We start from the raw sequence: 138,788 nt of genomic DNA on the forward strand, positions 1-138,788 counted from the left end.
TAGCTCCCGGAGGCCAATAACGTTGAATTCCGTCCACACTACCCCAATTCCGACCCGCAAAGGCCGGTTTTATCGCTAATCCCCTCGTCGGAGGTGGTGTAAAGAAACCGGTTTAAAGGACCCTTTAAGTCGAAAGAAAGGGCTTCGTCGTGTGGACGTGTCCAGGCTTAATTCGATTTAACGCTGCTAAAGTCGACCTAAACCCGTAGTGTAGACCAGGCCTTAGTCTACATTCCATATTATCTACACAAGGTCGCAACAACTTCTCACACAGTTCTTTCCCACTCGCCTCACACATTCCTCGCTTCTACAAATCTCGCGTTATTAGGGTTACAGTTAGCCTAACTCTTGCTAACGAACTGTCATGCATTGCATCCCCTTCCTGTCAGTTCTTTCTCTGCTTCCACAACACCCCCTTTTGTACTACTAGTACAACAAACATTTTCAAATCTCTATTTGCATTAAATCTCGGAATTCAGATTCTACATCAGATGCTTCAACCTTAGGGGTTTTGATTGGATGTAATGACAATGCATGATGAGCATGGACATGAAAGGTATTACTATTATTACGTCCTTTACAACAACAATAACATACTCCTGCACAACACAAGTAATAACATTCCCATAGCGATAATATGATGGGGTTGTTGTACAATCTTAGTCATATAACACAATACATCATACTTAGTACATAAGGTGGATACTCTATAAGCTGTCTGAAAGGCATACTTTTTAACTTGATACATATTTTGAAGCATGTGAATTTGCCCTTGTACTTCAGAGATTTTCTGAACCTCTAGTAACAGTGAAAGCAAATTTTGAAATCGACCAGGTACTAAACTAGTCCAATTAAAGGGTATCTGGAACCTAAGGACTACTTTCAAAATTCTATCTGCAGGCCAGTAAATAATATGATTGCCTGCAGTGGTAATGAGATTAAAATGTATGTCTTGCAATGTGGTGGCTTTAACATACACACAGCTATCATTAGCTTGAAAAAATAAGTGTCCTGTCAGGGTAGTTCCTTGTCCCCTACCCTCCCAGCAAACATAGTCATGAAGAGTAACAACTTCTCCTGGCTTCAGTTTACGGATACACTGAAGCTGTGGGGGTTGTAACGGCCAAAATGTTCATTGACTCCCTAACCCCATCCAAATGTCAGATGTAATCCCAGGAGCACTGACTAAATATCGATTGGGCATACCAGGAGGTCTAATTTCCCAGATGTCTCGGTGAATTACCCAATCTTACATGCATCCTCCCCATGGACCCGGCAGGATTTGGTATGTGGGAGCCCACCCCCACCCCCAACCGGTCCATATGCTTGGAAGGAGCACTGAGAATGTCTGCACTTCCACCCAGAAAGTCTCCAAGTATGTCTCCATGGCCACAGATCAGATGGTACTCCTGATGTGTCTGTAAGGGCAGTGGGCCAAGCCTGATGCTCTAGATCATTCCGAATGGCCATTAGCTGGTCATTCAGGAAATCCTGAATTTCTGAACATGCTAGATCCCACTGCAATGCCTTCCCAGCCTCAGTGATATTCAATACCATCTTTGTCAGCAACTTCTGGGTCATTGAACTAAGGCGGAAATAACATGTAACTCACCAACTCCAGCCTGTACCTGGGTTAGTTGTACTCCAGAAACAAGGCCAATGGCCTTCTCTAGTTGCCCCAATTTCTCATCATGTTCTTGGTTCTTAAAAATATTCCAAACTGCTGCTGCATTATTGGCCCCATCCCAAAGGGATCCGGTCAAGTCTCTCTTCTTTCTAGAGGAAATAACCTAAGCCCTCTGTTGTGCTAATCTAATGGCAGCCCCCTGTGAGCAATTTGGGTATGTAGAGGTAATCTGGAAACTGGATAAGGGCAATGAAAATTTAACAGTCCCTAGTGTAGTGTTAATCACAGTCCATTGATATCCTAATACATCTCTCTTTGGTGTAGTACTATACCACATCTGTTGGTTGAACACCTTTATGTACTTCCGGGAGGCATTGATATTAATGGCATAAGAAGGGGTGTATTGCAATAAGGTACAGGTCACATTATTCGTCACTGGAATAATTTCTATGCAGGTAAAATTTCCAGTGGCAAAACAAACTCTGGGTATTCGTTTAATTGTTCACTAATTGGGTGACCAAATAACAATAAGGGCCTCTCTCATTTAACACAGTGCAAATTCCAGGAACATTCGCTATAGAACCCATCAATTGCAATTACAGATTCTTGGGGTTCACTGGTAGTGATATCATATACTTTTATCTCCACTGATCCATTCAATTGTTCGCTTATATGGGATATCCTGAACCTTAAAAATATATTTTTTCAAACAATATTTAAATAAATCACTAAAGTGTGAAGGCCTTAGTCATTGGTTTTATCAAATATATGGCATTGTCTGTATTTGGATGTGTTACAGGGGTAATAGTGTAATGGAGGAGATGGCAGGGGCAATGGCAACAAGGTGCCTTTGGTACTTATCATTTAAAATCCAATTAGGGAGGGCAATACATGCTGAAGGTCTTATCCAAAACACAGGGCGCAGCCTGTAGAATAAACCCCAAAATCCAATCAATACCACGTTCCCAAGCATGGGTCCCACAAGTTTCTTCCTGACAGTGTATAATTCTTTGTTTCTTCACCAGGGTCAGTTCTTAATGTCTCTTGTAGTCAGGAATCCCTGGACTTTGTGGTTTCAATGAAGCAAGTGTTCCTTCTTCTCTTTTCCTGAAACAGTGTGGTTTAGCATCATACAGGGGAGAGGTTACTAGCACATCAACCTGTAATGGTTTTGCTTCTTCTAGAAAAATCCAGAGGCACAGTAGGACTGTCAGTGGACAAGGGAGAGGTTACTAGCACTTCACCTTGTCTTTTTTTTTTTTTTCTTTCTTTTTCCTGCTGTCCAGAAGACACAGCAGAGCTAGAAGGAGAAATAGGCTTATCGTCAGTCGGAGAGTCCTCCCGAGGTGGAGGGGTCTTTTTACAGTGAGAAGCATGGGTCCAGGCAGGTAGTCCTTGGTACTTCACAGCGGTTAACAGGACTTGGAAAGGGCCTTTCCAGTGTGGAGCCAAAGCAGTCTTTCGTTGATGGACTTTACGTAGAGTCAGTCTCCTTGTTTCAATGAATGGCAGGGCTGCTAGGGTCTTTGGGTAGCACTTCTTTTATCTGTGAGAAAAGAAACCTAACACATTTCATTAATTCCTGGCAGTGTTTTGCAGATCTCATAGTTGCTTGGGCACACTCAGGCCCCCCTTTTCTTGGCTGTCAGCCAAGTCTTAGCTGTGGGTAGTATCCTTGGATGGGGCCAGCGTCTTATCTTTGGACTGAGCTTGCTAGCTATTTTTTCCTCAGTTAACTCATTCTGTTCTTTTTCCTTCTCCCCTTCTTGGTTTCTTTTAACCTACAAAGGAAACTTCCACTCTTCACTCATACACCTTTTCCCAACAATGGACACATACACATTGCCATTATACAGTACATTAGTCTTATTATTCAATGTATGCCATGTACACTCTTCCAGTAAAATAACTTTATTACAGAGCTTTGGAACAACAAACCAGGACAAGTACACCCACTTTTGAGGAGTTCACTCGGTACAACCTCAGGTGTCCAATAGCTTTCCTCCCTCCCCAGCCCTCTGGCTAGAAATCTGAGGTAGCCAGAAGGATCCCATGGGCAATATGGGGAGTGGGTTAACCTTCCATGTCCTTGCTTCCAAAGACTGTTGGTATGCAAATTTTAACAACAATTTTTTCAATTAAAAAAATCTGGCCAATGAAGTTTCTTTTTCTTACTTAAGCAACTGTATTAGACTTTAGTATATCACATTTTCCTGATTTATCCAAACACTTTTTGTATTCCAAGTTGAATAAAACAAGTATCTGCTTTTTGATTTAACCCTTCTATTTAATTTTGAACTAGACTGTCTTATGAAAATATTAAACCCAACAATTCTGGCCACAAGACAAACACCACAAGACAGGACAAAGAACACAAAAATAATTCCTATTGTACCAGTAAATGCATGGTACATTGAATGCTGTTCAGCTGGCATCCATTTTCTCTGATGATCTGAAAGACAAAAGAACAGAGGTCTATCCCTTCTGGGTAGTCAGTCATTGCTTAAAATATTTCCTTTATATACACATACTCTTGTTGATTTTAGACAAAACAGAGGAATTACCCCATATTTCCTTGTATTTGTTTCATAGGCAGCCCAGGTTTCAGTGGCTTCTACCTTATTAGTTAGAAAATTGCATTAATACAGATGCTTTCTGGCTTGCTTCCAGATCCAAAGCTATCCACAGCTTAAAGATTCTTACTTAAGAAGTCACAATTAACTTTCCCAGACTTTTGATTGCCTTTTACTTCTAACTCCTGCTTTCAAACACCCAGTGATCTGAAAGAGACAACACAACCTATATTGGTACCCTGTTTCCCCGAAAATAAGACATCCTCCGAAAATAAGGCCTACTTACAGTTTTGCCTCTCGTTGTAATATAAGGCATCCCCCCGATAATAAGACCTCCCCGATAATAAGGCATCCACCGATAATAAGGCATTTTTCATTTCTGAAAAATAAGACATCCCCTGAAAATAAGACCTAGCGCATCTTTGGGAGCAAAAATTAATATAAGACACTGTCTTATTTTCGGGGAAACAGGGTAGGTTTGCATTTCTTTTACCTCTGCTACAATATACACTGCACATGTTCTGGGGAAAATGCACATCCTATCCACAATTCAATTTCCACAACACTAGCCACATCAATTTCTACACAAGGTGTAACTGTTTCTTTTGTGCTTACAAAATCTCCATGCACCCCTAGTAAAGTGACAGCTCGACCACACAGAGCCAGGGGCACTGTCCTTCTCTCTCTTTTTACCAGATCTTTTATCTGCTATTTTGTTACCCAAAAACAAATTCAAATCTTTATTCTTTCCTGAACACCGGGTAAAGGCCATTTACTTAACATATAATTCAAAGGGCTATCCTTAGAGGGTTTTACCAGAGACCCACCCATCTGCCTGCTGATACTCTAACAGAGAATTACACAGAGAACAGAGGGAATTATGGCCTAATAGGATCCCATTACAGGAATTTCTACTAATACTGACCGCTACAGGGGACGGGACAGAAGGATCCCAATTCAACCTCAGAGCTTCATCGCACGCGATGGCTTCCACTCTGAGGAATTACAAATGAGAGGCTCAGTTCCGTCCACACACCTAACGCCTAAATGTATAAGACAGAAATTCATTAACCGGAGTCGCCAGTAACTGTCACCAAAATAACGGGTCCACCTAGCTGAGAGCCAATAACAGCCAGACAGGGATAAGGAAGAGTTGCTTTATTCAGCAGAAGAAAGGAGAGCCTTGCACCTTGGTACAAAGACTTTGTCTTACACACATTTTACCATTTCAATTATTATCCTGGGGATTTGAAATCCCCATGCTTATAATTACTTACTCCTTTCCTTCCACTATGCCCTCAAAGTTTCCAACCTGTTCTCTAATCTCTCTATCTATTGCCTGCCCGCTTGGGCCCGATCCTGCTTTTCTCGCTGAACCGTCCCTTCCATGGGCACAGGCTTTTTCACTACCAATTTAGATAGGAGGGTGGGCTTCTCAACTAGCCCCCACCCTTCCTGGTCTCTTCTCTTAAACATTCTTACTCACAAGGCTACCCGAGTCCTCCCTCGTGAGGCTTGCCACTTGGGCAAAACGCATGGCCCATTGGCATTTAACTATTCAATTTTCTCTTGTGGCAAACACACTGCTCTTACAGCATATGCAAACACAAATGGTTAAATTCTGACAAGTCCCTGAAGGACCAGTACTTGCTTAGCCAGTGCTTCCTTTTCTGCCTGGAAGTCCTGTCTCAAGGCTTGCAACTTGCCCTGGGCGTAGGTTTGAGTTGCTGCCTGGTTCATGATCTATGCTCTTAATTGCTCAATTCTAGTTATCAAGTACACAACTCTTCCCTTTTCTCCAACTTCTCTATTGCCCAGTCCTGCTACGACTGGGGTAGATCCACCTGACACCCTTCCCGGTCAACCGGGGTGGAAAGAGGAATGCTAAACCCCTCTCCGGTTCTCAGACTTACTGCGGCTGAGAGTAGGCACACTTTCATACTCACACACGTACGTCCAGACTGGCCATGTCTGTGTATAATGTTCAGAGAAGGTGCTGTGCAATCTCTAACTTGCTTCCTCTCTTGGGAGGGCAGTTATTTTACACCCTGAGGTCTCCTGGGGCGTCTTTTCAGTGATTCCAGTCCAGGCCGGCTGCCTGTGGCTTCTTCAGCTTCCCCAAACCACGCCAGCTCCAGGGTTGCAAAGGCAGACTGTTGGATCTCACTGGACAGTTAAGCTTTGCAAATGTAATCTCAGCACTGTAACTTGTATTGCCTTTGGTTTGACTATGTCTATATTTTTTCACAGTCAGCTGGGGCCGAAAGCAGTTTTTCTTTGTACTTAGCCTGGTCTGCATTGATTCTTGACCTTGAACGCAGATTAACTTTCTCTTTATCTCTGGACCAAGCTGAATTTCAAATTAACCCGTTCCTTTCCTCAATAGACAAATTGCTCCCATTGTGTGTCAGAGGCTTTTTGGTGATTAAAAGCTCCTCTGAGATGTATGATCTTATCTAGATTGAAGGTACCTTCTAGTGGGCATTGTTTAGATGAATTTTCACGCATGTAATGATTCCAATTCTCTAAATATCTGCAGGTTTTAGTACCATAATGTACGTACATGAAATAAGCTGGGGTACCCTTAGTGGGTGAGAGGGAATCCTTAGACTGTCCCCCACCCATTTTCCAATCACACACACAGGGAGGAGGATGCCCTGTCCGCGCTAGCGGCACATAAACTAAGGATCTCTCCCTACAGGGTATTCACACAGGAGAGACTAACGAGGATGGCCACGACCATCCTACACCTCCCTTCAGCAAAGAGCGTCGGCTAGTCTCAAACACATGTCTGAACCATCCCTGTTTTTTTTTAAATTGTAAACAAATTTTTAGGGGGTTTTCCTCCCACATGATTCTACAACATACATTTCAGCTTTTTGCTGTAAATGGGTCTCTTTTACACAAAGACACAAGAGCTAGGTTCTCAAACTATTTTTTTTTTAATTTAAAAGACAGACAGCTCCTTGAAAACAAACCAAGATGGTCCTTTAAAACCTTTAGCTCACTTAAGGGCCACTGAGACCTAACAGAAACACAGATAGTCACAAAGCCCTTTTCAATAGATTTTTTTTTAATTTACAGCTTCCCCTGCCCTCCTCCAGCCCCTGCGCTGGTTCCCTGCTCTTCCCCACCTCGCACCAAGCCCCTTCCCCTCCTCTCCTGGGGTCTGCACAGAGAAAGTAATAGACCATTGGAACAACTGAGCAAGGGGCATGGTGGGTGACCTTTTGTAACTCAAGACGGGACGTTTTTAAGATGCTGTAGTTTAAACAGGAATTATTTGGGGATAGGTCTCTGGCCTGTGTTATACAGGAGGTCACAGTGGTTCCGTCTGGCCTTAGAATCCATGCATCATCTGGAGAAGGGCAGATGTGCATGTGGACAGGGCACTAGCTGACAGGTCAGAGGAGGGCTCTTGGTACCTGTTCATTGCCCTTCAGAAAGGCGTCTATGCAGTCCAGGGCCTCTTTCTCCTTCAAGTCTGGCCCCTTAAAGCAGGAGGCGTTACATGGGGATGGTGAATCTGATCAAAGACAGAGCAGTGGTAATACCTGGGGCTGCCAAGCTGCAGGCTGGGTGACAGAGACCTTAGAGGAAACCCTTGCCCCCACTCCAGTCCAAGCAAGGGAGCAGCCCTGATGCACGGCAGGGTCTGGCACAGCGATCCCTGGCTTCCCCACCTCTTTGCTGCCCAGCCCAGCAAAGATCCAGTCGGAGCCCTGGTTCCCAGCGACCACCCCACTTCCCCGCCCAGCATTCAGGCTCAGCTTGGGGATTTGGGGAGCATCACACCTGGAAGGAGGGACAATGTCAGGCCATGAGTGGTGTCCCCGCTGCAGGAGAGGGAAGAACTGCCCAGTCTGCGTGGGACCCAGGGCCTGCCCGTTCTGACTGCCTCTCCTGTCACCAACAGCCAGCCAGAGCCACTGGGCTCCCATCATCAACCCTCCCAAAATGCCCTGTGCTGCCACATGCGTGACCCCCCTGCAAAGGAGCCAGCAGACGGGGCTGCAACACCAGGGGGCATCTGATGCCCTGGCCAGCCCCCTGCAATCCTAGGCTTTAACAACCCACTGTGCACCGAGCATCCCCTTCGACGGGTGGAAAACATCCTCCGACCCTTCAGCCTGACGGATCAGTTTGGGCAATTCGGTCAGTCTCCACCTGACGCTTCTGCCACCGCCCCTAATGCCCCGATCAGCTCTAGAGGCTGCAGCTGCTGCCAGCACGAGGGGCCATTCCCCCCGCCTGGGTTTTCCTGTCTCTCCATCTCGTGGCAGCCCAGAGCAGTACAAGGTCTATGGAGTCTTCTTCCCCCAGTGATACCCTGGTCTTGCCACCCAACCCCCAGAGGGGCCAGGCCCCATCGCAATGCAGGGCCATGGCCTTGGCCATTTTTGCAGCCCCCCTCCGCCCACCCAGGAGGTGCCCACTCACCGGCACGGAAGGGCCGAGGCGCACACAGCTCCTGCTGCTGCTGTGGGCTCTTCCCCCGACTCTTCCCTGGGGGAGGTTTCATCTCCTCCCAGGCAAGGATGGTCTTCAAGGGGATCTTGGGGACTTCCTCAGCCATTCTGCAAGAAGCCAGGACAAGGCATTGCTTGTGAGTGACGAGAGGCCGTTGCCCCGTTCAGCATCAGGGCCAGCCCAGTTATTTCTGTTCCACCAGCGCCTACAGATGCCAGCTGAGATCAGGGCCCTGTTGCACCAGGTGCTGCAGACAATCCCTGGGCCATAGGGCTCAGATTCTAACTAGTCAAGGCAGCCAGTAGGGAAACAAGCAAATGGATGTGCTCAAAGTCACCCAGCCAGTCAGCAGTACAGGCAGGATTAAAACCCAGGTCTCCGGATGCCCAGGCCAGCACCCCATCCCGCAGGCCAAACGGCCTCCCCTGGGTCACTTCCGCCTCTCCTTCTGCTAGTTCACAATCTGCACAGGAGACAGGCTGGATCCAACCACTCAGGATTCTTCTTGCCCAGGGAAATTACCCTGATCCCTTCCCCCTGGATTATCGGGCCATGGCAGTTCCCAGGTGGGCGAGGCCAGTGGGGTGGGGGAGCTAGGGCGGGCGGACTCGTGAGCAGCAGGAGTTGCTCAGACACCACCATGAAGGGGCAGGAGCAGAAGGCGGGAGAGCGGCAGGAAGGCTGGTACCTACTCTGCCAACCTCCTGCCCCCCTTTGTCCCTGGTTCAGTGTGAGCTGTGGGAACTCTCTGGGGCACAGGAGCTGGCTGGTGCCCAGATGGAACTACGTTGCCTATTGCACAGATCTCGCTTTTCCCGAACATTGAAAATGCTGCTAAAACCATACCAGGGCCCGCCAGGATCCCTGCAGCCAGTCAGTGCTAAGTCGTGAACTGTGCCCTGGCCTGCCAGAGCGCGGCAGTGGGAGAGGGAGGGGCTGGCCCAGGGTCCTGCTGGATTGCGCTCACGGGTACGGGGTCCCAGTGCTACAGAGCTGTGTGCCAGGGGCCGCCCTTTGTGGGGGTTTCGCAGCTCATCTCTCCAAGGCCTGTGTGGCAGCAAATCTGCCAATGTGATCCCTTGAATCAAATCCTCTCTTAGCTAGTGCAGATGTGCTGTTCAGAGAAAACAATTTGCATACAAACCAGAAGACACAGCCGGGTGATGGTGAGTATATGAGCCAGGGCCTTTCAATAATTTCACCATTCGGGGACACTTGGTTGAAGGCTGTATCACAGAGTGTCCTAAAATAATAAACATGTTACTATTAATGCATTCTCTCCAACATTTGTGATGAATACAGGCACATTTGTGGGGCATGAAGAGAGTAAGGGGGATCATAGTATAGTAGCAAGCAACCTAGAATAAACATTTTTACATTTAGTTAGATAAAACAAAAACCTGCTTATTTCAATTGTCTCACAAAATTAATAGTTAAGTCTACCCTAGGCCTAGTGCAGCGTGTCCCCCTGGCATTGCACTGGCAATGGGTTAGAACCCAGGGAGGCAGAGCTCAGCGCAGAGAGACTGGGGACAATGAGAGCAGGAGGAGCCATGGGGCCCATCACCAGGGGCTGAGGAAAGCTCAGCAGGGATGGGGAAATCTGGGCAGCAAAGTCAGCAAACGTTGCCCCCGAGTCTCCATCTCAAGGGCAAACGCCTAATCCCAGCCCCTTCTCCCATCCCCCTCCCTTCTCTGACCTCAGGCCCAGGAGCTTGGGGTCACCTTGGACTCCTCTGCTCTGCATCCCTCCTCTCTCACTCCATCCTGGAGCTCCCCAAACCCCCCCTTCTTTCTGCGCCATCCCCAGCCTGCCGGCTCTCTCCTGCACCCTTGTCCTCTCCCATCCCCCTCCTGCCAGATCTTCCCTTGCCCCTCCTGCAGACCCTGTGCTAGCTCCCTGCTCTTTCCCACCTCACACCAAGCCCCTTGCCCTCCTCTCCTCGGGCCTGCACAGCCTCTCCCCACCCACTCCCCAGTGCTCTGGCTCCTTTGGCCCCTTCCATCTCTTTCACTTTGTCCCCTCCCACCTCCCTCCTTCTGTTCTGCTGTTCCAGCCTCTGGGAGCACATCATCCAAACGCCCCCCTCCAGCTGCCGGAGGGGAGGCCCTGACACAGGGGGATGGAGCAGCTGGAGCAGCTAAATGGCCCTGAGCACCCAGAGCAGGGGGCGTTCATCTGGCAGCCTGGCAGGAGCTGATGCCAAAGCATCCCGGGGGCGACTGACAAAGGGGGTGGACACCTGGGTTCAGAGGCTGCTCTCAGGGCCATCCTGTGTAAATGCACTGACCCTGCGGAGCAGACTTTGGTACTAGGGGAACAGCAGGGAGAGTCCTTGGAGACAGAATTATGGGGCTCGACCCAAAGCCCACTGGAGTCAGAGGACAGACCCATCAACATCAGTGCTCGGTAGATTGGACTCCTACCGAGGATCTTGCTGAGTCAATATTCTAGGCCCAGGTTTTCCCTGCCAGGGAGCGCTGCACCGCGAGGCTGCTCAGTGCAGTTAGGAGGCGGCCAGGGTCACAGGCTGCTCACCTTGAATTTGTGTTGAAAACCCATGAATTTCATCAGCCAGGTGATCCTTACCACTGCCCTCAGCCGCCCATGCACCTCCTTGGATGCGGTCCAGGGGAGCAGGATCTGAGAGAAACAAATTGGGAGAAATTGCTGAGGAGAAGTACCAAAAAAAAATAGCACAAGCACATAGGGAGAAAATCAGAAAGCTTAAGGCAAAAATGAGTTCTAACTGGCAAGGGACATAAGACAATCAGAAGCAGCTCTATAAATGCATTCGGAGCACGAGAAAGACAAAGGAAAGTGAGGGGCCACTACTCAGCAGGGAAGGAGAGCAAATAATGGAGGACACAGACAAAGCCAAGGTGTTTAACCTTTTTAGTGAAAACTGAAGCAAAAAAGGCATTAATGGTGACTAGATGCTTAACACAATATTAACAACAAGGGGGAAGGAATACAGGCCAGACTTGGGAGAGAACAGGTAAAAGACGATTTAGGTCAGTTAGATGTATTCAAACTGGCAGAGCCACATGATATTCACCCTAGATGGAGCTAGGCAAAGCAATCTCTGAACCATTAGGAGGGCTGAGGTCCCAGAGGACCGGAGAAGGGCAGACACAGAACTTATCTTCAGAAAGGGGAACAAGGAGGCCCTGAGGAATTATAGACCTGTCAGCCTAACTTTGGTACCCAGAAAGATGCTGAACAACTTATTAAACAGTTTGTAAGAACCTAGAGGAGATAATAGAGTGATAAGGAACAGCCACCATGGATTTGTCCAGAACGAACCATGCCAAACAAATCTAATTTCCTTCTTTGACAAGGTTACTTGCCTAGTGGATGGAGGCAGGCAGTATATGATGATGTATATGAAGTTTAGTAAGGCTTTTGACACATTCCACAAGACATTCTCATAAGCAAACTAAGCCAGTATGAGCCAGATGAGATTACTATAAGGTGGGCGCACAACTGATGGAAAGACCATACTACAAAGAGGAGTTATCACTGACTACGAGGCACACTAGGAGGGTGTCTCTAGTGGGGTTCCCCAGAGGTGTGCTTGGGTCCAGTACCAGTCAATATTTTCATTAAGAACTTGGTTAACGGAGAGGAGAGTATGCTTGTAAAGTTTGCGGATGACACCAAGCTGGGAAGGGTTGCAAGCAATTTGAATTCTAACCTGTCCTCCAAAATGAGCTTGCTAAATTGGAGAGTTGGTCTGAAGTCAACAAGATGAAATTCAGTCAAAACAAATGTGACGTAACACACTTAGGAAGGAAAAATCAAATGCATAAAAACGAAGTGGGGGATAACTGGCTAGGTGGCAGTATTGCAGAAACGAGTCTGGGGGTTATCATGGGTCTCACACTGAATATGAACCAACAGTGTGATGCTGTTGTGAAAAAGGGAAATGTCATTCTCAGGTGTATTAGCTTGGAGCACTGTGCCCAGTTCTGGGCACCACGCTTTAAGAAAGGTGTGAACAAACTGGGGCTAGTCCAGAGAACAGTGACAAAAATGATCAGCGGTTTAGAAAACCTGACCTGTGAAGAAAGGTTGAACAAATTGGGCATGTTTCATCTTGAGAAGATGGAGGGGGCACCTGTAACAGTCTTCAAATACGTTAAGGGCTGTTATACAGAGGATGGTGACGAATTGTTCGCCATGTCCCCTGAAGGTAGGACAAGAAGTAATGGGCTTAATCTGCAGCAAGGGAGATTTAGGTTAAATATTAGGAAAAAGTCTAAGGGTGGCTAAGCACTGGAACAGGTGACCTAGGGAAGTGGTGGACTCCCCATCATGGAGGTTTTAAAAAACAGGCTGGACAAATACTCATCAGGGACGGTCTAGGAAAAGACGGTTACTCACCGTTGTAACTGTTGTTCTTCGAGATGTGTTGCTCATATCCATTCCAATCAGGTGTGCGCGCGCCGCGTGCATGATCGTCGGAGAATTTCCTACCCTAGCAACACCCGGTGGATCGGCTGTGAAGCCCCCTAGAGTGGCGCCTTCATGGCGCTGGATATATACCCCAGCCGACCCGGCGCCCCCTCAGTTCCTTCTTGCCGACTACTCCGACAGTGGGGAAGGGGGGCGGGTTTGGAATGGATATGAGCAACACATCTCGAAGAACAACAGTTACAATGGTGAGTAACCGTCTTTTCTTCTTCGAGTGCTTGCTCATATCGATTCCAATTAGGTGACTCCCAAGCCTTACCTAGGTGGTGGGGTCGGAGTGAGACATTGCTGTGTGCAAAACCGCTGATCCGAATGCAGCATCGTCCCTGGACTGCTGTACCAGTGCATAGTGAGCTGCAAATGTGTGGACTGATGACCAAACTGCAGCTCTACAAATGTCCTGGATCGGAACTTGAGCCAGGAAAGCAGTCGAGGAAGCTTGGGCCCTCGTTGAGTGAGCGGTGAGGTGCGGCGGCGAGATATCGGCCAGGTCATAGCAAGTCCGAATGCAAGACGTGATCCAGGAGGACAGGCATTGTGAGGAGACCGGTAAGCCTTTCATCCGGTCGGCCACTGCAAGGAAGAGTTGCGTCGTCTTTCTAAACTGCTTTGTGCGGTCAATATAGAAAGCCAGGGCCCTGCGTACGTCCAAAGAATGCAAACGCTGGTCTTGGCGAGTAGCATGTGGTTTAGGATGGAAGACTGGGAGAAATATATCTTGATTCACGTGAAACGGTGAGACCACCTTAGGAAGAAAGGCAGGATGTGGGCTAAGCTGCACTTTGTCCTTATGGAAAACCGTGTATGGGGGCTCGGACGTAAGCGCCCTAAGTTCAGAAACGCGCCTTGCTGAGGTGATGGCTACGAGGAAGGCTGTCTTCCAGGATAGGTACAGGAGTGAACAGGTAGCCAGTGGCTCGAATGGAGGCCCTGTGAGCTTGGAGAGAACCAGGTTCCAATATGAGAGGAATAGGTGCCTGTAACAGGGACTTGGCTCGTTGTTCGCACCAACAGGAGAACCGCTTCCACTTGGCCAAGTACGTGGTCCGTGTCGAAGGCTTCCTACTGCCCAGCAGAATCTGCTGGACAGAGTGCGAGCATTGTCGTTCCGCCTGGTTCAGCCATGGAGCAACCACGCCGTGAGGTGGAGTGATTGTAGGTCGGGGTGACATAGTCAGCCGTGGTCCTGAGAGATGAGATCTGGACACAACGGAAGCGGGATCGGTGTTTGAACCGAGAGCTCCAACAGTGTGGTGTACCAGTGTTGCCTTGGCCACGCTGGAGCGACTAGAATTACTTGTGCCTGGTCTCTGCGCAGTTTGAGCAGCACCTTGTGGACCAGAGGAAATGGAGGGAAAGCGTAAAACAGGTGGTCTTTCCAAGGTAGAAGAAACGCGTCCGACAGAGAGCCCAGAGCTCGCCCTTGTAGGGAGCAGAACGCGTGGCACTTCCTGTTGGCTCGAGATGCAAACAGGTCTACCTGGGGAAATCCCCACCTCTGGAAAATGGAATAGATGATGTCTGGACGAATTGACCACTCGTGCGTCTGAAAGGACCTGCTGAGTCGGTCTGCTAGTGTGTTCTGGGCTCCAGGAAGAAACGATGCCGTGAGATGAATCGAGTGGGCGATGCAGAAGTCCCACAGGCGAATGGCCTCTTGGCATAGAATCGACGAACGTGCTCCTCCTTGTTTGTTGATGTAAAACACGGCCGTGGTGTTGTCGGTGAGAACTAACACAGAGCGGCCACGTAGGAGATTGAGAAATGCCTGGCAAGCCAGGCGCACCGCCATCAGCTCTCGAACATTGATGTGCAGGGCTAGTTGGGGTGCGGTCCACAGGCCCTGGGTATGGTGTTCGCCGAGATGGGCACCCCAACCCAGAGATGAAGCGTCTGTGACCAGGTGCAGAGAGGGTTGTGGGGCGTGAAACGGCACTCCCTCGCAAACCACACTGTGATCCAACCACCAGGTGAGGGAGGTCAAGACTGAGTTCGGAACCGTGATCACCATGTTCAGGCTGTCCCGATACGGGCGGTATACCGATGATACCCAGGCCTGGAGTGGGTGAAGCCGAAGTCTGGCATGCGTGGTTACGTACGTGCAAGAGGCCATGTGACCCAACAGGGCGAGGCACGTCCTCATTGTGGAAATCGGGAAGGTCCTGAGCCCTCGAATGAGGCTTGTGATGGTATGAAAGCGATTGTCTGATAGAATAGCTTGTGCACGTCTGGAGTCTAGGACTGCCCCAATAAATTCTATCCTCTGGGTAGGCTCTAGAGTGGATTTCTCCTCGTTGAGTAGAATGCCCAACTCGTGGAATGTGTGTACTATTATGTGGACGTGAGCTCGAACTTGCTCCCTGGTGCGACCGCGTACCAGCCAGTCGTCTAAATACGGGAACACCTGTATCCCTTGCCGACGAAGGTATGCTGCCACGACAGCCATACATTTTGTGAACACTCTTGGGGCCGAGGATAGGCCGAAGGGAAGGACTGCAAATTGGTAGTGCACCTTGTTTACCACGAATCGCAGGAAGTGCCTGTGAGGCGGGTAGATTGCTATATGAAAGTATGCGTCTTTCATGTCGAGGGCGGCGAACCAGTCTCCAGGATCCAGGGAAGGGATAATGGTCCCCAATGAGACCATGCGGAACTTCAACTACAACTATCTACAGAAAACAGGATAAGCTAGGGAGAGTGGAGAACAGCTATGCCGCGCTCCACAGTTCCAACGACCGTCAGGGGCGGTAAGAAGGAACTGAGGGGGCGCCGGGTCGGCTGGGGTATATATCCAGCGCCATGAAGGCACCACTCTAGGGTGCTCCAAAGCCGACCCGCCAGGTATTGCTAGGGTAGAAAATTCTCCGACGATCGTGCACGCGGCGCGCGCACATCTGATTGGAATCGATATGAGCAAGCACTCGAAGAAGAATGCCTGGCCCTGCCTCAGTGCAGGGGGTGGAGTAGATGACCTCTTGAGATCCCTTCCAGCCCTGCACTTCTGTGTTCCCTCTTCCCAGGCTCTGGGATCGAGGAGACCGAATCTCTGTCAAGGATATTTCCCTCTTTTTGGAGCACAAACCACCCACAAAATCTACTTCCTGTGGCCCCAGAAAAGACGGTTACTCACCGTTGTAACTGTTGTTCTTCGAGATGTGTTGCTCATATCCATTCCATTAGGTGTGTGCGCGCCGCGTGCACGATCGTCGGAAGATTTTCTACCCTAGCAACACCGGTGGGTCGGCTGTGGAGCCCCCTAGAGTGGCGCCTTCATGGCGCTGAATATATACCCCAGCCGACCCGGCGCCCCCTCAGTTCCTTCTTGCCGGCTACTCCGACAGTGGGGACGGGGGGCGGGTTTGGAATGGATATGAGCAACACATCTCGAAGAACAACAGTTACAACGGTGAGTAACCGTCTTTTCTTCTTCGAGTGCTTGCTCATATCCATTCCATTAGGTGACTCCCAAGCCCAACTTAGGTGGTGGGGTCGGAGTGAGACATTGCTGTGTGCAAAACCGCTGACCCGAATGCAGCATCGTCTCTGGACTGCTGCACTAGTGCATAGTGAGCTGTAAACGTGTGGACTGATGACCAAACCGCCGCTCTACAAATGTCCTGTATCGGAACATGTGCCAGGAAAGCAGTCGAGGAGGCTTGGGCCCTCGTGGAGTGAGCGGTGAGGTGCGGTGCTGAGACGCCTGCCAGGTCATAGCAAGTCCGGATGCAAGACGTAATCCAGGAGGATAGGCGTTGTGAGGAGACCGGTGAGCCTTTCATTTGGTCGGCCACTGCAACGAAGAGTTGCGTCGTCTTTCTAAAGTGCTTCGTGCGGTCAATATAGAAGGCCAGGGCCCTTCGTACGTCCAGGGAATGCAAACGTTGATCCTGGCGAGTGGCATGTGGTTTGGGATAAAAGACCGGGAGAAATATGTCCTGGTTGATATGAAATGGAGAAACCACCTTACGGAGAAAGGCAGGATGTGGACGAAGCTGCACTTTATCCTTATGGAAAACTGTATAAGGGGGCTCGGATGTAAGCGCCCTGAGTTCAGAAACGCGCCTTGCTGAGGTAATGGCTACGAGGAAGGCTGTCTTCCAGGATAGATACAAAAGTGAACAGGTGGCTAGTGGTTCAAATGGAGGACATGTCAGTCTGGAGAGAACCAGATTAAGGTCCCACGTCGGGACGGGCTGACGCTGTTGTGGGTACGTCCGGTCTAAGCCCTTGAGGAATCTAACGACCATCGGGTTAGAGAATACCGAGGACGTGAATTCCCCTGGGTGAAAGGCTGATATAGCAGCCAGGTGAACTCTAATTGAAGATATCGCCAACCCCTGCTGTTTTAGGGAGAGGAGATATTCCAATATGAGAGGAATAGGTGCCTGCAACGGGGGCGTGGCTCGTTGTTCGCACCAACATGAGAACCGTTTCCACTTGGCCAGGTACGTAGTCCGTGTTGAGGGCTTCCTACTGCTCAGCAGAATCTGTTGGACAGAGTGTGAGCATTGCCGCTCTGCCTGGGTGAACCATGGAGCAGCCACGCTGTGAGGTGGAGTGATTGCAGGTCGGGGTGACGCAGCCGACCGTGGTCCTGAGAAATGAGATCCGGACATAATGGAAGCGGGATCGGTGTTTGAACCGAGAGTTCCAACAGTGTGGTGTACCAATGTTGTCTCGGCCACGCTGGAGCGATCAGAATTACCTGTGCCTGGTCTCTGCGCAATTTGAGCAGTACCTTGTGGACCAGAGGAAATGGAGGGAAGGCATAAAACAGGTGGTCTTTCCAGGGAAGGAGAAACGCATCCGAGAGGGAGCCCGGAGCTCGACCTTGTAGGGAGCAGAACACGTGGCACTTCCTGTTGTCTCGAGATGCAAACAGGTCTATCTGGGGAAACCCCCACCTCCGGAAGATGGAATGTATGATGTCCGGACGGATAGACCACTCATGCGTCTGGAAGGACCTGCTGAGTCGGTCCGCTAGAGTGTTCTGGACTCCAGGGAGGAACGATGCCGTGAGATGGATTGAGTGAGCGATGCAGAAGTCCCACAGGCGAATGGCCTCTTGGCATAGAACTGACGAACGTGCTCCTCCTTGCTTGTTGATGTAAAACATGGCCGTGGTGTTGTCGATGAGAACTAACACACAACGGCCACGTAGTTGATTGAGAAATGCCTGGCACGCCAGGCGCACCGCCATCAGCTCCCGAACATTGATGTGCAGGGCTAACTGGGGTGCAGTCCACAGGCCCTGGGTATGGTGTTCGTTGAGATGGGCGCCCCAACCCAGAGATGAAGCGTCTGTGACCAGATGCAGAGAGGGTTGTGGGGCGTGAAATGGCATCCCTTCGCAGACCACATTGTGATCTAGCCACCAGGTGAGGGAGGTCAGGACCGAGTTCGGGACCGTGACCACCATGTTCAGGCTGTCCCGATGTGGACGGTATATTGATGACACCCAGGTCTGGAGTGGGCGAAGCCGAAGTCTGGCATGCCTGGTTACGTACGTGCAGGAAGCCATGTGACCCAGCAGGGTAAGGCACGACCTCACCGTGGTAGTTGGGAAGGCCTGTAGACCTTGAATGAGGCTCGTGATGGTGCCGAAGCGGTTGTCTGGCAGGATGGCTTGTGCACGTCTGGAGTCTAGAACTGCGCCGATGAAATCTATTCTCTGGGTAGGTTCTAGAGTGGATTTGTCCTTGTTGAGTAGGATGCCCAACTCGTTGAATGTGTGCACTATTCTGTGGACGTGAGCTTGAACTTGCTCTTTGGTGCGACCGCGTACCAGCCAGTCGTCTAGGTACGGGAACACCTGTATCTCCTGCCAACGAAGGTACGCTGCCACGACAGCCATACATTTCGTGAACACTCTTGGGGCCGAGGATAGGCCGAAAGGAAGGACTGCAAATTGGTAGTGCACCGTGTTTACCACGAATCGCAGGAAGCGTCTGTGAGGTGGGTAAATTGAGATGTGAAAGTATGCGTCTTTCATGTCGAGGGCGGCGAACCAGTCTCCAGGATCGAGGGAAGGGATAATGGCCCCCAGAGAGATCATGCGGAACTTCAACTTTACTACGAATTTGTTGAGTCCGCGCAAGTCCAAGATGGGCCGCAGACCTCCTTTGGACTTGGGGATCAGGAAGTAACGGGAATAAAATCCCCTGCCCCTTAACTCTATCGGAACCTCCTCTATGGCCCCCATGGCCAGGAGCGTAGAAACCTCCTGTATAAGAAGTTGCTCGTGAGAAGGGTCCCTGAAGAGGGACGGGGAAGGGAGGGTGGGAGGGGGGGATAGAAGAAAACTGGATAGCGTATCCCTTCTCCACCGTGCGGAGGACCCAGCGGTCCGAAGTTATAAGGGACCAAGCACGGTGGAAGTGGGAGAGGCGATCCCGGAAGGAGGGGGCTGGATCCTGGGGGATGACTGGGGCGCCGTCCTCGACCGCACCTTCAAAAGTTCTGCCTGGGGCCTGAAGGTGGTCTAGGTGGCCCTTGGTTTTGGCCGGGTTGAGGGCCGGTCCACCTTCTTCTACCACCTCGCCCTCGCCTCCGGGTCGAGTCCTGTCTCTGACGAGGCGGGGGGGGGGTAGAAGCGCTGAGGCTGCGGCCTAAATGGTCTGCGCTGAGGGCCCACAACATGCATCCCCAGGGAGCGCATGATTGTTCTCGAGTCCTTGAGGCTCTGCAGGCGAGAGTCCGTCTTCTCCGAGAACAATCCATGTCCCTCAAAGGGCAGATCCTGTAGGGTTTGCTGCAGCTCCGGAGGCAAACCCGAAACCTGAAGCCAGGAGATCCTGCGCATAGCGATACCCGAAGCCAGGGTCCTCGCAGCTGAGTCTGCTATGTCCAAGGAGGCCTGCAAGGAGGTCCGAGCCACCTTCTTGCCCTCCTCTACCATGGCTCCAAACTCTTCCCTGGACTCCTGGGGAATCAACTCCTTAAACTTCCCCATAGAGTTCCAGGAGTTAAAATTGTAGCGGCTCAGTAGCGCCTGTTGGTTCGCCGCTCTAAGTTGCAGCCCTCCGGCTGAGTAAACCTTACGGCCAAACAAATCGAGCCGCTTAGCCTCTTTTGATTTAGGCGCTGCAGCCTGCTGGCCGTGGCGCTCTCGTGCGTTCACTGATTCCACCACCAGTGAACACGGTTGGGGGTGGGTATACAAGTACCCGTAGTCCTTAGACGGGACAAAGTATTTCCTTTCCACCCCTCTCGCTGTGGGTGGGATAGAGGCAGGAGTTTGCCATATCGTATCCGCATTCGTTTGAATCGTGCGGATCAGGGGTAACGCCACCCTCGATGGGGCATCCGCTCCAAGGATATTCACGATCGGGTCGTGCACCTCCACTATCTCCTCCGCCTGCAGGTCCATATTACGGGCCATCCTGCGCAGAAGATCCTGGTGAGCCCGAAGATCTATTGGAGGTGGGCCTGTGCACGATGTGCCCGCCACTGCCTCATCCGGAGAAGAAGAGGGAGATGCCTCCGGTGGAACAGGATCCAAGGGCTGGTCCTGGTCTCCCTGTTCCTGGGCTGGAGCATCACCTGTGCCTGGGTCCAGGGCGTCAGGTGGTGCGGACCCAGAAGCCTCCATGCCCCCTGGCGGAGGCCGAGAAATGGTGGACTCCGGGGCCCCTCTGATGGAGTGACCGGAGCGAGAGGTCGAAGCAATTGGAGCCCCTTGCGCCTGATGGTACGCCCACGGGGTCCAAAACGACCAGTGAGATGGGCCATGAGAATGGTCCCCTGTGTCCTGCCAATGTCCCAAGTCCTGTTCCTCGGCTTGCCCCTGAGGGGGGTATGCCGATCTCGAGAGGTCCTCCGAGGAGTGGGACACCGATCTCGATGGCCACGGCGGTGCCGAGAGCGTCGAGACGATTCCCATTGGCTGCGGTGCCGCACGGTGCCGGTCCGGAGATGATCTATCTCTACGCGGTGCCGGCGATCGGTGCCGGGACCGCGACCGGTGCCGATGACCTCGTCGGTGCCGGGAGTCGGATCTGGACCTCGACGAGGACCTGGAGTATGCCCGGTGCCGGGAGCGGCCTCTCGACGTCGAGCGTCGACCGTAGCGGTGCCGAGAACTACGTCTCGACGTTGATCGGTGCCGACGATCATAGCGGTGCCGAGACGTAGAGCGGTGCCGCGAAGAAGATCTTGGCCGCGAGTACGACCGGTGCCGAGGCGATATTCGGTGCCGGGACTGCGAGCGGCGTGGGGACCTGCTTCGGGACCTGGATCGGTGCCGAGGTTCCAGCCCTTGCGATGGAGGGCGCATCAAGGCAGGTTTCCCCCTCGACTGGACCGGGCGAGTCAACGGTGCAGTCGGTGCCGGTGGTTGAGGCGGTGCCGGCTCCGTGAGAGCTATTAAGTCTCTCGCCGCCGCGAAGGTCTCTGGAGTCGACGGGAGGCACTGTATCACCGCCGGTCTCGGTGGAGACGCTATCTGCACCGGACTCAACGGCCTCGGCGCCGGAGTCGACGGTGCTGGAGGCACCTGTTTCCGGTGCTCCACCGGCGGACGCGGCTCTACCCCCAGCACTGGGGGAGCCGGCGTCTTCGGCACGGATGTCCCCGTCTTATGGGCTTTTTTATGCCCCGGGGATAATGACCGGCGCCGAGGCACTGCTTGCGGTGCCGTCGAGGTCCGGTGCCGGGGAGGCTTGTCTGACGCCACTCGCGTGGTCGTCATAGCCGGTGCCGCCGGGGCACTGCGCACCGAGGTGCTAGGTGCCGGGGCCTGACTTGTAGATGGAGCGTCCGGACTAAGTGCCGCCTCCATCAGGAGTTGCCGGAGCCGAAAGTCCCGCTCCTTCTTGGTCCTTGGTCTGAAGGCCTTACAGATCTTGCACTTATCTGTTTGATGGGACTCTCCCAGGCACTTCAGACAGGAGTCGTGCGGGTCGCTCGTGGGCATAGGCTTAGCGCAGGAGGCGCACTGCTTGAAGCCGGGAGCGTTGGGCATGAGCCCGGCCCCGCGGCCGGGGGAGAAAGGGAGAGACGACCCCCTTAATCCCCTGAACTACTTAGAACAACTAGAACAACTTTTAAACTATTTAACTATTTAACTATAAACACTATAACTATAACTATAACTATAACTGTGATACAACAAACTAAGCTAGGGAGAGTGGAGAACAGCTAAGCAGCGCTCCACAGTTCCAACGACCGTCAGGGGCGGTAAGAAGGAACTGAGGGGGCGCCGGGTCGGCTGGGGTATATATTCAGCGCCATGAAGGCGCCACTCTAGGGGGCTCCACAGCCGACCCACCGGTGTTGCTAGGGTAGAAAATCTTCCGACGATCGTGCACGCGGCGCGCACACATCTAATGGAATGGATATGAGCAAGCACTCGAAGAAGAACTAGAACGTTGAGGTAATCTAGCTCTGGGCTCCGGCCAGGTTGGTGGGGCCCATGGTGAACACAAATGAATGCCAGGGTCAGATGGGGGCTCAGTGGAGAACACGGCAGATCCTGCACTCCTCCACCCCCACCCCATGCAGACATTTTTCAGATATAGCGGGGGCACTTGGCCCTCCAGCCCAAGACCCTTTGTATAGAACATACTCTGAGGAGCCAAAGGCACCGGGGCGGGGTGGGGGGGAGTGTCCCATGCTTGGGATTAAATGGAGCCTTGGTCCCTGAGCCCCACCCCAGGTACAGGACTAGTCCCCTTCCTGCCCCCACGCCTCCAGACCTCGAAGATGTTCTCCAGCACCAGAAGGTTGGGCTCCTGATCCTCGCACACCAAGGCCTTCAGCATCTCATCCATGGCTCTCAGAGTCTGTGTGCAGAGCAAAGGAGACACCAGAGCAAGTGGCGTTACCCAGCCAGGCGCTGAACCAATGCCCTGGCGTGTGACACCCCCCAGGCCACGACAGCCCCTGGTATTCCAGCTCACCCACTCACTTGTACCCACAGGTGACCTACTGCAAACTCCTCCTGGCAACAGGACACCACCTGCCTTTGCTGTCCCCAGAAAGGCCACTGCATGCAGTCTAACCCACTGGAAGAGTCAGAAAGAACTCCGCATTTGGAAGGGAGATTTCCAGCCAAGCTTCGGTTCCCCTGGCCTGTGTGCTTCTGAAGCAGCCAATCTCAGGCCTGTGCCCCCAGCCACGCACTGGGGATGAATGTGCTTGTGAAGGGAGTGTCTGTTCCCCACTAACTGTCGGTGCATGTGAAGGATAAATGCCTACTATTGCTACCCTATGAGGGAGTTACTCCTTTATCTGCGGCGGTGGGGCCTGTGCTTTGGTGCTGCAGGTCCTGAGCTGAAGTCCTGCCGAGGAGCTGTGATTATTACACTCATATGCTAGTGCCAGGTAACCCAGGGGACAGGTACACGAGCGACTGGCAGGATTCCCACTCGGTTTGGGGCGTGGCCGGTTTGGGGCTTACCTTGGTGTACAGAGCAGCCTCCACGCCCTGCACGGTCTCTGATGGAGGCAGGGAGAAGATGCTGGAGAAGCAGGTGGCGAGCCGGCTGGATTGTTCCAGGCCCCGCAGCGGTGGCTTCACTTTGCTAAGAGAAGAGACACGTGCGGATTGGAGGGCTGGGGCGGGACTGATGCGCTAATGTTGGCCTCAGGCTCCCAGGACATGGAAACACCTGCAGGGGCTCCAGCTGGGGGTGGCGGATGAGAACAGGCCACAGGGTGGTGGAGGGAGCTGGTGCTGCCTTCTCTCATACCAGCAGGCAGGGACTTAGTGTAGACGAAACCAGTTGGGGCAGAGATTGCTGCGCTTCACCGAGAAACGACATCCCGCAATTGGCACGGACGGGAGACTAGAGCCTGCTGGCACCAAAGTGCCTCTGAACCAAGTGGCCACAGTGCAAAGGAGCCTGCCAGTCCTGTCCCGCTGGAGGCAAAGAGACCCTCCCACCAGAGCTGTCTGCACTGCGGCTGCACAGTCCAGGCCAGCAGAGAGATGCTGCATCAGCCCGCAGCAGGGCAGAATCCAGGCAGGGATCCAAGCCCTGCCCCTTGCCCAGAGCTCTCAGCCTGCTGGACAGGGCACCCAGCTGTGTGCAGGGGGGCAGGAAGGTGGGGACAGCCCAGACAGCATTAACCCCTTCACCCCCACTGCCAGAGCATGGCCCCAGCACATGCAATGAGGTGCCAGGTGACTACTTACCCCCTGCAGGACAGAGCCATGCCCCTCGTAGCAGGCGGCAGCCAGTGAGGAACAGCTACGCCCACTGCTGACGCAAATCACCCCCCTCCGCCCCAGCAGAGACGGGATCGTGGCCAATGCCGTCACCTGCCCCGCTGTCAGAAAGCCAGTGCCCAGTGGGGAGAGCCGCTCCAGCGCCTGCCCTGCCTCCCCCTCCCATTACTGGGGAACCTATTGAGCCAACAGCAAGAGCCCAACTCCAGCCCGCAGCATCTGCCACCTCCGGATGCCTGATGGGCAGGCTTCTGGGAAGCTCAGAGCAGGTCACCAGCGGCACTGAGAGAGAGCCCCCATGGCACAGGCAGTGCCACGTGCCAGGGCTCAGCCTGCCCAACTTCTCAGCCACAGGGGGTCGCTGAGCTGCCGGTGTGACGTAGCTGGCACAGCTGGCAATGACTCCGGTCGCTCCGCTCCAGCAGCGCCCAACTGCCCCTCTCCCCTCAGAGCCATCGCCTGCGGGGTCCCAGAGGGGACCAGTCTTAACCCCCTCACTCCCTCCCCCACATCTTCATAAGGCCATGTGGAGAGGTCGCCAGGCACCGAAGGATCCTCCACCACCTACCCACTGGTGCCAGCCCACATGCACCAGCACCATCACCTGGTGCCACGTGCCCGGCGGAATCAGAAGATGGGAGAGGAGCAGAGGGGGGAATGCCCTGGAGAACTGGCCATGCCAAGAGGCTGGCGTGTCTGGCTGCACACAGCACTGGCTGGGGCTGGGCCGGGTACCTCAGCTCCATGATGGCGAGCATCGCTTGCTGACGCACCATGTCGGTCAGGGAGTCAACGGACTCGTGATGAATCAGCTCCTGGGGAGACAACGTGGGGAAATGCCAGCCAGGCTCCAAGCTCCTGCAAGGCTCCGACTGGGGAGCAAAGCGCAGGGCCTGCAACATGTGGGCTCGGCAGCCAGGTCGTCCTACTGTGGACTTGATGGTGTGCAGGGCTCCGCCGGGGAGCGCAGTGCAGGGCCTGTGGTCAGTGCCCCAGTGTCACGCGTCAGTGCACTGAAAGGCTCCATCAGCATTAGCACCCAGGGACACCACCTGAGATCAGGCCCCCTTGTGCCCGGTGCTGCACACACACAGTGAGAGCCAGTCCCTGCCCCAGAGAACTCATGAGCTAACTAGACGAGACAAGGCATGGGAGGGAAACTGAGGCACAGAGGGGGACATGACTTGCCCAAAGTCTTACTGCAGAACTGGGAGTAGAACCCGGGTGTGCTGAGCCCCAGCCCACTGGACCACCCACCAGCCCACGCTGTCCCACGTTCAGGGAAGGGAAGTGAGCTCTGGAAAGCTTTCTGCAGTGCTGGAGAGCAAAGACTTTCCAAATCTACGGAGCAGATTTGTTGCTAGTTCCCTGGTGGACACTGACTGCGGAGTGTTGGGGCTCTGGGCAGGGAGACTGGTGTATACAGAGCGACCCGGTGACTTGGGAAGCTGGGTGCAAGGGAACACTCTACATTTCCATACAGTTATATGTTTAGGAACAAAGAACGCAGGCCACACTCACAGCATGGGGGGCTCTAACCTGGGAAGCGGTGACTCTGGAAAAGACTTGGCAGTCAGGGTAATCAGCTGCCCATGAGCGCCCAGTGCGACGCTGGGGCCAGAAGGGCTAATGCCATCCTGGGATGTAGAAACAGGGCAACCCCCAGTTGTTAGAGAGGTTATTTTCCCTCTGTATTTGGCACTGGTGCGACCGCTGCTGGGATCCTGTGTCCAGGTCCAGTGCCCACAATTCAAGGAGAATGTTGATAAATTGGAGAGGGGTCAGAGAAGAGCCACAAGAGTGATTGGAGGATTGGGAAACATGCCTGATAGTGAGAGACTCAAGGAGCTCAATTAGTTCAGCTGAACGAAGAGAAGGTTACAGGGTGACTTGATGACAGTCTGAAAGTAGCTACACGGGGAGCAAATATTTGATAATGGGCTCTTCAGTCTAACAGACAAATGTCTAACACGATCCAATGATTGGCAGCTCAAGTTAGACAAATCTGCAGAGATCTCCAGGCCAATCTCTAAACCCGCCAGGTAACACAGCCCTAGTGCGTGTTTTACTCACCTTTATCTTCTCCACTAGCAGGGCTTTGCTGATCAAATCATCCATGTTTATTTCTGGGCTCCTGACCCAGATGGCTCTGCTGAGCCTGATGATGGAATCCAAAAATTTCATTTTCTGGGCCTTGTCCTACGCCCACAGAGATTAGACACAAACAGGAAGGTTAGCGTGGAAAGGAGCTGCCAGTGGGAGAGATGTTAGAAAGCTTCCCCCCAGTGCTGCTCAGGCGTTGATATGCCGAGTGGCAGAAGGCCATTCATCTGGTAACAGGAGTGACTATCTGGGGAGGGCAGGGCAGCTCTGTGTGAAACCGGACTAGAGAGGGAGCAGATCTCACGGGGTAGGTGTCCAAAGAGGAACTGCAACATGGGGGCTAAGCAGCAAGACAGTGTTACTGGGGGCTTGACAGAGTGGGAGGAACAGCTGGGTGGGACACCCTGATACCCCAATATTCGCCACTGTCATGTCATTAGGATATGTTTTGTACAAAGTACGTCTTGTAAGGTATCATTCTAAAAGTCTTTATCTGCTAGACATTAATGTCTCATTGGATTGTATGTGCTATCGTTGTATGTGAAGTTATGAAGTTCAGCTACGTCTGTGTTCCTGAAACACGTTGTGAGGTTCAAAACAGCCTTTCAGGTACAACAGTAAAAACGCCAAACAATGGCTTATTGAGGAAATGCACATAAGCAGCAGGGTTACCCCAGGAACTGTCCACAATAGAAACCTCTCCGAGAGAACGCTACACAATGGGAACTGTTGGACCCAGGTCACAGCAAAAGAGTTTTCCAGCGGGTGGGAAGAGGAGATAAAAGGGGAACAATGACATCAGAGGGACCTCACGCTCCCTGCAATAAGATACCTGGAAACACCTGAGGGACAAAGATTGAACTATGAGAAGTGATGGTCCCTGGCTGGAGAGAGATTCCTAGCCTGTGTAAGAAAACCTGGGAAATCCAAGCTGAAAAGCCAAGGCAGCTTGTGCCTTAAGAATCTGCCCACCTGTTTATCATTCAGGGTGAGAATTTGCTCATGTAGAGCCTATCTATCCAGTGGGGAAAGCTTAGTTTGCATGTTGTGTTTATTTACTAATGCAATCTGCTTTGTACAGTTTGCTATCTCTTATAACCACTTACAATCTACCTCTTGTAGTTAATAATCTTATTGCTTGTTTATACCATAACCCAGTTTGTGCAATTAGTAACTGGGGGGAGGGGCAAAGAGTTGTGCATACCTCTCTCCACATGGAGGGAGGGGGCGAATTTCATAAAACCTTTGGGTCTGTATTCCAAAGGAGGTGGGCACCAGAGTACTGGGACAAGTCCCTTCAGCTGAGTCTTCCCAGAGCTGATCTCAGGCCTGGTCTACACTACGGGTTTAGGTCGACTTTAGCAGCGTTAAATCGAATTAAGCCTGGACACGTCCACACAACGAAGCCCTTTCTTTCGACTTAAAGGGCCCTTTAAACCGGTTTCTTTACACCACCTTCGACGAGGGGATTAGTGATAAAATTGGCCTTTGCGGGTCGGAATTGGGGTAGTGTGGACAGAATTCAACGTTATTGGCCTCCGGGAGCTATCCCACAGTGCTTCATTGTGACCGCTCTGGACAGCACTCTCAACTCAGATGCACTGACCAGGTAGACAGGAAAAGACCCGCGAACGTTTGAATTTCATTTCCTGTTTGCCCAGCGTGGAGAGCACAGGTGACCACGCAGAGCTCATCAGCACAGGTAACCGTGATGGAGTCCCAGGATCGCAAAAGAGCTCCAGCATGGACCGAACGGGAGGTACGGGATCTGCTCGCCATATGGGGAGATGAAGCAGTGCTACCTGAACTCCGTAGCAGTAAAAGAAATGGCAAAGTATTAGAAAAGGTCTCCAAGGCCATGAAGGACCGGGGCCATAACAGGGACACACAGCAGTGCCGCGTGAAAGTTAAGGAGCTACGGCAAGCCTACCACAAAGCCAGAGAAGCAAATGGAAGGTCCGGGGCAGAGCCGCAAACTTGCTGCTTCTACGCGGAGCTGCATGCCATTCTAGGGGGTGCAGCCACCACTACCCCAACCGTGTGCTATGACTCCGTCAATGGAGAAACACACAGGGAAGACGGTTCGGGAACGAGGAAGATGAGGATGGAGGTACTGTAGGTAGCTCACAGCAGCAAGGAAGCGGAGAAACCGGTTTCCCCAGCAGCCAGGATATGTTTGTCACCCTGGACCTGGAACCAGTAACCCCCGAACTCACCCAAGACCCTCAGGGCACACAGGAGACCTCTGGTGAGTGTACCTTTGTAAATATTACACATGGTTTAAAAGCAAGCGTGTTTAATGATTAATTTGCCCTGGCAATCGCGGCCAGTACATCTACTGGAAAAGTCTGTTAACGTGTATGGGGATGGAGCAGAAATCCTCCAGGGACATCTCCAGAAAGCTCTCCTTCATGTACTCCCAAAGCCTTTGCAAAAGGTTTCTGGGGAGGGCTGCCTTATCCCGTCCGCCATGGTAGGACACTTTACCACGCCAGGCCAGTAGCACGTAGTCTGGAATCATTGCATAACAAAGCATGGCAGCGTATGGTCCCGGTGTTTGCTGGCTTGCAGACAATATCCATTCCTTATCTCTCTTTGTTATCCTCAGGAGAGTGATATCATTCACGGTCACCTGGTTGAAATGGGGTGATTTTATTAAGGGGACATTCAGAGGTGCCCGTTCCTGCTCTTCTGAACAGAAATGTTTCCCGCTGTTAACCACGCGGTGGGGGGAGGGGTGAAGTGATCATCCCAGAGAATCGTGTGTGTGTGTGGGGGGGTGGTTTACTTGGGTTTGTGCCGCATGTTAACCCGGAAACTGCAGCCCCTCCTTTTACATTGGAAACCCATTTTAAATGGCCAACCCAATTCATCCTTGATATGGGAAATGCGCTGCTGTTTGAAACCTTTCCCGCATGTTAAGAAGGTTAAAAAAGCCAAAAGACTGTGGCTTACCATGGCTGCCTGCAAGCCGAAATATGTTGCCTGGGGCACTGCGTGAGTGATCTCTCATACCAAACCGGCAGGCAGAGGAAAAATGCGACCTTGTAACGAAAGAGTGTACCCATTGTTCTCTAAAATGTGTCTTTTTTAACCACCTCTCCCTTCTCCTCCACTAGCTGCAAATGTTTCTCCTTCGCAGAGGCTAGTGAACATTAGAAAGAGAAAACGGAGGACGCGGGACGATATGTTCATGGAGCTCCAGATGTCCTCCCGCGCTGATAGAGCACAGCAGAATGCGTGGAGGCAGTCAATGTCGGACATGAGAAAAGCACAATATGAACGAGAGGAGAGATGGCGGGATGAATGGCGGGATGAAAAGAGCAAGTGGCGGGCTGAAGACGATAGGTGGCGTCAGCTTGCAGACAGACGGCAAGAGTCAATGCTCCGTCTGCTGGAGCATCAAACTGATATGCTCCAGCGTATGGTTGAGCTGCAGGAAAGGCAGCAGGAGCAGAGACCGCCGCTACAGCCCCTGTTTAACCAACAGCCCTCCTCCCCAAGTTCCATAGCCTCCTCACCCAGATGCCCAAGAACACGGTGGGGGGGCCTCCGTCCACCCAGTCACTCCACCCCAGATGATCGCCCAAGCATCAGAAGGCTGGCCTTCAATAAGAGTTAAAGTTTTAAAATGCAGTGTGTCCTTTTCCATCCCTCCTCCCCCACCCATCCCAGGCTACCTTGGCAATTATCCCCCTACTTGTGTGAGGAATTAATAAAGAATGCATGAATGTGAAAAAACAATGACTTTATTGCCTCTGCAAGCGGTGCTCGAAGTGGGGAGGGGAGGGTGGGGTGGTTGGTTTATAGGGAAGTAGAATGAACCGGGTCGGGGGGGGGGGGGTTGGAGGGTTCATCAAGGAGAAACAAACAGAAGTTTCACACAGTAGCCTGGCCAGTCACAAAACTCGTTTTCAAAGCTTCTCTGATGCGCACCACGCCCTGCTGTGCTCCTCTAACCGCCCTGGTGTCTGGCTGCGCGTAATCAGCTGCCAGGAGAGTTGCCTCAACCTCCAACCCCGCCATAAATGTCTCCCCCTTACTCTCACAGATATTGTGGAGCGCACAGCAAGCAGCAATAACAATGGGGATATTCTTTTCGCTGAGGTCTGAGCGAGTCAGTAAGCTGCGCCAACGTGCTTTTACATCCAAATGCACATTCCACCACCATTCGGCACTTGCTCAACCTATAGTTGAACAGGTCCTGACTCCTGTCCAGGCTGCCTGTGTACGGCTTCATGAGCCATGGCATTAAGGGGTAGGCTGGGTCCCCAAGGATCACGATAGGCATTTCAACATCCCCAATGGTTACTTTCTGGTCCGGGAAGAAAGTCCCTTCCTCCAGCTTTCGAAACAGACCAGAGTGCCTGAAGATGCGAGCATCATGTACCTTTCCCGGCCATCCCACGTTGATGTTGGTGAAACGTCCCTTGTGATCCACCAGGGCTTGCAGCAGCATTGAAAAGTACCCCTTGCGGTTTATGTACTCGGTGGCTTGGTGCTCCGGTTCCAAGATAGGGATATGGGTTCCGTCTATGGCCCCACCACAGTTTGGGAATCCCATTTCAGCAAAACCATCCACTATTGACTGTACGTTGCCCAGAGTCACTACCCTTGATATCACCAGGTCTTTCATTGCCCTGGCAAATTGGATCACAGCAGCCCCCACCGTAGATTTGCCCACTCCAAATTGATTCCCGACTGACCGGTAGCTGTCTGGCGTTGCAAGCTTCCACAGGGCTATCGCCACTCGCTTCTCAACTGTGAGGGCTGCTCTCATCCCGGTATTCTGGCGTTTCAGGGCAGGGGAAAGCAAGTCACAAAGTTCCATGAAAGTGCCCTTATGCATGCGAAAGTTTCGCAGCCACTGGGAATCGTCCCACACCTGCAGCACGATGCGGTCCCACCAGTCTGTGCTTGTTTCCCGGGCCCAGAATCGGCGTTCCACGCCATGAACCTGCCCCAGTGACACCATGATTTCCACATTGCTGGGGCCTGTGCCTTGTGAGAGGTCTATGTCCATGTCAATTTCCTCATTACTCTCTTCGCCGCGCTGCAATCGCCTCCTCGGCTGGTCTGGGTTTCGCCTTGGCATGTCCTGGCTCTGCATATACTCCAGGACAATGCGCGTGGTGTTCATAGTGCTCATAATTGCCGCGGTGATCTGAGCAGGCTCCATGATCCCAGTGCTAGCTATGGCACCTGGTCTGAAAAAAGGCGCGAAACTAGTATCTGACGGACCAGGGGAATGAGGGAGGGCGGGACGAGTGACGACATGGCGTACAGGTACAGGGAATTAAAATCAAGAAAGGTGGCTGTGCATCAGGGAGAAACACAAACAACTGTCACACAGAATGGTCCCCCCAAAGATTAAACTGAAAACCCTGGGTTTAGCAGGCTATTGATTTGACGGAGGGAGGGGGAAGCAAATGAATACAGAACAAATCTATTTTTTACATCTTAAAACGACGGTGCAGCATGACTGATAGCCCTCGGCATCTTTCTGGGTGCTTGGCAGCAAATACTGGGCGCTTGGCAGTTAGTGTATTACGATGGCCTTCAGGCCTATTGCACAATCTGCTGCTCAGGGAAGATTCTGCTAATGTGCGATGATCCAACTTGTAATAGGACGGTTACCAGTCGTAATACACCATCTACTGCCAAAAGGCAAGGGGCTGGTGCAATGCAGCCCTACGGCTGCCAGCCCCACAGCTGCCAGCACCCAGATCGCCGATGAAGGCTACCAGTCTACTGCACCGTCTACCGCCAAAAGGCAGTTTGCTGCTGCTGCTGTGTAGCAATGCAGTCCCACGTCTGCCGGCACCCAGATGACATATGGTGACGGTGAGCTGAGCGGGCTCCATGCTTGCCGTGGTATGTTGTCTGCACAGGTAACCCAGGTAAAAAGGCGCGAATCTATTGTCTGCCTTTGCTGTGACGGAGGGGGAGGGGCCTGACGACATGTACCCAGAACCTCCCGCGACACTATTTTGCATCATCCAGGCATTGGGATCTCAACCCAGAATTCCAATGGGCGGTGGAGACTGCGGGAACTGTGGGATAGCTGTGGGATAGCTACCCATAGTGCAATGCTCCGGAAGTCGACGCTAGCCTCGGTACTGTGGACGCGGTCCGCCGACTAGAGCACTTAGAGCATTTTATGTGGGGACACACACAATCGGCTGTATACAACCGATTTCAATAAAACCGGCTTCTATAAATTCGAACTAATTTCGTAGTGTAGACATACCCTCAGTGTCTGTGTCTTTCTGCAGCTGGGCGTGGCCCTGCCTGAGTGCATGGCTGGAAGAGGCTTGTGAGCCTAGCCCAGCAAGACAAGGTAAAGGGGGCCCAGGCTGGCAGAACAGGTGGGCTCGGTGGTATCCCGGTACAGCAGGTGGCACCTCAAAGGGGGGCAACCCGTCACACTAGGGACTGACCAAATCCAGTGGGCACAAGTCCACAAGGGGCTGGAAATTGAAGCTAGACAAATTCAGACTGGAAATGTACGTTTTTAACAGTGAAAGTAATAGACCATTGGAACAACTGAGCAAGGGGCATGGTGGGTGACCTTTTGTAACTCAAGACGGGACTTTTTAAAATGCTGTAGTTTAAACAGGAATTATTTGGGGGCAGGTCCCTGGCCTGTGTTATACAGGAGGTCACAGTGGTTCCGTCTGGCCTTAGAATCCATGCATCATCTGGAGAAGGGCAGATGTGCATGTGGACAGGGCACTAGCTGACAGATCAGAGGAGGGCTCTTGGTACCTGTTCACTGCCTTTGAGAAAGGCGTCAATGTAGTCCAGGGCCTATTTCACCTCCGAGTCTGGCTCCATAAAGCAGGCGGTGTTAGAAGGGGATGGTGAATCTGATCAAAGACAGAGCGGTGGTAATACCTGGGGCTGCCAAGCTGCAGGCTGGGTGACAGAGATCTTAGAAAAAAGAACAGGAGTACTTGTGGCACCTTAGAGACTAACAAATTTATTAGAGCATAAGCTTTCGAGGACTACAGCCCACTTCTTCGGATGCATCAAGTACTCCTGTTCTTTTTGCGGATACCGACTAATACGGCTGCTACTCTGAAAAGAGATCTTAGAGGAAACCCTTGCCCCCGCTCGAGCAGGGAAGCAGCCCCGATGCACGGCAGGGTCTGGCACAGCGATCCCTAGCTTCCCCACCTCTTTGCTGCCCAGCCCAGCAAAGATCCAGTCAGAGCCCTGGTTTCCAGCGGCCACCCCACTTCCCCGCCCAGCATTTAGGCTCAGCTTGGGGATTTGGGGAGCATCACACCTGGAAGGAGGGACAATGTCAGGCCATGAATGGTGTACCTGACCTCTGGGCCATTGCTGGAGGGGGCAGAGGGACTGGCAGTGAATCAGTTTGGTCCCTGCTGCAGGAGAGGGAAGAACTGCCCAGTCTGTGTGGGACCCAGAGCCTGCCCGTTCTGACTGCCTCTCCTGCCACCAACAGCTAGCCAGAGCCACTGGGATCCCATCATCAACCCCCCGCAAAATGCCCTGTGCTGCCACATGCATGACCCCCTGCAAAGGAGCCAGCAGACGGGGCTGCAACACCAGGGGGCATCTGATGCCCTGGCCAGCCCCCTGCAATCCTAGGCTTTAACAACCCACTGTGCACCGAGCATCCCCTTTGATGGGTGGAAAACATCCTCCAACCCTGCAGCGTGAAGGATCAGGGTGGGCAATTCAGTCAGCCTCCACCTGATGCTTCCGCCGCCGCTCCTAATGCCCCGATCAGCTCTAGAGGCTGCAGCTGCTGCCAGCACGAGGGGCCATTCCCCCCGCCTGGGTTTTCCTGTCTCTCCATCTCGTGGCAGCCCAGAGCAGTACAAGGTCTATGGAGTCTTCTCCCCCCAGTGACACCCTGGTCTTGCCACCCAACCCCCAGAGGGGCCAGGCCCCATTGCAATGCAGGGCCATGGCCTCGGCCATTTTTGCAGCCCCCCCCTCCGCCCACCCAGGAGGTGCCCACTCACCGGCACGGAAGGGCCGAGGCGCACACAGCTCCTGCTGCTGCTGTGGGCTCTTCCCCCGACTCTTCCCTGGGGGAGGTTTCATCTCCTCCTAGGCACGGATGGTCTTCAAGGGGATCTTGGGGACTTCCTCAGCCATTCTGCAAGAAGCCAGGACAAGGCATTGCTTGTGAGTGACGAGAGGCCGTTGCCCCGTCCAGCATCAGGGCCAGCCCAGTTATTTCTGTTCCACCAGCGCCTACAGATGCCAGCTGAGATCAGGGCCCTGTTGCACCAGGTGCTGCAGACAATCCCTGGGCCATAGGGCTCAGATTCTAACTAGTCAAGGCAGCCAGTAGGGAAACAAGCAAATGGATGTGCTCAAAGTCACCCAGCCAGTCAGCAGTACAGGCAGGATTAAAACCCAGGTCTCCGGATGCCCAGGCCAGCACCCCATCCTGCAGGCCAAACGGCCTCCCCTGGGTCACTTCCACCTCTCCTTCTGCTAGTTCACAATCTGCACAGCAGACAGGCTGGATCCAACCACTCAGGATTCTTCCTGCCCAGGGAAATTACCCTGATCCCTTCCCCCAGGATTATTGGGCCATGGCAGTTCCCAGGTGGGCGAGGCCAGTGGGGTGAGGGAGCTAGGGCGGGCGGACTCGTGAGCAGCAGGAGTTGCTCAGACACCACGGTGAAGGGGCAGGAGCAGAAGGCGGGAGAGCGGCAGGAAGGCTGGTACCTACTCTGCCAACCTCCTGCCTCCCTTTGTCCCTGATTCAGTGTGAGCTGTGGGAGCTCTCTGGGGCACAGGAGCTGGCTGGTGCCCAGATGGAACTACGTTGCCTATTGCACAGATCTCGCTTTTCCCGAACATTGAAAATGCTGCTAAAACCATACCAGGGCCCGCCAGGATCCCTGCAGCCAGTCAGTGCTAAGTCGTGAACTGTGCCCTGGCCTGCCAGAGCGCGGCAGTGGGAGAGGGAGGGGCTGGCCCAGGGCCCTGCTGGATTGCGCTCACGGGTACGGGGTCCCAGTGCTACAGAGCTGTGTGCCAGGAGCCGCCCTTTGTGGGGGTTTCGCAGCTCATCTCTCCAAGGCCTGTGTGGCAGCAAGTCTGCCAATGTGATCCCTTGAATCAAATCCTCTCTTAGCTAGTGCAGATGTGCTGTTCAGAGAAAACAATTTGCACACAAACCAGAAGACACAGCCGGGTGAGTATATGAGCCAGGGCCTTTCAATAATTTCACCATTCGGGGACACTTGGTTGAAGGCTGTATCACAGAGTGTCCTAAAATAATAAACATGTTACTATTAATGCATTCTCTCCAACATTTGTGATGAATACAGGCACATTTGTGGGGCATTAAGAGAGTAAGGGGGATCATAGTATAGTAGCAAGCAACCTAGAATAAACATTTTTACATTTAGTTAGATAAAACAAAAACCTGCTTATTTCAATTGTCTCACAAAATTAATAGTTAAATCAACCCCTGCTGGAAAGAGTTGATCTCATAAAATGACTCAAGTAATTTTTTTTTTTTTAAAGCATAAGAAATTTATAATTATCTTGTTCTGCCCTTAGGTTGTTTTGATGACATTGCATACGGGGAAGAAGCCAGGGTCTGGGGTGGTGGGAAGAGCCTCCCGCATAGTCACCAAGTGTTTCACCCTGCTCAGGCAGGCTGCAGTGCACGAAACCCCAAAGGAGGGAGGCTGGCTTTTAGCAGAGCGGGGGCAGCCGGCGGCTCCAGTGACTGGGCTCTACCTAGCACACATCCTTCTGATCCTGCGGGCGAAGGTCTGTAGGTTGCAGCCAGAGGGGGGTTGGTCTCTGAAGGGATCCAGAATCAAGAAGTCACAACGAACCCCATTCACTCACTATTTATAGGACTCCCCCATTCCGGCAGTATCTGAGCACCTCATCCCTGCCTGTATTTACCTGTAACCCACACACCTTCTGGGTGTGGTGTTCTGTCCTCTCTAGTGACACTGAGACCACTTAGAGAGAGAGAGAGAGAGAGAGAGAGAGAGAGAAAAATGAGTCTGCTCTACAGCCTTAGCTCAGAGCCATTCACGAGGCTCCACGGGTCCCAGGTTCGATCCCACCCGCTGGCTACTGGGGTCTTTCGGCATTACAAGTGGGAGCTTGTCCGGGATCGAAGCTGGGACCTCTGGAGCTTAGTGCATGAGCCTCTACCACATGAGGTTAAAGCCAACTGGCTCTTAGCTAAGGGGTCTAGAGTCTGCAGCTCTCATGCTACTCTAGTGCTAGGTTTCTTTGGATCACTGAGACCCCACACACAATCAGGCCTGGCTGTGCCAGGTGCTGCACACACCCAGAGACGCACCCCGCAGGAGCCAGGCCCGGCCCTGCAGAACAACAGACAAAGGCCAGGCAGGGACTTGCCCAAGGTCACCCAGCAGGTCAGTGGCAGAGCCAGGAATAGAACACAGGACTCCTGATTCCAGGCCAGGGCCATGTCCCCTGGGAAGGTTTCAATGACCCCAGCAGTGCAGCAGCTCCCTGCGGTTCTGGGTTTATCCCCCAGCTCTCCTCCCCTCTCACCTTCTCTGGGGGAAGGGCCAGGTTGAAGAGGTGTTTGAATGGTGTTGGGGTCTCTCAGCTGCCCGCTCATCAGGTCCAGGATGGCATCTTCCAGCTCGTTGCCAAGGTCAGGGCACTGGAGGAGCTAAACACACCAACAGCGAAACAAGCTAGAGAACGGGGCTGGCCCCTCACGACTCATCTCTGCCACGGGGCCCTTAGCTCCACCTGCCACGGGCATGGCATGCGCTGTACGCCGGGCGCCGCGATTGGTCACCGTGTGTGCCCCACTGAAACCTGCTAGTGCAACGGCCCCTCGAGGCTCCAGCCAAGATCAAGGCCTACCCTGCTCCCTCACTAAGGCTCAGCTGCATGCGGAGCAGGGAGGGAGGGGGCTGCAGCCTTGTGTTCCAAAGGGCCACCCGGTTTGCGGGGGGCAGGTGAATTGGCCGTGGATGGGCCTGGCCTGCGCATGGCATACGGACGTCAGAGGGGGCTTGAGGGCCGAGGTCACACAAGGGACCATTCTATGGAGCTGAGCCTTGGGGAACAAGAGACTCCCGACCCTGGGCTTTGCTCCAGCCCCGCGACACCAGCTGGGGCAGGTAACAATGTCCAGAGTCAGTGACTCCACCCCTAGGGCTCTAGGAGCTTTCCCTGCCCCTGGTCACCCACCCACCCCCAGAGCCTTCAGGGCCACTCCTCTCCCAGCCATAGGCATGGGCGGCGAGTTCTATGGGCCCCCGGTGCCTGGGCACCATGGGCCTCGGCCCCGCCTTCCGCCCCCGCGTCTCTCGGGCCATTTAAAAGAGCCCGGGGCACTCACTCACCACCAGCAGTGCAGCGGAGCTGAGCGGCTTCCTGCCTGCTTGCTCCACATGGCTGCCGGCCCCTCCCTGCGGCCCCTGAGTGGGGTGGGTCTGTGTCCCACTGTCACGGAGTGTGGGGGAGTCAGGGCCCTGCACCCCCCCTTCCTGCGATTCACCGTGACTCTCACCAGCCAGTAAAATAGAAGGTTTATTAGATGACAGGAACACAGTCCCAAGCAGGGCTTGTAGGTACAACCAGGACCCTTTCAGCCAGGTCCCTCTGGGGGGCAAGGATCTTAGGCCTTGTCTTCACTTACCGGAGGGTCCGGCGGCACGCAATCGATGTTCTGGGATCGATTTATCGCGTCTGGTTAAGACGCGATAAATCGATCCCGGATCGATCCCGGAAGTGCTCACAGTCGGCGCCGGTACTCCAGCTCGCCGAGAGGAGTACGCGGCATCGACTGGGGGAGACTTCCTGCCGCGTCTGGACCGCGGTAAGTTCGGACTAAGGTACTTCGAATTCAGCTACGTTATTAACGTAGCTGAATTTGCGTACCTTAGTCCGAAGTGGGGACCAGGCCTTAGACCCCTGACTTGGGGTTCCCTGCCTCTTCCCACCCAGCCCAAAACTGAAACCAAAACCCCTCCCGCAGGCTCTCTCCTCCTCCTTCTCTCCCTCTCTCCCTTTGTCCAGTTTCCAGGGCAAAGGTGTCGACTCGCCCCACCCCCCTTCCTGGCTCAGGTTACAAGCTCAGGTCCTGTCCCTCACCTAAAGTCATCCCCTGCTCTCCCATCCCCCATGCAGACAGTCCAGTAAAACTAACCGACATACCCAGGTCAATCCACCCCGCTCCCTACTGCGTCACACCCACCCCAAGCGCCCCTGCAGCCAGTAGGAAGCTGCGCGGGCAGTGCCTGGGGGTAGCAGCACACGGAGGCCCCCAGGCCCGCCCTGCCTACGAGCCCCAGGTAAGCGTCGCACCCTCCCAACTCCTCCCAGAGCCTGCACCCCGACCCCTTTACCACACCCCACTCCGGCCCCCAAACTCCCTCCCAGAGCCTGTACCCCCTCCCTCCACACCCCCTCCTGTCCCCAAACTCCTCCCAGAGCATGCATCCCTCACCCCCTCCTGCACCCCCACCCTCTGCCCCAGCCTGGAGCCTGCATCCAGCACCCAAACTCCATCCCAGAGCCTGCACCCCAGGCCCCTTCCCCCACCCAAACTTCCTCCCAGGGCCCAACCTCTCACCCCTCCTGCACCCCAATCCCCTACCCCAGCCCAGTGCCTGTACCCCAGACCTCCTCCCCCCACCCAAACTCCCTCCCAGAGACTTAGGCAGGTGGGGGGCAGAGTTTGGAGGGGCGGGCTCTGCTGGTCACCACCAAAATTTCTACAAACCTGCTGCCCCTGGCCATAGGTCAGCCCCATGCCACAGTCACTGCTGGGCTGGGGCTGTTCTCACGACCCTCACCCGCCGGTGAGGTTCACCTGAATGAAGAACGCAATGGCCGGGATGTACCGCCTATCATCCCTGCAGTTGAGGATGGCCATCAGCTCGTGGAAAATCCAGTAACGCTCCTGGAAACTGACCGAAACCATGGCCCTGGCATGGGAAACACAAACACCACATCATCAAGGTGGGCAAGGACTGGTTCTCCATTTACAAATCTAACCAGACCAGTGCCACAGGACAGGGGATCCCGGGTGACTAGTCACGTGCAGCTGGCATGGACTAGTTCCTGCTGGCTTAAAATGCCCAGCGGCCTAACTGCTAGAGACCCAGACCCTTAATCACTCTACAGGGAGCTCTTCCACGAGGCCAGCTCCGAGCACGCAGCGCTGGGCTGTGTGACCAAGTGGGACCGTTCTTAATGTTTCCTCTGAATACTGTGTGGGTGCCTCAGTTTCCCCTATGCATTTCTTAAGTCTCCAGTGTGCATAAATGGCTGACAATCTGTCTCCTAGCAACAAATGGCCAGGGCCCTTCCCCCCTTGCAAGGGGATAGCTAAAGGTGAACAAAGAGATCAGGTGACCTCCTGGCCCAGGAAAGAGACAAAGGCCAAAAAGGAGGGGCTGGAAGGGTGTTTCAGCTGGGAGCTGGCTGGGGACGGGAAGTCAGTGCAGACGGAGTTGTCTGCCTCGCTGGGCCCCAGAATGGAGCTGGCTGAGGGGTCCCCTTTGCTGTACCTACAAGCTCTGTTTTAGACTGTGTTCCTGTCATCTAATAAACCTCTGTTTTACTGGCTGGCTAAGAGTCACGTCTGACTGCGAAGTGGGGGGGGGTGCTGGCTTCCTCAGCACCCCACCTCGGGGGACTCGCTGTGGGAAGCGCACGGAGGGGCATATGCTGAATGCTCCAAGGAGAAACCCAGGAAGGTGAAGCCGTGTGAGCTTCTTGCCCTGAAGACAGTCTGCTACGAGGGAGAGGAGGCTCCCCAAAGTCCTGACTGGCTTTGTGGGGAGCAGTTCCAGAGCATTGCCCGGGGACTCCGTGACAGGCTGCAAGAGAACTGCAGACAAAGAAGGGCATCGGTGGGCTCGGTGGCCTTTCTCATGTGCCCAGATATTGGTTGATGAGAGACAGAAGGTGGGTTAGGGAATATCTTAGATTGGTCTAAGACAAGTTTCAGAGTAGCAGCCGTGTTAGTCTGTATCCGCAAAAAGAAGAACAGGAGTACTTGTGGCACCTTAGAGACTAACAAATTTATTAGAGCATAAGCTTTCGTGGACTACAGCCCACTTCTTCGGATGCATACAGAATGGAACATATATTGAGGAGATATATATACACACATACAGAGAGCATAAACAGGTGGGAGTTGTCTTACCAACTCTGAGAGGCCAATTAATTAAGAGAAAAAAAACTTTTGAAGTGATAATCAAGCTAGCCCAGTACAGACAGTTTGATAAGAAGTGTGAGAATACTTACAAGGGGAGATAGATTCAATGTTTGTAATCGCTCAGCCATTCCCAGTCCTTATTCAAACCGGAGTTTGAATGCTGGGCCAGCCAAAGACATTCCCTCCCCCACCTTGTCTCTCTCATGTGCTGGGCCTGACAGATTGGAGCAAGGCTTGCACTGCACACCTGCATGCAGAGCAAGCCTCTTGTTACTGAGCGAGCCCAGGCCAGGCCCTGCCGCGTGCCTGAGGGCGATGGTTCAGAACCGAGGCGGGGTGTCGGGCTGGCGGTACCTGACGGGGCTGAGGGGTGTGAGCGTGTCCTCCTGGTTATGCACCCTCTGGTTATGCATGGACGGCTCCACCGTGTATGTGATCTGGAACAGCAGGGCAATGGAGAGCTGAGGGAAGAGCTCCTTCACCTTCTGCCTGCAGGCCTGCTCCTCGAGGACTACACCAACGCTGCAGACAGACATGACGGAGGCTGTCTTTGCCCAGCCACACCTGCCAGAGCCAGGCAGGAAGCGGTTTACGCCAGGCAGCGCAGGGTGGAGAAGTAGCCGACTGACCCCTCGGCCAACGGCACAGAGGCTGTGGCCTCTTCCACGCAGGCGATTGGGAGCCGCGTCTCACCCAGCGGGGAAGGCGATGTGGCCGTGTCCTGGGCCCAGGGACAGGAGATGCTGCTGCGGACAGTGCTGGGCAGCAGCCCCCTGGACAAGCAGGGCCGGCTCTAGCTTTTTTGCTGGCCCAAGCAGCAAAAAAAAGCGCCGCCCCCCAAAGCCCCCAGCCGAGCGCCGTGCCGCCGCCACGCCGAGCGCCGGAGCCCGCCCCCCCCCGAGCGCCAAGCCCCATGCCGCGCCCCCCCAGCGCCGCGCCGCGCCGCCGGAGCCCGCCCCCGCTCTCTCCTGAGCGCCGCCGGAACCCCCCTCCAGCGCCGCGCCCGTGCCGCACCCCCACCGAGCGCCGCACGCCGGAACCCCCCGAGCGCCGAGCCCCGCGCTGCCCCCACCACCGAGCGCCGCGCTGCCGGAGCCCGCCCCCGCACCCCGCCGAGCGCCGCCAGAAACCCCACCAGCGCCGCGCCCGGGCGGCCCCCTCGCCGAGCCCCGCGCAACCGGAGCCCGCCCCCCCAGCGCCACGCCGCGCCACCAGAGTGCCCCCCCCCCCGCGGAATGCCGCAGCGCGCTCCCCCCGCCACCCCTTACCAGGAGCCGCCCCAAGCATGTGCTTGGGTGCGTGGTGCCTGGGAGCCGGCCCTGGGGACAAGACACTCACCAGGCAAACAGCAAGACGCCTTTGCGGTGCATGTCGGAGTTCATGAGCATGTCCCAGCCACCCAGCTTCTGGATGAACGTGACCTGGTCCCCGTAGCCAACACATTGGAGCAAGGCTTGCATGGCATTCACCGCACACCTGCATGCAGAGCAAGCCTCTTGTTACTGAGCGAGCCCAGGCCAGGCCCTGCCGCGTGCCTGCGGATGATGGTTCAGAACCGAGGCGGGGTGTCGGGCTGGCGGTACCTGACGGGGCTGAGGGGTGTGAGAGTGTCCTTCTGGTTATGCACCCTCTGCTTATGCATGGACGGCTCCACCGTGTATGTGATCTGGAACAGCAGGGCAATGGAGAGCTGAGGGAAAAGACGGTTACTCACCGTTGTAACTGTTGTTCTTCGAGATGTGTTGCTCATATCCATTCCAATCAGGTGTGCGCGCGCCGCGTGCACGATCGTCGGAGAATTTTCTACCCTAGCAACACCCGGCGGGTCGGCTGTGGAGCCCCCTAGAGTGGCGCCTTCATGGCGCTGGATATATACCCCAGCCGACCCGGCGCCCCCTCAGTTCCTTCTTGCCAGCTACTCCAACAGTGGGGAAGGGGGGCGGGTTTGGAATGGATATGAGCAACACATCTCGAAGAACAACAGTTACAACGGTGAGTAACCGTCTTTTCTTCTTCGAGTGCTTGCTCATATCTATTCCAATCAGGTGACTCCCAAGCCTTACCTAGGTGGTGGGGTCGGAGTGAGACATTGCTGTGAGCAAAACCGCTGATCCGAATGCAGCATCGTCCCTGGACTGCTGTACCAGAGCGTAGTGAGCTGCAAATGTGTGGACTGATGACCAAACTGCAGCTCTACAAATGTCCTGGATCGGAACTTGAGCCAGGAAGGCAGTCGAGGAAGCTTGGGCCCTCGTTGAGTGAGCGGTGAGGTGCGGCGTCGAGACACCGGCCAGGTCATAGCAAATCTGGATGCAAGACGTGATCCAGGAGGACAGGCATTGTGAGGAGACCGGTAAGCCTTTCATCCGGTCGGCCACTGCAACGAAGAGTTGCGTCGTCTTTCTAAACTGCTTTGTGCGGTCAATATAGAAAGCCAGGTCCCTGCGTACGTCCAAAGAATGCAAACGCTGGTCTTGGCGAGTAGCATGTGGTTTAGGATGGAAGACTGGGAGAAATATATCTTGATTCATGTGAAACGGTGAGACCACCTTAGGAAGAAAGGCAGGATGTGGACGAAGCTGCACTTTGTCCTTATGGAAAACCGTGTATGGGGGCTCGGATGTAAGCGCCCTGAGTTCAGAAACGCGCCTTGCTGAGGTGATGGCTACGAGGAAGGCTGTCTTCCAGGATAGGTACAGGAGTGAACAGGTGGCCAGTGGCTCGAATGGAGGCCCTGTGAGCTTGGAGAGAACCAGGTTGAGATCCCACGTCGGAACGGGCTGACGTTGTTGTGGGTACATCCGGTCTAAGCCCTTGAGGAATCTAACGACCATCGGGTTAGAGAATACCAAGGACGCGAGTTCCCCCGGGTGGAAGGCCGATATAGCGGCCAGGTGAACCCTAATTGAAGATATCGCCAAGCCCTGCTGTTTTAGGGATAGGAGATATTCCAATATGAGAGGAATAGGTGCCTGTAACGGGGACTTGGCTCGTTGTTCGCACCAACAGGAGAACCGCTTCCACTTGGCCAAGTACGTGGTCCGTGTCGAAGGCTTCCTACTGCCCAGCAGAATCTGCTGGACCGAGTGCGAGCATTGTCGCTCTGCCTGGTTCAACCATGGAGCAACCACGCCGTGAGGTGGAGTGATTGTAGGTCGGGGTGACATAGTCGGCCGTGGTCCTGAGAGATGAGATCTGGACACAACGGAAGTGGGATCGGTGTTTGAACCGAGAGCTCCAACAGTGTGGTGTACCAGTGTTGGCTCGGCCACGCTGGAGCGACTAGAATTACTTGTGCCTGGTCTCTGCGCAGTTTGAGCAGCACCTTGTGGACCAGAGGAAATGGAGGGAAAGCGTAAAACAGGTGGTCTTTCCAAGGGGGGGGGGGGTAGAACCTCTGAGGCTGGGGCCGAAATGGCCTGCGCTGGGGTCCCGGAACATGCATCCCTAGGGAGCGCATGATTTTTCTCGAGTCCTTGAGGCTCTGCAGTCGAGAGTCCGTCTTGTACGAGAACAACCCGTGTCCCTCAAAGGGTAAATCCTGCAGGGTTTGCTGCAGTTCCAGAGGCAAGCCCGAGACCTGGAGCCAGGAGACTCTCCGCATGGCGATACCTGAAGCCAGCGTCCTCGCAGCCGAGTCCGCTATATCCAAGGAGGCCTTTAAGGAGGTCCGTGCCACCTTCTTACCCTCCTCCACTAAGGCCCCGAACTCTTCCCTGGAGTCTTGGGGGACCAACTCCTTGAACTTCCCCATAGAGTTCCAGGAATTAAAGTTATAGCGGCTCAAGAGCGCCTGCTGATTAGCCGCTCTAAGTTGCAGCCCTCTGGCTGAATATACCTTACGCCCAAACAAATCAAAGCGCTTAGCGTCCTTCGATTTGGGCACTGCAGCCTGTTGACCGTGGCGCTCCCTTGCATTCACCGATGACACCACCAGTGAACACGGCTGGGGATGAGTGTATAAGTACTCATAGTCCTTTGAGGGGACGAAGTACTTTCTTTCCACCCCTCTGGCTGTGGGTGGAATAGAGGCAGGAGTTTGCCATATCGCAGTGGCATTAGCCTGGATCGTACGAATCAGGGGCAATGCTACTCTGGATGGGGCATCCGCAGAGAGGATGTTCACAATGGGGTCCTGCACCTCCACTATCTCCTCTGCCTGTAGGTCCATATTACGTGCCACCCTACGTAATAGGTCCTGGTGTGCCCGAAGATCTATCGGGGGCGGACCTGTGGCCGTTGTGCCTGCCACCGCCTCATCTGGGGAAGATGAGGAGGATGCCTCAGGTGGCAAGGGATCTAAGGGCGGGTCCTGTTCCAATGAGCCCTGGAGCGGAGCGTCGCCTGTCCCTGGGTCCAGGTCGTCAGGTGGTGTGGGCACGGGAGCCTCCATGCCCCCTGGGGGAGGGCGGGAGATGGTGGCTTCTGGAGCCCTATGCTCAGAGTGTATCGAGCGAGAGCCTGATGGTGGAGCCCCCTGCGCTTGGTGATACGCCCACGGGGTCCAGAACGACCAGTGTGTAGGTCCCTGAGCGGGATCCTCCGCTACCTCCTGCCAGTGGCCCATGTCCGCCTCAGCGGCCTGCCCCTGAGGGGGGTATGCCGATCTCGAGGCCCCATCGGAGGAACGGGACACCGATCTCGAGGGCCAGGGCGGTGCCGATCGCGTCGAAATTAGCTCCGGATGGTACGGTGCCGCTCGGTGCCGCTCCGGAGATGACCGGTCCCTGTGCGGTGCCGGTGAGCGGTACCGAGATCGGGATCGGTGCCGATGACCACGTCGGTGCCGAGATTCTGATCTGGACCTGGATGAAGGTGACCGCGAGTAGGCACGGTGCCGGGAGCGGCCCCTCGAAGCCGAGCGTCGCTCGTACCGGTGCCGGGAACTACGTCTGGAGTTCGATCGGTACCGATGATCGTAAAGGTGCCGGGACGTAGAACGGTGCCGCGACAAGGATCTTGGCCGCGAGTACGACCGGTGCCGAGGTGATAGTCGGCGCCGGGACCGCGAGCAGCGTCGGGACCTGCTTCGCGACCTGGAGCAGTGCCGTGGGTCCGCTCCCTGAGATGGCGGGCGCACCAGGGCAGGCTTGCCCCTGGATTGCACCGGACGAGGAGCCAACGGTGCCGGTGGTTGGAGCGGTGCCGGATCCGTGAGAGCAATAAGGTCTCTCGCCGTCGCGAAGGTCTCTGGGGTCGACGGGAGACAAGGCTCCACCGCTGATGGAGGTGGTGATCCAGTCCGCACCGGACTCAACGGCCTCGGAGCCGGAGTCAATGGCGTAGGAGGCACCTGCTTTTGGTGGTCTAAAGGCGGACGCGGCTCTACCCCCGGCACCGGGGGAGCTGGCGTCTTCAGGACAGCAGTCTTCTGCGCCTTGCGGGATTTCTTATGTCCCGGGGACAAGGATCGGCGCCGAGGCACTTGTGGCGGGTGCGGTGCCGAAGGGGGCCGGTGCCGCGGAGGCTTGTCCGACTCTACCCGCGGTGCAGAAGCAATCGGTGCCGCAGGGGCGCTGCACACCGAGGCGCTTGGTGCCGGGGCTTGACGCGCCGATGGAGTGCCCGGGCTAAGTGCCACCTCCATGAGGAGTTGCCGAAGCCGAAAGTCCCGCTCCTTTTTGGTTCTCGGTCTGAAGGCCTTACAGATCTTACACTTATCTGTTTGATGGGACTCTCCCAGGCACTTCAGACACGAGTCGTGCGGATCACTCGTGGGCATAGGCTTAGCGCAGGACGCGCACTGCTTAAAGCCGGGAGCCTTGGGCATGAGCCCGGCTATGCGCCGGGGGAAAAAAGGGGGGAGAACAACCCCCTTTAATCCCCTCTAACTATCTACAACTATTAAAAAGTAAAATGAACAACTATCTAACACTATACAACAACTACAACTACAACTATCTACAAAAAACAGGATAAGCTAGGGAGAGTGGAGAACAGCTATGCCGCGCTCCACAGTTCCAACGACCGTCAGGGGCGGTAAGAAGGAACTGAGGGGGCGCCGGGTCGGCTGGGGTATATATCCAGCGCCATGAAGGCGCCACTCTAGGGGGCTCCACAGCCGACCCGCCGGGTGTTGCTAGCATAGAAAATTCTCCGACGATCGTGCACGCGGCGCGCGCGCACCTGACTGGAATCGATATGAGCAAGCACTCGAAGAAGAAGAGCTCCTTCACCTTCTGCCTGCAGGCCTGCTCCTCGAGGATCTTGTATAGGGCTCTGGTGGCCTGCAGCCAAGAACAGGAAACAGATGTCACTGCAGGGCCTCAATCCTTCCCATGCTCCGCCAAGGCACCTAGAGAGCGCCCCCCCCGCGGAATGCCGCGCCGCGCTCCCCCCGCCGCCCCTTACCAGGTGCCGCCCCAAGCATGTGCTTGGGTGCCTGGTGCCTGGAGCCGGCCCTGGGGACAAGACACTCACCGGGCAAACAGCAAGACGCCTTTGTGGTGCATGTCGAAGTTCATGAGCATGTCCCAGCCACCCAGCTTCTGGATGAACGTGACCTGGTCCCCGTAGCCAACACATTGGAGCAAGGCTTGCATGGCACTCACCGCACACCTGCATGCAGAGCAAGCCTCTTGTTACTGAGCGAGCCCAGGCCAGGCCCTGCCGCGTGCCTGCGGGCGATGGTTCAGAACCGAGGCGGGGTGTCGGGCTGGCGGTACCTGACGGGGCTGAGGGGTGTGAGCGTGTCCTCCTGGTGATGCACCCTCTGGTTATGCAGGGACGGTTCCACCGTCTATGTGCTCTGGAACAGCCGGGCAATGGAGAGCTGAGGGGAGAGCTCCTTCACCTTCTGCCTGCAGGCCTGCTCCTCGAGGATCTTGTATAGGGCTCTGGTGGCCTGCAGCCAAGAACAGGAAACAGATGTCACTGCAGGGCCTCCATCCTTCCCACGCTCCCGCAAGGCACCTATAGAGCGCCCCCCCCTCCCACCCGCGGAATGCCGCGCCGCGCTCCCCCCGCCGCCCCTTACCAGGTGCCGCCCCAAGCATGTGCTTGGGTGCCTGGTGCCTGGAGCCGGCCCTGGGGACAAGACACTCACCGGGCAAACAGCAAGACACCTTTGTGGTGCATGTCGGAGTTCATGAGCATGTCCCAGCCACCCAGCTTCTGGATGAACGTGACCTGGTCCCCGTAGCCAACACATTGGAGCAAGGCTTGCATGGCATTCACCGCACACCTGCATGCAGAGCAAGCCTCTTGTTACTGAGCGAGCCCAGGCCAGGCCCTGCCGCGTGCCTGCGGGCGATGGTTAGGAACCGAGGCGGGGTGTCGGGCTGGCGGTACCTGACGGGGCTGAGGGGTGTGAGCGTGTCCTCCTGGTTATGCACCCTCTGGTTATGCAGGGACGGCTCCACCGTCTATGTGATCTGGAACAGCCGGGCAATGGAGAGCTGAGGGAAGAGCTCCTTCACCTTCTGCCTGCAGGCCTGCTCCTCGAGGATCTTGTATAGGGCTCTGGTGGCCTGCAGCCAAGAACAGGAAACAGATGTCACTGCAGGGCCTCCATCCTTCCCACGCTCCCCCAAGGCACCTAGAGAGCGCCCCCCGCCACGGAATGGGGACAAGACACTCACCGGGCAAACAGCAAGACGCCTTTGTGGTGCATGTCGGAGTTCATGAGCATGTCCCAGCCACCCAGCTTCTGGATGAACGTGACCTGGTCCCCGTAGCCAACACATTGGAGCAAGGCTTGCATGGCATTCACCGCACACCTGCATGCAGAGCAAGCCTCTTGTTACTGAGCGAGCCCAGGCCAGGCCCTGCCGCGTGCCTGCGGGAGATGGTTCAGAACCGAGGCGGGGTGTCGGGCTGGCGGTACCTGACGGGGCTGAGGGGTGTGAGTGTGTCCTCCTGGTTATGCACCCTCTGCTTATGCATGGACGGCTCCACCTTGTATGTGATCTGGAACAGCAGGGCAATGGAGAGCTGAGGGAAGAGCTCCTTCACCTTCTGCCTGCAGGCCTGCTCCTCGAGGATCTTGTATAGGGCTCTGGTGGCCTGCAGCCAAGAACAGGAAACAGATGTCACTGCAGGGCCTCCATCCTTCCCACGCTCCCCCAAGGCCCCTAGAGAGGAGGGGTGGGCTGGGCGCTAAGGCCTGGGATGCTGGGTTCAATTCCTAGCCTGTGTGACCTTGGCTAGAACCACAGAAGGGACTTCGTCTCAGCGTTGCCATGCCATGCCTAGCTTCATGTGCCCTGCTGCCCAGTGAACTCACAGCCCTGAGTTAAGTGCCCAGGCTCCATATACACTGCAGAGGGAGAGTCAGTTGGACCAATTGTTAAAGACGGTAAACAGGATGGCCTGGGTAATTTCAGGCCTGTCAGCCTGACATCGATCCCAGGCAAGATAATAGAGCGGCTGGTACAAGATTAAATTAATAAAGAATTAAAGAAGACAATTTAATTAATGCAAATCAACATGGGTGTATGGAAAATATTTCCCGCCAAGATAATTGCGATCTGATTTTCGATGAGATTACAAGTTTGGTAGAGAAAGGAAATAGCATTGGCTATTTCCCCGGCTCCTTCCACCTTCCTGGAATTTTCCCCTGCCACCGGCCTGTACTGCTGCAACCATCATTTTCGCTTGCCTCTTTTCCTTTTCTTTAGACACAACCTGATTACGCTCCGCCTCAGACAGCAGGGTCCGCATAAGGACATTACACTCATCCCAGTCAGGCTTAGAGCTAGCCAGGCACCCTTCAAAGACCGATTTTCAGAGTAACAGCCGTGTTAGTCTGTATCCGCAAAAAGAAGAACAGGAGTACTTGTGGCACCTTAGAGACTAACAAATTTATTTATTAGAGCATGAGGACAGGTCTGTCTCCCAAGATCTGTGAGAGTAAAGGATCATCTTTCAGGATAGGTTGTAGATCTCTGATGATGCGCTGGAGAGGTTTTAGTTGGGGGCTGAAGGTGACAGCTAGTGGTGTTCTGTTATTTTCTTTGTTGGGCCTGTCTTGTAGGAGGTGACTTCTGGGTACTCGTCTGACTCTGTCAATCTGTTTTTTCACTTCAGCAGGTGGGTATTGTAGTTTTAAGAATGCTTGATAGAGATCTTGTAGGTGCTTGTCTCTATCCGAGGGATTGGAGCAAATGCGGTTATATCTTAGAGCTTGGCTGTAGACAATGGATCGTGTGGTGTGTCCTGGATGGAAGCTGGAGGCATGTAGGTAAGTGTAGCGGTCAGTAGGTTTCCGGTATAGGGTGGTATTGATGTGACCATCGCTTATTAGCACAGTAGTGTCCAGGAAATGGACCGCTTGTGTGGATTGATCTAGGCTGAGGTTGATGGTGGGATGGAAATTATTGAAATCATGGTGAAATTCCTCAAGGGCTTCTTTTCCATGGGTCCAGATGATGAAGATGTCAAAGACCGAGATAAACTTGCTTGGGTTCATAGAGAATTCCCCTGCCTGTGCCTTAAAGGCTGCTAGGTCCACCGGGTTAAAAGGCACATGCATATAGACCTGCATAGTAGTGGCCAGGCGATTGTCTGCTCCAGGACGGGCTATCCGAGTCTCAGTAATCAATGGATAGAATCCCACCGAGGGGGCAATCTCTGGGACCTGAGGCACCTTGTCCTTATATGGTGGGGGTATTGGAGCCGAAGGGGTCACCGGATCTGCCATTACAGCTGTGGGGGGGGAGGGTTCTGGGGACTAACAGTAGTTACTACCGAACCTGTCGGAGTCAAATTACACTTTTGCAAAAGATCTGACCTATCTCTTAACAACATAAACAACTGTACATACATATGTTCATTCCATTTACCCGTTTGCTGACAAAACAGGAGTAATTGAAGGATCGTGTTATAATTAAGTGATCCTTCCGGTGGCCACCTTTCCCGGTCCTCTAGCTGATATTGAGGCCAGTCTACTGTACAGAATCTTTTCAGTTTACTTTTAATCAACGGATCCAATCCAAACACTTTCCAGTTCACCAGAATGCATTCTAAGGGCATACACCTTGCCCTGCCTGCAGTACTCTGTCCCTGCCCCATACTCTAGGGAGACACTAGGCGTCCTCAGGTCAAAACAGGTAAAGTCCCCACTGAACTGTTCCTACCTTATCCACGGGACCGGTTCCCCACCATCACCCGCCGCTGCTTCTCCACTGCTCGAGCGCGTTGCACCATTGTGCCCTCCGGGGTCGTCCAAACCACGTCTCCGCCGAGACCCCTGGTAAAGTCATCGGTGCGCACTGGGCGTCGGGCGTCGCCGCAATCTGTCGACCTCCGAGAGGGGTCCGGGCAAGGCTAAATTTCAGCCTCGAGCCCCACGCTGGGGGCCAAAACTGTTGCCGGCACAGAGTCCCCAGGACAGCAACAGCCGGATTCGTTGCCCGGTGTGCTTCGTGCCAATAAACACACCAGGGTGGAGAAGCAGTTTATACAGTTTATGTCAACAACGTCACATGGGGGAATAATTTCCAGCTAAGATATAAGACCGGGTAGTCTTCTCCATTGATTTCTTGGGACAGGACAGCCCTGAGCCCTACCCCGAGGCGTCTGTGTGAAAGATGAAGTCACGGTCAAAGTCCGGGCTATATAGGACCGGCTCCCGGCAGAGGCACTCCTTGAGTGTCCAGAAGGCTTCCCGCATTCTTGGATTCACGGCATGCGTTGGGGCCTGTCCTTAGTCAAAAGTCTCGTCAAGGGGGCTGCAATGGAAGCGAACTGGGGGATGAATCGCCGATAGCAGCCGGAGAGCCCCAGGAATTGTCGCACTTGGCGTTTCCTGGTGGGTGGCGGGCAGGCCGCCAGTACTTGAACCTTCCCCACAAGGGGTTTCACCCATCCTCCCCCTATGGTGTATCTGAGGTACATTGCCTCTTTCATCCAATACAACCCTTTTTTGGATTGGCCGTTAGTCCTGCCTTTTGCAGGGATCTCAGGACCGTGGCTACGCGTTCCAGGTGGTCCTCCCAATGGCAGCTGTAGACCAAGACGTCATCCAAATAGGCCACTGCATACTCTTGATGGGGCCTGTGACAATGCAGTTCTGGCGGAACCCAACTGAGAGTGCCAACTCAGGACAAATTGCTCAAACAGGGCAGTTACAGCCCAAGGCTGGGGTTTTTCCACCTCTAAGGCAAACCAAACCAGCCAGACTAAGAGGACTTCGGTCTCACCCCCCGGCTAACCGCAAGTCTCACAAGCAATCTCCTTAGACACTCCAGTTTCCCAGTATCACCACCAGTACCACTAGTTATGGGGACAAATGGTTATGAAAACCAATACCCAAATAAAAGAAAAAAGGTTCTCCTGATCCCAAAGGACCAAGCCCCCAGACCCAGGTCAATATACAAATCAGATCTTGCCCACAAATCACGCTGTTGCCAATCCTTTAGAATCTAAAATCTAAAGGTTTATTCATAAAAGGGAAAAGATAGAGATGAGAGATAGAATTGGTTAAATGGAATCAATTACATATAGTAATGGCAAAGTTCTTGGTTCAAGCTTGCAGCAGCGATGGAATAAACTGCAGGTTCAAATCAAGTCTCTGGAATACATCCCCCGCTGGGATGGGTCCTCAGTCCTTTGTTCAGAGCTTCAGTGCAGTAAAGTCCCTCCAGAGGTATGAAGCAGGATTGAAGACAAGATGGAGATGAGGCATCCGCCTTATATAGTCTTTTCCAGGTGTAAGAACCCCTCTTTGTTCTTACTGTGGAAAATTACAGCAAAATGGAGTCTGGAGTCACATGGGCAAGTTCCTGCATACTTTGCTGAGTCTGAAGGCATACTTACCTTCTCTCAATGAGTCCACTGTATAGCTGATGGTCCTTAATGGGCCATCAAGCAGGCTAGGCAGAGCTAATCTCAGCTTGTCTGGGATGTCACCCAGAAGCATAGCATAAGTTTGCCATACAGACAGTATAGATTTGGGTGCCACTACAGGACCTTGGTTGCAACAATGATCTATATGGTCCCAGTTTATGTCAATAACGTCACAGGGCCGTAGAAGGCGATCCATTAGTCGTTGGAACATCGCCGGGGCCCCGTGGAGGCCGAAGGGCATCCGGGTAAATTGGTAAAGTCTCGTTGGGGTGGCGAACGCCATCTTCTCCTTATAGATGAAGTCGACCGGGATCTTCCAGTACCCCTTACTGAGGTCGAGGGTGGTGATGAAATGGGTCTCCTCCAGGTGACCAAGCAGTTCATCCACACGGGGCATAGGATATGCATTGAACCTTGAGTGTTGACCCGCCGGAAGTCTATACAGAAGTGCTGTGTTCCATCGGGCTTGGGTACCAAGACTGCCGGACTGCACCACTTCACTCTGCGACATCTCGATGACTCCTAGGGCTGGCATGACCTGTACTTCCTCCTCCATTCGGTGCGGCAAGGGCCTGGTCGTCTCCCGGATTACCTTCCCCGGTTCGGTCTGGATGGCATGATTGACCAGGGTCGTGTAACCGGGTAGGACCGTAAAGGTTCTCCTGAAAGCCTACAGGAAACATTGGGCCTGCTTTCGCTGCTCCACCGTGAGCATGTTGCCGAGCTGGGGGCCTGCGAGGTCCTCTGTCAGGGGCACGCGGGGACCCAACTCAGGTTCTGGTGGGTAAGGGTTAATTAATAGGCCCTTCCACTCCCGCCATGGTTTCAATAGATTCACATGATATCACTGGGTCTTCTTGTGCCACTTGGGCTGGTGGACCTCATAGGTGACGAGCCCAATCTTTAGGCCACCTCATAGAGCCCCGGCCAGCAGCTTCGATTCGCTTGACGGTAGGAGGAGCAGGACCCGATCACCTGGCTCAAAGGCACGAACCTGCGCTGCCTGGTTATAGGTTCGTGCCTGGACTTCCTGCGCGGCTTTTAAGTTCTCGCATGCTAGGGCTCCAGCCTGAGCGAGGTGCTCCTGGAGCTGGAGAACATACTTCAGGAGGCCTTGGGTTGGAGACGGAGACTGTTCCCATGTCTCCCGCATTAAGTCTGATAGGCCTCGTGGGCAGCAGCCATATAGTAGTTCGAACAGGGAAAATTTTGTTGATGACTGTCAGTCTGTGGGTGGTAGACGGAAGTGCGTAACTGTTTAACTCCCAGGAGCTCGCATACCTGCTGCAACAACCGGGAGGTGAAGTTGGTGCCCTGGTCCATTAGGATTTCCCGAGGCAGGCCCACTCGAGCGAAGACCTTCACTAGTTCACCGCCGATGGTTCGGGCGGTGGTGCTCCACAATGGCACGGCCTTGGGAAAATGGGCGGCATAATCAATGATGACTAGTGCATACTGGAATCCCGTGGCACTTCTTGGGAGCGGGCCCACCAGGTCCATAGCCACCTGCTCAAAGGGCATCTCCACTATGGGCATGGGAACCAAACGAGCCTTGGATACCCATGGGGGAGCCACTAATTGGCACTCCAGGCAGGAGCTACAATAGTTCCTCACCTCCTGGTGAACGCTGGGCCAAAAGAACTGCGTCAAAATCCAGGCAAGGGTCTTTTCATGGCCCAAGTGCCCTGCGGCAGGGATGTCGTGTGCAAGCTTCATTATTGCTTGTCGGTGGCACTGAGGCACCAGCAGCTGGGTCCATGGTTCTTCTGTGTGGGGATCCCATCCCATCTGGTTAAGAGTCATGGCATAGCTCAAAACGCGCACTGATTTGCGCGATGGGAGTCAATCATGACCCCAATGACAGCGGCTAGTTGTCCGTAGGCCCAACTAAGGGTGGGGTCTGCTCTTTGATCACGGCAAAAGTTGGTGTTAAGTCAGAGTTTGACAGCCAGCCCAGGCGGGGGGTCCTCAGGTTCCTTGGTCCCTCCATCGGGGTCCGAGGCCTCCTCCTCCTCCTCTCGTTGGGCCTCGGGGTAATCTCCTTCCAGCGCAGGGGTCGAGCAAAGGATCTCCTCAAATGCCGGCCAGTCACATCCCAGAATCACCAGGTAGGCTAGTCTAGGAGCCAGGCTGATGACCATCCGTCGTGTGACCCTGGCCACCATTAGCGGGATCCGGGCACTGGGGTAGGGCCACACATCGCCATGGATGCATTGCAGCCAGATCGTCCCCAGGTGGGGGTCGGCCCAGGGCCCCAAGGTCTGACGGATTAGCGTCTGGCCACAGTCCGAATCAATCAGGGCCAGGGTTGAGTGGTCCCAGACAACTACCGGAACCATGATCTTGGGGACTTGTGGCAGCTATCTTAGTAGTATATGAAATGAGAACATATTTAAATTTGAAAAAACTGGGCAACATACATATGAAAGCACTTTAACGAGAGGTTGGGCTATGTGGCTGTCTGAAACAGAATCAAAGAAAGAAATTGTTTTTCCGATCAGGGCCGTCCCTAGCCATTTGGGTGCCCTACGCAGCCCCCCCCACGGGGGGCTGTGTGGGGCCCCAGGCCTCCCCCCCACAAGGGTCTGGGGGGGGCAGGAGCTGTGGGGGGGGCACTTTTGGGGGCCCTACAGGCCCAGAGTGGTCCAGGGGATTAGCGGGGGGCCGGGAGCAGCCTGCTCCACTTCCCTCGCCCCAGCCCCAGTCATGTCACTCAGGGGAGGGGGCTGGGGGGAAGGGATTCTCCCACACACACACACACTCACCAGCAGTGGCAGGAAGCGGAGCAACCCAGCCCCAGCCTGCTCTACTCCGCCAGCTCCGCTTCCCGCCGCCAGTGAGTGCTGGTCCTTGTGCCCATGCGCAGGGTGTAGCTGATCGCCGTGTGTGGCGTTGGGGGGGAATTCCCCCCCAGTCAGACTGGCAGTGACTTGGGGGTTCTCACCTTCCCCTGCAGCGTGGGGGGTGGGTCACTTACCAGGATTATCTGGGTGTCTCTCACTTAACCCTTTCCCTGCCATTGCAGAGCCTCGGGCTCTAGTGCCCCTCGGCCCCTCCTGATCTCAGCCTGTGGCACGTAACAGTCCAGTCTGCCGGGGGCTGTGGCACTTCGGTCTCATTTTGGGTGTTGGGTTAGTATCTGGGGGCAGGGTGGGGCTGGTGGCCTGTGACGTACAGGAGATCAGACCAACTGAGCTGCTGGTTCCTTCTGGTCTGAAGCTCAGGATACAGCCGGTACAGGGTCCGGTGCACTGCCCTGGAACGTGAGGTGATGAGTCCTCCCGGAACTAGATCCTGATTGACCCACATGCAGGATGAGCCATTCCTGTGCAAGGCCCAGCCAGTCCACGAGCCAGGCACTGGGCTGGTGCCTCTTAGGGCTGGTCTGTGGGCCTCACAGGAGAACCAGCAGCTTCAACTGCCCCATGTCACTCCGTGGCTTAGACCTGTACCCTGCCTGAGCGCAGGACGGACTCCACAGCCACAGGCTTCAGCTTGCTCCCACCCTGCCCTCGCTCCTGCCTGGCTCCCAGCCCTGCATGTGCCTTGTTCCAACCTCAATTCCTGATTCCAGCTCTGAGCGCTGGCTCTGGAGGGTTGTTGGTAGTGGAGCCCAGGCCCTACCAGTCCACCAGGCTCTGACCCCTAGCCCAGTGATCTGACAGCTGGGGATGCTTAAGGCTGCCTTCCCTGGGCCACTTCCTAGCACTTCCCTGCGATGGTCCCAGAGTCTCCGTCTGGGTCTGGGTCTGGGTCTGGGCGACGTGATGGGTGTCGGTTCACCACCAGGCACCTTCTGGCAGCTGTGTGCAGCAGGGCAGCTCTCTTTCTTTCTCGGGCAGCCACTGCCTCCTCCCGTGGTATGGCCCCCATTCTAGGTCAGCGCAATCCTAGGGCTTTCCCCATGGGGTGTGACGAAGTGGGACAGTTCTTAATGTTTCCTCTGAATATTGCAGGGGTGCCTCAGTTTCCCCTATGCATTTCTTAAGTCTCTAGGTAATGGGATAAAGGCCAGTGTGCATAAATGGCCGACACTCTGTCTCCTGGCAACTAATGGCCGGAGCCCTTCCCCCCTGCAAGGTGCCAGCTAAAGGTGTTGGAGAACGAAGGAATCAGGTGACCTCCTGGCCTGGGAAAGAGACAAAGCCCAGAGGAAGAGGGGCTGGAGAGAGTCAGTTGGGAGCTGGCTGGGGATGTGGAGTGAAGTGCAGATGTGGGTGTCTGGCTCACTGCCCCCCAAAATGGATCTGGCAGAGGGCTCCTGTTCTCTGTACCTACAAGCTCTGTTTTAGACCGTGTTCCTGTCATCTAATAAACCTCTGTTTTACTGGCTGGCTAAGAGTCACGTCTGACTGCGAAGTTGGGGAGCAGGACCCTCTGGCTTCCCCAGGACCCCGCCTGTGCAGACTCGCTGTGGGAAGCGCACAGAGGGGCAGAGGATGCTGAATGCTCCAAGGTCAGACCCAGGAAAGTGGAAGCTGTGTGAGCTTCTTGCCCTGGAGACAGTCTGCTCACAGAGAAGAGACTTCACCAGAGTCCTGACTGGCTTCGTAGGGAGCAGTTCCAGAGCATCGCCTGGGTACTCCGTGACATGGGGTCATCCACAGTACAGGGAAATGAACAAAACTCAGAGCCCATATGCGAGGGAGAGGGGAACGCCTCCCTCTCAGGCTGTGTCTGTGTAAAGCCCTCCCTTTCCTCAGCTGTCACGGGCAGAGATTCTGCCTTTCCCTCCGCTCTCCTCTGCTGGAGATGAAGGTCACAGGTCTGCTCTCTTCCCTGGGCTGCCCCCAAACCAGCCACTGCCCTGCCTTTTAACTCCTCCTGCAGCTGGAGCATTTCCTGCAGGTGTGGTGAGGCAGAGATGGCTGGGCCCAGAGCAGCTCCTTAACCCCTGATTGCCCATTATGAGGTTTGTACACCCCATCGCATCCCCAGTGGTTGTCTCTTGTCTAAAGTGACCAGTCCCAGTCTTTTGAATCTGTCCTCATAAGGAAGCCGTTCCATATGCCTCATCATTTCTGTTGCCCTTCTCTGCAGCTTTTCCAGTTCTAATAGATCTTTTTTGAGATGGGGCGACCACATCTGTACACAGCATTCAAGGTGTGGGCATAGCATGGATTTATATAATGGCATTATGATATTTTCTGTCTGATTCTCTATCCTTTTCCTAATGATTCCCAATATTCTGTTCGCTTTTTTGGCTGCCGCTGCACATTGAGTGGATGTTTTCAGAGAACTATCCACAAAGACTCCATGATCTCCTTCCTGAGTGATAACAGCTAATTGAGATCCCATCATTTTATCTGTATAGTTGGGATTATGTTTTCCAACGTGCATTACTTTGCACTTATCAACATTGAATTTCATCTGCCATTTTGTTGTCCAGTCACCCAGTTTTGTGAGATCCCTTCATAACTGTTCGCAGTCTGCTTTGGACTTAACTATCTTGAGTAATTTTGAATCATCTGCAAACTCTGCTATCTCACTTTTTACCCCCTTTTCCAGATCATTTGTGAATATAATGAACAGCACAAGTCCCAGTACAGAGGACAGGTCACTCCGCCCGGGACTCCCCGCCCTGATTGGTCATATCTCCTCTCGGGGGTGGAGCCATCTGTCTGGGGTGGGTTAGACACAACAAGTCCTGCATCGTGGGAGGGGGCTGGACGAGCTGACCCTGCGATCCCTTCTCACCCTGAGGTTCTGAGTGCTGCTGAATAGCACCAGGAGAGCGTTTCGGCGTGTTCCGGCTCAACTATAGCACTGGCTAGAGACACGCTCTCTCTCTTCGGCCCAATGAGTACACCCAGTGGGAGACTGAGACACCTCCTCAGGCTGTGATGGGGACACACAGCGCTCCTTCTCTTGCTGCAGGGGCTGGTACTTACGGCCAAGGGGGCAATGCCAGCCTCTCTCTGGAGATGTCATGATGCTGACGTAGAGGCTGCTCCCGCAGCCGTTGAGCAGCACCTGTAGGACCTTTCCTGTGGTCTTGGGGTGGGACGTCAGCATCCTCAACATGTCCGCAGCAATGCTGCAAAGGGAGAGAGACAATGGCACCTGGTCAGAGCCCTGCCAGCCTCCTGCACCCTCTCAGCACCAATGCTGGGTCTCCCGCCACTGGCCAGCCAGCCCTTTGTTGCCCTCCTGCTGCAGTAAGGCCCCATGGGCTGGTGCAGGCTGCATGGGGACCGGGTCTGAGTGTCAGCCCCAGGGGAGAACGTGGGATGCCACACAGGATTTTACAGGCTGGCCTGTCTCCAGGGCAAGCCAGCCTGCAAAACTCTCCAGGAGAAGCAGTAGCTCTGCAGGGAGCAGGAGATCTCTGGAAGGTTCTGCACTCCCCTGTCCCTGGCAGCAGGACCAGTCCAGGGGACCCAGAGCGCAAGCAGCGGCAGCCCCAGCCCCGTGCCTGTCACATGACAGCGAGCAGCCCAGCAGGGTTCTGACCACCTCCTCTCTGTACTGGTAGCCCAGCAGGACAAGGGCCCTGAGCAACTCCTGCTGGGACAGCAGCTCGCTGATGGAGTCCAGGTTGTGGTACAGGTGCCCCCTCTGTCTTCTCAAGACGAAACATGCCCAATTCGTTCAACCTTTCTTCACAGGTCAGGTTTTTTAAACTGCTGATCATTTTTGTCACTGTCCTCTGGACTGGTTCCAGTTTGTTCACATCTTCCTTAAAGCGTGGTGCCCAGAACTGGACACAGTGCTCCAAGCTAGATCCTTCTCACTTCAGGGCTGGAGTGAGCCTGACCCAGCTTCTCACTTAGGCCTTATATCAGGGCCCGCTGTGGCCTGATTGAGTGTGGCCACAGCTGTGGCTGCCTCCCCGATCAGCCTACCTCAGCTGCCTTTAACCTTTTTCCCTGGGAGTGGGGTAACTGCCCTGCTACAGGGGGTCCAAAGAGGATGGAGCTCAGCTGTTCTCGGTGGTGGCAGATGAGAGAACAAGGAGCAATGGTCTCAAGTTGCAGTGGGAGAGGTCTAGGTTGGATATTAGGAAACACTATTTCACTAGGAGGGTGATGAAGCACTGGAATGGATTACCTAGGGAGGTGGTGGAATCTCCATCCTTAGAGGTTTTTAAGGCCTGGCTTGACAAAGCCCTGGCTGGGATGATTTAGTTGGGTTGGCCTAGATGATCTGAGGTCTATGATTCTATGAGGTGGAGTGGGCCATAGGCAGGGCTCTGGCCCAGCTGGATGGGGACAGTCACTCACCTGGGTCTGTCCCTTCCCCCTGACTCCTAGGGTGCTAATTCCTGACTCCTGCTAACTCTGGGCACAACAATCCCATGAAGCACTGACTGTAGTTACCATGGCGATATCGCTGGTGTTGGTGAACCGGGTGAACCAGAAGGTGTTCTCGGCTTGCCAGTCCCTGAGGACCTGCAGATATTCTTCACTCTTCTTTGCCAGTGTCGTGCCTGAACCAGGGAGGGGAAACAGACAGCAGGCAATATAAATCAGACGTTAGGTTAGCAAACGGAGTCTTGCAAGGAAGTTTAGAGAGGGTGTGTGAGAGACAAGTACATCTAACAAACGTACTGTAAACTCAGGCCAATAACCCCCACCCCCCAACAAAACTAAACAAATTAAACTCCCCTGGAAGAGTAAAAATAAACCAGGCAAAAGTGCAGCAGCAGCGTGGGGCTCTCAAGTTGATTGCATTGAATGCAGCATGCATCATTACCAGCCCTGTGGGCAGGTAGCATATGAGGGCATTTGGCGCAAGGAGCTAATGGCTCTCGGAGACCAGGAGGCCAGAGGGGCTGAACTGGTGGAGCCAAGGGAGACAGCGAGGTACATAGAGGAGACTTTTAGGGACGTAGTAGAGTGGTCCCACCCCCAATCTGACAGCCTCTGTGTTGCTGAGGAGGGTAAAAGTTTCAGGGAAGAAGAACATCAAGCTGGAGCAGAGGGAGGCGATCCCATATTTGGGACCCACCTTCCAGATGAAGTCATGATGTCCTCTCATCGCATAGTAAATTGCCTGTCTGGTGCAAAGGTTGCAGCTCTAACAAGACATCCAGACAGACTTATGTGCAGTGCTGTGGTATGTAACCTAGCGTTTAAATCGGCCTCTGTATGAGATAGCTAATGTGACAGTGAATTTTAAAAAAGTCTCCAGATGTGATCCCTGGTAAGCCTGACTTCAGTACCAGGCAAATTGTTGAAACTATAGGAAAGAACAGAATTATCAGACAAATCGGTGAACACAGTTTGTTGGGGCAGAATCAACATGGCTTTTGTAAAGGGAAATCATGCCTCATCAATCTACTAGAATTTTTTGAGGGGGTCTACAAGAATGTGGAGAAGGGGGATCCGGTGGATATAGTGTACTTGGACTTTCAGAAAGCCTTTGACAGGTTCCCTCACCAAAGGTTCTTAACCAAAGTAAGCTGTCATGGGATAAGAGGGAAAGTTCTGTCACGGGTCAGTGGTTAAAAGATAGGAAGCAAAGGACAGGAATAAATGGTCAGTTTTCACAGTGGAGAGAGGTAAATAGCAGGGTCCCCCAAGGATCTGTGTTGAGACCAGTGTAGTTCAACATAGTCATAAATGATCCAGAAAAAGGGGTAACCAGTGAGGTGGCAAAATTTGCAGATAATACAAAATGACTCAAGATAGTTAAATCCAAAGCAGACTGCGAAGAGCTACAAAGGGATGTCACAAAACTGGGGGACTGGGCAACAAAATGGCAGATGAAATTCAATACTGATAAATGCAAAGTAATGCACATTGGAAATCATAATCCAAACTATACATACAAAATTATGGGGTTTAAATTACCACTCAAGAAAGATTTTGGAGTTATCGTAAATAGTTCTCTGAACACATCCACTCAACGTGCAGTGGCAGTTAAAAAGGAAACTGAATGTTATGAACCATTAGGAAAGGGATAGATAACAAAACAGAAAAATATCATAATGCCTCTATATAAATCCATGGTGCGCCCACACCTTCAATACTGCGTGCAGTTCTGGTCATCCCATATCAAAACAGATATACCATATTGTAAAAGGTGCAGAGAAGGGCGACATAATGATTAGGGGGATGGAACAGCTTCCATATGAGGAGAGATAAAAAAGACGGGGGGCAAGTCTACATTTAAAACACTGTATTGCCGTAGCTGCACCGGCGCTGTAGCGTTTACGTGAAGATTCTCCTATGCCAACAAGCTCTTAATCCACCTCCCGGAGAGGCGCTAGCTAGGTGAGTGGGAGACACGCTCCTGCCAACATTGCGCTGTCCACACATGGAGTTAGGTCAGTAGAAATACATCGCTCAGGGGTGTGGATTTTTCACACCCCTGAGCAACATAGTTATAACAATATAGGTCTGTAGTGTAGACCTGGGACCATTTAGTTTAGAAAACAGATGACTAAGGGGGGGATATGATAGAGGTCTATAAAATCATGACTAGTGTGGAGAAAGTGAAAAGTGAAGAGTTATTTACCCCTGCACATAACACGAGAACTAGGTGGCACCCTATGAAATTAATAGGAAGAAAGTTAAAAATAAATAAAAGAAGGTATCTCTTCCCACAATTCACAGGCAACCTGTGGAAAGTGTTGCCGTGGGATGTTGTGAAGGCTAAAAGTATTATTGGGTTCAAAAAAGAATTAGATACGTTTGTGAAGGATAGGTCCATCAGTGGCTATTAGGCAAGATGATCAGGGCATGCAACCCCATACTCTGCATGTCCCTAAACCTCTGACTACCAGAACCTGGACCTGTATGACAGGGGATGGATCATTCAAAATTTCCCTGTTCAGTTCATTCCCGCTGAAGCATGAGGCACTGGCCACTATCAGAAGACACAATACTGGGCTAGATGAACCATTGGGCTGACTCAGTATGTCCATTCAGTAAGTTATAACAAGTAGAATATGGATAGGGGAAGCTAAAGACATCAGGGGAAACTCCTTGGCTTGCAGGACTAAGGATAATAAAGAGTTTTGTTTTTTTTAAAGTGTATTAGGAACAAAAGAAATCCTAACAATGGTGTAGGCTCTATTACTAGATGGAGACGGTTTAAAAGGATGCAGAAAAGGCGGAAGTGTTCAATAAATATTTTTTCCGTGTCTGGAAATCCCATGTCAGTGTATTTAGGAAGGACAAGGGACTCCAGTGCTCTTACATTTTTGCTGCAGCATGAAGGAGTAGAGGTGGTGAAGTCCATCCACAGCCTATCGGCAGATCTCCTGCTCCTGCACAGCACAGCACAGAGTGAGACACCCCACCAGCTGGCCCAGGACTCTGAACTCCTCCACTATCTGACGGAGAGTGGGAGCAAAGGGAGTCACTCGCCCCTGCAGGCCTAGCGCTAGGGTGACCAGATGTCCCGATTTATAGGGACAGTCCCGATTTTTGGGTCTTTTTCTTATATAGGTTCCTATTACCCCCCACTCCCATCCCGATTTTTCACATTTGCTGTCTGGTCACCCTACCTAGCGCTGCGTGTCCCCCTGGCATTGCACTAGCAATGGGTTAGAACCGAGGGAGGCAGAGCCCAGCACAGAGAGACTGGGGACAATGAGAGCAGGAGGAGCCATGGGGCCCATCACCAGGGGCTAAGGAAAACTCAGCAGGGATGGGGAAATCTGGGCAGCCAAGTCAGCAAATGCTGCCCCTGAGTGGGGACCTGGGTAACGAATGAATTAACGTCCAGTCACCATCTCAAGGGCAAGCTCCTAATACCAGCCCTTTCTCCCACCCCCCTCCCTCCACTGACCTCAGGCCCAGGAGCTTGGGGTCACCTTGGACTCCTCTGCTCTGCATCCTGCCTCTCTCACTCCATCCTGGAGCTCCCCAGAGCCCTCCCTTTCTGCGCCGTCCAGCCTGCTGGCTCTCTCTGCTGGCTCTCTCCTGCAGCCTTGTCCTCTCGTCTCCCCCTCCTGCCAGACCTTCCCTTGCCCCTCCTGCAGCCCCTGCGCTGGCTCCCTGCTCTTCCCCACCTCGCCCCAAGCCCCTTGCCCTCCTCTCCTGGGGTCTGCACAGAGAATTAAATACCCAGAGAATTGCTGGGCCTGTGATGGTGATGACGGGGACTTGCTCACCTGTGGCTCCCCCTCCTCGGGCTGTTGAGGCACAGCCAGGCAGGTCTGCATCTGCAAGCAGGCACCCTGCCGCAAGTGCAGCTCCCATTAGCCGTGGTGGTTGCAGAGGCGGCTCTATGTTTTTTGCTGCCCCAAGCACGGCAGGCAGGCGGCTTTCGGCGGCGTGCCTGTGGGCAGTCCGCTGGTCTCGCGGATTCAGCAGCATGCCTGCAGGAGGTCCGCTGGCTGCGCCATCGGCGTCCCCGCCGCCGAATTGCCGCCGAAGTCGCTGGACTGGCGGACCTCCCGCAGGCGTACCACTGAAAGCCACCTGCCTGCTGCCCTCACAGCGACCGGCAAGCTGCCCCGCGCGGCTTGCCACCCCAGGCACAAGCTTGCTGCGCTGGTGCCTGGAGTCACCCCTGGGTGGTTGGGAGTCTTCCGGCCAATGGGCTTTGGAGGAGGGGGAAGGCAAAGGGGGAGATTGTAGGTAGCAGGGGGGGAGGGGAGCTGTCACTGGAGGCACAAAGCGGGGGCTCTCTGGTGAGGGGGGCACAGGGGCCAATGGGGGTCTTTTGGGGGGCAGAGGGTTGTGTGGGTCTCTGTGGGGCGGGAGGGGAGTGATGGACAGAGCCAGCTGCAGCCTGGGTCTGCTCTGCTGGGGTTGCTATAGCCCCTCCAGGAAGCCCCCTCTGTACTTTGTATTTAATGCCAGCCCCAGGGTGCCCATCGCTGCTCCCCTACCCCCGGGACTGTGTCTGTCTGACAGTGACAGACTCCTGCTGCTCTCTGCCTGAGGCTCCCTCCCCCTCCCTGCTGTGGAGGCGCGGCCAGGCAGCCTACAGCTCCCTACAGCTCCCATGGGCTGCTGTTCCCGGCCAATGGGCTGGCAGGAGGGTCGGGGCTGGTGGAGGAGGGGGGCAGAGGCAACATGCAGAGCTGCCCTCTCTGCAGCGCGGGCATGTTGGGGGTGGGGATCGGTGGGGGGGGAGTCGCCCCTGAGGTGAGAGGGGCCCATGTTGCCAATCCGTGGTGTGGGGCTCCCAAAGTATTTTTTAAACACCCACACTTCTCTCTAGCTTGGGCCCTTGAATTAGGGTTACCATATTTCAGCAAGCAAAAAAGAGGACGGGAGGAGCCCCGCCCCCATCCTGCCCTAGCCCCGCCCCTGACCCTCCCACTTTCCGCCCCTCTCAGAGCCCCCAACCCTCCCCCCGCTCCTTGTCCCCTGACTGCCCCCTCCTGGGACCCCTGCTCCTAACTGCCCCCCAGAACCCCACCCCCTACCTAAGCCTCCCTGTTCCTTGTCCCCTAACTGCCCCCTCCTAAGACCCCCCCACACCCTAACTGCCCCCCAGGACCCTACCTCCTACCTGTACCCTGACTGCCCAAAACCTTATCCACACCCCCCACCAGAAAGCCCACCCCCCCGAACTCCCGGACCCCACCCCCGTCTCTTGACTGCCCCCTCCAAAACCTCCCTGTCCCTTCTCCGACCCCCTGGCCCCCTTGTTGTTGGCCTTCACCTAACGTCTCTGTGAGCCGTTCGTCCCGGCAGGCTGGCTGGCAGGGGAGGAGGAGTGGGGGAGGAGCTCCAGACTGCCAGTGCGAACTGCCGGAGGCAATCTGCGAATGCAGGGAGGGAGGGAGTGACCTCTACTGCAGGGGAGGCGGAGGACGTGCTCTCTCTGGCTGTCAGAGCCCCATGTAAAAGACACCATCCGGCCAGCTGCCCTATTAGCCGTGCGCTCTGCATGGGGGGGGGAGTCCGGACATTTTCAAATTCCCCCCAGACGCTATTTTTAAGCTCAAAAAAACGGACATGTCCGGGGGAATCCGGACAAATGGTAACCCTACCTTGAATCACTAACAATATAAACGTTAAAGCCAACTTTTTTAAGAAGACAGACAACCCCATTTAAAAAAAACCCACCTTTTTTTCAGAATAAAAACCAAACTGCTTTTAAAAACCAAATTTTAAAAACCATTTTTGGCCCCTCTCCCCCAACATTCCCTTTTGTGATCTGGGGAGGGGGAATTAAGTTGTCTGCACAAATGGGCTGCTTTTGGCAATTTTTTTTTCTTTTAGTTAAAATAAATTTTTGGGGGGCCTTCTCACAGTATTAAAGATTAAATCACCATACACAACAATCCTTAATATTACTGTACCCATTCCCAAGGGTGGGGCCCCTTGCAGATATCAATGAATGTCTTGGGGCTTGTTTGTTTTTTAAGCATGTTTCTTTCATGCTTAAAATTTGGGGGTTGTTTTTGAAATAAAATGGGTGTATCACAACCATAGTAAGCACCCTACAAATACCCAAAGATTTAAATGTTTGATTGTTTTCAGAGCAAATGGTTGTTCTAAAGTGTGGTGGAGGTTTGTGAACTCTTGAAACATTTCAGTTTGGGGTTAGACCCTTGTTTATTTTTGTAAATATATTATTTTAATGACTTTGAGTTGCTAGAAAGAGTGACCCATAGCATTTAACCAACTCCTGGGTTATATTTAAACTGTCCATTAGCATTCAACCAACTCCAGCATTATATTTAAACTGTCCAATAGAATTCAACCAGCTCCTGGGTTCTATTTAAACTGTCCAATAGCTTCTGAGAACTCCTGAGGTTTTATGTCATTGCATATTAATCAAAGCTCAACATCCTCATCCACCCCCCTCCCTTACTGTGGGTGTACACCCATCAAATTTAATTACTAATCACTTATACGATTAACCCCGATGGCAACAAGGGTGGGTAATCTCAGTCACCCTGGCTATCTGGCTATTCAGTGGGGATGTGGTTAAAACCATTCAGTTCAACACAGTGGGTCAGCTCTATTGTACTCAAACACAACTGAACCATCCCTGTTTTTTTTAAATTGTAAACAGATTTTTAGGGAGGTTCCCCCCCACCCCCGAATCTACAACATATATTTCAGCTTTTTGTTCTAAATGGGTGTCTTTTACACAAAAACAACAGATCACACTGCAATAAGATTGGTGCCATTATTTAATAAGGATAGCATGGCCAACAGCGCAGAGAGACTGGGACAATGAGAGCAGGAGGAGCTGTGGGGCCCCTATCACCAGGGGCTGAGGAAAGCTCAGCAGGGATGGGGAAATCTGGACAGCAATGTCAGCAAACATTGCCCCCGAGTGGGGACCCGGGTAACGAATGAACTAACGTCCAGTCTCCATCTCAAAGGCAAGCGCCTAATCCCAACCCCTTCTCCCATCCCCCTCCCTTCTCTGACCTCAGGCCCAGGAGCTTGGGGTCACCTTGGACTCCTCTGCTCTGCATCCTGCCTCTCTCACTCCATCCTGGAGCTCCCCAAAGCCCCCCTCTTTCTGCGCCGTCCCCAGCCTACTGGCTCTCTCCGGCCAGCTCTCTCCTGCAGCCTTGTCCTCTCGTCTCCCCCTCCTGCCAGACCTTTCCTTGAACCTCCTGCAGCCCCTGCACTGGCTCCCTGCTCTTCCCCACCTCGCACCAAGTCCCTTGCCCTCCTCTCCCAGCGTCTGCACAGCCTTCCCCCACCCACTCCCCAGTGCGCTGGCTCCTTTGGCCCCTCCCATCCGTTTCACTTTGTCCCCTCCCACTTCCTGTTCTGCTGCCCCACTGCAATGCAGGACCATGGCCCGGCCATTTTTGCAGCCCCCTCTGCCCACCCAGGAGGCGCCCACTCACTGGCACGGAAGGGCTGAGGCACACACAGCTCCTGCTGCTGCTGTGGGTTCTTCCCCCGACTCTTCCCTGGCTCCAGGGGGTGCTTGGCTCCTGGCCCCACTGGGTACTGACATGCCAGGCACTCTAGGGCCTTATCACCAGCCCGTTCCCAGGCTTGGCATGGCAGTACATTTCCTTCCCAGTCGCCGTCCCCTGGCATTTAAACAAGGGACTCCGCACTGGGGATGTGCACCTGTCAGCACACGGCCCCTGAGAACAGACAGGCCAGGCTGCGGGGCGAGGGATCCCAGAGACAAACGGCAGGAGGGCAATGCTAGGAACTCCCAGGCCGTCTTCAGCTAGAGTATGAGGGCACCCCGGCATCCCGGAGAGCATGAATCTAGCTTCAGCTCTGCCTTTGTCCCCCCCCCCATTCTCTGCACTAGATGGGTCGGTCTCCTGGAGGGACGAAAGTGTCGATCTGGAGTTCCTGTCTTATCCAAGGCCAATTTCCAGCTCTTGTAAAAAACCGGTGACTTCTCTTACACCGGAGCTGGCGTTCTTCAGGCTGTGCTGTGCCTGTAGACGTTCCACTGTAGGGGCATGTGCACCCAGGGCACGCGAGTCACAGACGTTTGCCAGCAGTATCACGGAGCTGTACCTGCGCCTCCGCTCTCCCCATGCGCTCAGACACGGGCATCAAAAGGGCACGTCTGCCACCTCCCTCTCAAGTCCTTCGCACCTGTGTGCTGCCAGGTGAACATCCCCATTTCTACTGAGTCCTCAGGGACAAGGTTTATATTAACCGGCTGGGGTTGGTGTCCCCCCCTGTGTTGCACCCCTACGGCTAGTTGGGGATCCAAACTGCCACTCACCGGTTTGAGCCCCTGCCTAGCCAGGCCCTGTTCTCTCCCCCCAGGCAGTTGCTGGCCCTGAACCCCTGCAGGCAGCCATGACACACAGGTGCTCGGGGCTCGAGAGAAGGGCTATCGCCGGCTGAATGATCCCTGCCTGTACTGTGGGGATCGAGGCCACTTTGCCAGCAGGTGCCCCTAAGGCCTGTGCTATGGTGAGTCTGGGGAGATGGGAGGGTTCAGCCTCATTAGAGGGGATGTGGCCGGACAGAAAGGCAGAATCGGGTCCCCAAGCAGAGCCCCTCTACTACCTGCCTGTGTCCTAACCGCCAGGACAGTGTTACCGAAATGTTGGGTCCACCTAGCTGAGAGCCAATAACAGCCAGACAGGGATAAGGAAGAGTTGCTTTATTCTGCAGAATAAAGGAGAGCTTTGCACCTTGGTACAAAGACTTTCCTTACACACATTTTACAGATCCTTTATACACATTTAGACAAAGGTCCTTGCAGTGTTAACACTTGATTGGTGGTTGTCAGACCCGTGCTTTTGCTATTTGGTTAGTGAAAACTGGCTTGGGACCAGCTTCAACTACCTTAAGGCCTTGAAAGGGAAGACAATTGAAAAGTTCAGGCTACTGTGTATTTGAAGTGTCTGCTTTTTCCTAATGGCTGCTGGCTAACATAACTGGCTACTAGCTGTTAAGGGGTGGGGGGTCACTAGTAACTTTCACAGTCCCCCCTTCGGGCCTGACAAATTTAAAAATTGTCAGGCCCGTTACGCAATTTGCAATTAAGCTGGAGGGACAGATATTGGATTTTATTATGGACAGCAGAGCTTTTGATTATAGTATTATATAGGGATTTGGCACATTGTATTATTATTTAAATAATATATAGAAAGAAAAGAATTTATTTAATAATTGTTTGAAAGAGCCCCGTAAACTATGACCCAAAGTTTGGAAGGAGGTTTTTAAAATTAAAGGTGTGATTAAGAGATACAGCATGGAAAATAACAGCAGCATTCTTAATGGCTTGTAAATTTTGCTTAATTAAGCCAGAATGATTAACATAGAAATAACATTTTTTTATGCGAGCATAAGCTTTTTTTTAATTTAGCATTTATAGCATTTAATATACTTTTATTTTGCAAAGCTATTTTTGCTATTTTATTAATTTTTTGTTTTAATTTTTGGAAAGCGTTTATTAATGCATTGGCAATTTTTGTTTTTTTAGTTTTGCAGAAATATTTATTATTGCTTTTTTTTAGCTTGGCTATTTTTAACACAGGAATGAGCGCATGAACAAAGGAGTGAAACCCTGTTTGCCTGACTACTAGGGGATTGTTGGCACGTTTTGCTTGAGTTTTTATAGGGGGGGCGTGAAAAACTTATGGGCATAGCTGCCCAGGTTGAGGATTTGGCTGGAATCCAATGTGTTGTTTACTTGGACATTTGGTAACACCCGGGCCACACCACACCGACCTTGCTAACCTGAAGGGAGAGCTTTGTAGACGCTGTGGCTACAGATAAAATACAAGCCAGGGGACTCTAAATAGAGGATAAAGGTATTACCTGCAACTTGATGGCGCCAGGTTACCCATTTATTTTAGCGCCAGGAGTTATTTACTAGGCGGTTTTGGCACCTTTAATAGGAAACATTTAAGTTTTGTAGGGCATGGGTATTGTTTAAAATGGCCCCACAATACGTAACCCCAAATATGTTAGCTGTGAAACTTGCAAGTGATTTTATGGACTTTGGGCATTCAGACATTTTTTAAAGGGATGTGTGGGGCAATAGAATGCCAGAGTAAATATTTATATAATACATATGTGTTTTATTTATGGGGCCTAACAGGAGGAATGAGGGAAATTACTGCCCTTGATAACGAATGCCTGTTGGTTTCACAGTAAAGGCTATGTGCAGGAGACAAGGGGGGGAGGGGTTGGGTGTTTTTAGGGGTATTTGAAGGGTAAAGGGTTTTATTTTTGACCTTAAACTGAAGGGTTTGATTACAGGCCTTTAGGGAAAGGTAGCCCACTTTTTTTTTACTTTTTTTAGCATTTTTTAAATAAAGGGGCAGGTTATACTTGATTTCAAGAACTTTAAAAAGAGGGACCCCTTTAGCTGCCCAGTAATAATGCTAAATTTTAGATTTTTTTTATATTTGTTATATTGATATTTGTTAATTTAATTTATGCCCATTTAGTTTTTTGTACTACCTGTAAGGAGAGTACTTTAGAGAGATTTGCAGGTACAGTCCATAACCCTATTTTTTTTTTTGAAACTTGAATCAGAACAGCATACAGCTGGGGAAGTTGGGTTTGAGGCAACCGAAGAATGATTTTGTTATTTGAAAAGAAAATTTGAGCACGTAGTTTACACAACAGATCTCTGCTTAAGAAGTTAACTGGGGAATTTGGAGCTAGCAGAAAGGCATGGGAGGCGGAGACACCAGAGATTTTTACAGCAGCCTCCTGTAATACAGAACAGTTAAATGGCTTTTTGCCTATACCCATTACCGGAATGCTCTTATCCGTGAGGCTTCTTCTCTTCGGCTTGGCAGTAACAGTAGAAAGTGCAGCCCTGAATCCAAAAGACAAGAATAGGCGGTTCCTCCCAATGTTAGGCGAACCTGGGGGTCTGTGGAGGAACAAACATGAGTGGTAAAATTATTTGAATAGGTGACAAGAGGACCCCCTGGTTGCTGTCATTCCTCATTAGCAACAGCGTTTGTTTTTGTTACAGCCATCTGTTGTTGAGGTTGGTCTGGGTGACGGGGTTGTCGTCCGGTAGGTTGGTTTGGACACTCTCTCTTCCAGTGGCCAAGCTGCTTACAGTAGTTACATATGTTATTGGCGTGTTTTGGGGTCCCCCCATAATTTGATTTTGGTTGCCACTTGGGGGGGTCCCTGCTGCCCTCCCTGTTTTTCATTTTCAGTGTTTACAAGGGCTGCTAGCATTCTTACCTGTTTGGTTTTTTGAACTTTTTTTTTTTTGTATGATATATTTGTGTGGCCACGCTTACCAGTTTTTCCAGGGATTTTCCTTTAGTGCCCTCGAGCTGCTGCAGCCGCTTCTTGATGTCCGGGGCTGACTGGGAAATAAAAATAAGCCTGACCGTGGACTGTGTCCGTGTCCTTGGGATCTGCATTGTGGCGTCCTCAATCTTTATTGGCAGGATCTGTTTTGGTAGACCTGCTGCCCTGGGCTCCGTTGAGGAGGGTACCGGGTCCACCGTAATTGGTAATGCTGCCGCCGGGGGTAGCCGTGGTCTAGAGCAATACATGGGGGGGCGGGTAATCCTCCCAATAATCAGCCTCGTGAGGGGCAGAAGCTTTCGGGAATAGAGGGGCCTGAATTTGTACCTTCTTCAAGCGACGATGAGCCTCATTATTTCACAAAAACCAATAGTTCATTTGCCCCAGCACCTGGTTTTCCAATGTCAGGCGTAAGGGAGTTAAATGGGTAGGAATATCAAAGGAGCCATACTCGGGCCATGCAGTCCCCAGGGCTGGCTAATTCTGGGTGCAAAGTTGTAAAAAAACGCTTCCTTGACATTCCTTTTTGAACACTGGGTAAGGGCCATTTGCTTAACATATAATTTAAAGGACTATTTTGTGAGGGTTTTACCAGAGACCCACCCATTTGCCTGCTGAGACTTTAACAAAGAATTACACAGAGAACAGAGGGAATTATGGCCTAATAGGATTCTATTACTGGAATTTCTACTAATACTGACCACTACAGGGGACGGGATAGAAGGATCCCGATTCAACCTCAGAGCTTTATCGCATGCGATGGCTTCCACTTTGAGGAATTACGAATGAGAGGCTTAGTTCCGTTCACACACCTAACGCCCAAATGTATAAGACAGAAATTCATTAACCGGTTAACCAGACCAGAACCAGAACCAGAACCAGATAGTGTCTCCTTATTTTATTAGGACTCACCTTATCGGAGCACGAACTCCAGGGGCTGCGGTAAAGCAGAGAAAAGGGGCGAAACACCCCGTTGGTGCCGTTCCCTGTTCGCCGCAGCCATCCAGAGTCCAATGTCCGAGCTAGGAGAGTCCCGGCGGAGTCGCCAGAAACTGACACTGAAATATCAGGTCCACCTAGCTGAGAGCCAATAACAGCCAGACAGGGATAAGGAAGAGTTGCTTTATTCTGCAGAATAAAGGAGAGCTTTGCACCTTGGTACAAAGACTCTCCTTACACACATTTTACAGGTCCTTTATACACATTCAGACAAAGGTCCTTGCAGTGTTAACACTTGATTGGTGGTTGTCAGACCCGTGCTTTTGCTATCTGGTTAGTGAAAACCGGCTTGGGACCAGCTTCAACTACCTTAAGGCCTTGAAAGGGAAGACAGTTGAAAAGTTCAAGCTACTATATACTTAAAATATCTACTTTTTCCTAATAACCACTAACTAATATAACAGCTACTAACTGTTAAAAAAAATCACTAATAACTTTCACAACAGTGGCCAATCCCACCTTCAGGTCAGGTTCCAGCATCAGGCCCTGTCGATACCCACAGCGTGTTGCACCCAGTGTGCACTGATAGACTCCGGAACATCCAGTAAGTTCACAGACACTAGAAACTGCCTAACACCGGGCAGAGGGGCTGGGAGACGGGGGATGTGTAGGGTACAGAGCACAGCGCCCCTAACACCGGGCAGGAGGCTGGGAGACGGGGGATGTGTAGGGTACAGAGCACAGCGCCCCTAAAGCCTGGCGGGGGGCTGAGAGATGGGGGTGTAGGGTACAGAGCACAGCGCCCCCTAATGCCTGGCAGGGGGCCTGGAAGCTGGGGGAATATGTAGGATACGGAGCACAGTGCCCCTAACACCGGGCAGAGGAGCTGGGAGACGGGGGATGTGTAGGGTACAGAGCACAGCGCCCCTAACGCCGGGCAGGAGGCTGGGAGATGCGTAGGATACAGAGAACAGCACCCCTAATGCTGAGCAGGGAGGCTGGGGATGTGTAAGATACAGAGCACAGCATCCCCTAAGTTGGGCAGGGGGGCTGGAGATGGGGTGATGTAGGGTACAGAGTACAGCACCCCCGACACTGGGTAGGAGGGCTGAGGTTGTGTATGGTATAGAGAACAGCGCCCCTTAACACTGGGCAGGGGGGCTGGGAGATGCGTAGGATACAGAGCACAGCGTTCTCTAACATTTGGCAGGGGGGCTGAGAAATGGGGGTGTAGGGTACAGATCACTGCGCCCCCTAATGCCTGGCAGGGGGCCTGGAAGCTGGGGGAATGTGTAGGATACGGAGCACAGTGCCCCCTAACACCAGGCTGGGGGCTGGGAGATGGGGGATATGTTGGGTACAGAGCGCAGTGCCACGTAACACCAGGACATGAGGCCTTGTCTGTGTCAGGTCGGAAATGATCACACCCTTCGAATGTGGGATCTGTCACAGGCACTGGCAGGAGCACTGCTTTACATTAAGGTTCTTTTGGTGATAGGCTAACCTTATCCCTGTCCTGCATTTCGAGTGTTTACAGCTGTAGATGGAAACCCAGACAGAGATGGAGCAGGACTAACCGTGATCACTTAGTCTAGCCCTCACCCTGTGTCTATACTGTACAAGCGTTGCAAACAGCAGGTGCCTTTTCTTGCCCTGAGATGATTTTGGAGATGTCAACGCTTGCTACGGCTTTCTCCCTGTATGGGTTGTGGGATCCAGTGGAGCGGTCTGTGTTCTGTGTACAGGACAAGATGTATAGATCTTTTATACCTCTATGTATTACTGTAAATACGGTTATTTAATATATCAAATAAATAAAATAAAAGCATAAAAATACATCAGAAAGCACCAAATTGAAACAGAGGATTGCTATGTACAGGGGGGATTACTATGTACGGGGGGGGGGGGGAGAGGTTTGCATATGACTAGTTAACCGCTCGATAGCTTTCATCAACATGTACTTTTTGACAGGTTCCCACGCCCCGGGTAGGGTTTATGTTCCACCCTCTGTTCCCGTTTCCGGTCGTGTACATTTTTGGCGCCGTGACTGGGCAGGGCAGGCAGCCAATGGGGAAGAAGCCATGGTCTGGCACAAAGTGTTCCACCCTGCTCCAGGCGGGCTCGGGTGCACCAAGCCCCCAAAGAAGGGAGGTTGGCTTTTACCAGAACTAGGGCAGCCGGGCAGCTCCAATAACCGGGCTCTCCCTAATGCACATCCTGTCGATGAATGTCCATAGGCTGGAGGGTGGTTCTTGAAGGCCTCCAGAATGAGGATGGTCTGCGAATCCAGGCATCGGACCGAGGACTCGCTGTCCTGCTGCAAGCCTTTGAGGTCTAAGATTGAAAGGATGGAAATGGAGGTCAGAGCCACATCGCTCTGGAGAGCCCCAGCAGACCAAGCCAGCGCTGTACCTCTCGGCCTGTGACAAGGAGGCAGCAGGCTGGGAGGCGGGAGGCAGGGGACTAGCAGGAACAACCAGCAACCCTCACTAAACATCCCTGCCGCCCTCCACAAACGGGGGAGCCTGCAGACACAGGCAAGAAGTCCCAATGAACCCCATTCATTCACTATTTCTAGGACTGCCCCATCCCTGGAGTATCTGAGCACCTCATCCCTGCCTGTATTTACCCTCCGCCTTCCCCCCAGTTCACAGATGGGCACTTAGGTCCAGAGACGGGGAGAGTCACAAAGGGGGCTTGGGCATTGTTAGGCTATGCTTAACTTTAGGTGCCCTGCTGCCATCCAGGAAATGCCGAGGAGGGAGCTCAGCCATTCTCTAGCTCTGGTCGGGAGGCCCAGCTGTGAACCTGCTCTGGGAGTGAGGAGCCTGAGCTATATCACTCCCCCCCTCCCCCATTCGCCAACAAATGTGGAGATGCTGCTCTGCCCTGTGCTGCCCAGGGGTCATTTGGAGCAGTGGCTTGACCCCAGGCACCCCACGTGGAGGTGACTGCTCCAAACACTGGGCTAGTGAGTGCAAGGGGAGAGGCAGCACCCCACCTCGGCTGTGTTTTGGGGGGGGGGGGGCAATTGTCTGCGAAGGCCAGCCAGCTCAGGCCCAGTTTGGGGATCTGCCAGGCCGCAGCTCTGAGGTCAGGGCTAAGTGCCTGGGCACATGCCAACCAGCAGACACGACAGGGTGAGGGGGCAGCTGATCAGGGGTTTGGGGATCTACATTTTGCATCCCTTTGTGGCTCTCGCCCGAGATCATGTTGCTGGCGTCAGAGATTGAACCCAGCCCACGGCCCTGGGCCATTCATCCCCCTAGCGCTCAGTGCTCAAAGCAGGTACCACTCATCGTTGCAGATGACATCCAGCTTGTCCTGGCTCCTCTGGTCCAGCTGCCGGGCAGCGAGCCCTACACATACAAACAGCTCGTCACATCCCCGCATCCCCAGCGAGGGTGTCAAATGTCACCCTCCAAGCAACCCCTCGCTTCCCCCGCCCCTCGCTGGCCAGGACGCGCTCCCGAGTTCCCAGGGGAAAGGGCGAGTCCCCAGGGATGGTTACAGGGCTGGTTGCCAAAGGAGAGCACAGCACCTTGAGGGTCCACTACCAAGAGCCCATGGTGGGGTATGGAGGGGGGAATGGGGAGCAGTGAGGTTAGAGGGGGCCCATCAGCCGATCAGGGCAGTTTGGGGTGAGTTTGCTCCTGCGGACTTCTGACACCCTTGATCCTTCATTAGACAATCAGGAGCCCAAGGGTTACTTCTCGCTGCTGGCAGGGACTGAGGAGCGCCTGGGACCAGATCCAGCCCCCCTGCTAAAGGGACCCCTGCTCTGTGATTACCTATGAACCTGATGGCCGCTTGTCTAATTGGAGCCTGTGGGTTCTCCAGAAAGGCCATGGTCTGGCACAGAAAGTTGTTGGCTCTTCCCTTGTAGCGCGTCAGCTAGGACCAGAACAAGGGAGCACAAGTTTATTAAAGGCCTTTCCGTCCCGCAGGCTGGGTTCCAGGTGTGTGGAGCGCACGTCCTGTTTTCACCCCTCCTTCATGTGCCGGGGGGATCACGCAGAAGGACTACACCCAGGGCCAGGAGTGGTCCCGGGGCTGGGGCTCAGTGTGGGCACAGAGCCGGGCAATGGGGGGTGCCCTATCCATCGATTCCCCCGCTCCTGCCAGCGAGGGCTGTGCAGTGAATGACCTGAGGGCTCCCTCACCAGGCAGTCACAGCTTTGCCAGGTTTCCTTGTGCTGGATGAAGCCACCGAGCTGGTGCCACTTCAGGAATTCTGCAGTACTGCTGAGGGTGTCCCAACACACCTGCAAAACAAGTGGGGCCAGGGCGAGCCGGCCATGATTACGGGAGCTGGAAGCCACTAGCCTCGTTACCCGGAGGCCGGGGAGGCCGTGCTTGCTGAACGCTTCCCGGCCCCAGGTTGCTTGCGGAAGGGCGGCGGTGTGGCTAAGGCAATGGCTGGAGACCTGACTCAATTCCCAGCTCTCCCTGCGGGAACTCAGGCAAGTTGCTTAGGCCCAGGGCTGCAAAGGGATTTAGGTGCCTAATGCCTATGGGTGATCAATACTTCTGAGGCACTAGGCCTCATGCTGTGCCTCAGTTCCCCACCTCATGATGGGTAGGAGGGTGAATTCATTAGTGCTGGTGACATTTGGCTTCCAAGTGATGGAGGCCATGAGCGCTAGCATGTGCACAGACACCTGGGGCGGGGGGAGGGGAGGAGGCTTGGGCATCTCATGTCTAGTACGGGCTGTCCAGGCCACTTGGCCAAGGGCACACTGGGTCTTGTGCACCATCTGGAGACTGGGTAGCCCTGCTTCTGGTAGGGGCCATGGCCAGGGTTGTGCTCTTCCCACCAGCACAGCCAGGGAATGTGCGGAGGCCAGTGGCTGTAGAAGTGGTGAGGCGACCCCTCCCCCCACCCAATCTCTCAGCCTGGCTGCAGGGGGGACTGTTGGGCTCAGAGGATGCAGGGAAGACTCAGCAGTTGGGTGGGGCGCCATGGTCATGGCGCTACTGCACTCAACGTTCAAGTGATTTTGAGCACCTGACTGTCACAGCACTGAGCACCTGCCCTCTGTCAGCGAGACCCTTTAAAGGGGGGGTGTCACATGTTGCCCCCTCAAAACAAATTACTGGTCACTCTGTAACGGTATCCGTTGCAGGCTCCAGCTCGTGGCCTCACCTGGGACACGTTGGGACGCTCATCATGCATGAGGAGGAGCAGCGGGACCAGGCTCTGGAGCATGTGCTCCTTCATCCGCCTCCGGTTGAGCCCCCTTACAATAGGGTGACCAGATGTCCCGATTTTATAGGGACAGTCCTGATTTTGGGGTCTTTTTCTTATATAGACTCCTATTCCCCCCACACCCTGTCCTGATTTTTCACATTTGCTGTCTGGTCACCCTACCTTACAAGCTCCGCAGGTGTTTAAAGAGGGTGATGGAGAGCACCCGGAGCTTGCTGGACACCTGCAAGAGACGACGTGGGGAGGAAACGCTGTGACAGTCATTCTCACCCAGTGGGGCAAGCGCTCACTGTGCCAGAGATGTCTGCCCTGCAAGGGGTATTGGTAACTCACCCCCAGCCATACAGCCATAGCTGGGGCCAGAGTCTCATGGGCATAGCGCCATTGAAGGCAATAGAGATGCAGATTTCCACCAGTTGAGGGGCTGGCCTGGTAACTTCTTGGCCAGGGAGAGCAGTAAGGTGGGGTGAGACTGCCCCTGGGCTCTCACAGCCAGCTCTGGGCACACTGACATCAGCACAAACCTGTGTCAGCCAACGGGAAACGCTCAGGGCAGAGCAGCGCCAGGACAGGGGCGGCAGAGAGGGAGTGATGAGGAAAGATTCAAAGAGCGAAGGGGGGGGGTGTAGTTTGTCCTCCCGCTTTGCGGGCCCAGCTCACACTGCTGTTGACCCACAGTGGCCCTCTAGCCAGGCCAAGGGGGCCAGGCATGGGGGCCAAATTCCTACACTGGTGTTTATTCGAGCCACACACAGGGACCTGGGGTGGATTTAACCAGGGCCAAGGGGTGGTAAATGTGCAGGAGCTCCCAGATAGGGGGCCTTGGAAGCCATGACTGGAAGCCACCCAGCCTCCAGGGGCTCGGGGTGGGGTGAGGGTTGCCCCACTCCTGTGCATGGGTTTCTTGTTAACTCAGAGCCGGCCCCGCTTGGTCACATGGTGCTGCTGGGCCCCCTCCCTGCATGGCTGCTGGCAGACCTGAACCAGTCCAGTGACCAGGGAGGCTGGGCGAGGTGTGCCAAGCAGGGAGAACCAGGAGCAATAGCTGTAGGGAGGGGCCACTGCTTTCTGGGAGATGAGGCTGAGGGGGCAGCCTGGGGACGGGGTGACTTGAGCTGTTCTGGGAGTGGCTGAACCTTTAAACGGTGACCCCCGAATCAGCAGTTACATGTCACCTCTGGGCACCAGGTTCTAGACCTAGCAGTTCTCTGCGTGACGTCTGTTGTAAAAGTGTTCATAAGTTCTTTTAGCCTGTTTATCCGATTTGGCTGCACTCTTCCTGTCTGGCCACTTTGTAGTAGGTTCTTGGAACAGTAGTTCTGAGTTGTCTTTCCATGAGGAGTTGTGCTGGACTAGATGCAGGAGCTGCTGTTGGTGTTGATCTGTAATTCAGAGGCGCAAGGAATGGATCTTCCTGCTGTCAGATGTTTTTGGCTGTCTGCGCAGCTCTCTCAGCCTCTCCATTCACTTATGAGTAATGTGGGCTGCCAATGATATGAGCAAAATCATATTTCATTCAGACTGACTTAAATTCTGCTGCAGTGAATTGTGGGACATTGTCCATCACTAGTTGTTCTGGATACAGAAATGAGCAAACGTACACTTCAGTTTCTCAATAACACTGCAACATGTTATGTCTTTCAAGTACATTATTTCTATATAGCTGGAAAAATAGTCCACAATGACCTGGCAATGATGTCCTCTGAATTCACAAAAATCTGCAGCTAGTCTTTCCCAGTTCTCTCTCGTAGAGGTGGTTGTTCACTGGTTCAGCATTGCCTCTTAAGTTGATTTGGACTAGATCACCTTTCAAAAGCCCAATAGCATCAGATCCTCAAGTTCTTCCATCTTTATCACTAGGCCCATCATAGCTGCTACACTGCAGCTGAGAAGGTTGTTGGTCTTTGATCCCATACATACTGAACGCAAAGCTTTTGTCTTTGTAAATTGGTTCGGTGATGAACTGGCCCATGCAGTTCAAAAGCCCTTCAGGGAGGGTCAGAGCTGTGTGACATCAGCTCTCGAGTCAATTTTAAAGTCAATAGTCTTGCTTTGAATATTCAATGTCACTCTCCAGGAAGGCGCCATGTCATCACAAGTGATAGATCCCAGAATCAATGGGTCTTGATTGTCTGCAATATGAGTCAACTCCCTGACTGCTTCAGTGCAACTAACAGCTGCAAAATGTCCATATTTCAGGCATTTATTACAGCATGTGCCTCTGGCTGGACATGCATCATCCCTTGGGATATGACTTTTCCACACCTTGTGCATGTAGACTGGCATTTGTCCCTCTTAGCCTGGGAATTCTCTCTCCTTACCTCAGGGATTTTATGAGAAAGACTTTTAACACTTAAGTGTCTGTTTGTAGCTTTTAAGCTAGTTGCAGGTTTTTCAATTTGCTTTTGCCTGTTGTTTGACTAATTCTGACTCTTGCTAGCTGTATAGCTGTGGGTAGAGTTAAATCTCTCTTCAGCGGTAGCTGCTGTGAAAGGTTTTTTGCAGTGCTGTTGTAGCTGTGACAGTCCCAGGATATTAGAGTGACAAGGTAGGTGAGGGAATATCGTTTAGACCTCACTTGGCTTGTCTCTATGAAAGGTTTTTATCTTTTAACCCAATAACCAGCCTGTTTCTGAAATTTTCATGTTTTACATTCCCCAAATCACAATTTTCAGCCAGGGGATGCAGAGATCTTATAAAACTTTCAACATTTTCCCCTGGTTCTTGAATTCTTTGCTGAAAACATGCTCTTTAATAAACCACATTTCCCTCGGTTATAAAGTGTGCATCAATCCTAACCACAACCCTTGCATAGTTGTCTTTGTGATGGTCTTCAGTAAAGTCAAAGGAGGTAAAAATATGCTCTGCATGCTTCTCCATAGCCTAAATTAAAGTCAATACCTGTATATCCCCAGTTCCTTTGTGCAGCTTGTTTGCAATGCAAAATCGTGCAAAACATTGTTTCCAGTCTGTCCATTGTGAAGGGTTATGAAAGGTGACGTTCTCTGGGGAATCAGAGAGGGGCATGTTGATGAGGTCCTGCAAACTTTGTTGCTGTTCCTTCCGTCTGCAACCTGTGTCGCTGTTTTCCTTCGGTTTCTATTCTTAGTTTACTCCTGACACCATATCATGTTCTGTACCAGATATGGACTGCCTACAGAGCTTGTTTACACACACCAGATGGACAGTGCTTAATTTGTAATGAAAGAGGTGCTGGGGCTCAAGCAATTTTTGTACAATCGTAACTGATGCAGCAAGCCCAGAGGTGCCAGGGCTAAGCCCTGTCAAGCCCTGGCACAAGTTGAGCACTGCAGCTGGGTTCATCATAAGAACCATTAATGCTCTGCTGGATACAGCTGAGGTTCATTTAAATAAGGTATTTTACAGAGCGTCACCTAGTAGCTGAACAGTATCATACAGGGTAACACGCCATTACACAGGTAGCCTGGCTTCTTTGCTAGACTCCATCCCATGTTAATCTTACTAGCCAGCTGCTCCTGCCCCTGGTGTCAGCTCAGAGCAGCCGGGCAGGCTCTGCACAAAACCTATGGGAGTGGTCTGGGGGCATCAGAGCTGCACTGCAGTGGGCATAGGCAGATGTTGAATTGGCACCTCGCTGGTCTTCCCTCCAGTTGTTGAGGCCTATTTGCCTTTCCCTGGTGATGGGCGTTGTGTTCATTAACGCTATTTGGATTTAACACCCCCCCCCCATAAAGAACCTGTTCTGTTCCCCCCGGGCCCGAGAGGGGTTTGGTTTAAAGGGCTCACCCCAGGGCGAGATCCTGCAGCTGGGGTCCAGGAGACCCTGGGAACAGCTTGAGCCGGGCCTGTGCCACTACTAAATAAAGAGCGGCAGGGTCCCAGCAGAGTTCGGCAGGGCTGAGGGTAGTATTTAGTGTTGTGAAAGCTGGGGAGGTGGGTGGACCCTCCAGGAGCCCCCACTGGGGGGTTACCCCTAGAAGGCAGTAATGGATGGGCCCCTTTCTCCTGCCCGCTTGCTGGATCTCCCCATCCAGTGGGGGTCTGGACATCAGTCTGGTGAACGTGCCGGCGGGGGCTAGTTTGTGGTTATGAAAGGCCTGGGGAGAATTAGCCCCTCCTTTGACGCTGCGCTGCCATGAGAACGAAGGGGAGAGGAAAGGGTGGTAGCTGCAGAACCTACAAACAGAGCCGTTTGCTTATGGAGCTCCCAGGCCAGCTGTGGGATTCCTAGCCAGGGAGGGGAGGGGCAGGATTTTCACCAGGGTACCATCATTTGTCACCCTGGAAGCCAGCAAGAGCATTGCAGCACCCTGTGCTGCAGAGGCCCCCTCGCTGCATGCAGACTCAGGAATGCATGTCATTCCACAAGGGGAGCCTTGTCCCCAGGCTGCCCTGATCCTTGTCAGCAGGCCTGCAGGACACAAGGGTTCCCATCCTTTCTGCCATACGCTCTGATGGAGAGTGGGGTAGCAGAGGAAGGCGGGAATGGGCTCACATCATTTATGACAATCCTTTTTCTGGCTAGGACCATAGCACAGGCCCTGCTAGCCCACCCGCCAGCCCCCATTCACAGGTCCGCAGTTTGAACAGTCTTCCGTGGGCCGCCAGGCCTTACATCATCAATGAAAGGCAGGAGTTTCTCAGCCACTTGCACAGCCGCGAGGCTGGCGCTCTGCCTGTCCATGCCGGCAAGGATGTTTTTCAGCACGGTGATGGCCTTGGCGATGATTTCCCTGTCTACCTCGTGTAGTCGCTCCAGGACGTCTGGCAGCAGACGCTGGAGTTTCCCCACCTTCCTGAAATGAGGAGCTGCTTTACGAAACACCCTCCAGTGACCCACAAGCCATTTCCAAAACAACGTCCACCTCCCCGGCAGACAGAGGCACGGGAACTAAGGGTGCAGGGGGGGCTGCAGCACTCCCAGGTTTTACACAGGGCTCTGCTCCTGGCCCCGCACACAGGGTCCCAGCTGCCAGCCCTGCGCCAACCCCCATCTGTGGCCCCAGCTTCGGTCCCCTTGCTCCATCCACCTCCCCCGCTCCTGGAGCCATGGCCCTGCTCCTAAGCCCAGCTCTAGGGGTGGCAGGGGGTGTGGGCAGAGGTAAGGGGGCACGCAGCATCTCCACTTTAAAAAGTCTTCCAGCGCCCCTGCCTCCAGGTGACATGTTAGAGCCTCAAAGTCTTTGCACAGCCAGCTAGGATCACGGGCAGCGGGGCCGGCTACCTGCAACATAAGTAGCTGCTTATCCCCCAGACCTCCTCCCCTCTCACCTTCTCTGGGCACAGGGATAGGTACTGGAGGCATTTGAGCGCCAACCAGTGCACCACAGTGTTGGGGTCTCTCAGCTGCCCACTCAACTAGTCCAGGATGGCGTCTTCCCGCTTATTGCCAAGGTCAAGGCACTGGAGGAGCTAACACACCGGAGTCCGCCCCCGCCCCCTGCCGAGCGCCGCCGGAACCCCCCTCCAGCGCCGCGCCCGTGCCGCACCCCCAAAGAGCGCCGAGCCCCATGCTGCCCGCCCCCCCCGCCGAGCGACGCGCCGCCGGAGCCCGCCCCCGCCTGCACAAATGGGCTGCTTTTGGCAATTTTTTTTTCTTTTAGTTAAAATACATTTTTCTTTGGAGCCTTCTGACAGTATTAAAGATTAAATCACCATACACAACAATCCTTAACATTACTGTACCCATTCCCAAGTGTGGGGCCCCTTGCAGATATCAATGAATGTCTTGGGGCTTGTTTGTTTTTTAAGCATGTTTCTTTCATGCTTAAAATTTGGGGGTTGTTTTTGAAATAAAATGGGTGTATCACAACCATAGTAAGCACCCTGCAAATATCCAGAGATTTAAATGTTTGATTGTCTTCAGAGCAAATGGTTGTTCTAAAGTGTGGTGGAGGTTTGTGAACCCTTGAAACATTTCAGTTTGGGGTTAGATCCTTGTTTATTTTTGTAAATATATTATTTTAATGACTTTGAGTTGCTAGAAAGAGTGACCCATAGCATTTAACCAACTCCTGGGTTATATTTAAACTGTCCATTAGCATTCAACCAACTCCAGCATTATATTTAAACTGTCCAATAGAATTCTACCAACTCCTGGCTTATATTTAAACTGTCCAATAGAATTCTACCAACTCCTGGCTTATATTTAAACTGTCCAATAGAATTCACCCAGCTCCTGGGTTCTATTTAAACTGTCCAATAGCTTCTGAGAACTCCTGAGATTTTATGTCATTGCATATTAATCAAAGCTCAACATCCTCACCCACCCCCCTCTCTCACTGTGGGTGTACACCCATCAAATTTAATTACTAATCACTTATACGATTAACCCCGATGGCAACAAGGGTGGGTAATCTCAATCACCCTGGCTATCTGGCTATTCAGTGGGGGTGTATTTAAAACCATTCAGTTCAACACAGTGGGTCAGCTCTATTGTACTCAAACACAACTGAACTATCCCTGTTTTTTTTTAATTGTAAACAGATTTTTAGGGAGGTTACTCCCCACCCCCGAATCTACAACATATATTTCAGCTTTTTGTTCTAAATGGGTGTCTTTTACACAAAAACAACAGATCACACTGCAATAAGATTGGTGCCATTATTTAATAAGGATAGCATGGCCAACAGCGCAGAGACACTGGGACAGTGAGAGCAGGAGGAGCTGTGGGGCCCCTATCACCAGGGGCTGAGGAAAGCTCAGCAGGGATGGGGAAATCTGGACAGCAAAGTCAGCAAACCCGGGTAATGAATGAACTAACGTCCAGTCTCCATCTAAAAGGCAAGCGCCTAATCCCAGCCCCTTCTCCCATCCCCCTCCCTTCTCTGACCTCAGGCCCAGGAGCTTGGGGTCACCTTGGACTCTTCTGCTCTGCATCCCGCCACTCTCACTCCATCCTGGAGCTCCCCAAAGCCCCCCTCGTTCTGCGCCGCACCCCCACCGAGCGCCGAGCCCCACGCTGCCCCCCCGCCGAGCGCCGCGCCGCCGGAGCCAGCCCCCGCCCCCCGCCGAGCGCCGCCGGAACCTCCCTCCAGGGCCGCGCCGCCGGAGCGCCCCCCCCCCACCGCGGAATGCCGCGCCGCGCTTCCCCCGCCGCCCCTTACCAGGTGCCGCCCCAAGCATGTGCTTGGGTGCCTGGTGCCTGGAGCCGGCCCTGGGGACAAGACACTCACCGGGCAAACAGCAAGACGCCTTTGTGGTGCATGTCGGAGTTCATGAGCATGTCCCAGCCACCCAGCTTCTGGATGAACATGACCTGGTCCCCGTAGCCAACACATTGGAGCAAGGCTTGCATGGCATTCACTGCACACCTGCATGCAGAGCAATCCTCTTGTTACTGAGCGAGCCCAGGCCAGGCCCTGCCGCGTGCCTGCGGGCGATGGTTCAGAACCGAGGCGGGGTGCCGGGCTTGCAGTACCTGACGGGGCTGAGGGGGTGTGAGCCTGTCCTCCTGGTTATGCATGGACGGCTCCACCGTGTATGTGATCTGGAACAGCAGGGCAATGGGAGCTGAGGGAAGAGCTCCTTCACCTTCTGCCTGCAGGCCTGCTCCTCGAGGATCTTGTATAGGGCTCTGGTGGCCTGCAGCCAAGAACAGGAAACAGATGTCACTGCAGGGCCTTCATCTTTCCTACGCTCCCCCAAGGCACCTAGAGAGGAGGGGTGGGCTGGGCGCTAAGGCCTGGGATGCTGGGTTCAATTCCTAGCCTGTGTGACCTTGTCTAGAACCACAGAAGGGACTTCGGCTCAGCGTTGCCATGCCTAGCTTCATGTGCCCTGCTGCACAGTGGACTCACAGCCCTGAGTTAAGTGCCCAGGCTCCATATATACTGCAGAGGGAGAGTCAGTTGGACCAATTGTTAAAGACGGTAAACAGGATGGCCTGGGTAATTTCAGGCCTGTCAGCCTGACATCGATCCCAGGCAATATAATAGAGCGGCTGGTACAAGATTAAATTAATAAAGAATTAAAGAAGACAATTTAATTAATGCAAATCAACATGGGTGTATGGAAAATATTTCCCGCCAAGATAATTGCAATCTGTTTTTCGATGAGATTACAAGTTTGGTAGAGAAAGGAAATAGCATTGGCTATTTCCCCGGCTCCTTCCACCTTCCTGGAATTTTCCCCTGCCACCGGCCGGTACTGCTGCAACCATCATTTTCGCTTGCCTCTTTTCCTTTTCTTTAGACACAACCTGATTACGCTCCACCTCAGACAGCAGGGTCCGCATAAGGACATTACACTCATCCCAGTCAGGCTTATAGCTAGCCAGGCACCCTTCAAAGACCGAGATAAACTTGCTTGGGTTCATAGAGAATTCCCCTGCCTGTGCCTTAAAGGCTGCTAGGTCCACCGGGTTAAAAGGCACATGCATATAGACCTACATAGTAGTGGCCAGGCAATTGTCTGCTCCAGGACGGGCTATCCGAGTCTCAGTAATCAATGGATAGAATCCCACCGAGGGGGCAATCTCTGGGACCTGAGGCACCTTGTCCTTATATGGTGGGGGTATTGGAGCCAAAGGGGTCACCAGATCTGCCATTACAGCTGTGGGAGGGGGATGCTGGGGACTAACAGTAGTTACTACTGAACCTGTCAGAGTCAAATTACACTTTTGCAAAAGATCTGACCTATCTCTTAACAACATAAACAGCTGTACATACATATGTTCATTCCATTTACCCGTTCGCTGACAAAACAGGAGTAATTGAAGGATCGTGTTATAATTAAGTGATCCTTCCGGTGGCCACCTTTCCCGGTCCTCTAGCTGATATTGAGGCCAGTCTACTGTACAGAATCTTTTCAGTTTACTTTTAATCAACGGATCCAATCCAAACACTTTCCAGTTCACCAGAATGCATTCTAAGGGCATACACCTTGCCCTGCCTGCAGTACTCTGTCCCTGCCCCATACTCTAGGGAGACACTAGGCGTCCTCAGGTCAAAACAGGTAAAGTCCCCACTGAACTGTTCCTACCTTATCCACGGGACCGGTTCCCTACCATCACCCGCAGCTGCTTCTCCACTGCTCGAGTGCGTTGCACCGTTGTGCCCTCCGGGGTCGTCCAAACCACGTCTCCGCCGAGACCCCCGGTAAAGTCACCGGTGCGCACTGGGCGTCAGGCGTCACCGCAATCTGTCGACCTCCGAGAGGGGTCCGGGCAAGGCTAAATTTCAGCCTCGAGCCCCACGCTGGGCGCCAAAACTGTTGCCGGCACAGAGTCCCGAGGACAGCAACAGCGGGATTCGTTGCCCGGTGTGCTTCGTGCCAATAAACACACCAGGGTGGAGAAGCAGACAAAGTTTATTCAAGAGCTCTGAATAGGCACTAGGAGACCAGCATGTCTCAAATCAAGCACACCAACATAAGCAGTTTTTCTCTTCTTATACTTTTCTTCTTCCTCCCCCCCCACTTTCTTTCCCACCTCTTCCCCTTCCTCCCTTTGGTTACATCACACGACCTTGGCTGTGCAGCTTGTTCTCACTGTTTCTTTCTGCAAGTAATCTTGTCCTTCAGCTAGAAGCATGTAGGTTTCCCTTATCTCTACAGCTTCCCAGCTGCTGGCCTGTGAGGTTAGTAAAGTTTAACATGCAGCGGCTTTGGTTCCACTTTGGCCTAGAGCGGGGGGGCTTCATCGACTCTCTGGTCTTCCAACCCCCTAAGTTACCTAGGGTGATGCCTAGTGACACCAACACTGGGGCGGCAGGGAACCACACCGCCTCACTAAATTGGGGAATAGGTCTTGCGGGGAATTAGTCCGGCCTCAGGAGTCTTCCTCTGTGGCCTACGTGAGGATAAAAATAAACACAGTAAGCCCAGGCCCTAGGTCAGGGCGGGGCACTGGTGAGTCAAGCACTCAGGCCCTCAGGCAGGGGCTGAGCAATAACAGTATATAATAGCAAGCCCAGGACCTAGGTTTCAAAGGGCCTGGGAGAGGGGGAGACGGCCACCTGCGAGTTGCGTGGCAGGGAGGACAAAGGCCCTCCCACTCCATTGTATCCCAGTCCGGGTCCCTAGCAGCAGGTCTTCTGCCGCTGCTGTCAGTGGGGATACTGACCACAACACACTGACATGGATTCTGGTAGTGCTGCAGCCAGACTAGGGTCGGCTGCCCCCGGACTACTTCCAGACTCCCGTCTTGAGCTACCTGGGTCAGGGTGGTGTCCTCCGGGGGGCCCAGCACCATGGATTCCTCGGGATAGCTGGCGAGGGGTAGACTCGGCAACTCCTTCTGGTAGCTGGCACTGGGCAGGCTCGGCAACTCCTCCGGGTAGCTGGTGCAGGGCAGGTCGGGCCAGTCCTTGGATTTACTGCAGGCTGCAGGGGTTTCCCAGTCCAAAGCTAGGCCGGAGGCATCTGGCCTCCCTGGCAGCTGCTCTCTCAATGAGCTCTGGGGTCGGGTCTTTATACTTCCGGTGCCACGCCTGACCCTCTGGGGGACAGGCTCAGAGCTCCCTGGCTCTGCCCGCTCTGGTGCCCGGAGGGACACATCTCTCTCCAGGGTGGCAAGGAACCACACCGCCTCACTCCACACACAACCCCCCTCAAGTCTGACTCCCGCTCGTCGGGGCCAGACTCTTCCATACCTCCTAGGTGGGACAGAAAGTTGGCATTCGCGTGGTCTCTGCCGGCCCTATGCGGATGGGTAAAGCATAGGGCTGTAACGCCAGGTACCAGCGCAGTAATCTTAGCGTTGTTGTTTTTCATTTTGGTTAACCACTGGAGTGGGGCATAGTCCGTGACTAGTGTAAATGGGGCACTGAGGAGGTAGTACCCCAGGACGTCACAGGCCCATTTCACCGCGAGTGCTTCTTTCTCTATAATCGCGTAGTTCTTCTCGCAGGGTGTAACGATGCTGGTTCTGGTGGGACCCAACTGAGAGTGCCAGTTCAGGACAAATTGCTTAAAGCAGGGCAGTTACAGCCCATGGCTGAAGTTCCTTTACTATTCAGGCAAACTAAACCAGCCCAACAGAGAAGTCTTCGGTTTTATCACACTGGCTAACCACAAATCACACAAGCAATTCCCTTAGACACTCCAGTTTCCCAGTATCACTACCAGTGCTACTCATTATGGGGATGAATGGTTATGAAAACCAATGCCCCAGTAAAAGAAAAAAGGTTCTCTCGGTCCCAAAGGACCAAACCCCAGATCCAGGTAAATATACAAATCACGCTGTTGCCAATCCTTTAGAATCTAAAATCTAAAGGTTTATTCATAAAAGGAAAAAGATATAGATGAGAGCTAGAATTGGTTAAATGGAATCAATTACATACAGTAATGGCAAAGTTCTTGGTTCAGGCTTGTAGCAGTGATAGAATAAACTGCAGGTTTAACTCAAGTCTCTGGAGTACATCCACAGCTGGTATGGGTCATACAGTCCTTTGTTTCAGAGCTTTGTAGCAAAGTCCCTCCAGAAGTCAGAAGCAGGATTAAAGACAAGATGGAGGAGCTGCAGCAGCTTTTTATAGTCTCTTGCCATGCCATGTGGTCTCTGCTTTCTTTGTCCCAAAGACAAGCTGTCCATCACATGGCATGGAAAAACCTCAGAGTTCTGTCCATAGGCATGTCCCTGCATGCCTTGCTGAGTCACAAGGTATATCTGCCTTCTCTCAATGGATCAATTCAATAGCTTATGGTCCTTAATGGGCCATCAAGCAGGCTAGGCAGACCTGACACCAACTTGTCTGGGATGTCACCCAGAAGCATAGCACAAGGTTGAAATGCAGACAGTATAGAGCCAATACTTATAACTTTAAATACAAAAATGATGCATGCATACAGATAGCATAATCATAACCAGCAAACCATAACCTTGTCCGTAGACACCTTACACGACAACATTTGTACAATATTTGCTGCAAATATATAACAGTGGTTGCAACAGTGATCTATATGGTTACAGTTTATGTCAACAACGTCACATGGGGGAATAATTTCCAGCTAAGATATAAGACCGGGTAGTCTTCTCCATTGATTTCTTGGGACAGAACAGCCCTGAGCCCTACCCCGAGGCATCTGTGTGAAAGATGAAGTCACGGTCAAAGTCCGGGCTATATAGGACTGGTTCCCGGCAGAGGCATTCCTTGAGTGTCCAGAAGGCTTCCCCGCATTCTTGGATTCACGGCATGCGTTGGGGCCTGTCCTTAGTCAAAAGTCTTGTCAAGGGGGCTGCAATGGAAGCGAACTAGGGGATGAATCGCCGATAGTAGCCGGAGAGCCCCAGGAATTGTCGCACTTGGCGTTTCCTGGTGGGTGGCGGGCAGGCCGCCAGTACTTGAACCTTCCCCACAAGGGGTTTCACCCATCCTCCCCCTATGGTGTATCTGAGGTACATTGCCTCTTTCATCCAATACAACCCTTTTTTGGATTGGCCGTTAGTCCTGCCTTTTGCAGGGATCTCAGGACCGTGGCTACGCGTTCCAGGTGGTCCTCCCAATGGCAGCTGTAGACCAAGACGTCATCCAAATACGCCACTGCATACTCTTGATGGGGCCTGTGACAATGCAGTTCTGGCGGAACCCAACTGAGAGTGCCAACTCAGGACAAATTGCTCAAACAGGGCAGTTACAGCCCAAGGCTGGGGTTTTTCCACCTCTAAGGCAAACCAAACCAGCCAGACTAAGAGGACTTCGGTCTCACCCCCCGGCTAACCGCAAGTCTCACAAGCAATCTCCTTAGACACTCCAGTTTCCCAGTATCACCACCAGTACCACTAGTTATGGGGACAAATGGTTATGAAAACCAATACCCAAATAAAAGAAAAAAGGTTCTCCTGATCCCAAAGGACCAAGCCCCAGACCCAGGTCAATATACAAATCAGAGCTTGCCCACAAATCACGCTGTTGCCAATCCTTTAGAATCTAAAATCTAAAGGTTTATTCATAAAAGGGAAAAGATAGAGATGAGAGATAGAATTGGTTAAATGGAATCAATTACATATAGTAATGGCAAAGTTCTTGGTTCAGGCTTGCAGCAGCGATGGAATAAACTGCAGGTTCAAATCAAGTCTCTGGAATACATCCCCCGCTGGGATGGGTCCTCAGTCCTTTGTTCAGAGCTTCAGTGCAGCAAAGTTCCTCCAGAGGTATGAAGCAGGATTGAAGACAAGATGGAGATGAGGCATCCGCCTTATATAGTCTTTTCCAGGTGTAAGAACCCCTCTTTGTTCTTACTGTGGAAAATTACAGCAAAATGGAGTCTGGAGTCACATGGGCAAGTTCCTGCATACTTTGCTGAGTCTGAAGGCATACTTACCTTCTCTCAATGAGTCCATTGTATAGCTGATGGTCCTTAATGGGCCATCAAGCAGGCTAGGCAGAGCTAATCTCAGCTTGTCTGAGATGTCACCCAGAAGCATAGCATAAGTTTGCCATACAGACAGTATAGAGCCAATATTCATAACTTCATCTACAAAAATGATACACACATATAGACAGCATAATCATAACCAGTAAACCATAACCTTGTCTTAGACACCCCATTTGACCCCCTTTATACAAGATTTGGGTGCCACTACAGGACCTTGGTTGCAACAATGATCTATATGGTCCCAGTTTATGTCAATAATGTCACAGGGCCGTAGAAGGCGATCCATTAGTCGTTGGAACATCGCCGGGGCCCCGTGGAGGCCGAAGGGCATCCGGGTAAATTGGTAAAGTCTCGTTGGGGTGGCGAACGCCATCTTCTCCTTATAGATGAAGTCGACCGGGATCTTCCAGTACCCCTTACTGAGGTCGAGGGTGGTGATGAAATGGGTCTCCTCCAGGTGACCAAGCAGTTCATCCACACGGGGCATAGGATATGCATTGAACCTTGAGTGTTGACCCGCCGGAAGTCTATACAGAAGTGCTGTGATCCATTGGGCTTGGGTACCAAGACTGCCGGACTGCACCTCTCACTCTGCGACATCTCGATGACTCCTAGGGCTGGCATGACCTGTACTTCCTCCTCCATTCGGTGCGGCAAGGGCCTGGTCGTCACCCGGATTACCTTCCCCGGTTCGGTCTGGATGGCATGATTGACCAGGGTCGTGTAACCGGGTAGGACCGTAAAGGTTCTCCTGAAAGCCTACAGGAAACATTGGGCCTGCTTTCGCTGCTCCACCGTGAGCATGTTGCCGAGCTGGGGGCCTGCGAGGTCCTCTGTCAGGGGCACGCGGGGACCCAACTCAGGTTCTGGTGGGTAAGGGTTAATTAATAGGCCCTTCCACTCCCGCCATGGTTTCAATAGATTCACATGATATCACTGGGTCTTCTTGTGCCACTTGGGCTGGTGGACCTCATAGGTGACGAGCCCAATCTTTAGGCCACCTCATAGAGCCCCGGCCAGCAGCTTTGATTCGCTTGACGGTAGGAGGGGCAGGACCCGATCACCTGGCTCAAAGGCACGAACCTGCGCTGCCTGGTTATAGGTTCGTGCCTGGACTTCCTGCGCGGCTTTTAAGTTCTCGCATGCTAGGGCTCCAGCCTGAGCGAGGTGCTCCTGGAGCTGGAGAACATACTTCAGGAGGCCCTGGGTTGGAGACGGAGACTGCTCCCATGTCTCCCACATTAAGTCTAATAGGCCTCGTGGGCAGCGGCCATATAGTAGTTCGAACAGGGAAAATTTTGTTGATGACTGTCAGTCTGTGGGTGGTAGACAGAGGTGCGTAACTGTTTAACTCCCAGGAGCTCGCATACCTGCTGCAACAACCGGGAGGTGAAGTTGGTGCCCTGGTCCATTAGGGTTTCCCGAGGCAGGCCCACTCGAGCGAAGACCTTCACTAGTTCACCGCCGATGGTTCGGGCGGTGGTGCTCCACAATGGCACGGCCTTGGGAAAATGGGCGGCATAATCAATGATGACTAGTGCATACTGGAATCCCGTGGCACTTCTTGGGAGCGGGCCCACCAGGTCCATAGCCACCCGCTCAAAGGGCATCTCCACTATGGGCATGGGAACCAAACGAGCCTTGGATACCCATGGGGGAGCCACTAATTGGCACTCCAGCCTGGAGCTACAATAGTTCCTCACCTCCTGGTGAACGCTGGGCCAAAAGAACTGCGTCAAAATCCAGGCAAGGGTCTTTTCATGGCCCAAGTGCCCTGCGGCAGGGATGTCGTGTGCAAGCTTCATTATTGCTTGTCGGTGGCACTGAGGCACCAGCAGCTGGGTCCATGGTTCTTCTGTGTGGGGATCCCATCCCATCTGGTTAAGAGTCATGGCATAGCTCAAAACGCGCACTGATTTGCGCGATGGGGGTCAATCATGACCCCAATGACAGCGGCTAGTTGTCCGTAGGCCCAACTAAGGGTGGGGTCTGCTCTTTGATCACGGCAAAAGTTGGTGTTAAGTCAGAGTTTGACAGCCAGCCCAGGCGGGGGGTCCTCAGGTTCCTTGGTCCCTCCATCGGGGTCCGAGGCCTCCTCCTCCTCCTCTCGTTGGGCCTCGGGGTAATCTCCTTCTAGCGCAGGGGTCGAGCAAAGGATCTCCTCCAATGCCGGCCAGTCACACCCCAGAATCACCAGGTAGGCTAGTCTAGGAGCCAGGCTGATGACCATCCGTCGTGTGACCCTGGCCACCATTAGCGGGATCCGTGCACTGGGGTAGGGCCACACATCGCCATGGATGCATTGCAGCCAGATCGTCCCCAGGTGGGGGTCGGCCCAGGGCCCCAAGGTCTGACGGATTAGCGTCTGGCCACAGTCCGAATCAATCAGGGCCAGGGTTGGGTGGTCCCAGACAACCACCGGAACCATGATCTTGGGGACTTGTGGCAGCTATCTTAGTAGTATATGAAATGAGAACATATTTAAGTTTGAAAAAACTGGGCAACATACATATGAAAGCACTTTAACGAGAGGTTGGGCTATGTGGCTGTCTGAAACAGATCAAAGAAAGAAATTGTTTTTCCGATCAAGGCCGTCCCTAGCCATTTGGGTGCCCTACGCAGCCCCCCCCCGCGGGGGGCTGTGTGGGGCCCCAGGCCTCCCCCCCCCAAGGGTCTGGGGGGGCAGGAGCTGTGGGGGGGGCACTTTTGGGGGCCCTACAGGCCCAGAGTGGTCCAGGGGATTAGCGGGGGGCCGGGAGCAGCCTGCTCCACTTCCCTCGCCCCGGCCCCAGTCGTGTCACTCAGGGGAGGGGGCTGGGGGGAAGGGATTCTCCCCCACACACACATACTCACCAGCAGTGGCAGGAAGCGGAGCAACCCAGCCCCAGCCTGCTCTACTCCGCCAGCTCCCAGCCGCGGCGCTCCGCTTCCCGCCGCCAGTGAGTGCTGGTCCTTGTGCCCATGCGCAGGGTGTAGCTGATCGCCGTGTGTGGCGTTGGGGGGGAATTCCCCCCCAGTCAGACTGGCAGTGACTTCCGGGTTCTCACCTTCCTCCGCAGCGTGGGGGGTGGGTCACTTACCAGGATTATCTGGGTGTCTCTCACTTAACCCTTTCCCTGCCATTGCAGAGCCTCGGGCTCTAGTGCCCCTCGGCCCCTCCTGATCTCAGCCTGTGGCACGTAACAGTCCAGTCTGCCGGGGGCTGTGGCACTTCGGTCTCATTTTGGGTGTTGGGTTAGTGTCTGGGGGCAGGGTGGGGCTGGTGGCCTGTGACGTACAGGAGATCAGACCAACTGAGCTGCTGGTTCCTTCTGGTCTGAAGCTCAGGATACAGCCGGTACAGGGTCCGGTGCACTGCCCTGGAACGTGAGGTGATGAGTCCTCCCGGAACTAGATCCTGATTGACCCACATGCAGGATGAGCCATTCCTGTGCAAGGCCCAGCCAGTCCACGAGCCAGGCACTGGGCTGGTGCCTCTTAGGGCTGGTCTGTGGGCCTCACAGGAGAACCAGCAGCTTCAACTGCCCCATGTCACTCCGTGGCTTAGACCTGTACCCTGCCTGAGCGCAGGATGGACTCCACAGCCACAGGCTTCAGCTTGCTCCCACCCTGCTCTCCCTCCTGCCTGGCTCCCAGCCCTGCATGTGCCTTGTTCCAACCTCAATTCCTGATTCCAGCTCTGAGCGCTGGCTCTGGAGGGTTGTTGGTAGTGGAGCCCAGGCCCTACCAGTCCACCAGGCTCTGACCCCTGGCCCAGTGATCTGACAGCTGGGGATGCTTAAGGCTGCCTTCCCTGGGCCACTTCCTAGCACTTCCCTGCGATGGTCCCAGAGTCTCCGTCTGGGTCTGGGTCTGGGCGACGTGATGGGTGTCTGCTCACCACCAGGCACCTTCTGGCAGCTGTGTGCAGCAGGGCAGCTCTCTTCCTTTCTCGGGCAGCCACTGCCTCCTCCCGTGGTATGGCCCTCATTCTAGGTCAGCGCAATCCTAGGGCTTTCCCCATGGGGTGTGACGAAGTGGGACAGTTCTTAATGTTTCCTCTGAATATTGCAGGGGTGCCTCAGTTTCCCCTATGCATTTCTTAAGTCTCTAGGTAATGGGATAAAGGCCAGTGTGCATAAATGGCCGACACTCTGTCTCCTGGCAACTAATGGCCGGAGCCCTTCCCCCCTGCAAGGTGCCAGCTAAAGGTGTTGGAGAACGAAGGAATCAGGTGACCTCCTGGCCTGGGAAAGAGACAAAGCCCAGAGGAAGAGGGGCTGGAGAGAGTCAGTTGGGAGCTGGCTGGGGATGTGGAGTGAAGTGCGGATGTGGGTGTCTGGCTCACTGCCCCCCAAAATGGATCCGGCAGAGGGCTCCTGTTCTCTGTACCTACAAGCTCTGTTTTAGACCGTGTTCCTGTCATCTAATAAACCTCTGTTTTACTGGCTGGCTAAGAGTCACGTCTGACTGCGAAGTTGGGGTGCAGGACCCTCTGGCTTCCCCAGGACCCCGCCTGTGCAGACTCGCTGTGGGAAGCGCACAGAGGGGCAGAGGATGCTGAATGCTCCAAGGTCAGACCCAAGAAAGTGGAAGCTGTGTGAGCTTCTTGCCCTGGAGACAGTCTGCTCACAGAGAAGAGACTTCACCAGAGTCCTGACTGGCTTCGTAGGGAGCAGTTCCAGAGCATCGCCTGGGTACTCTGTGACATGGGGTCATCCACAGTACAGGGAAATGAACAAAACTCAGAGCCCATATGTGAGGGAGAGGGGAACGCCTCCCTCTCAGGCTGTCTCTGTGTAAAGCCCTCCCTTCCCTCAGCTGTCACGGGCAGAGATTCTGCCTTTCCCTCCGCTCTCCTCTGCTGGAGATGAAGGTCACAGGTCTGCTCTCTTCCCTGGGCTGCCCCCAAACCAGCCACTGCCCTGCCTTTTAACTCCTCCTGCAGCTGGAGCATTTCCTGCAGGTGTGGTGAGGCAGAGATGGCTGGGCCCAGAGCAGCTCCTTAACCCCTGATTGCCCATTATGAGGTTTGTACACCCCATCGCATCCCCAGTGGTTGTCTCTTGTCTAAAGTGACCAGTCCCAGTCTTTTGAATCTGTCCTCATAAGGAAGCCGTTCCATATGCCTCATCATTTCTGTTGCCCTTCTCTGCAGCTTTTCCAGTTCTAATAGATCTTTTTTGAGATGGGGCGACCACATCTGTACACAGCATTCAAGGTGTGGGCATAGCATGGATTTATATAGTGGCATTATGATATTTTCTGTCTGATTCTATATCCTTTTCCTAATGATTCCCAATATTCTGTTCGCTTTTTTGGCTGCCGCTGCACATTGAGTGGATGTTTTCAGAGAACTATCCACAATGACTCCAAGATCTCCTTCCTGAGTGATAACAGCTAATTGAGATCCCATCATTTTATCTGTATAGTTGGGATTATGTTTTCCAACGTGCATTACTTTGCACTTATCAACATTGAATTGCATCTGCCATTTTGTTGTCCAGTCACCCAGTTTTGTGAGATCCCTTCATAACTGTTCGCAGTCTGCTTTGGACTTAACTATCTTGAGTAATTTTGAATCATCTGCAAACTCTGCTATCTCACTTTTTACCCCCTTTTCCAGATCATTTGTGAATATAATGAACAGCACAAGTCCCAGTACAGAGGACAGGTCACTCCGCCCAGGACTCCCCGCCCTGATTGGTCATATCTCCTCTCGGGGGTGGAGCCATCTGTCTGGGGTGGGTTAGACACAACAAGTCCTGCATCGTGGCAGGGGGCTGGACGAGCTGACCCTGCGATCCCTTCTCACCCTGAGGTTCTGAGTGCTGCTGAATAGCACCAGGAGAGCATTTCGGCGTGTTCCGGCTCGACTATAGCACTGGCTAGAGACACGCTCTCTCTCTTCGGCCCAATGACTACACCCAGTGGGAGACTGAGACACCCCCTCAGGCTGTGATGGGGAAACACAGCGCTCCTTCTCTTGCTGCAGGGGCTGGTACTTACGGCCAAGGGGGCAATGCCAGCCTCTCTCTGGAGATGTCATGATGCTGACGTAGAGGCTGCTCCCGCAGCCTGTTGAGCAGCTCCTGTAGGACCTTTCCTGTGGTCCTGGGGTGGGACGTCAGCATCCTCAACATCTCCACAGCAACGCTGCAAAGGGAGAGAGCCAATGGCACCTGGTCAGAGCCCTGCCAGCCTCCTGCACCCTCTCAGCACCAATGCTGGGTCTCCCGCCACTGGCCAGCCCTTTGTTGCTTTCCTGCTGCAGTAAGGCCCGCATTGGCTGGTGCAGGCTGCATGGGGACCGGGTCTGAGTGTCAGCCCCAGGGGAGAACGTGGGATGCCACACAGGATTTTACAGGCTGGCCTGTCTCCAGGGCAAGCCAGCCTGCAAAACTCTCCAGGAGAAGCAGTAGCTCTGCAGGGAGCAGGAGATCTCTGGAAGGTTCTGCACTCCCCTGTCCCTGGCAGCAGGACCAGTCCAGGGGACCCAGAGCGCAAGCAGCGGCAGCCCCAGCCCCGTGCCTGTCACATGACAGCGAGCAGCCCAGCAGGGTTCTGACCACCTCCTCTCTGTACTGGTAGCCCAGCAGGACAAGGGCCCTGAGCAGCTCCTGCTGGGACAGCAGCTCGCTGATGGAGTCCAGGTTGTGGTACATGCTCCTCACAGCCTCTGACACCTGGAAGGGAAGTGAGGAGATGTGGGCCTTGGCTTCCTCGCGCTGCTATTGATCTGGGGTGCCAGGGACCTGCCGCACTTGAGAGCCATCTACCCTCCCAGATCCTCTTTGCCAGCCCCAGACCTAGAGCACAGGACAAGTTCCCATCCTATCGATTCATAGATTCTGCAAGGCCACAAGCAGCCATGGAGATCATCTAGACTGACCCCCCTGCACTGCACAGGCCAGAGACCTGCCCCCCCATAACACCTAGCACCCAGAGACAGAGTCTCCCATGGATGGGCTCCCCCAGGAGGGTGTTCTCACTGCAGCTCTTACCCTCTCCAAGCTTGGGCCGGGGACCCCCAAGATCACATGCAGCATGTGTCTGGCTGCCACTGAGTTGTGGACGCTAACGTCTCTCATGCCGTTTATAGCAGTGAGGAGGAAGTCCATGCACTCGGACGGGTGAAAGTACTTCTCAAACATCTGAAACAAATCTGCCAGTGAAACCCCTTTTGCTGCCCAGCATGGTTCCAGTCGGTGGCTGAGCAGCCAGGACTGGCCCGGCCAGGAGTGCAGGCAAACCCCGATCTGCCAGGACAGGGCTGGGTTACTGCACCTGGGCAGCACAGTACCCAGCCAGCAATCAGAAGCTGTCATGCATGGCAGAGGTCAGCATGGCAGTGCACGGGGGCACAATACTGTGCAGCACGGATACACTCTCTAGTGCTCAGCAGGGGTTGGCGCTGGTGCACAGATACAATGATGCCTTTTGTTGCATTAATCTCTGGGGAAGCTTCTACCACACCTGACAACGAGCTGGGATCAGGTTTGGATGAGCTCCAGTGCATCTTTGGATGTGGCATGTAGGGAGGCATATTGGGCTGCATTAGTAGAAGCATTGCCAGCAGATGGAGGGAAGTGATTATTCCCTCTATTCGGCACTGGTGAGGTCACATCAGGAGTGTTGCGTCCAGTTTGGGCCCCCCACAAGAGAAAGGATGTGGACAAATCAGAGAGAGTCCAGCGGAGGGCAACGAAAATGATTAGGGGCCTGGGACACATGACTTACAAGGAGAGGCTGAGGGCACTGGGCTTATTTAGTCTGCAGAACAGAAGAGTGATGGGGGATTTGATAGCAGCTTTCAACTACTTGAACGGTGGTGCAGCATGGCGCACATTCAGTGCTGCAGAGCCTCCTGCTGGTTGTTCAGGAATTAGCTCATCCCAGCCTCAGAGCGCCTCCTGCTGGCCGGTGGCTCTCCTACTGTCACTACTTCTCTTTCATTATCAGTCTCCACCACTATACTCCAGGCCCCGCGTCCCTCCCGGCCCATGGTGCCCTGTCTCCTGGGTACTGCCCCTTGGTAATACCCCCACATTCTGGGTCTTCCCTCCCAGGGGAACCTGAATCCCCTAAGCCCACCTTGCCTCAGTGGCTACTGCCAGTAATCATCTAGTCCCCTCTCACTGGGGCAAACTGCAGTCTGTAATGGCCACTCATCATTGGTAAGGGGGTTGGACCTGCTGCCTTTCCCTGCAGCCTCAGTACCTCCCCGGCCTTTAGCCAGGCCTCAGCCTGGGGAACTCACCTGGCCTAAGCTCCCCAGCTCTGCCTTCCCTTCCCCAGCACTGCTCTGCTTGAGGTACCCTGTGCTCCCCGGCAGCTAGACCCTTCTCACTCCAGGGCTGGAGTGAGCCTGACCCAGCTTCTCACTTAGGCATTATATCAGGGCCAGCTGTGGCCTGATTGAGTGTGGCCACAGCTGTGGCTGCCTCCCCGATCAGCCTACCTCAGCTGCCTTTAACCTTTTTCCCTGGGAGCGGGGTAACTGCCCTGCTACAGGGGGTCCAAAGAGGATGGAGCTCAGCTGTTCTCAGTGGTGGCAGATGAGAGAACAAGGAGCAATGGTCTCAAGTTGCAGTGGGGGAGGTCTAGGTTGGATATTAGGAAACACTATTTCACTAGGAGGGTGGTGAAGCACTGGAATGGGTTACCTAGGGAGGTGGTGGAATCTCCATCCTTAGAGGTTTTTAAGGCCTAGCTTGACAAAGCCCTGGCTGGGATGATTTAGTTGGGTTGGCCTAGATGATCTGAGGTCTATGATTCTATGAGGTGGAGTGGGCCATAGGCAGGGCTCTGGCCCAGCTGGATGGGGACAGTCACTCACCTGGGTCTGTCCCTTCCCCCTGACTCCTAGGGTGTTAATTCCTGACTCCTGCTAACTCTGGGCACAACAATCCCATGAAGCACTGACTGTAGTTACCATGGCGATATCGCTGGTGTTGGTGAACCAGGCGAACCAGAAGGTGTTCTCGGCTTGCCAGTCCCTGAGGACCTGCAGATACTCTTCACTCTTCTTTGCCAGTGTCGTGCCTGAACCAGGGAGGGGAAACAGACAGCAGACAATATAAATCAGACGTTAGGTTAGCAAACAGGGGAGTCTTGCAAGGAAGTTTAGAGAGGGTGTGTGAGAGACAAGTACATCTAACAAACATACTGTAAACTCAGGCCAATAACCACCCCTCCCCCCCCAACAAAACTAAACAAATTAAACTCCCCTGGAAGAGTAAAAATAAACCAGGCAAAAGTGCAGCAGCAGCGTGGGGCTCTCCAGTTGATTGCATTGAATGCAGCATGCATCATTTCCAGCCCTGTGGGCAGGTAACATATGTAGGCATTTGGCGCAAGGAGCTACTGGCCCTTGGAGACCAGGAGGCCAGAGGGGCTGAACTGGTGGAGCCAAGGGAGACAGCAAGGTACATAGAAGAGACTTTTAGGGATGATGTAGAGCGGTCCCACCCCCAGTCTGACAGCCTCTGTGTTGCTGAGGAGGGTGAAAGTTTCAGGGAAGGAGAACATCGAGCTGGAGCAGAGGGAGGTGATCCCATATTTGGGACCCACCTTCTAGATGAAGTCATGATGTCCTCTCACACTGAGGCTACCCCGTCTGAGGCGGGAACCCCAGTTACAAAGAAAAGCCAGGTAATAGTAATGGGGGACTCAATCAATAGACATATAAGCAGTTGGGTTTGTGATGACTGGGAGAACCGCATGGTAAATTGCCTGCCTGGTGCAAAGGTTGCAGCTCTCAAGAGATATCCAGACAGACTTATGTGCAGTGCTGTGGTATGTAACCTAGCGCTTAAATCGGCCTCTGTATGAGATAGCTAATGTGACAGTGAATTTTAAAAAAGTCTCCAGATATGATCCCTGGTAAGCCTGGCTTCAGTACCAGGCAAATTGTTGAAACTATAGGAAAGAACAGAATTATCAGAGAGAAGAACAGGAGTACTTGTGGCACCTTAGAGACTAACAAATTTATTAGAGCATAAGCTTTCGTGGACTACAGCCCACTTCTTCGGATGCATACTCTGAAACCTAGAATTATCAGACACATCGGTGAACACAGTTTGTTGGGGCAGAGTCAACATTTTTGAGGGGGTCTACAAGAATGTGGACAAGGGGGATCCAGTGGATATAGTGTACTTGGACTTTCAGAAAGCCTTTGACAGGTTCCCTCACCAAAGGTTCTTAACCAAAGTTTCAAGTATCAGAGGGGTAGCCGTGTTAGTCTGAATCTGTAAAAAGCAACAGAGGGTCATGTGGCACCTTTAAGACTAACAGAAGGTTAGGGGTCCACTTCCTAGACACCACAGTACAAATAAGCGATGGCCACATGTGACAATGCGGTTCTGGCGGAACCCAACTGAGAGCGCCAACTCAGGACAAATTGCTAAAACAGGGCAGTTACAGCCCAAGGCTGGGGTTTTTCCACCTCTAAGGCAAACCAAACCAGCCAGACTAGGAGGACTTCGGTCTCATCCCACTGGCTAACCGCAAGTCTCACAAGCAATCTCCTTAGACACTCCAGTTTCCCAGTATTACCACCAGTGCCACTCGTTATGGGGACAAATGGTTATGAAAACCAATACCCCAGTAAAAGAAAAAGGTTCTCCTGATCCCAAAGGACCAAGCCCCAGACCCAGGTCAATATACAAGTCAGATCTTACCCACAAATCACGCTGCTGCCAATCCTTTAGAATCTAAAATCTAAAGGTTTATTCATAAAAGGAAAAAGATAGAGATGAGAGTTAGAATTGGTTAAATGGAATCAATTACATACAGTAATGGCAAAGTTCTTGGTTCAGGCTTGCAGCAGCGATGGAATAAACTGCAGGTTCAAATCAAGTCTCTGGAACATCCCCAGCTGGGATGGGTCATTTAGTCCTTTGTTCAGAGCTTCAGTTTGTAGCAAAGTTCCTCCAGAGGTAAGAAGCAGGATTGAAGACCAGATGGAGATGAGGCATCAGCCTTATATAGTCTTTTCCAAGTGCAAGAACACCTCTTTGTTCTTACTGTGGAAAATTACAGCAAAATGGAGTCTGGAGTCACATGGGCCAGTCCCTGCATACTTTGCTGAGTTACAAGGCGTATCTGCCTTCTCTCAATGGGTCCATTGTACAGCTGATGGTCCTTAATGGGCCATCAAGCAGGCTAGGCAGAGCTAATCTCAGCTTGTCTGGGATGTCACCCAGAAGCATAGCATAAATTTGCCGTACAGACAGTATAGAGCCCATATTCATAACTTCAACTACAAAACTGATACACACATATAGACAGCATAATCATAACCAGTAAACCATAACCTTGTCCTAGACACCCCATTCGACCCCCTTTATACAAGATTTGGGTGCCACTACAGGACCTTGGTTGCAACAATGATCTATACGGTCCCAGTTTATGTCAATAACGTCACACCACATTAACACCACCCTATACCGAAAACCCACCGACCGCTACACCTACCTTCATGCCTCCAGCTTCCACCCCGGACACACCACAAGATCCATCGTCTACAGCCAAGCGCTGATGTACAACCACATCTGCTCCAACCCCTCAGACAGAGACCAACACCTACAAGAACTTCACCATGCATTCTCAAAACTACGATACCCACCCAAGGAAATAAAGAAACAAATCAACAGAGCCAGATGTGTACCCAGAAGCCTCCTGCTACAAGACAGGCCCAAAAAAGAAACTAACAGAACTCCACTGGCCATCATCTACAGTCCTCAGCTTAAACCTCTCCAACGCATCATCAGTGATCTACAACCCATCATGGATAATGATCCCTCACTTTCACAGACTCTGGGAGGCAGGCCAGTCCTCGCCCACAGACAACCCGCCAACCTTAAGCATATTCTCACCAGCAACCACGCACTGCACCATAACAACTCAAACTCAGGAACCAACCCATGCAACAAACCTCGATGCCAACTCTGTCCACATATCTACACCAGCAACACCATCACAGGACCTAACCAGATCAGCTACAACATCACCGGCTCATTCATCTGCACGTCCACCAATGTTATATATGCCGTCATGTGCCAGCAATGCCCCTCTGCTATGTACATTGGCCAAACTGGACAGTCACTACGCAAGAGGATAAATGGACACAAGTCAGATATCAGGAATGGCAATATACAAAAACCTGTAGGAGAACACTTCAACCTCCCTGGCCACACAATAGCAGATGTAAAGGTAGCCATCTTACAGCAAAAAAACTTCAGGACCAGACTCCAAAGAGAAACTGCTGAGCTCCAGTTCATTTGCAAATTTGACACCATCAGATCAGGATTAAACAAAGACTGTGAATGGCTATCCAACTACAGAAGCAGTTTCTCCTCCCTTGGTGTTCACACCTCAACTGCTAGCAGAGCACCTCACCCTCCCTGATTGAACTAATCTTTTTATCTCCATACTGATGTATATCTGCCCCTGGAAATTTCCATTACTTGCGTCTGATGAAGTGGGCATTCACCCACGAAAGCTTATGCTCCAATACTTCTGTTAGTCTTAAAGGTGCCACAGGACCCTCTGTTGCTTTTAATCAAAGTAAGCTGTCATGGGATAAGAGGGAAAGTTTTTTAAGGTTCAGTGGTTAAAAGGTAGGAAGCAAAGGACAGGAACAAATGGTCAGTTTTCACAGTGGAGAGAGGTAAATAGCGGGGGTCCCCCAAGGATCTGTGTTGAGACCAGTGTAGTTCAATATAGTCATAAATGATCCAGAAAAAGGGGTAACCAGTGAGGTGGCAAAATTTGCAGATGATACAAAATGACTCAAGATAGTTAAATCCAAAGCAGCCTGCAAAGAGCTACAAAGGGATGTCACAAAACTGGGGGACTGGGCAACAAAATGGCAGATGAAATTCAATACTGATAAATGCAAAGTAATGCACATTGGAAATCATAATCCAACCTATACATACAAAATTATGGGGTTTAAATTACCACTCAAGAAAGAGATTTTCGAGTTATCATAAATAGTTCTCTGAAAACATCCACTCAACGTGGAGTGGCAGTTAAAAAAGGAAACTGAATGTTATGAACCATTAGGAAAGGGATAGATAATAAAACAGAAAAATATCATAATGCCTCTATATAAATCCATGGTGCGCCCACACCTTCAATACTGTGTGCAGTTCTGGTCATCCCATATCAAAACAGATATACCATATTGTAAAAGGTGCAGAGAAGAACGACATAATGATTAGGGGGATGGAACAGCTTCCATATGAGGAGAGATAAAAAAGATGGGGGGCAAGTCTACACTTAAAACACTGTATTGCCATAGCTGCACCGGCGCTGTAGCGTTTACGTGAAGGTGCTCCTATGCCAACAAGCTCTTAATCCACCTCCCGGAGAGGCGCTAGCTGAGTGGGAGACGCGCTCCTGCCGACATAGCGCTGTCCACACAGGGAGTTAGGTCAGTAGAAAGTGTGGGGACCCTTGCAGATATCAATGAATGTCTTGGGGCTTGTTTGTTTTTTAAGCATGTTTCTTTCATGCTTAAAATTTGGGGGTTGTTTTTGAAATAAAATGGGTGTATCACAACCACAGTAAGCACCCTAGAAATACCCAGAGATTTAAATGTTCGATTGTCTTCAGAGCAAATGGTTGTTCTAAAGTGTGGTGGAGGTTTATGAACCCTTGAAATATTTCAGTTTGGGGTTAGACCCTAGTTTATTTTTGTAAATATATTATTTTAATGACTTTGAGTTGCTAGAAAGAGTGACCCATAGCATTTAACCAACTCCTGGGTTATATTTAAACTGTCCATTAGCGTTCAACCAACTCCTGCGTTATATTTCAACTGTCCAATAGCGTTCAACCAACTCCTGGCTTATATTTAAACTGTCCAATAGAGTTCTACCAACTCCTGGCTTATATTTAAACTGTCCAATAGCTTCTGCGAACTCCTGAGGTTTTATTTCATTGCATATTAATCAAAGCTCACCATCCTCACCCACCCCCCTCTCTCACTGTGGGTGTACACCCATCAAATTTAATTACTAATCACTTACACAATTAACCCCGATGGCAACAAGGGTGGGTAATTTCAGTCACCCTGGCTATCTGGCTATTCAGTGGGGGTGTGGTTAAAACCATTCAGTTCAACACAGTGGGTCAGCTCTATTGTACTCAAACACAACTGAACCATCCCTGTTTTTTTAAATTGTAAACAGATTTTTAGGGAGGTTCCCCCCCCCCCCCCACATGAATCTACAACATATATTTCAGCTTTTTGTTCTGAATGGGTATCTTTTACACAAAGACAACAGATCACACTGCAATAAGATTGGTGCCATTATTTAATAAAGACAGCATGGCCAAAGAGTGACATTATGTAATATATATTTTCAGAGTTAAAAACAGGGAGCATACCTCCTCCTGCAGTCCAGCAGCAATTCAGTTCAAGATAGTTTCTGTTGAAAGAGGACAGTCTCCAAAAACCTGAGATTTTTACACCATCCTAACTCTTTGTTTCAAACAGACTTCAAAAGTCTGTAGTTAGCAGGTTGATTTGATCATCACAACTCTGAATTAATAGATACTTAAGGACTTTAGGCCCCCTTCCCCTAACATTCCCTTTTGTGATCTGGGGACGGGGAATTAAGTTGTCTGCACAAATGGGCTGCTTTTGGCAATTTTTTTTCTTTTAGTTAAAATACATTTTTCTTTGGGGCCTTCTGACAGTATTAAAGATTAAATCACCATACACAACAATCCTTAATATTACTGTACCCATTCCTAAGTGTGGGGCCCCTTGCAGATATCAATGAATGTCTTGGGGCTTGTTTGTTTTTTAAGCATGTTTCTTTCATGCTTAAAATTTGGGGGTTGTTTTTGAAATAAAATAGGTGTATCACAACCATAGTAAGCACCCTACAAATACCCAGAGATTATAAATGTTTGATTTTCTTTAGAGCAAATACTTGTTCTAAAGTATGGTGGAGGTTCGTGAACCCTTGAAACATTTCAGTTTGGGGTTAGACCCTTGTTTATTTTTGTAAATATATTATTTTAATGACTTTGAGTTGCTAGAAAGAGTGACCCATAGCGTTCAACCAACTCCTGGGTTATATTTAAACCAGTGGTTCTCAAATTTTTGTACTGGTGACCCCTTTCACATAGCAAGCCTCTGAGTGTGACCCCCCCTTATAAATTAAAAACACTTTTTTATATATTGAACGCCATTATAAATGCTGGAGGCAAAGCGGGGTTTGGGATGGAGGCTGGCAGCTCGCGACCCCCTGAGAGGTCCCAACCCCCAATTTGATAACCCCTGATTTAAACTGTCCAATAGTGTTTAACCAACTCCTGGGGGTTAAACTGTCCAATAGAGTTCTGGTTATATTTAAACTGGCCACTAGAGTTCAACCAACTTAAACTGTTCAATAGCATCTGCAAACTCCTGAGGTTTTATTTCATTTCATATTAATCAAAGCTCACCATCCTCACCCAGTTCAACAGGGTAGGTCAGCTCTATTGTACTCAAACACATGTCTGAACCATCCCTGTTTTTTTTTTTTTTTATTGTAAACAGATTTTTAGGGGTTTTTTTCCCCCACATGATTCTACAACATACATTTCAGATTTTTGAGCTAGAGCTAGGCTCTCACAACCTTTTTTTTTTTTTTAATTTAAAAGACAGACAGCTCCTTGAAAACAAACCAAGATGGTTCTTTAAAACCTCTGGGGGGGAGGGATAGCTCAGTGGTTTGAGCATTGGCCTGCTAAACCCAGGGTTGTGAGTTCAATCCTTGAGGGGGCCACTTGGGAATCTGGGGCAAAATCAGTACTTGGTCCTGCTAGTGAAGGCAGGGGGCTGGACTTGATGACCTTTCAAGGTCCCTTCCAGTTCTAGGAGATGGGATATCTCCATTATATAAAAAAATAAAAAAAACTTTTAGCTCACTTAAGGGCCACTGACAGAAACACAGATAGTCACAAAGCCCTTTTCAATAGATTTTTTTTATTTACAGCTACCAAGTTTTATATTTCTCATAAACATACAGCTAAGGGTAGCATAAAATCCCACCTTTATCTGTAAGGGGTTAAGAAGCTCAAATAACCTGGTTGGCACCTGACCAAAAGGACCAATAAGGGAAGAAGATCCTTTGAAATCTGTGGGAGGAGGTTCTTTGTGTGTGTTTCTTTGTTGTTCTCTCTGGGACAGAGAGAGACCAGGGCAGAAAAAAAAACCCACTCATAAAACCCTACTTGAAATAAGCATCTAGATTACAAAAATTGTAAGTAAAGCAAGGAAATGCGTTAGATTATCTTTTGTTTTACCTTGTGAATTTTCCCTATGCTAAGAAGGTTTATTCCTGTTTTTTGTAAATTTGAAGTTTTGCCTAGAGGGGAATCCTCTGTGTTTTAAATCTTATTACCCTGTAAAATTACCTTCCATCCTGATTTTACAGAGGTGCTTCTTTTACTTTTTTTTCTTTATAATAAAGTTCTGCTTTTAAGAACCTACTGGTTTTTAGTGTCCTAAAAACCCAAGGGTCTGGTCTGTGCTCACCTTGTTTATCTATTTGGTTAGTATATTATTCTCAAGCCTCCCCAGGAAAGGGGGTGAAGGGGCTTGGGGTGATATTTTGGGGAAACAGGAACTCCAAATGGTCCTTTTCCTGAATCTTTGTCTAACTCACTTAGTGGTAGCAGCGAGATCGTCCAAGAACAAGGAAGAATTTGTGCCTTGGGGAAGTTTTTAACCTCATAGACTCATAGACTTTAAGGTCAGAAGGGACCATTATGATCATCTGGTCTGACCCCCTGCATGCTGCAGGCCACAAAACCGTCCCTACCCTTCCCTTGACTCTGCTGATGAAGTCCCCAAATCCTGTGTCTTGGTGACTTCAATTGGCAGAGAACCCTCCTGCTAGCGATCCCTGCCCCATGCTGCGGAGGAAGGCGAAAAACCTCCAGGGCCTCAGCCAATCTACCATGGAGGAAAATTCCTTCCCGACCCCAAATATGGCGATCAGTAAGACCCCGAGCATGTAGGCAAGAGTCTCCACCCTGACCCTTGTTAGCCATTATACTATTTACCTGCTATTGCTCGGTATTCCTCAGCTAATATGTTTTACGATTAAACCATTCCCTCCATAAACTTATCTAATTTAATCTTAAAACCAGACAGGTCCCTCGCCCCCACCGTTTCCCTCGGAAGGCCGTTCCAATATTTCACCCCTCTGACGGTCAGAAACCTTCGTCTAATTTCAAGCCTAAACTTCCCCACTGCCAGTTTATATCCATTCGTTCTCATGTCCACATTAGTACTAAACTGGAATAATTCCTCTCCCTCCCTGGTATTTATCCCTCTGATATATTTAAAGAGAGCAATCATATCCCCCCTCAGCCTTCGTTTTGTCAGACTAAACAACCCGAGCTCCTCTAGTCTCCTTTCATACGACAGGTTTTCCATTCCTCTGATCATCCTAGTGGCCCTTCTCTGCACCCGTTCCAATTTGAGTTCATATTTTTTAAACATGGGAGACCAGAACTGCACACAGTACTCCAAATGAGGTCTCACCAGCGCCTTATACAACGGAAGCAGCACCTCCCTATCCCTACTAGATATACCTCGCCTAATGCATCCCAAGACCGCATTGGCTTTTTTCACCGCCACATCACATTGTCGACTCATAGTCATCCTCCGGTCTACAAGAACCCCTAGGTCCTTCTCCTCTTCCGTTACTTCTAACCAATGCGTCCCCAGCTTGTAACTAAAATTGTTGTTAGTCATCCCTAAATGCATCACCTTACACTTTTCACTATTAAATTTCATCCTATTTCTGATACTCCAATTCACAAGCTCATTCAAGTCTCCCTGCAGAATATCCCTATCCTCCTCCGAATTGGCAATGCCTCCCACCTTCGTATCATCCGCAAACTTTATCAGTCCACTCCTGCAATCGGTTCCGAGATCAGTAATAAATAGATTAAATAAAATGGGTCCCAAAACCGAACCCTGAGGAACTCCACTGGTAACCTCCCGCCAACCTGACAGTTCACCCTTCAATACGACCCGCTGCATTCTCCCCAGTAACCAATTCCTTATCCACCTCTGGATTTTCATATCGATCCCCATCTTTTCCAGCTTAACCAATAATTCCTCATGGGGTACAGTATCAAACGCTTTACTGAAATCCAGGTATATTAGGTCCACCGCATTTCCCTTATCTAATAAGTCCGTTACTTTCTCGAAGAAGGAGATCAGATTCGTTTGGCACGGCAGAAATAAGCTTAGGGGATCTTTCATGCGGGTCCCCACATCTGTACCCCAGAGGTCAGAGTGGGGAGGGAACCCTGACAATATTGCATGTTTATCCCCTCACCATTCTCTTAACTTAATCCTTTTAGATTTCTTACAAATAGTCTTTTTCTTAAGCAGGGTTCTGTAACTTTTTGTGTGGACCAGACAGTCAATATAGCACTGCAAGCAGGCATCGTCCGGTTTGGTCATGTTCTTTAAAACACGGTCAGGGTTTCCACTGAATTGCACAACATTTATCCCTTGCGCTAAATATTCTTGAGTTAAGCACAGACATTGCATAGCATAACCTATGGCAATAACATCAGCATCTTTAGCCTTCTCAAAGAAGTAGTTAGGAATAGAACAATTTCCTAATGCTCTTTTCACTGCATCAGAGGACTGCTGGCTGTAACAGACAGTTGTGCCGGAGATGTGAATCACGTGATTTAGCTTGCCTACTATGTGCGTTCTGGCTCGACTACAATATTGTTGTCTGGTGTTGTTTAACATCTTTATTAATGACCTGGATGTAGGTAGAGAGAGCAGACTGGTCAAGTTTGCAGATGACAAAAAGCTAGGAGGAGTTGCCAACACTTTGGAGGATAGAGCTAAAATTCAGAGGGATCATGGTAAATTGGAGGACTGGCGTTCCTAGGGGAACAGCGGGGAGAGTCCTTGGAGACAGAATTATGGAGCTTGACCTAAAGCCCACTGGAGTCAGAGGACAGACCCATCAACATCAGGGCTCGTTAGATTGGACTCCTGCGGAGGACCTTGCTGAGTCACTATTCTTGACCTGGGTTTTCCCTGCCAGGGAGCGCTGCACCGCGAGGCTGCTCAGTGCAGTTAGGAGGCAGCCAGGGTCATGCTGAATCTGTGATGACCAGCCATGAGTTTGATCAGCCAGACGATCCTTTCCACTGCCGTCAGCTGCCCGTGCACCTCCTAGAACGCCATTCAGGAGAGCCGGACCTGAGAGAAACAAATTGGGACAAATTGCTAAGGAGAAATACCAAAAAATAGCACAAGGACATAGGGAGAAAATCAGAAAGACTAAGGTAAAAATGAGTTCTAACTAGCAAGGGACATAAAAGGCAATCAGAAGCAGCTCTATAAATGCATTAGGAGCAAGAGAAAGACAAAGGAAAGTGTGGGGCCGCAACTCAGCAGGGAAGGAGAGCAAATAATGGATGACACCAGACAAAGCTAAGGTGTTTAATGCCTTTTTTTGCTTCAGTTTTCACTAAAAAGGTTAATGGCGACTAGATGCTTAACACAATATTAACAACAAGGGGGAAGGAATACAGGCCCGACTAAGGAGAGAACAGGTAAAAGACGATTTAGGTCAGTTAGATGTATTCAAGTTGGCAGAGCCTCATGATATTCACCCTAGATGGAGCTAGGCAAAGCAATCTCTGAACCTTTAGCAGGGCTGTGGTCTCAAAGGACCGGAGAAGGGCAGACACAGAACCTATCTTCAGAAAGGGGAACGAGGTGGCCCCAAGGAATTATAGACCTGTCAGCCTAACTTTGGTACCCAGAAAGATACTGAACAAATTATTAAACAGTTTGTAAGAACCCCCAGGAGATAATAGGGTGATAAGGAACAGCCACCATGGATTTGTCCAGAACAAATCGTGCCAAACAAATCTAATTTCCTTCTTTGACAGGGTTACTTGCCTAGTGGATGGAGGCAGGCAGTATATGATGATGTATATGAAGTTTAGTAAGGCTTTTGACACAGTTCCACAAGACATTCTCATAAGCAAACTAAGCCAGTATGATCCAGAGGAGATTATTATAAGGTGGGGGCACAACTGCTGGAAAGACCATACTCAAAGAGGAGTTATCACTGTCTATGAGGCAAACTGGGAGGGTGTCTCAAGTGGGGTCCCCCAGGGGTGTGCCTGGTCCAGTACTAATCAATATTTTCATTAAGAACTTGGTTAACGGAGAGGAGATTATGCTTGTAAGGTTTGCGGATGACAACAAGCTGGGAGGGGTTTCAAGCACTTTCAAGGACAGATTAGAATTCAAAATGAGCTTACTAAATTGGAGAGTTGGTCTGAGGTCAACAAGATGAAATTCAGTCAAAACAAATGTGACGTAACACACTTGGGAAGAAAAAATCAAATGCATAAAAACAAAGTGGGGGATAACCGGCTAGGTGGCAGTACTGCAGAAAAGGATCTGGGGGTTATCATGGATGTCACACTGAATTTGAATCAACAGTGTGATGCTGTTAAGAAAAAAGGGAAATGTCATTCTCAGGTGTACTAGCTTGGAGCACGGTGTCCAGTTCTGGGCACCACGCTTTAAGAAAGATGTGAACAAACTGGAGCCAGTCCAGAGGAAAGAGGCAAAAATGATCAGTGGTTTAGAACACTTGACCTATGAAGAAAGATTGAACAAATTAGGCATATTTTATCTTGAGAAGACGGAGGGGGCACCTGTAACAGTCTTCAAATATGTTAAAAATCAAATGCATAAAAACAAAGTGGGGGATAACCGGCTAGGTGGCAGTACTGCAGAAAAGAATCTGGGGGTTATCATGGGTCTCACACTGAATATTGTGACAGACCCAGACCAGTGGGGTACAGGAGTCTGGTAGAGGGCAAATATACTGGTCACTGGATGAGTAGTTTTCTGTTCCCTGAGTGACCAGAGCAGGGGCTGCACTAGAGTAATCAGGAACCTGCTAGAACCAGTTAAGGCAGGCAGGCTAATTAGGACATCTGGAGCCAATTAAGAAGAAGCTGCTAGAATCAATTAAGGCAGGCTAATCAGGGCACCTGGGTTTTAAAAGGAGCTCACTTCAGTTTGTGGTGCAAGTGTGAGGAGCTGGGAGCAAGAGGCGTAAGGAGCTGAGAGGGTGTGGGTGTGCTGCTGGAGGACTGAAGAGCACAAGCGTTATCAGACACCAGGAGGAAGGTCCTGTGGTGAGAATAAGGAAGGTGTTTGGAGGAGGCCATGGGGAAGTAGCCCAGGGAGTGGTAGCTGTCATGCAGCTGTTACAGGAGGCACTATAGACAGCTGCAATCCACAGGGCCCTGGGCTGGAACCCGGAGTAGAGGACGGGCCTGGGTTTCCCCCCAAACCTCCCAATTTACCTGGACTGTGGGTTCTTCCAGAGGGGAAGGTCTCTGGGCTGTTCCCCAACCCACATGGTGAATCTCTGAGGCAAGAAAATCTGCCAATAAGCACAGGACTCACCAAGATAGAGGAGGAACTTTGTCACAATATGAATCAACAGTGTGATGCTGTTGTGAAAAAGGGAAATGTCATTCTCAGGTGTACTAGCTTGGAGCACTGTGTCCAGTTCTGGGCACCACGCTTTAAGGAAGATGTGAACAAACTGGAACCAGTCCAGAGGACAGTGACAAAAATGATCAGCAGTTTAGAAAACCTGACCTGTGAAGAAAGGTTGAACGAATTGGGCATGTTTCGTCTTGAGAAGACGGAGGGGGCACCTGTAACAGTCTTCAAATACGTTAAGGGCTGTTACACAGAGGATGGTGACCAATTGTTCTCCATATCCCCTGAAGGTAGGACAAGAAGTAATGGGCTTAATCTGCAGCAAGGGAGATTTAGGTTAAATATTAGGAAAAAGTCTAAGGGTGGCTAAGCACTGGAACAGATGACCTAAGTAAGTGGTGGACTCCCCATCATGGAGGTTTTAAAAAACAGGCTGGACAAACACTCATCAGGGATGGTCTAGGAATGCTTGTCCCTGCCTCAGTGCAGAGGGTGGAGTAGATGACCTCTTAAGATCCCTTCCAGCCCTGCTCTTCTGTGATTCTCTCTTCCCCGGCTCTGGGATCGAGGAGACCGAGTCTCTACCAAGGACATTTCCCTCTTTTTGGAGCACAAACCACACACAGAATCTACTTCCTGTGGCCCCGGAACTAGAACATTGGGGGAATCTAGCTCTGGGCTGTGGCCAGGTTGGTGGGGCCCATGGTGAACACAAATGAATGTCAGGTTCTCACTGGAGAACACGGCAGATCCCACGCTCCTCCACCCCCACCCCATGCAGATGTTTTTCAGATATAGTGGGGGCACTTGGCCCTCCAGCCCAAGAACCTTTGTACAGAATGTACTCTGAGGAGCCGAAGGCATGGGGTTGGGTGGGGGGGTCCCATGCTTGGGATTAAATGGAGCCTTGGTCCCCGAGCACCACCGCAGCTACAGGACTAGGCCCCTTCCTGCCCCCACGCGTCCAGACCTCCAAGATGTTCTGCAGCTCCATGAGGTTGGGCTTCTCATCCTCACACATCAAGGCCTTCAGCATCTCATCCATGGCTTTCAGAGTCTGCGTGCAGAGCAGAGGAGAAGCTGGAGCAAGGGGCGTTACCCAGTGAGGCGATGAACCAATACCCTGGTGTGTGACACCCCCCAAGCCACGGCAGCCCCTAGTATTCCAGCTCACCCACTCACTTGTACCCGCAGGGGACCTACTGCAAACTCCTCCTGGCAACAGGACCCCACCTGCCTTTGCTATCCCCGGGGAGACCACTGAACCCACTGGAAGAGTCAGAAAGGACTCCACATTTGGAGGGGGAGGGGAGATTTCCAGCCAAGCTTTGGTTCCCCTGTCCTGTGCGTGTCTGAATCAGCTGATCTCAGGCCTGTGCCCCCAGCCACACACTGGGGATGAATGTGCTTGTGAAGGGAGTGTCTGTTCCGCACTAATTGCTGGTGGATGTAAAGGATAAATGCCTACTCCTTTATCTCTGGCGGTGGGGCCTGTGCTTTGGTGCTGCAGGTCCTGAGCTGAAGTCCTGCCGAGGAGCTGTGATCATTACACTCTTATGCCAGTGCCAGGTAACGCAGGGGGCAGGTACATGAGTGACTGGCAGGATTCCCACTCGGTTTGGGCAGCTCCGCACAGCTGGGTTTAAGTTTTAAATTAATGGAGATATCCTATCTCCAAGAACTGGAAGGGACCTTGAAAAGTCATTGAGTCCAGCTCCCTGCCTTCACTAGCAGGACCAAGTACTGATTTTGCCCCAGATCCTTAAGTGGCCCCCTCAAAGGTTGAACTCACAATCCCAGGTTTAGCAGGCCAATGCTCAAACCACTGAGCTATCCCTCCCACCCCGTTTGGGGCTTACCTTGGCGTACAGAGCAGCCTCCACACCCTGCATGGTCTCTGCTGGAGACAGGGAGAAGATGCTGGAGAAGCAGGTGGCGAGCAGGCTGGATTGTTCCAGGCCCCGCAGCGGTGGCTTCACTTTGATAAGAGAAGAGACAAGTGTGGATTGGAGTGCTGAGGCAGGACTGATGCGCTAATGTTGGCCTCAGGCTCCCAGGACATGGAAACACCTGCGGGGGCTCCAGCTGGGGGGTGGCGGATGAGAGGAGGCCAGGGGGTGGTGGAGGGAGCTGGTGCTGCCTTCTCTCATACCAGCAGGCTGAGATGGAGATCGTTGTGCTTTGCCGAGAAACGACATCCCGCAAACAGCATGGATGGGAGAATAGAGCCTGCTGGCACCAAAGTGCCTCTGAACCCAGTGGCTACCGTGCAGAGGAGTCTGCCAGTCCTGCCCCATGGGGGGCAAAGAGACCCTCCCACCACAGCTGTCTGTACTGCGGCTGCACAGTCTGGGCCAGCAGAGAGATGCTGCATCAGCCCGCAGTAGGGCAGAACCCAGGCAGGGATCCAAGCCCTGCCCCTTGCCCAGAGCTCTCAGCCTGCTAGACAGGGCACACAGCTGTGTGCAAGGGGGCAGGAAGGTGGGGACAGCCCAGACGGCATTAACCCCTTCACCCCCACTGCCAGAGCGTGGCCCCATTACATGCAATGAGGTGCCAGGTGACTACTTGAGCTGCTGACACAAATCCCCGCCCACCCCTGCAGAGACGGGATCATGGCCAATGCTGTCGCCTGCCCCACTCTCAGGAAGCCAGTGCCCAGTGGTAAGAGCTGCTCCAGCGCCTGCCCTGCCTCCCCCTCCCATTCCTGGGGAACCTATTGAGCCAACAGCAAGAGCCCAACTCCAGTCCACAGCATCCGCCACCCTCCGGACAGGCCGTACTTACCCATACGCAAAGTACGCAGCTGCGTAGGGCAACAGGAAATTTGGGGCATTCCCGCTGCTGGTGAGTGCTGGGGGGTGGTACCCCTCTGCCCCGCAAGCCAGCCTCACACCCCATGGAGCCTTGGGTCCAGCCCTCCCCCCCCACCTCTGCGGAGGCCTGCCCTCCCCGTGGGGGGGCTGCGTAGGGCCCCAGAATTGCTGGGGACAGCCTTGCCTCCGGCTGCCTGATGGGCAGGCTTCTGGGAAGCTCAGAGCAGGGGAGCCCCCCATGGCACAGGCAGTGCCATGTGCCAGGGCTCCGCCTGCCCAGCCTCTCAGCCAAAGGGGGTCGCTGAGCTGCTGGTGTGACTCGGGTCACTCCGCTCCAGCAGCACCCAACTGCCCCTCTCCCCCCAGCACCATTGCCTGTGGGGTTCCAGAGGGGACTGGTCCTAACCCCCTCGCTCCCTCCTCCACATCATCATAAGGCCACTTGGAGAGGTCGCCAGGCACCGAAAGATCCTCCACCACCAACCCACTGGTGCCAGCCCACATGCACCAGTGCCATCACCTGGTGCCACGTGCCCGGCAGAATCAGAAGATGGGGGAGGAGCAGAGGGGGGAATGCCCTGGAGAACTGGCCATGCCAAGAGGCTGGCGTGTCTGGCTGCACACAGCACTGGCTGGGGCTGGGCCAGGCAGGCTGGGTACCTCAGCTCCATGATGGCGAGCATCGCTTGCTGACACACCATGCCAGTTAGGGAGTCAATGGATTTGTGATGAATCAGCTCCTGGGGAGACAACGTGGGGAAATGCCAGCCAGGCTCCAAGCCCCTGCAAGGCTCCGACTGGGGAGCAAAGCGCAGGGCCTGCAACACGTGGGCTCAGCAGCCAGGTCGTCCTACTGTGGACTTGATGGTGTGCAGGGCTCCAGCCGAGGAGCGCAGTGCAGGGCCTGTGGTCAGTGCCCCAGTGTCACGCGTCAGTGCACTGAAAGGCTCCATCAGCATTAGCACCCAGGGACACCACCTGAGATCAGGCCCCCTTGTGCCCGGTGCTGCACACACACAGTGAGAGCCAGTCCCTGTCCCAGAGAGCTCACGAGCTAACTAGACGAGACAAGGCATGGAAGGGAAACTGAGGCACAGAAGGGGACGTGACTTGCCCAAGGTCTCACTGCAGAACTGGGAGTAGAACCCAGGTGTGCTGAGCCCCAGCCCACTGGACCACCCACCAGCCCACGCTGTCCCACGTTCAGGGAAGGGAAGTGAGCTCTGGAAAGCTTTCTGCAGTGCCGGAGAGCAAAGACTTTCCAAATCTACGGAGCAGATTTGTTGCTAGTTCCCTGGTGGACACTGACTGCGGAGTGTTGGGGCTCTGGGCAGGGAGACTGGTGTATACAGAGCGACCCGGTGACTTGGGAAGCTGGGTGCAAGGGAACAATCTACATTTCCATATAATTATATGTTTAGGAACAAAGAATGCAGGCCACACTCACAGCATGGGGGGCTCTAACCTGGGAAGCAGTGACTCTGGAAAAGACTTGGCAGCCATGGTAATCAGCTGCCCATGAGCGCCCAGTGCGACGCTGGGGCCAAAAGGGCTAATGTCATCCTGGGATGTAGAAACAGGGCAAACTCCAGTTGCTAGAGAGGTTATTTTCCCTCTGTATTTGGCACTGGTGCGACCGCTGCTGGATCCTGTGTCCAGGTCCGGTGCCCACAATTCAAGGAGAATGTTGATAAATTGGAGAGGGGTCAGAGAAGAGCCACAAGAGTGATTGGAGGATTGGGAAACATGCCTGATAGAGAGAGACTCAAGGAGCTCAATCAGTTCAGCTTAACGAAGAGAAGGTTACAGGGTGACTTGATCACAATCTGTAAGTACCTACATGGGGAGCAAATACTTGATAATGGGCTCTTCAGTCTAACAGACAAACGTCTAACATGATCCAATGATTGGCAGCTGAAGTTTGACAAATCTGCAGAGATTTCCTGGCCAATCACTAAACCCGCTAGGTAACACAGCCCCAGTGTATGTTTTACTCACCTTTATCTTCTCCACAAGGAGGGCTTTGCTGATAAAACCTTCCAGGTTTCTCTCTGGACTCCTAGTGAGGACAGCTCTGCTGAAGGTGCTGACGCAATCTAAGAACTTAAGTTTCTTGGCCTCGTCGTATGCCCTGCAGAGATTAGACACAAACAGGAAGGTTAGCATGGAAAGGAGCTGCCCATGGGAGAGATGTCAGAAAGCTTCCCCCCAGAAGGCCATTCACCTGGCAACAGGAGTGACTATCTGGGGAGGGCAGGGCAGCTCTGTGTGAAACCGGACCAAAGAGGGAGCAGATCTCACCGGGTAGGTCTCCAAAGAGGAACTGCAACATGGGGGCTAAAGCAGCCAGTCTTACTGGGGGCTTAATAGTGTGGGAGGAACGTGTGGGTGTGACACCCTTGTTAACCAGGAACTCAGATCTTGCCTATGGCTAACTGGATGTGCTCTAGGTTCCACACCTCAGAGTCCCCACCCAGCAGCCTCCCTCCCCCAAACCGCATCTATCAACAGAGAGAAAACTAAGGACAAGATTAACTATAAAGCAAACTGGTTTATTAAACAGTGACTCAAACAGGAAATAGTAACTTATAGGACCCCCCAGCAAAACAATACACAAAGGGCATACAGGTACAGGTTGGCACAACAAACTGACATAAAGTCAAGGTCCCAAACCTATAAGGACAACGGGGAATTTGCTACAGGTAAGGTACAGAGGTACACAACATACTATACCAGGTTCAGAGAAATGGCCACGACAGAGGACATCAAGGATGGAATGCATCAGGACAGCAAGGTGAGGACACAGGAGTTCAGGATACAGGTAAGCTAGGAATCAATCAGGAACTGATAGGTGGAACTATGGAGTTTGGCTCTTCTTCTTTGGTCTTCTGTAGATCCCTCCAAGTCTTGTCTAGGACACGTACTGCGCTGCCTCCAGGAAGGACAGCCTCTCCTCTCGGGTGCAGCAGTCTTTTATGCTCTGCTGTTACTAGGCAGAACACAGGCCATGTGACCCTTGCTCTTTCCTGCCTTAGAAAGAAAAAGGCGGCAATTGTCTCAAGAAGAAGGTCACCGACATGGTGAACAAACAACAACTCCTTACAAACAAAATGGCGAAGTGCCTAAACACAATGAAACTTGTCATTTTTCCCCTACACCCAAGCACCCTAATATTCGCCACTGTCATGTCATTAGGATATGTTTTGTACAAAGTATGTACGGCATCATTCTAAAAGTCTTTATCTGCTAGACATTAATGACTCATTGGATTGTATGTGCAATCATTGTATGTGAAGTTATGAAGTTCAGCTACGTCTGTGTTCCTGAAACACGTTGTGAGGTTCAAAACAGCCTTTCAGGTACAACAGTAAAAAAGCCAAACAATGGCTTATAGAGGAAATGCACACAAGCAGCAGGGTTACGCCAGGCAATAGAAACCGCTGGGTACTGACGTGCCAGGTACAGGGGGCGAGGTGCAGCCAGGGAGGAGATGCGGGAGGCAGGAGCGCTAAAGTGGGGCTGAGCAGGCAGGTGCTGAGGAGCTGCGGCCAGCTGGCCAGCAGAGAGGAGGAGCAGCACCCGGCTCTGGAGGACCAAGCTGCAGCTCCACACAGGGCGCTGCCAGCCAGTTGCCTGCCAGGCTCTGAAGTGGCACTTTGTGATCTGGCGCGGGTGGGAGCTAGCTCCCCACATCGGAACGCTCCACAGTGCCGGCAGATTCAGATCCAAACCCGGCTCTGGCTCCCAATTCACAGCTGGCGCTTCCCCCAGATCTGGAGCGGCAGAGACTCCAGCACTCAGTGGAAGAGGCCAACAAATGCCAGCTCCTGGGGTGGGCTTCCCCCCGAGACAATCTCATGCTGGGAAGGGAGATTCCCAGAGCCGGCAGCTCCACCACTCACACTCCCAGCTGCCTGGGAATGAGCCAGGATCAGCGCTCGGGGTAGCGCGCAAAGCCCGGATCAGCACCCCCAGGCCTGCGAGGGACCTGCACCATCTGGGGGTGGTTGATTTCACAAGAGGGTGATTCCCACAACTCTCCAACTCCCTGACCTCTCATGCTTCTTCCCATTTGCCTTTCATCACCCCCACATGGCCCATGTTGGCCACCAGCTACCTCCTTGTCTGGACACTGACCTGGCCCCATCATGGCAGTGGCTGAGCACATGAGTGTTATATTTAGCCTCTCAACCCAAACACGGAGCAGGGACCTGCTCTCCCTAGTTTGCAGAGACCCAGAGCGACAGGGACTCACCTGATCTCACACAGAAGACTTACAGCAGAGCTGGAAACTGAACACAGCTCTCCTGAGTCCCAGCCCAATGCCTCATCTACCAGCCTGTGCCACCTTCCCGTGCCTTGCCACCAGCCCCGCCAAACCCTCCTCCTCGTCTCCGTCCCCGCCGGACTTGACTGGGGCTCGTCTAGTCCCAGCTCCTGCTGACCATAGGCCAGAGCCCCTCCCCGCGTCCATGCAGCTGGAGCCAGGGGGTCTCCGGATCCCCGAGTGGGAGAATCAGTTCCATCCCTGCTACTCCTCCTTGTGACAGCGCAGAACGGGGGTTCCTGAACTCTCCCTACCCCCAGCTCCCAGCCCACGCGGGCAGCTGTTTGCACCTGCCCAGGCTGCCGGGTGCCTTGGCCGTGTGATGTAAAATGGCCCCATCTCTGCTTCCCCTCCCACTGCAGCAACGACACGGAAGCTGCTTTCATAGCACCCCTCCCACCCCCCGCCCAACTGAGTCTCAGGCCTTGCTAGCCGCTCAGTGCCATGGCAGCCCCAGGAGATGATTGCTGCGGGAGTCTCGGCCCAGGGGGAGGCAGTGACTCCTAGAAGCAGGGAGAGCAGCAGCACCAGAGATCAGGGAGGTCTGGCAATGCCAGTGGCTGGCTGGGGTCTGACAGCCCAGGCACCCAGAGCCAAAGGCCAAACCCCTCTCACCACCAGTTCTGTAGCTCCCCCTTGCTTTTGGTCTGTCTTAGGCACCATCCTGGCCCTCATCCCCCTGGCATCCGAGCACAGCCCAACCTCGATTGCATTTATTCTAACTGCTCCCTGTGGGGCAGGGCCTGGCTGCTGCCCCCACTGTACAGACAGGGAACTGCGGCTCAGAGGGGATAAGGGACTTGCCCGAGGCCACACAGAGCATCTGTGGAAGAGCTGGGAAATGACCCTGGGCACCTTCTCTTCCAACCTCCTGTCCCCCTTTGTCCCTGGTTCAGTGTGAGCTGTGAGAGCTCTCTGGGGCACAGGAGCTGGCTGGTGCCCAGATGGAACTACGTTGCCTATTGCACATATCTCGCTTTTCCCGAACATTGAAAATTCTGCTAAAACCATACCAGGGCCCGCCAGGATCCCTGCAGCTGGTCAGTGCTAAGTTGTGAACTGTGCTAAGTAGGGAAGACAAAATAGATCTTCCATCACTAGCGCAGCTCTGTGTTACTGGGGACTCACTGCTGGCTCAACCCAACCAGCCCTCCTCTCACGGAGCCTGTAAATCCTCCAGCCCTGCTGTTCTCCTTTGCATTTCAGCAGTGCCCAGAGGTCTCAGTCCCGGATCAGGGCCCCGCGGTGCTAGACATTGTACAGACACAGAACACAAAAACAATTCTTCTTCTTCGAGTGATTGTTCACGTCCATTACACATTAGGTGTGCGCGCGCCGCGTGCACGGACGTCGGAAACTTTTTCCCTTAGCGGCTCCCGTCGGGCCGGCGGGGCCCCCACCTTCCCGCCAGAGCGGCGCCCCGCTCCAGGGTATATATATCCCTGCTGACCCGACCCCTCCAATTCCTTCTTACCGTCCGTGGCGGCGTTGGAACAACTCTGTCTCTCGTCTGAGAGTGTCCCTTAGCACATTAGAGTTATCTAGCAGTTATCAGTTAGTTGTGTAGTGTTTAACCAGTAGTTAACGGCTCATTAGAGTACTTAAAGTTCCTGCTGGGGTTGTTTGTTCAGCCCCGGCACCGGCCCCGGGCGGTGGGGTATGCCACACGCCCAGGGTTTTAAGGCCTGTGCCACGTGCCGCAGGCCCATGCCATTGAGCAACCCCCACGCTTCGTGTCTTCGTTGCCTGGGGGAGGCTCACCAGAAGGAGCGCTGCAAAATCTGCAGGGCCTTTAAGCCCAGAACTAAAAAAGAGAGGGACTTTCGCCTTAAGCAGCTGCTCATGGAGACGGCATTACAGCCCTCCACTTCGACGGCACCGTCTGCCTCCGTGCGGAGCGCCCCGGCTTCGGTGCGGGAACCGGCGCCGGCGGGTCACCCGAAGACCGCGGCACCGACCCAGCGGGGAAGTGCACGACGCCGATCGTCTTCGCCGGCAAAAGTGAAGGGCCAACCTAAGGCCCGAGGCCGCTCCCCGCACAAGAAGGCGGCACCGGTAAAGACCTCGAGTGCCCCTAAGGCCGACACGGCCTCATCACGGACCCCGGTAGTGGCTCCGGCGCCGAAGGGCCCGTCGAGCCCCGGGATGAGCGCGTTGAGCGAGGATGCAGGGCTGGAGGAACTGGTGGAACAGCCCTCCACTCCGGACACGTTTGAGGCAGCTAAGGACCTCATTGCCTTGTCCGTCGAGGCCCCGGCACGCGCTGAAGGCGCCCCGCCTATGCTGCCGCGCAGAGGCAAGCCGGCGATGGTGCGCCCACCACGGTCGCCGTCTCGGCACCGTTCCAGGGACCGGTCCCGGTTGAGCTCCGCCTCGGTGGACTCCCGGTTGCCCCCGGCGCAAGAAGCACCGCAGCAGTCGGGCTTCAACAAACGGCCGGCACCGACTCAGCAACCAAGCACGAGTCGGCACCACGAAGCATCGGCGGCTCGTTACCCGAGGCCGACCAGCCATAGCCGTTCCCGGTCCCGCGATCACCGGTACCGTTCCAGGTCCAGGTCGACGAGGCGCCATTCCAGGTCCTGGTCGCGGAGGCGCTACTCCCCAATACCGGACCGGCACCGTCCCACGGCCCCACCGTGGCCTTCCAGGTCACCGTCCGTGGTCTCGGGGACTGACTCAGACCGATACGGCGGCTATGCCCGTAGGTCACAAGCCAGCAGGGACTACGGTCAGTCACAATGGGGCCAGCCGAGCCAATGGCCATTCTGGACACCCTGGGCCTACCACCAACAAGAGCCCCCATCGGGAGCCTCGAGACCTGGGCCATCCCGGTACCGATCCCGCTCCCCGCGGCACCGTCCGCCATCGTATAGGGAGGCAACGGTCTCTAGACCACCGGAGCGGGAAGGAGTGGACTCGGCACCGAGTACGGTACCGTCCCAATCCCACGCGGCGGGTCAGGCCGCAGAGGAGCAATTGGCTGATGCCGGATTGCAGGACAATGAGGATGGGCAGAAGGCCCCGACCTCTTCCTCCTCGCCAGATGAGGCGGTAGCGGGCACACTGGTGTCCGGCCCTCCCCCGATTGACCATCGGGCACACCAAGACCTGCTTCGCCGGGTAGCCCTCAATCTGGGCTTGCAAGCGGAGGAGACCATAGAGCAGGACGACCCCATGGTCGATATCCTGAGCCCAGAGGGCCCCTCCAGAGTCGCTCTCCCGATTATACGGACAGTACAGTCCAACTATAAGACGGTGTGGCAAACACCGGCCTCCAGTGCGCCAACTGCAAGGGGAGTGGAGAGGAAATACTTCACCCCATCTAGAGGGTTTGACTTCCTCTTTCTACATCCGTCCCCCTGTTCGCTGGTGGTCTCGGCGGTCAACGAAAGGGAGCGACATGGCCAGCAAGCTCCTGCCCCCAAGGGCAAGGAAGCTAAGAGATTGGACCTATTCGGGAGGAAAGTCTATTCATCGGGGGGCCTGCAACTGAGGATCGCCAATCAGCAGGCGATTCTAAACAGGCATAATTTTAACTCTTGGGCATCAGTCGCCAAGTTCAAGGAATCCCTCCCACCGGACGCGTAGCCGGAGTTCACGGCCCTGGTGGACGAGGGAATGGCAGTGGCCAAGACCTCTTTACAGGCCGCACTGGACTCAGCCGATGCTGCGGCTAGAACAATCGCGTCGGGAGTCGTGATGAGGCGTTCGGCGTGGTTGCAGGCTTCAGGCCTCCCGCCGGAGGTGCAGACCACGCTGCAGGACCTCCCGTTTGAAGGTTCGGGCTTGTTTTCCGAGCAGACGGACGCCAGGCTACATAGCCTTAAGGACTCACGAGCGACCCTTAAGTCGTTGGGTATGCACACGCCGGTAACGCAGCGTAAGCCCTTCAAACCCCAACCGCCGCAAAGGCATTACCACCCTCGGCCCCGACACGAGCCTTACCGCCGTCGAGGCAGGGATAACAGGCGGAGACGTAACAATACGCCTAACCAGGGCCAGAATCACGGCCAGGGCAAGCCGCAGCCGGGAAATAAACCAGGCTTTTGAAGCTGCGCCCGAGGACAGCGTACCACTTCATATACCGGATCCTCCTTTGGGTTTCAAGGACCGTCTGTCCCAATTCTACCGGGCCTGGTCGCGCATAACATCGGACCGCTGGGTCCTGCGCACAGTGAAGGCGGGCTATACCCTCCAGTTTTCCTCGCCCCCTTCCTACCATCCCCCTTACCCGTCCCTCTTCAGGGACCCTTCTCACAAGCAACTCCTCATACAGGAGGTACAGACCCTTCTCGCTGCAGGAGCAGTAGAAGAGGTCCCTCTGGACCTAAGGGGAAAAGGATTCTATTCCAGATACTTCCTGATCCCCAAGGCGAAAGGAGGCCTCCGTCCTATCTTGGACCTGCGCGATCTAAACAGGTTTCTGATCAAAGCGCGCTTCCGTATGGTCTCCCTTGGAACTATTATCCCATCCCTGGATCCGGGGGATTGGTATGCTGCCCTCGATATGAAAGATGCCTATTTTCACATCGCAATCAATCCGGCCCACAGGCGTTTTCTGCGCTTCGTTGTCGGACAGCGCCATTTCCAATTTACTGTCCTGCCCTTCGGCCTGGCGTCAGCTCCACGGGTGTTTACAAAGTGCATGTCCGTGGTAGCAGCCTTCCTTCGAAAAAGAAGGATGCGTGTGTTCCCGTACCTGGACGATTGGCTACTCGCGGGCAGGTCGGAGGCCGAGGTCCGATCTCACGTGACGCTGGCCTTGCAGATGTTCGACAAGCTCGGCCTCCGGGTCAACGTGCCGAAATCCACGTTAATCCCCACACAGAGGCTGGACTTCATAGGTGCTACCCTGGACTCGGTAACCGCGCGAGCGAGTTTACCAGAGGCACGGTTCATGTCAATTCACGGGGCCGTAAGCTCGGTCCAAAAATTTCCCACGACAACGGCAAGGTGTTGCATGCAGCTTCTGGGGCATATGGCAGCTTGCACGCACGTGGTCAGACATGCCCGGCTGAGACTCCGGCCTTTACAGTTGTGGTTCGCCCACACGCATCGCCCCAACAGAGACCCATTGGATCAAGTAGTCACGATCCCGAACCAGGTGCTCAGCTCACTACGCTGGTGGCTCGATCGCCAGCAGGTATGCGAAGGGATCCCCTTTGCTGCCCCACAACCCACTCTGACGTTAGTGACAGACGCATCAGACATAGGCTGGGGGGCGCACCTGGGGGAACTGCGGACCCAAGGGCTGTGGTCCGGAGAGGACAAGCTGCTTCACATCAATCTGAAGGAGCTAAGAGCGGTTCGCCTCGCCTGCCAGACCTTCCACGCCTTCCTAAAAGCCTTCCTGACGGACAACACTACCGCCATGTTCTATATAAACAAGCAGGGCGGGTCCCGGTCTTCTCCCCTCTGTCGCGAGGCACTCCAATTATGGAACTTCTGTATAGCCCATGCGATACACCTCATCGCGACGTATCTTCCGGGAATTCAGAACGGCTTAGCAGACCGCCTCAGCCGATCCTATCGAATGCACGAATGGACACTGAGAGGAGACGTCCTGCATTCGATCTTCTGGAAGTGGGGGTTTCCCCGGGTGGATCTATTCGCCACCAGGGACAACAGCCAATGCCCTCAGTTCTGCTCGTTCCAGAACCTCAGCCCGGGATCATTAGCGGATGCTTTCATGATCCCATGGGGAGGGAGCCTAAAATATGCCTTCCCTCCATTTCCACTTATACACAAGGTTCTTCTCAAGACCCGCAGGGACAGGGCAACGATTATACTTATTGCCCCGGCCTGGCCTCGCCAGCATTGGTTCACGTCCCTGCTGGAACTGTCCGTAGCCGATCCAATCACCCTTCCCCTCCATCGCAACCTAGTCACGCAAGACAAAGGTCGCCTACTCCACCCGAACCTGTCTTCGCTTCATCTCACGGCATGGTATCTCTCTGGCTGAACGATGCAGAGCACAGGTGCTCTCACCAGGTTCAGCAAATCCTCCTTAATAGTAGGAAGCCCTCTACAAGGGCAACATACCTGGCGAAGTGGAAAAGGTTCTCCCACTGGTGTGAGCCTCAACGCATACAGCCTTTACAGGCCTCGGTTCCGTCCATCTTGGACTATTTACTGCACCTCAAGAATCAAGGGCTTGCGCCCGCCTCTATTAGAGTTCACTTAGCCGCTATTTCGGCTTTCTATCCGGGAGAGTTGGGAGTGTCAGTGTTCTCCAACCCCACAGTGGCCAGATTCCTCAAGGGGCTGGAAAGGGTGTTTCCCTACTCACGCCCGCCGGTTCCGACGTGGTCTCTGAACCTAGTCCTAAATAGACTCATGAGTCCTCCCTTTGAGCCCCTGGCCACTTGCTCCCTCACGCACCTCTCGTGGAAGGTGGCGTTTCTCGTGGCCATCACGTCGGCCAGAAGGGTATCAGAATTGAGGGCCCTCTCGTCGGAACCATCCTATACGGTGTTCCATAAAGATAAGGTGCAACTTAGGCCGCACCCCAAATTCCTCCCAAAGGTGGTGTCACAGTTTCACATGGGGCAAGACATTTGCCTCCCGGTGTTTTTCCCAAAACCCCATACGGACCCTCACCACCGCAGCCTACATACCCTGGATGTCCGAAGGGCGTTGGCATTTTACCTGGAGCGGACCAGGTCGTTCCGCAGAACACCCCAGCTGTTCATTGCGATTGCGGAACGTATGAAAGGCTTGCCTATCTCGACACAGCGCTTGTCGGCATGGATTGTGCATTGCATACGCACTTGTTATGAGCTCGCCAATGTTCCGGCCCCGGATATCTGGGCCCATTCGACTAGAGCCCAAGCATCCTCAATGGCCTACTTGGCGCAGGTCCCGATCCAGGAGATCTGTAAGGCAGCCACCTGGTCGTCCATACACACGTTCACAGCCCATTACGCGATCCATCATCAGACCAGAGAGGACGCGATGGTCGGCCGGGCTGTGTTACAGTCAGTTGTACCTTGACTCCTACCCTCCTCCAATGGTAAGCTTGGGAATCACCTAATGTGTAATGGACGTGAACAATCACTCGAAGAAGAAAGAACGGTTACTTACCTTCTGTAACTGTTGTTCTTCGAGATGTGTTGTTCACGTCCATTACACTTCCCACCCTCCTTCCCCTCTGTCGGAGTCTCCGGCAAGAAGGAACCGGAGGGGTCGGGTCGGCAGGGATATATATACCCTGGAGCGGGGCGCCGCTCTGGCGGGAAGGTGGGGGCCCCGCCGGCCCGACGGGAGCCGCTAAGGGAAAAAGTTTCCGACGTCCGTGCACGCGGCGCGCGCACACCTAATGTGTAATGGACGTGAACAACACATCTCGAAGAACAACAGTTACAGAAGGTAAGTAACCGTTCTTCGCCCAGGGAGTTTACGTGCTCAGCAGTGGACGGCAACAGTGTATCTGAAGGTGCAGAGAGGCGCCCACCCCTTATAGCCCATGGATATAAAGGCTGTTTATTCACTTCCAGGAGAAGCAAGTTCCTCGCCGGATGGGCTGAAATTAGGGCTTGTGTCTTTGCTGGTAGAGTGTGTTTTTTATCAGACAAGCCTGTTGTGATAATGAGGGGCGGGGGTGGGAGCTCCCTTTGATGGACACCCAGCCAGCCAGTTAGCTGTAAAATCCCTCTTGGTCTGTTCTCTATTTGCTTTACCTGTAAAGGGTTAAAAAGTCCCCCAGGTAAAGAAAAAAAAAAGTGGGCATCTGACCAAAAGAGCCAATGGGAAGGCTAGATTTTTTTTAAATTGGGAAAGAAACTTTCCCTTTATCTGTTGTTCTCTGGGCTGGGTGTCTGGGCTTGATCTGGGCCTGTCTTCTCTGTGGCGAGCTGCTTTGGGAAGACTGGGTTCTCTAGGGTTTCAGTGCCTGACCTCAGCCTCATGCACAGGGCTGCCCTACTCTAGCCTAGCTATTTCCTTGTCACAAATATAGAAAAGAAAAAAAAATGGCTTGTTGGACTCCCTGGCTTTGCAGGGTGATCCCTTTGTGGGCCTGTTCCCCCTCAGGCGGCAAAGAAAAGAAAGAGAAAAAAAACTCCCTGGCTTTCAAGCAGCCAAAAGGAAAAATGTGTCCTTTTAAAATCCTGAGGTCTGTGCCTCTGGTTCAAAACTATCCCACTGCTCTGCCACCATGTCAAAGCTGAATCCCCACTCTGGCACTCCGAGTGCAGAAGGTGGGAGCCCACAAGGATTTTAAAAATGAATACTGGCCACTCCAGGCTTGTATTAAACTCCCAAGGTTACAGCTTTTCTCTGATCTTGGCTTGGTAAACGCTGCAACCACGCAAATGCAAAAACACCCCTTTGAACCCAGGGAGGAAGACTTGGGAATTCCTTCCTGTGGGGTACCCTCAAGCCCTTTCATCCACCCCATGGGGAAGAGCTGAGAAAGAAAACAAAGGAAATCAGCTGTGGCTATCAGCCAATCAAACAACTTGCACAAACCTCCTAGGACACCAAAAATCCAATCCTGTGCTTAAAAAAGGTAAATTTTATTAAAAACAAAAAGGAAAAATTACATCTGGAACTTAGGCTTTTGCTAGATTTTAAAAGAGCAATTCCAAAAATTAAGCTTCCAAACTAGCTTTCTTGGGGGTTTAGCTTAAAGATTACAAGCAAACAAAAGCATCAGGGGTTAGCACAGAGGAGATCCACAAGCCAAAATAAGAAATAAACCTGATTGTGTCTAACTAAACATTCCCTATCCCGATATTTTCTTCTAGGTATGGAAGATACTTTTTCATACCTGGTTCAAACCTTACATAGCATTTTGCTTATAGTATTGCTGTTCGTGTCCCTCCAGCCCAGAGAACAACAGATAAAGGGAAACTTTCTTTCCCAATTTAAAAAAAAATCTAGCCTTCCCATTGGCTCTTTTGGCCAGGTGCCCACTTTTTTTCTTTCTTTCCTGGCATAGGTACCAACTTCTGCTGGCTCCGGTGGGTGCTCAACCCCCCCTCTGGCCCCAGCCCCGCCCCGACTCCACCCCTGCCCCAAAGTCCCCACCCCAACTCCGCCCCCTCCCTGCTCCTATTCCAACCCCTTCCCCAAATTCCCACCCTGGCCCCGCCTCTTCCCCTCCTCCTCCCCTGACTGCACTGCATTCCCGCTCCTCCCGACTCCCTCCCAGAGCTTGTTATGCCACAAAACAGCTGGTTTGCAGCGGGAAGTGCTGGGAGAAGAAGCGGGGGACACAGCGCTCTCAGGGGAGGAGGTGGAGGTGAGGTGAGCTGGGGAGGGGAGGCAGGGCGGGGAGCTTGGCTGCTGGTTGGTGCAGAGCACCCACTAATTTTTCCCCATGGGAAACATAGTCGGCACCTATGTTTCCTGGGGGGACTTTTTAACCCTTTATAGGTAAAGCAAGTAGAGAACAGCCACCAAGAGGGATTTTACAGATAATTGGTTAGCTGGGTGTCCATCAAAGGGAGCTACCCCCCTCTCCCTTCATTATCACACCTGTATTTGCAAGCAGCAGCAAATGTGCCTCGCGGGAGTGCAGACCCATGGGTGAGCGCGTAGCTAATGGAGCTCTGCGTGGCAATGGGCCCGGCTTACCCCACTCCCACGCCAGCTGCCGATCAGTGTCCCCTGCCACTCGGTCACGGATCCAGCAGCGTCCACTGCTGAGCCCATAAGCTCCCTGGGCAAGAATTGTTTTTGTGTTCTGTGTCTCCACAACATGGGCCTGGAGACTCTCAGCGACAGTGCACAAGGGTTAGCACCAGACTCCCCCCTCGTCCTGTCAGGGCGCTTATTGGGGAAGCTGTGTTGGCCAAAGCCCCTGCCGTCCTGTTGGGCCGTGCAAAGGGGGAAGCCCAGTGTGTTTGTGCCCTGGCCTGCCAGAGCGTGGCAGTGGGAGAGGGTGATTGGGTGGGGCTGGCCCAGGGCCCTGCTGAATTGTGCTCAGGTGTACGGGGTCCCAGTGCTACAGAGCTGTGTGCCAGGGGCCAGCTTTGTGTGGGTTTCGTGGTTCATCTCTCCAAGGTCTGTGTGGCAGCAGCTGCTGCAGAGCATCCCAGGCCTGATTCCCCCCATGCTGGGTCTCCTGAATGGCCCCTGCCCTGGGGGGCTCTATTCCTCACCCAATGTCTCCTGCTGACTCTCCAGCAGCTGCACGACAGGTGTCCTAACGCAGCCCTAGCCCTCCCCAGAGCTCAGGGGGACTGTCCTGGCATCGGACTGTCCTGGTAAATAGAACAATGGCTCCTGGCAACCTCAGCTGAGGCCCGGCTCTTGTTCATATTAACTTTGTGACTCTCTTTCCCTTTTGAGTCTAGATTGCCCTTCAAGGTCCCCATGCAAGGTGGAAGTGACAGAGAAGACGAGGAAAAGGCTTTTGGAGAGAGAGCAGCTGTCCCAGCAGTACCTCCCCCAGCAGCAGCTGTAAGTGCACAGGAAACAGAGCTTCATCTGGAGCAAAGGAGCTCCCTCCTCCCTCGCAGTGAGAAGGTGGGGATTGAGTTGGTGAGGCTCATCAGCAGTGGCCAAATGTGGCTCATACTCATGGCCCCACTGGACCCGCTGCTGTTCCATACGGTTCCACATTCCAAACCTCACATTCTTCAGAATCATTGAAGCAAATTTCCTGAGTTACTGTAAGGGGGCAAGTGGGTTAGTTCAAAACCCAACCCTCTACTCCCTTATTTCCTTCCACATCTCCCAGCACCTTGTCATCATCTTGCATGTCTGTAAGGCATCTCATCCCAAAGTGCTTCATGGGCTGTATCCACAGGGATTGCTTCTCACCTCTGGGTTAGAACACACCAGCTGCTTAACAGGACACAACAAGTCTTCACGACCATTTAGGACAGGAAGTGAAGCAGAATCTCATATCCATTTGGAACTGCATGGTGGATTTAGGGAGGCCAAGTGGAATTACCAGAGTTAGTCATTTGTGCCAGGATACAGGCAACCAAACTCCTAATAATTTACAAAAAGTGCTAAGGGAACTTTGATGCCCAGGAGTGGCTCAGACTCTGAATTTTGAAGTCTTGCAGTTCAGCTGTCGACTCTTCCAAGACTTCCTTCGCCAGAGTGATGCAGGAAAGGCTGTGGATACTCTTCTTCCTGGGCCTGTTTCTCCATGTAATGCATCTCAGTCTGGAGGTGAATTATCTCTGCTCAGGAGCGCTGCAGTCATGTCTGTGGGGTGTTTCAGCAACACCCTGGCACCCCCATATTCACCACTGTCATATAATTATGATGTGTTTTGTACAAAGTTTGCCTTGGGAGGTATCGTTCTAAAAGTCTGGATCTGTTCACATTAATATCCTGTTGGATTGTATGTGCAGTCATTGTGTATGAAGTTTTGCTGTGTGTGTGTTACTGAAAGATGTTGTGAGGTTGGAAACACCCACCACTGGCCTTTCAGGTACAACAATGAAGAAGCTAGACAGTGCTAATGGCCCATCAGCAAAGACAGTGGACCATGAAAGAGCGTATCTTCATCTCTGGACACTTTAGTCAGCCTATGGACAATGGCTGCCATGACTCATCAGGAGCAGACAAGGGTTGGTGACCAAATCAGATGATACTGAACTCCATTTTGGTACTTATATTTTTCCACAAATTGAGCTGGGAACAAAGGGGTTCCCGCCCTATGGAAGAAACTATATAAGGGGGAAGTGACATCACTGCAGGGCCCCTCTCCCCACACAAGAGAACACCTGGAAACACCTGAGGAACAAAGACTGAACTGGGGGAAGTGCAGGTCCCAAGCTAAAGGGATTTCTAGCCTGTGTATGGAAGCCTGATGGACTGTTTGTACTGTCTAACAGTGTGAGATACAGCTTGATTCAAATGCTATCTAGTCTATATGACTTAGACTGCGATTTTGTTTATTTCTTAGGTAACTATCTTTGATCTGTTTGCTATTACTTATAATCACTTACAATCTATCTATTTGTCGTTAATAAATCTGTTTTATGTGTCTTACCTAAAACAGTGTGGTTTGAGTGAAGTGTTTGGGAAAAATCTCAGCTCAGTTAACAAAGGTTTTGTGCATATTCCTCTCCACATTGAGGGAGGGGCAAACTGGGTAATTGTAATTCATTCACACTGGGCAGGCTTTTGACCAGGGCAGGACAGTTCAGCAATGGGGGAGCTGGGGGTATTTTGGCTGGTATTTGGCTCTATTCTTGGTTCATGCAATGGCTGGCCAGAACATCCATGAACAGAGCTGGGTGTGGGCCCTGCCTGTGGATGTTGGTGTGAGGGCAAGCTTGGACTGTCACAAGGTCACAGTGCTCGAGGAAACCCAGATTGGTGAGACAGAGGAGTTAGCTGTACCTCAGTTCCAGGTAGCACCTCGGGGGGGACCTGTCACAGTTTCCTTTTTTGTGTTTAGGGGACAGTCACATGTCCATGGCTTGGATCCTGTGGCTGAGACAGCGATCAGACAGTTGACTGAAATGAATAACAAACCTGCAAAGAAGACCCCTACAAAACGCAGCACAGTGATCATCTCGGGAGTTTCCAAGGTGATTGGTGATGGGGGAGCTCTCCCCCAAACTTGTGGGCTGCTAGTGGTTAATACAGGTATGGGTGTCATGATGCTTGGTCCTGCCAGGGACCTCATATACGAAGGAATCTATTTGTGCTGAATAATGATGTGCAGTCATGTAGCATCACCCCACAAAGGATCTCAAAGCACATTGCCATCACTGAAATGCAGCTGCCTTTGGGGGGTTCAACAGGTCACAGCAGTAGGATAGGAAGTTAGTGAAGATGATGCAGTGTCCAGCTGACACGTCATGGAGAATTTAGAGAGGGGGGATGGGATTTTGCCAGATGCCCCTGGCTGGAGGACGGAGGAGGAGGGGGAGAACCATGTTGTGCTATGAGATCCATGCACTTAAGATACGTCTCGCCAAATAATGGCAACTATACAAACATACCGTCTCCTAGCACCACACTGGGGCACTGGCTCCTCTGAGGAGACAAAACTTGAAGGCCTGAGCATCAAAACATGGGTCTTCACTATGCTTAAGACCATGCACAAAGCCCATCCATCCTGAGCCTCAGGAGTCCCACCTGATGCCTCTCTCAGGGGGCAGTTTAGTGGCTGAAAGATAACTCTCCATCCTCCTCTCCATCCAGTCCCCAGAAGCTCATTTTCCTCTAGGTGGGAGAATGAGTAGGAATGGCTTGAGCTCTTTTTTAAGGAGGGGAGGAGAGGGACCAATGGAGACAAAGGTTACTTGTGAACTTGAACTCCTGGCTTTTTCCTGTTTGACCTTTTCACCCTCTTCAGGTACCAGTTGCCCAAGATGAAATGGCACCTGCTCTTGGTTATGCTGCATCTCTGGAGGCCACCGTGCTTGGGTACTCCGTGATGGCAGGCATGTGCGGCCACACTCAGAGCTCCACTGAGCCATCTCAGCGGCTGGAAGCATCATTCTCAGGACAGAGGGCTACTCGGGAGCTGGATGAGACAACACGCTCAGTCATCTCAGCAAGACCCTGAGGGGAGGATGTGGAATCTGAAACTGACTCCACAGGAGCCTGGAGACCAGGAGCTTAAAGGATCACAAAGGTGAGGGTGAATGAGCAATGTTCAGCAGGGCCTGGGGGATGACATCCTCCCTCTAGCGCCCGACATGTGGGTCACGTTAACTTCACTCGTGTTCTGTGATGCTGCTTTTCTGCTCTTCTAATGGGAGGGGGGAGAGGGTATGTGGGTGTGTTTGGAACGAGTAGTTGTGGCTACTTCCATAAGGGTTTTGGTTTGTTTTAAGGCAGTCACTTGTGAACAAATACAGCTGAGCTGTGTTCCTATAATTCACACTGCTAGCTTGGAGATCCTGAGTGACTGGGCACCACATTGAGTATGAAACTGGAGAACAATCGTCCCTTTCTTTAGAGGACCAGAGCTTTCTGTGCAGGCGTGGGTGTCGCGGGCTGGGGTAGTGGAGAGACCTGGGAGGCTGTATGTACTCTACAAGTGCTGAGCATTTGAGGCCCTAGTAGGCTGGAGGGGAATGGAGAAGGGAGATCCAATGAGCAGCAGCCAGGTTACACATGTCTGTCTGTCTGTCGGTCTTCCATGCATCAGTTCTGACCTATCTTACAAGTGTTCTCACTTTCTCTTCTCAGTTCCTAATGACATTGTGTAGCTGAGAGAATGGCCAGCCTGTGGCGGAGACCAAAAGAAGGCGCGGCCACCTGAGCCCATCCCTGGGGATGGAAACCAGACAGTGATCTGCAGAAATTTGCTTAAGGTAAGTATTGAAAGATGGCTGCCAAGACTCTTGGCTGTGGAGAGAATTTGTTATGTTAGCCTGGGGGGGTCCCTGAGGAAAGGCCTCTGCATCTAACTGGAGCTCAGCAAGCTTGGGGGAGCCCGTTGTGCCCTCTCAAGGAGATGTCAGCTGCTATGGAGTCATCCTGAGGTATGGTAACTTCCTGGAGAGCCACTTGCCTATAACCAGAGATGTTCAGTCCTCATCTCTCTCCCTTCTACATCCCTGGGTGCAGGGCCGGCTCTAGGTTTTTTGCCGCCCCAAGCAAAAAAAATTTTGGCTGCCCCCCACCCCAGCCCTGGGCTCTCACCCCCCTCTACCCCCTCCCCCGCTGCCCCAGTGCTGGGCTCTCTTTTTCCCCCCTACCTGCACCCCCTGCCACCCCAGCGCTGGGCTCTCTCTTCCCCCCCCCATCCGCACCCCCTGCTGCCCCAGCCCTGGGCTCCCCCCCACCAGTGCTGACTCCACCTGCTCCCCCCTCACCTCCAGCCAGTCCAGCGCTGGCAGGGTCGGGATAAGCAGCGGGGCTCCCGCGCCTCAGCCCCAGGCCCCGAGCCCCACAGGGGCCCCGCAAGCCCTGGCCAAGAATCCCTTCCCTGGTTAGAGGCGCCTTTTTACTTACCTGGCGGCGGTCTGGGTCTTCGGAGGCACTTCGGTGGTGGGCCCCTCAGTGCTGCTGGAGACGTGGAGTGACTGAAGGACCTGCCGCCGCAGACTCGGAGCACTGCCCGGTGAGTATGTCCGCTCCCCCGCTTTGCCCCAGGCCCCCTGAATCCTCTGGGCGGCCCTGGCCCAGGGTCCCTCCAGCCGGGGCTCCCGCCTCCAGGACCAGCCGGGACCCGGGAGGACAGAGCCGGGGGACCGCCCCGGCAGGGGGCTGAGGAGCCAGGGCAGGGTAGCCCCAGAGGGAGTGGAGCCCCGGAGAGTGGGATGCGGGCCCCGCACGGCAGCGCCCCACCCTCTATGGCCCTGCTGCTGCTGCTTCTGGCCACCCTGCCACAGTCCGTGGGCGACTCGGGCCGCTTCGCCTAGCCCCGGCTGCGGTGCTGGGGGGCGGCCGCCCTGCGGTACCTGCAGGCGGCTCCATGTACCCCATGGGGCGGCCCCCAGCCCGAGTGTCTCCCACTCGGAGCCTGCCTGGCCCAGCCACAAGGTGCAGCGCTGCTCCCCCGCGGCGCGAACCGCAGCAGCCCCAGGGTGCCACACACACATGACATGCTGCTGCTGCCAGGGCCAGCTCTAGGCTTTTCTCTGGAAGCAAAAAAAAAAAAAAGGGTGTCCGGAATGCCGCCCTTGAACATGTGCCGCCCAAAGCACGTGCTTGGTTTGCTGGTGCCTAGAGCCGGCCCTGCCTGGGTGAGATTCTACTGACTGTGGCCTGCTTCAGAGGTCATCAGGGGGTGCCAAAGAGTAGGGCCTGGCCTGTGTCTCAAACCAGGGTGCATCACCAAGGGCCGGTGCAGGATCCCGGGCTCTGTACAGCTCCCTGGACTGACCTGCTGCAGCCCAGGCTCCTGGGTCCTGCCCGCCATGGTCGCTGTTCCCCGGGGACTCTGCTGGCACCGGGTCCGGCCCCCGCACCCAGGCAGCTCTACGGGCTGCGAGCAGTCGAAGGGCGGCAGGGAGCTGAGGAGCAGTCACAGCCCCAAGCAGCAGGAGGACAAGACGGGGCAGCACTGCAGCTGCCCACACCATGGCAGCAGCGAGCACAGCAGCTGCCCCTCCTGGCTCTGGCCTCTGACCTGGGCAGGGGGCGGGGCCCCAGAGGGGAGGAGGCAGGGCTGATATTTACTGAGGAGCTGCAGGGGGTGGGGCCACAGAGAGCAGCCAGGACTCATGGCGGGTGGGGGGAGCAGGTGCCAGCATTTTCTGTCTACTTCAGCCCCCCACAGGGAAGAGGCTGGTGCTGCCCCTGCTGGCCACAGCTTGTCACTACTCCTCTCTGGGAAACACTCTTTGTGCATTACCCCGACTGGCCACCGGGTGTCACTGCTGCTCCGGGGGAAAGAGTCTGTGCATTACCCCGACTGGCCACCGGGTGTCACTGCTGCTCTGGGGGAAAGAGTCTGTGCATCACCCCAAAAGGCCACTCGGTGTCACTGCTGCTCCAGGTCGGATACACTCTGTGCATTACCCCGACTGGCCACTAAGAGAAATAGCTGGTAAGGATGAGCACAGCCTGGTGCTTCCCTTTAGCTGGGTTTGGTTTCTAATAACAGGTTCCTACTTGTTCTGGGTGCAGGGGGAGAATTTCCCTATCGTGGGAGCAGCTGATCTCCCAGGGCAGGGAGGCGCACGTCCTCCTGAGCAGCAGCCTGGAACCGGGAAGGTGAATCCAGGTGCTGAGTTTGTCCTTCCTTTACGTCTTCTGTCCATGTGCTGGCCAACACGCGCTGTCTCTTTGCCTGGTCTTCTGCACCAGGGGTCCGGGGCCCCCGGGGCGGGGCTGTGAGCAGGTTTCCGGGGGGCCGCCAAGCAGGGCCAGTGTTAGACTTGCTGGGACCCAGGGCAGAAAGCTGAAGCCCCACTGTATGGGGCTGAAGCCCAGGGCTCCCAGCCCTGCCTCCTGGGGCTGAAGCCTGAACAACTTAGCTTTGTGGGGACCCCTGTGGTGTGGGGCCCTGGGCAGCTGCCCTGCTTGCTACACCCTAATGCTAGTCCTGGCTTTTATATGCAGAAAAACAGTTGTGGCACCGGCAGGCCGTGGAGTTTTTATAGCATGTTAGGGGGAGGAAAAAGTTGAGAACTCTGGCTTAGAGGCTATAGCTGATTTATAATCTGCTGTACAAGGTGCTGCCACGAGAGGGACACAAAGACTCGTCCTGAGTTAATGTGGGTTTCACCGACACTGAGCAGCTGTAGAAAGGGCCAGCGGGACTCTCAAGCGTCATTTTAAACTGAAAATTAGATGGATTGAACAAAGATGAGCCAGGGGCTGTGACCGGGGGAGACAGAGGGGACGGAAGTGAGAGCTGGAGGCGGAGTCCATCACGACTTGGCTGGCTGGCACCGGCTTGGCCAGGGTGGGCTATGGTTCACTCCTGCCCCTCTGCGAACCTCTGGCCATTCAGACTCTGCAGCCAGGTGACTGATCAGTAGTTACCTTGTCTGGCTCCTGTGTCATGGAAAATACTCCCGGGAGCACTGGAGACAGGACACGTCTGCCTTGGCTGGGTTCGCTGCAGGGAGCCACAGAGAGATACAAGGCTTGCTGGTGCCAAAGGTCCAGTCCTGGCGTTGTGGTGGCCACGGGCATGCCCTGGCGGAACTGTGTGGGTCCTGGCCCACTGAAGGGGTCACTCCCAAGAGCCTGCTTGCGGGCCGGGACCTAGACCAGACGCTGCGACACTCTGACAGAGTCCTGCTTGGGTTCCCATGGGGTGGCACGTCGTTAGATAAGGTTGGCGTCTGTTGTCACTGTTTGTGGTTTTTAAAAGCCTTTTTTCTCTAAGTGCTTTATCACTATTGCACTGTGGTGTGAGCGCTGCCTGGTCACACTGTTCTCCCATGGGCCCTGGCTCCCGAAGGACGATCCATAGGCACCAAGCCGGTCAGACCTGCTGGGTAAGCACCAGCAATGCCCAGGGTACTGCAGTCCATGGCCTGGTCTGAGTCGGAGAAGCTTGTGATTCCAGCCCAGGAGACGTCAAGGCCCAAGACCTGCCACCTGAGGGATGCACTCAGAGGCCAGGAAACGGACAGAGGGGCAGCCAGCCCTGCAACTGCGACACCCACACCCCACGTGAGGCTGAACTCAACTAGCTACACCGAGGTAGAAACCACCTGGCCTTGTCTCCACTAAGGTTTTACATCCAGAGGGCTCTCATTGTATACAAACACCTCCGATTTTGTAGTGAAGCCATAGCCAGAGTGCAGGGGTTAGGATGTGACAGTATTTGATGGCGACACTACAGATCATGGAATAATGACAGTGCTGGGCATGTTATTCAACTCCTGCTGAGTCAGGTAGGGAGTCCCGAGACAGGCTACACCCGTTTTGTCTCTCAAAGAGGGAGTTACTCACTCAGGCAGGGAGTTGCTGTTTGCCATGGCTGCATGTTATCAAACAGCACTGACTGGATACACACCCAGTCCTCACAGAGGTTTCACTCTGGCTGTGACGGGCTCTCGGCCAATGAATCCCAGAGATGCTGAGTACCTGGGCCTCCCATTGGCTCCAGCCAGAGCACTGGGAGCTCTGCACCTCTCAGGATCAGGTGTCTCCAGAGGGGCTCCTGGAAACGGAGACACCCCAATGAGGGGCCGTGTTTGCAGGCGTCAGTCATAGTGACCCAGAGTCTGCATGGGCCTGAGTGAACACTGGGACGGTTGGGGGCCAATCGCAAACATCTGCCACTGCCAAACCCTCCCACAATGCTCAGCGTGGCCCTTCCTCGAAGCGTGTAGACACCGGTAATGCACAACTCCCGTCCTCCCCAGAACACCGATGCCTGCCCAGCCCCCCTACCTCTCTTAGCACAGTGTGAAAAACAGATCACTTCCCTCTTTGAGATTTTATATATTTGTGGCTGGGGTCCTACCTCCTAGACTCACATCTTGGAGGTTGGGACCCCTGAGGTTCACAAACTGGTTTCTGGGAGTCACAACCACCTTGTCTTGCCTTATGGCTCAGTATTGCCAACCGCAAGGATCTCAAATCCTGGGGCAGGCCCCAACGATCATGAGGGTTTTTAAAGATCTTATTGTGCTTTTTGTCTGTCTTTTGATTTAACCCGTCTCTCCACACACGTGGGTGGCCCTCAGTGCTGCCAGCACTCCCACATGTATGCAGGGCTCCTTCCCACAGCCACCTGCCCTTGCCTATCAACTAATTCTGCTCCCCAACCTCCCAATCAACCCTGTTCCCCCAGCCCCCACTTAATTCAGTCCCAGCCCCGATCTGCCCAACTCCCACCTAGTCCCCATCACTCCAGCCTCACCTCCGCTCCTCCTGGGCCTCTTCAGCCCCCTTCCCTCCAGCTAATGCTGGAGAGGGGGTAGAGAGGCGCTGTCCCATCCCCATTGCTCACAGGAGGGGGAGGGAGTGGAGCCCTCTGGGCTGCCAGGCTCTGTGGTCCCTCCTCCTCCATCCCCTCCCATGAGAACGGCTTTGGGTTGCTGAGGGGCTGGGGAGGGAGAGCTCTGATTGGCTGCTCTGCCCCACGAGGCGGGCAGTTAGGGCAGGCAGCCAGTCAGAGGGCTCAAATTTGCTGACAGCCTTGAGCTTCTGGCCCCCCATCAAAATCTCATCATTCAGCAACACTGGACGCGCCAGGCCCCACGATATTCTGGTACTGTCACGGGGGATCCTGAGGTGGAAAAGGTTGAGAACCCATTGCTCTGGCTGGTCCCTGGGGAACTAAGGGTTAACCTCCCCCAGCACAGGAGCTGGGCTGGCACTGGGACTGAGCTATTTTAATCTTTTCTCCTGCTGC

The 138,788-nt window shown here is 53.1% G+C and overlaps 2 protein-coding genes and 1 pseudogene across 3 annotated transcripts; 1 reads left to right on the plus strand and 2 right to left on the minus strand.

Moving 5' to 3' along the window:
- Nucleotides 1–442: 442 nt before the first annotated feature.
- Nucleotides 443–35,611, minus strand: LOC128836563 (uncharacterized). Of its 2 annotated transcripts, XM_054026934.1 has the most exons (11): nt 35,592–35,611; nt 34,418–34,554; nt 33,189–33,289; nt 26,391–26,516; nt 25,053–25,132; nt 23,547–23,670; nt 22,843–22,929; nt 11,210–11,314; nt 9,815–9,913; nt 8,641–8,777; nt 443–7,726 (listed from the first exon to the last, which is right to left on the minus strand). In XM_054026934.1, exons 4-9 carry the CDS (start codon nt 26,499–26,501, stop codon nt 9,902–9,904), a joined length of 519 nt encoding a protein of 172 aa, XP_053882909.1. In that variant the 5' UTR covers nt 26,502–26,516; nt 33,189–33,289; nt 34,418–34,554; nt 35,592–35,611; the 3' UTR covers nt 443–7,726; nt 8,641–8,777; nt 9,815–9,901. The 2 variants fall into 2 exon arrangements, with proteins under 2 accessions (XP_053882909.1, XP_053882907.1); XM_054026932.1 differs by lacking the exons at nt 443–7,726; nt 8,641–8,777; nt 9,815–9,913; ... (3 more) ...; nt 25,053–25,132; nt 26,391–26,516 and adding an exon at nt 30,255–31,627.
- On the minus strand, nt 33,231–58,360 carry LOC128836071 (uncharacterized). Its single transcript, XM_054026094.1, has 15 exons — nt 58,275–58,360; nt 48,422–48,600; nt 48,177–48,314; nt 47,887–48,065; nt 47,642–47,779; nt 47,262–47,440; nt 47,017–47,154; nt 46,773–46,823; nt 42,180–42,262; nt 41,935–42,072; nt 40,951–41,118; nt 39,244–39,358; nt 36,963–37,086; nt 35,592–35,684; nt 33,231–33,289 (listed from the first exon to the last, which is right to left on the minus strand). The coding sequence occupies exons 7-15, from the start codon at nt 47,119–47,121 to the stop codon at nt 33,231–33,233; spliced, it is 936 nt and encodes a 311-aa protein (XP_053882069.1). The 5' UTR covers nt 47,122–47,154; nt 47,262–47,440; nt 47,642–47,779; nt 47,887–48,065; nt 48,177–48,314; nt 48,422–48,600; nt 58,275–58,360.
- Nucleotides 58,361–117,505: 59,145 nt separating this feature from the next.
- Nucleotides 117,506–132,661, plus strand: LOC128836072 (phospholipid transfer protein C2CD2L-like; annotated as a pseudogene).
- The last annotated feature ends 6,127 nt before the right edge of the window (nt 132,662–138,788 follow it).

Source organism: Malaclemys terrapin, chromosome 4, assembly GCF_027887155.1.
Source record: "Malaclemys terrapin pileata isolate rMalTer1 chromosome 4, rMalTer1.hap1, whole genome shotgun sequence".
Lineage (NCBI taxonomy): Eukaryota > Metazoa > Chordata > Testudines > Emydidae > Malaclemys > Malaclemys terrapin.

Excerpts from the sequence above, each read along its gene's own strand:
- LOC128836071 (XM_054026094.1), bottom strand. The coding sequence starts at position 47,121 with ATGTGTTGGCTACGGGGACCAGGTCACGTTCATCCAGAAGCTGGGTGG. Across the intron at positions 46,824-47,016 it reads GGCGTCTTGCTGTTTGCCCG|GCCACCAGAGCCCTATACAA; the intron begins GTGAGTGTCTTG and ends TCTTGGCTGCAG. Across the intron at positions 37,087-39,243 it reads CCATTGCGTTCTTCATTCAG|CTCCTCCAGTGCCCTGACCT; the intron begins GTGAACCTCACC and ends TGGTGTGTTTAG.
- LOC128836563 (XM_054026932.1), bottom strand. The coding sequence starts at position 31,599 with ATGGAGCCTGCTCAGATCACCGCGGCAATTATGAGCACTATGAACACC.